Source organism: Pleurodeles waltl, chromosome 6, assembly GCF_031143425.1.
Source record: "Pleurodeles waltl isolate 20211129_DDA chromosome 6, aPleWal1.hap1.20221129, whole genome shotgun sequence".
Lineage (NCBI taxonomy): Eukaryota > Metazoa > Chordata > Amphibia > Caudata > Salamandridae > Pleurodeles > Pleurodeles waltl.
In genome coordinates this window covers 461,787,477-461,931,655 of record NC_090445.1, presented here as the reverse complement: position 1 = coordinate 461,931,655, position 144,179 = coordinate 461,787,477, and the positions used below count along the sequence as shown (strand labels likewise).

Genomic DNA, 144,179 nt, shown 5'->3' with positions numbered 1-144,179 from the left:
GTGGAGGTGAAGTGGCAGTTGATGCAGTTGATGGGTCCCACTGTGGAGTGAGGAGCTGCGAGGCAGCAGTTGTTTAATCCGGTGTTCAGGGTGATGTGGCCCACGCTGGATTATCCATTGGTGTGTGGAAGGCCAGGATTTCTGGCTCTGGGAAAAGTCCAGGTGTGGATGGGCATGCTGTTGGCATGCCTTCAGCACAGCCGTGCTGCGGTCTTCATTAAATATGTCAGCAGTGGGGAAGGGTGCTGGGGTGGGGGGAAGAGAGCTGGAAGCAAAAATGGAGAGGAAAATAGCACAGTGGACATAAGGATGTCCTGGCCCCTGGATGCCTTTGTAATGCCCCCTGGAGGCCTGGGTATTGCAGAGGAAGTCTGGGCACAGGTGCCTGGCTAATTCAGCAGCACGTGGGAGCTAGTGGTGACCTGCTCACTCAGACCGCGCTGTGGGTTTAATTAAATATGTCAGCAGATGAGGTGCTAGGGAGACGGGAAGCACAGGAAGAGAGCAGGAAGCAAACATGAGAGTCAAAATGGCACATTGGGCAAAAAGATGCCCTGGCCCTTGGAGGCCTTTGTTATGGCCCTTGGAGGCCTGGGTATTGCAGAGGGAGCCTGGGCACAGGGAGCCTGGCTAGTGCAGAAGCAAGAGAAATCCAATGGTGACTTTTACTATTTACATGCTCTAGAAAAAAGGTTCTGAAACATTTTGCAGCCAACGATGCACATCATGCACCAGAGAGGCCGTCGGTGTATGTATGGCTCTGTCTGTTAGTGGCACTATTCGTGTCTAGTTGCTGTGCTCCTTGGCTTCCCACAAATGTGAGCATACGATGCTGTAGCTGTGTAGGTAAAGGGTTGCTGTGCACAATGACTGGGATACGCCATCGATGGTAGTGCACACTTATGTTTAAGTGGGCAATTGAAATGTGAAAATGTGTGGTGAGCATTAGTAGAAGTGAATGCTAGGCTAGGACAAAATGTTTAATTACATGTGATTAATTCTGCAAAACAGCATAGAGAGGTGTGCATGCGTGTGTTGTCTGTGCGTGGCTATGTGCGTGTCTATGTGTATGGTGTGCGTGTGTTTTTTGCGTTCAGGTATGTGTTTTTGTGTTGTGTGTGGGAGTATGTAGTCAAGTACTTTGCGATTTATGTTTACAGAATGATGAGTCACTTTTTCTACTTTTTGGAGCGTTCGATTTGTAGTATTTTTTACATATCCAAATGGAACAACATTTCTTTCGCATCTTTTTTTCCTCTCCTCTCTCCCATGCTTCCCTTCTCTTCATTCATTTATTTATTTTATATTTCTTTCTTCGTTTTTGCAAATACAGTGGTGTTCCTTTCTCATCCTTTTTAATTCATCTTCCCCACTTTCTCTTGTCTCTCTTTTCTTCCCTTCTCTACATTACTTTTTCTTCCTTTGTTTTTGTTTCTTTTTCTTTTATATGTCTTCTCCTGTGTTCTGTTTCTCCTCCAATTTTTTTTAAATTTTTGTGTTTAGTGTCATTACTCCATTCACCCCTTTTAAGGCATTTCTTCTGTTTCAGACTTTCTTGTTTCCTCCTTCCCTTCACCCCTCTATTTTCTCTTCTCTTTCTCTCTTACATTCTTCCCTGTTTGTATGTCTTTTCCTCATTGCTGTCTCCACGTCCCTTTATGTCTTCCCTTATCAGTATACCGTCTCTTTCCTCTTTCATTTCTTTCATGTCCTCTTTCTTGAGATACTATTTTGTTCATTTTAACTTCTAGTGCCCTGCACACAGAAGGCGTGTGACTGGCAAAAACGTGCTCATCAGGACAAACAAAATTGCAACGTTGTATATTCTATAGTTAACTGTTTGTTTTATATTGCCAAGCATGCTTTTCTTATCTTTGCACTGATGCTTTCTTTTGTTTTGCTCATGGGCGCTGTTAGGCCCAGAGGCGCATAGGCATTGGTTGCCCTGGATTTTTTTGCCTCTTTCGAGTAGGTTACGTGAGTTTTCCTCTTCAAAAGCCTGGGAGCTTGAAGCACTTTCCCTGTGCCAATGTAGAGGGAAGGTGCCCATGCCATCCATACGAGTTAGAAACTGGCACAGTAACCCATGTATGGGTTTGAGTACCTAGGCCATGGATGAGGGTTGGTCTCTCCAACGCGTGGTTCCATGTCTATAACGGTGAGGTGGTTCCTTTGTGAATGTGCACATGGCTGAAGTGACCACAGCACACATATTTGCACATGTGTATTCATGATAGGAAAGGAGCCTGAGGGCTCAGGCGGACTGATCACACAAGCACCATGGTGGTGGTTGTAGCTGAAGTGTCACCTGCCTGGTCAGGTTGGTGGTGCTCTAGGGCATAAGTGCCTGGGAAGGGCCGAACACCCACACATGTTTCCACTGCCCATGAGAGCTGCTTTACCCAAACAGTGATATGGGATGCCAAGACTCATTAAGTTTGTTTCCAATAAGGGATTGCAGGGGAGCAGCCTCATACTGTTTGGTATTGTTGGTCTTAGGATGACAAACCTGAGCTGCTGGTAATGGTAGTGTTGGGCCTGGCCCTTTTGGCAGGTTCATCCCCTGACTTTTTGCCTCCTTCCTCCTATTTTGTCTGACCTTTTGTTGTTGGCTCTAGGAATCTGAGCACTTTATCACTGCTGAGTTGGTATGATTGGCTGATACCCAATTGGCATATTTAATTTACCTGTAAGCCCCTTGTACAGTGGTATCTCTATACCCAGGGCCTGTAAACTTAATGCTAATAGGAGGCCTGCAGAGCTGCTTGCGCCACCCACTGCAGTAGCCTTTCAAACCTGTCTCAGGCCTGCTAGCGCAGGGGCCTGCGTGCGCAGTTTTCTGCCACAGGGACTTGGCATTTAAATTTACTTGCCAGGCCCAGAACTCCCCTTTTACTACATAGAAGTCACCCCTAAGGTAGGCTCTAGCTAGCCCTATGGACAGGGTGCTATGTGTGTAGAAGGCAGGACATGTGCCTGGTTGCGTGGCCTGTCCTGGTAGTGACAAACAGCCTATTTGGTTTCTCACTGCTGTGAGTGCTGCCTTCTCACAGGATTGTATTAGAAATGCCCTGCCTTATGTGTAAGGGGTATTTTCTGATTTATGAGGGGTAGTGTAGGCATGTTTGATATGGTTGTAATGGCAGTAAGAAATGCTGCTTACTGGTGTAAGGGGATTTTTTATTACAGATACAGAAATGCCACTTCTAGAACATGAGCATTTCTCTGTGCTTATTACTCTGGTGTTTTGCAGCTTGACTCCAATCCATGTCTGAGCAGAGTGACAGTTGGGCTTTGTGCATACTTTTCAGACAGCCTGTACTCAGGGAGGGTGGAGGTGCCACAGAGGTGCATCTGCATTTTGAATAGTCTTCCTGGGCTGAGAGAAGGGGAGGCGGGGCACACAGGACCCTCCCCAGTAGTAGATCTGTGAAGGCTGTGCCCTGGCCTCACACAAAAGGGTCGTTTACCCCCAACTGATGTTTGAAGCCTATGCTGGAGGAGAGAGGGGGTACTCTCAGAGCCAGTTGTAACTGGTTGGAATCTCCTGTCCCCTTCTTTGTGAAACCCTTGCAAAACTGAGTATACGTGCAGGGTATTTTTCCCCACAATTTGGAGACATTTTGCTGCTGTGTGACCTGCATTTTCACTTGGAGGAACTGCCAACTGTCTGCATTCACCTTGTGCTGGCCTGTTGCTGGGCCCTTCTGGCCCTGGGGCGTGCACAGCCACAGTCTTTCAAGTGGGTGGTTTGCCCACTGCTTGGTCCTGGGGTGTGCAAAGCCACAGTCTCTCAAGTGGGTGGTTTGCCCACTGCTTGGTCCTGAGGAGGGCAAAGCCACAGTCTCCCTGGTGGGTGGTTTGCCCACTGCTTGGTCCTGGGGAGTGCAATGCCACAGTCTCTCTAGTGGATGTTTTCTTCCATTGGTTCTGGAGGGGGCCTTGTGCCCAGTGTGCTTCATTCTGGCAAGGAGCGGCTGAGTGGATAGCTTCTTCCACTGGTTCTGGCAGGGGCCTTGTGCCCAGTGTGCTTCATCTTGGCTAGGAGGGGGTGGCCATGTGCCCAGTGTGCTTCATCCTGGCACAGAGGGGCTGAGTGGATGGATGGCTTCTTCCACTGGTTCTGGAGGGGACCTTGTGCCCAGTGTGCTTCATCCTGGCAAGGAGGGGCTGAGTGGATGGCTTCTTCCACTGGTTCTGGAGGGGGCATTGTGCCCAGTGTGCTTCATCCTGGCTAGGAGGGGGTGGCCATGTGCCCAGTGTGTTTCATCCTGGCACAGAGGGGCTGAGTGGATGGATGGCTTCTTCCACTGGTTCTGGAGGGGGCCTTGTCTCCAGTGTGCTTCATCCTGGATGGTGCAAGGTCATAGTCTCTCACCTGTGTCTCACACCGACAGGTACTGCAGGGGCCAGGACGCACTGCAGCCCATGTAGTCACTACTACATACTACTCGCCGGCGGTGACGGCTGCTCAGTGGATGCCAGCTGTGCTGCAGGTGGCGGTGCTGGCATTGGTGGTGGTAGCCTCCAGGTCTTCACCTGCAGCTTCGGACAGCTGAAGTGCCATGGCTGGTGTTGTGTGCCCCTTCCTGCCCCTGGCAGATGGTGGTGACTCCTTGCCTCTGCCAGATGGTGCCTTTTTCTTGCTGGTTGATGGTGCTTCCTTCCCCTTGCTGGCTGGTGTCCCCTTCTTGCCCTTGCTAGGTGGCAGACCCTTCTTGGCCTTGGCAGGTGGTGCTGGCACACTGGCTGGGCTGACTGGTGCCTCCTGGGAGCCTCTCACACCTGCAGTAGCTGCAGAAACAACAGTGGCCGTGTGCTGGGTGGATGAGGTGCTGGGCTGGGTTCTGACCACCCTGGCCTGAAGTGAAGGATGGGGGAGGGGTAGGGAATAGGTCAAGGGTGGTGAGGAAAAGCTTCTTAGGGACACTGGGGCAGGAAGAGGGTGAAGGTTTGGGAGTGGAGAAAGAGGGAGTAGTTGTAGGAGATATCAGTCTGCTGTGTTTGGATTCAGGTGCATGGGCTGGATGCTGTTGTGACGTGGATGGCTATTGGGTGTCTGTGGGCTTGCGTTTGTGTACTTTGGGAGGAGGGGTCACAGACACAGTGGGAGAGGACACAGGGGACGTGTGCATGGATATGGGGGTGGTGACTGCCAGCGAGGGGCGTGTAGTGATAGGCGTGCTGGTGATGGAGATAGTGGATGAGGATGCAGTGCATGTAGGAGTGAGTGTAGACGCTACTGGGAGAGAGGTGGACGAGAAGGAGGAGGGGCACACAGTGGAGGCAGTGGATATTGGTGTGTTTGCATGTGGATGGTGTCTGTGTGAGTGCTTGTGAGATGAAGTGTGATGCTTATGCTTGCCTGAACCTCTTCTGTGTGTTGATTTGGGTGATTGCTGATATGAAGGTGTGCTTGAGATAGGCTGGGGTTGACTGGATTGGGACTGGGTAGAGGAAGTTGGAGGGGGAGGCTAGAGACAGGGACAATGGCTGTTATCAGTGCGTTGGTCAGAGCCTGGAATGCTCTCTGTTGGGCCACCACGTCAGAGTGAATGCCCTCCAGGTATGCATTTGTTTGTTGTAAATGCCCTGCTACAGCCTGGATGGCATTCCGTATGGTTGGCTGCCCAACAGAGAGGGATCTCAGGAGGTCAATAGCCTCCTCACTGAGGGCAGCAGGGCTGAATGGGGCAGGGCCTGAGGTGCCTGGGGCGAAGGAGATGCCCACCCTCCTGGGTGAACGGGCATGAGAAACACGCTGAGGGGCTGCTGGGAGGGGAGTGCTGATAGGGGGGGTGGCGGCTGTACCTGTTGTTGGGGTGGGCACAGGGGTATCCACCACCACCAGGGAGCTTCCAGAGCAGGAGGAGTCACTGTCGGTACTGTCCCCTCCTGTCTCTGTCGTGGTGCTCCCCTCACCCTCCGTCCCACTGGTGGCCTCACTGTCGGTGGATTCAGCCTCCAGGCCCATGTGGGATGCAGCTCCCTCCGTCACCGGTGCCTCTGTTCCTCTGCCAGATGATGCTGATGCACACAAGCACAGGGTGACAAAACAAAAAGGGGGCGAAGAGACAGAGGATACACATGGTCAATGCCAGCAACAACACTACCGTTGACGTACACAACTCGCAGGGAACAGCCCTATGCACTAGGCCATGCACTACAAGTTACAATGCTAATCACCAGCCCATGGGGTACAATGCCTAACGCCATTAGCTGTACACCTGAAACCCACAGGGCCCTGCCCAGTAGTAGATGGCAACTAACATTACTGGGGTTGGAGTGCATCTGAGCTTGCCCATCATGAAACCTACCCTGTCATGTTCGCCCTGGCCTAGGGGCACCCACAGCCCACATCCCCCACCCGGGTAACAGCTTAACGCGTGCAAAGTTATGAATCTGAATCTGTACTCACCCCCTAGTGGCTGCTGTGATGGCTTCAAGCGCCCATCCAACTCCGGATAGGCTACCACCAGGATACGGAACATCAGGGGGGTCATGGTACGACGGGCACCCCTTTCTCGTTGGGAGGCAGTCTTCCTTGCCCAGCGGCGCAGGTCCTCCCACCGTTTACGGCAGTGGGTGCTCCGCCTGTCAAAGACCCCCAGGGTCCGCACCTCCTTGGCGATGGCATGCCAAATGGCCTTTTCTGATGGGCACTGATCTGCAGAAAAAAACCCAGCAGAAAAGGTATTACTCATACCGTCCGAATTGTTATACTCATGCCCCAACATATCCCTCATCCCCTTACTCACATACATTGCCCACCATACATGCAGCACTCTGCCCAGGAGCCCTCAGACGCCCCCTACACAAGGCTTACAGACACAGCAATACATGATTTCATGGCCCACGCGTCATGCTCACAGTGTACTCACCTGTTGGTCTGGAGGACCATAGAGTAAAGTGTACTGGGGTAGGACCCCATCCACCAGTCTCTCCAACTCCTTTGAAGTGAAGGCAGGGGCCCTTTCCCCAGACAATCCAGCCATTGTCGCTTCCAGTCACTTGCAGTGTAAGTCCTCTCCTGTTAAAGGTCAGGTAGCAAGTGAGTGAACAGATAGGAAATGGCCATCACGGAAGCATCGGTGTGTACCGTCACCGCCGGCGTACATCGCCATTGGCTCCTGGAACACACATGGCCCAGCGATAAACAATGCGGTGTACCGCAACACTGCACAACGCCAGTGAAATTACCTCATTTCCACTTGTCCCTCCTCACAGGTCAGGCAGACGCCATTTCAGGGGGCACAGGCCTTGGCACCTAACTGCGTCACAGCAGAGATTAGCACATCAGCTGATTTACGACTTCACATACTGTTTCTGTAAGGAAAAAATTGCATATTAATGTTCGAATATGTGTGTATATGACCTTCTGCTCACCGTTTTTCACCCTAGAGTGCAACAACTGAGAATGAATAGGAGATGGAGACATCCCCCTGTGTACAGACCCCTAGTGGACCTGACGACAAAGGAGGACAGGAACATTATCCTGACCTACAGACTTGATAGGGCCATAATCCAAGAACTATGTGCCCAATTGGAGCCAGACCTGATCGCCTCTATCTGCCACCCCACAGGTATCCCCCCTATACAGCAGGTCCTGACAGTGCTGCATTTCCTGGCAAGTGGATCCTTCCAAGCGACAGTGGCCATGGTATCAGGGATGTCACAGCCTATGTTCTCAAACGTGCTGACCGGCGGTTGTCTGCCCTGCTGAAACACATGCGCAGCCTCATCGTATTCTCCCAGGTGGACAATTTGGCCACAGTGAAGGCTGACTTCTATGCACTGGGACATATCGCCAACTTCATTGGTGCCATTGATGGTACACATATTGCATTTGTCCCCACCCCTCGGAGAACTGAACAAGGGTTCAGAAATAGAAAAAGCTTTCACTCTCTGAATGTGCAGATGGTGTGTTTGGTGGACCAGTACATCTCCCATGTGAATGCGAAGTATCCTGGCTCTGTGCATGATACCTTTATCCTGAGGAATAGCAGCATCCCAACTCCAGAGGCACTTGGTGTGGCTAATAGGTGAGCCTATGGTCCCCACCCAGTTGATGTAGGGATATGGGTGTGGGTTTGGCCCTAAGGGTGAGTGTGTGGCTAACAGGTATCCCTCGATATTTGCAGGTGACTCTGGTTACACCAACCTCTCATGGCTACTGACCCCATTGAGGAATGCCAGGACAAAGGCAGAGGAACATTACAATGAGGCACATGGGTGAACAAGGAGGATGATTGAGCAAACCTTTGGCCTCCTGAAGGCCAGATTCCGGTGTATTAATCTGACAGGTGGATCCCTGTACTACTCACCCAATAAAGTGTGCCAGATCATCGTTGCATGTGCATAACCTGGCCTTGAGACGCTAGGTGCCTTTTCTGCAGAAGGATGAGCCTGGGGATTGTTGTGTGGCAGTGGCGGAGCCTGTGGAAAGTGACGAAGAGGAGGCAGAGGAAGAAGATGTGGACAACAGAACTACACTAATTCAACAGTACTTCCAGTGACACACAGGTAAGACACAGGTAACTTCACCTTCCATTGCAGATTTGTTTTTGACATTGAACATGGCAGCCTGAATTACCTATTTCTATGGCCACTTACTGTACCCTTTGGCATCTCTATTTTCAGATCTCTGTGCCCCTCTCTGGCTCCTGGTGTGTTTACTGCTGGCCACTACAGGTCATACCTATGTAAATGTCACAGTGCATTTGAATTGCAATGTTTATAGTTTGTGAAACTAATACATTTGTCAAACAATTGACAGACTCCATATTTGATTTTGTTCCAAGGGTGCTAATAAGTGGAGTGGGTATTGAAATGGGCTAGGTTGCTGATGGAGGAAAGTCCAGGGTAGAGTCCAGTCTATTTGTATCACAGGTGCATTGTCCAAGGGGGCATAAGAAGGGGAGCAATGACAGTTCAAGGTGGACAGGGTGACAGAGTGGGACAGAAGGGTGACAATCAGGAGGGTCTCATTTCCTGGCGGGGGTATTGGCAATGTTCTCTGGCTTCTGCCTGGATCGCAGGGACCGTTTGTGAGGGTGGTTTTCCTTCTGGAGGGGGTGGGGTACTGGTGGCCTCTTGGTCCTGTGGCGGGGCCTCCTGTCCACTAGCGTCGGAGGAGGTGGAGGGCTGTTCTTCAGTGTGGCTAGTGTGAGGGGCCCGTTGGTGTGCCACTGCCTCCCTCATGGTGTTGGCCATGTCTGCCAGCACCCCTGCAATGGTGACCGAGGTGGTGTGGATGTCCCTCAGGTCCTCCCTGTTCCCCAGGTACTGTCCCCCCTGCAGCCGCTGGGTCTCCTGCAACTTGGCCAGTATCTGACCCATGGTCTCCTGGGAATGGTGGTATGATCCAGGATGTTGGTGAGTGCCTCGTGGAGAGTCGGTTCCCTGGGCCTGTCCTCCCCCTGTCGCACAGCAGTCCTCCCAGTTTCCCTGTTGTCCTGTGCCTCTGTCCCCTGAACTGTGTGCCCACTGCCACTGACCCCATGTCCCTGATCGTCCTGTGTTTGTGGGGTTGCCTGGGGTCCCTGTAGTGGTGGACACACTGCTGATTGACGTGTCCTGGGGACAGAGGGATGGGCCCTCTGGACGGGTGCTATGGTGGTGTTTCCTGAGGGGGGAGTCTCTGTGGTGGGTTGGGACTGTGCCTGGGTCACCGACTGTCTAGAGGTCCCTGATGGGCCAAGTTGGTCATCGTGATCAAGGCGTGCAGAGCTGCTGTCATCACTGTGGGCCTCTTCTGGGGGGGACTGGAAGTGGCTGGCATCTCCTCTCCGGTCACGTTGAGTGGGGGTCCAGTGAGAATGTAAATGCAGTTTTATTGTGTCTGCATGTGCCATCTTGTGCATGGATATGTTTCCCTCTATGGTTGTTATTAACAAGGCAGCTTTGGCTTGTGTGAGTTGTGATTGGTTTGGCTAAGTGATTGTCACTAGTGTGCATGCTGTGGTGATGGGTGTCCATGTAGGTCTGTGCTGGGGGTCCATGCATTGTTATTACATGCAGGGCTTGGTATTGGGATTGGTGGGTGGTGATGGTGGGGTATATGTGAGGTGGTGGAGTGATGGGGGAGAGGTTAGGGGTAGGAGTTTGTGATGGCATGCAAGTAGGGGGGAGGATAAAGTAGTAATGATTTGACTCACCAGAGTCCAGTTCTCCTGCTACTCCTGCCAGGCCCTCAGGATGCATGATCGCCAAGACTTGTTCCTCCCATGTTGTTAGTTGTGGGAGAGGAGGTGGGGGTCCACCGCCAGTCCTCTGAACAGCTATCTGGTGTCTTGCAACCACAGAACGCACCTTCCCTCATAGGTCATTCCACCTGTTCCTGATGTCATGCCTTGTTCTGGGGTGCTGTCCACGGCATTGACCCTGTCCATGACTCTCCGCCATAGCTCCATCTTCCTTGCAATGGACAACTGCTTCACCTGTGATCTGAATAGCAGTGGCTCTACCCGGATAATTTCCTCCACCATGACCCTTAGCTCCTCCTCTGAGAACCTGGGGTGTCTTTGTGGTGCCATGGGTGTAGTGTCAGTGGTGTGTGTGAGGGTGTGTGGGGTGATGTGTTGGGGTGTGTGCTGTGAGGTGCATGTATGGTGTATGGGTGATGGTGTTTTGTGGCTCAGATTCAGTGGGTGCTCCTGTCTCTCTCTCACTTAACAAAATATTTGGGTCGTGAAGGGTTGTGGGTATTGTGGGTGTGTGTTTTATAGTGTTGTGGGTGTGGTGTATGTATGTGTATCAGGTGTGTGTATCTTGAATTGTCCAATGTGGTGTTGTTTTGTTAGTGTGTGTGTATTTTGAGCGTGGCGGTGTGTACCGCCAATGGATTACCGCAGTTGAATGACCTCCGCAGTGATTCGTGGGTCATGATGCTGTGGGCGTATTTCTGTTGGCGTAAAGGTGTGGGTTTTGGTACTGCCAGTTTATCACTGACCTTTGGGCTGGCGGAGTTGTGTGTGTGTGTCTGTATAGTGGCGGATTTCTATGTGTGGGTCATGATACGGGTATCGGTATACCGCAGCGGTCGCGGTATGTTGGCAGCAGTCAGAATGGCAGTAAGCAGCACTTACTGCCAATGTTGTAATGAGGGCCTAAGTCTGGAGACCAGACGCAGCAAGTGTGAAGTAGCAGCATGCTGCTCATGTTACTGGTGTGTGGCCCTGCATCCCACGATGGCTTGTGAAGTGAACAGATCACTTTTGTGAGACTCTGCTGGGGGCTAGTTGAGGTTGAGTAGGAAGCATTTCTTTCCTGTGACTGTCGGATGCATGTTCATTGTGTGCTGTACCCATTCATAGGTGACTCATGGGTGAGTCTCTCCCTTGGACATGCTTTGGTGATGGGTGTCCATGCAGGTCTGTGATGGGTGTCCATGTATTAGTGTAACATGTAGGGCTTGGTATTGGGATGTGTGGGTTGTGATAGTGGAGTATATGTGAGGTGGTGGAGTGATGGGTGTGAGGGTAGGGGTTGGGGTTTGTGATGGCATGCAGGTAGGGTGGGGGATATATTAGTATAGAGTTGGCTTACCAGAGTCCAGTCCTCCTGCTACTCCTGCGAGGCCCTCAGGTTGCATGATCGCCAAGACTTGCTCCTCCCATGTTGTTAGTTGTGGGGGAAGAAGTGGGGGTCCACCGCCAGTCCTCTGTACGGCTACCTGGTGTCTGAATGTACCTTCTCCCGTAGGTCGTTCCACCTCTTCCTGATGTCATCCCGTGTTCTTGGATGCTGTCCCACTGCGTTGACCCTGTCAACGATTCTCCGCCATAGCTCCATCTTCCTAGCAATGGATGTCTGCTGCACCTGTGATCCGAATAGCTGTGGCTCTACCCGGATGATTTCCTCCACCATGACCCTGAGCTCCTCCTCAGAAAACCTAGGGTGTCTTTGAGGTGCCATGATGTGGTGTGATTGATGTGTGCGGTGATGGTTGATGAGATGTGTAGGGTGATGTGTTGGGGTTTGTGGTGTTTGTGCGTGGATGGTGTATGAGTGATGGTGTTGTGTGCCTCTGGATGCTGGTGTTGTCTTTGCTTTTCTGTCTCTCTGCTTCTTCCAAACATTTTGTTGGACGGGTTGTGGGTAATTTGGGTGTGTGTTTTATATTGGATTAGGTGTGTGGGTGTGTTTTGTGTATGTGTATCAGGTGTGTGTAGTTTGAATTGTCCAATGTGGTTGTGTTTTGTAAATGTGTGTGTATTTTGAGCGCGGCGGTGTGTACCGCCAATGGTTTACCGTGGTTGAATGACCGCTGCGTTGATTCGCGGGTCGTGATAGTGTGGGCATATTCCTTTTGGCGTGACGATGTGGATTTTGGTACCGCCAATTTATCACTGACCTTTGGTGTGGTGGACTTGTGTGGGTGTTTGTATTGTGAAGGATTTCTAAGTGTGGGTCATAATACCCGTAGCGGATTTCCGCCACGGACACTGTATGTTGGCAGCCATCAGCACGGCGGTCAGTGGAGTTTACTGCCAGGGTTGTAATGAGGGACATAATGTTTAAATACATTTTATTGTAAGGAGAGTGCATGGGAGGGGCATGAGGCCAAGTGGAAAGAGAGAGGAATGTGATTGAAAGGGTACTAGGTGAGGAAAAACACAATATTTTGTAATGTTACCAATAATTTTAATGACTTTAAAAACTGAATGGCAGAGAGTGTGTGCATTTTTTTCAGAATGTATGTACAAATTCCTGGTGACATTTGGCACACATCTCACCATACCCGACGGAAAACATCTTTACCCAACTATTTATCAGAAGATTAATTGGGGGGGTGGAGCACCCCTCCTCCTCAAGCTACGCCCCTGCCTCTGGTATCTTTGCATAAAGCAGTCAGGCTTAACTTAGAGGAAATATGTAAAGTATTTATGCAGGCCACAAACAGTAATAAAGTGAAAACACGACACAAGAAAAATCCCACAACAACATAGAGAAATAAAGTAAATGTAATAAATAATTTGACACCAAAATGACAAAAATACAATGAGCAGCACCAGATTCATTAATTTGTAAAGTTTAAGGTAAAAACAAGTGCCTAAAAGATTAAAGTGCTAACTAAAGACATCTAGTCACACAAAACCATGTCAAAGTGGAAAATATGGCTCACCGTGATGAAGCACTGATTAGATACTAATAGTAGATTGGCCCTGGTTGGCACTTACCTTCAGACTTAAAAGAAATATCAGGAAAGTCATCTCTGAGAAAGTAAAGGTTCAGCAGGGCAAGGCTGCAGGTTGTGTCCCAAGAGAAGATAATGTAATTGGGGAGCCCTTAGAGGAAGTCGCTGTGAATATTTCCACATTCAAGCTGGAGGCTGTAGCCAATGAGGGCTCTATGAGGCCAAATAATCTTCCTGCAAAGGACTGGTGGACAGGGTTTGCTCTTGCAGAGAAGATCATAGTGGGAGCTGACACAAAGTCAGGCCTCCCGGCTATGCACCTTGTGTGGGGTAGATGAGCAGGTTGACCCAGTCTCCAATAAGTTCTCAAGTCAGTTTTTAGACAAAAATGTTCTAAGTACAAAGTTTGGGATTTTGGCTATTTAGACACCTTTAGCACTACACATGAGGGCCCAGAACTGTGCAGAGGGGCACCACTTGGAGAGTTGGGACTCACCGAGGCTGTGTCCTGGTGCAGGTGCAAGATAGCTGAAGCCTTGTTTGACCCTGAGGATCTGATCAAGAGGCCAGCCAGCAAGCCCTTGGAGTCACTCTGGTAGTCCTGGGTTCAAGAAGTGGAACAGAGGTCAAGCAGCAGGACAGACCTCTAAAGGTTCAAGGCAGGATTCAGACAGTAACACTGTTTTTCCAGGGACAGCAAAGCAGCCTTCTGAAGTACACTGAAGGTCATAGCAGTAGGCAGTCCTCTGAGAGTCCTTCCACAGGTACAGAAAGTGAAGTGAAGAGTAGGTTTGAAAGTACTATTTTTTATACCTGGCGCCTTATTTGAAACATGAGAAGTTTCTAGAGTATGCCCTTTGAAGTGCTTGATGTTTCCTGCCTCCCCTCCCCGGATCCAGGCTGACTGCATGAACAATGATGTGTTGTCAAGTCCTTTGTCTGAAGGGTAGGGCACAGCCTATTTATTTGCAAGTAGGTCTGCGCCCAGCTCTACCCCCATTCTTCGAGTGATGGCTCATCCAGGCACAATTAATCCCTTAATTGTATGGTTGTCTTGGAGGAATAAATAAAGTCCAACTGCCAACTGCACCCAGTCACATGACCCAGGAATAGGCTGCAGACACCAAAGGGGACAGAAAAATGGCAACTTCCTAAAAGTGGTATTTTAAAAATTGTAACTTTAAATTCGACTTTACCATTGAAGAGGAATTTAATTTAAATTTATCAGACACCGAACATGAATCCTTACCTGCACCCAATCAAAAGTTAGCTCCTATTTAATCTAATAAGACAACCCAATATTATCCTAAGGGAGAAGTAGGCCTCACAGTTCTGAAAAACAAATATGTTAGTTTTTCACTACCAGGGCAAACTTAAATGTATATAGCCACACATTTATTTACAGTGCACCCTTCCTTGGCAAGGGGGCTATTTTGACAAGTTTAATTCACAGTTTAAAACTGGATTGAGGTTGCAGTGGCAAACCTGGGACCTGATTTAATTTAAGGGGCTACCTAAGTGCAGCCACACTAGTAGCCTTTAATTTATAGTTCTGGATATGTTGTACATCAATTTACTAAGGACATATAAGTAAATTAAATATTACAATCAAGTGTAAGCCAATTTTAACCTGGTTAGGGAGTGAGCACAATCACTTTACCACTGCTTAGCAATGGTTAGCAGTGGTAAAGTGCAGAGAGACAAAGGGGGTGATTCTAACTCTGACGGGCGGCGGAGGCCGCCCGCTAGAGTTCCCCCCTCCAGAACACCGCTCCGCGGTCATAAGACTGCTGCGGTGATTCTGGGTTTCCCACTGGGCTGGCGGGCGACCGCCAAAAGGCCGCCCGCCAGCCCAGTCGGAAACACCCTTCCCAAGTATCCCCTGTCCAAGCAACGACCCTCACTCTAGTCAGGGTAAAGGAGAATCACACTCAGTCAATTCCCGCTCACCTCCTTGGTAGCACCCAGCCGCATCAGTAAAGGACTCAAAAAGACCGTCAAGTCACCAGTGGTCTGTCTGCCATATTTAGATGTTGCAGCTCTGCAAGCAGTTGACTGGCGACAGATTACTGACAGAGGGAGAAAGCAGTGAGACCTAATGGACTTCGTACAATGACAGGAGCTATGGAATAGAGGTAAGTGACACAAAAACTGTCCCTTAGCCGAATGTGTCTCCCTACACCACACACTACATAACATACCACATACATACAATAACCCATTGCCAATCCAACACAACACACAACCCGTGCATGCCAAAAACACACATTGACATACATCCATGCAGCAACATTCACACACCATTGAAGCTGCACTCACACAGAACACAACCACAACTACAAACCCATCTACACAAACAAATTCATACACAAGCACAACTGTACATATCATGACGACTTCCGTCACACAACAACAACACTCACCTGAATGTGTCACACTGCAAAACAACATACACAACAACATCGATCCACATGCAAGTCACACATATCTCGACTGTTAGAAATGGGGTCTTTGGTTGGCAGTCAAGTTTCCCCTGTCCAAGCAAGGACCCTCACTCTAGTCAGGGTAAAGGAGAATCACACTCCGTCAATACCACGCTCACCTCCTTGGTAGCTTGGCACGAGCAGGCAGGCTTAAATCAGAGACAATGTGTTAAGTATTTGTACAAACAGATGCAGTAATACAGTGAACCACTACAAAATGACACAACACAGGTTTCGAAAAATATTAAGGCCCTCATTATGACATTGGCGGTAAGTGCTGCTTACCACCATGCTGACTGCCGCCAACATGTCACGACCGTGGTGGTAGACCGCTATGCATATTATGACACACACATAGAAATCTGCCACTATACAGGCACACAAACAAGTCTGCCATCCCAAAGGTCAGAGATAAAAAGGTGGTACCAAAACCCACACCATTACGGCAACAGAAATACGCCCACAGCATTATGACCCATGAATCACCGTGACGGACATTCAACCGCGGTAAACCATTGGCGTTGCAGACCGCCGCACTCAAAATACACACACACATACAAAACAACACCACATTGGACAATTCAAACTACACACACCTGACACAGATGCACACACCACACAACTATAAAACACACAGACACACACCACCCACACCATTTTATGGAGAAAAAAAATGAAAACTGACAGAGAGACATGCCAGGAGCACCCACTGAATCAGAGCCACAGAACACCATCACCCATACACCATCCACATACCTCACAGCACACACCACAACACATCACCCCACACACCCTCACACACACCACTCACACTACACCCATGGCACCACAAGGACACCCCAGGTTCTCAGAGGAGGAGCTAAGGGTCATGGTGGAGGAAATCATCCGGGTAGAGCCACAGCTATTCGGATCACAGGTGCAGGAGACGTCCATTGCTAGGAAGATGGAGCTATGGCTGAGAGTCGTGGACAGGGTCAACTCCGTGGGACAGCACCCCAGAACAAGGAATGACATCAAGAAGAGGTGGAATGACCTACGAGGGAAGGTGCGTTCTGTGGTTGCAAGAAACCAGATAACTGTACAGAGGACTGGCGGTGGACCCCAACCACCTCCCCCACAACTAACAACATGGGAGGAGCAAGTCTTGGTGATCATGCATCCTGAGAGCCTGGCAGGAGTAGCAGGAGGACTGGACTCTGGTAAGTTAAATCTTTACTACTTTATCCCCTCTACCTGCATGCCATCACAAACTCCTGCCCCTACCTTCAACCTCATCACTCCACCACCTCACATATACCCCACCATCACAACCCACCCATCCCAATACCAAGCCCTGCATGCTACACAGATGCATGGACCCCCATCACAGACCTGTATGGACCCCCATCACCACAGCATGCACACTAGTGACAATCACTTAGCCAACCAAATCACAAATCACACAGGCCAAAGCTGCCTTGCTAATAACAACCATAGAGGGAAACATACCCATGCACAAGATGACACACACAGAAACAATAACACTGCATTTTCATCCCCACAGGATCCCCACACAATGTCACCAGAGAAGAGGTGCCAGCCACATCCAGTCCCCCCCAGAAGAGGCCCACAGTGATGACAGCAGCTCTGCACGCCTGGATCAGGATTACCAACCTGGCCCATCAGGGATCTCTAGACAGTCAATGACCCAGACACATTCGCAAACCACCACAGCCTCCCCACTCAGGAAACACTGGCAGAGCACCCACCCAGCGGGCCCATCCCTCTGTACTCAGAACACGTCAATCAGCAGTGTGTCCACCACTACAGGTACCCCAGGCAACCCCACAAACACAGGACATTCAGGGACCTGGGGTCAGTGGCAGGGGGCACACGGTTCAGGGGACGGAGGCACAGGATAACAGGAAAGTTGGGAGGGCTGCTGTGCGACAGGGGAAAGAGAAGCCTAGGGAACCGACTCTCCACAATGCACTTGCAGGGATCCTGGGAGCATACCACCATTCCCAGGAGACCATGGGCCAGATACTGGCCAAGGAAACCCAGCGGCTCCAGGAGAGACAGCACCTGGGGATCAGGGAGGACCTGAGAGACATCCACATCACCCTGGTCACCATTGCAGGGGTGCTGGCAGACATGGCCAACACCATGAGGAAAGCAATGACACACCAATGGGCCCCTGACACTACTCACACCAAAGAAGAGCCCTCCACCTCCACCGACGCTAGTGGACAGGAGGCAGTGCCACAGGAACAACTGGCCACCAGTACCCCTCCCCCTGCAGAAGGAGAACCACCACGCAAAAGGTCCCTGCAATCCAGACAGAAGCTAGACAACATTGCTAAGACCCCCACCAGGAAATAAGACTCCCCTGAATGTCACCCTTGTGTCCCACTGTGTCACCCTGTCCACCTTAAACTGCTGTTGCTCCACTTCCTATGCCCCCTTGGACAATGCATCTGTGATACCAATAGACTGGACTCTATCCTGGACATTTCTCCACCATCAACCCAGCCACTTGCAATACCCCCTACACTTATTATCACAGAAATAAACACCCTTGGAACTAATACAAGTATGGAGTCTGTCAATTGTTCGACAAATGTATTAGTTTAACAAGCTGTAAACATTGCAATTCAAATGTACAGTTATATTTACATAGGTATGACCGGTAGTGGGCAGCAGTAAACACACCAGGAGCCAGAGTGGGGTACAGATATCTGAAAATAGAGATACCAAAGGGTATAGTAAGTGGCCATAGAAATAGGGAAATCAGGCTGCCATGTACAATGTCCAACACAAAACTGCAATGGAATGTGAAGTTACAGTGTCTTACCTGTGTGTCACTGGAAGTACTGTTGAATTATAGTAGTTCTGTTGTCCACATCCTTTTCCTCTGCGTCCTCTTCGTAACTGTCCACAGGCTCCACCACTACCACAAGACCATCTCCAGGCTCATCCTCCTGCACAAAATGCACCTGCCGTCTCAAGGCCAGGTTGTGCAACATGCAACATGCAACAATGATCTGGCACACCTTCTTGGGTGAGTAGTACAGGGATCCACCTGTCAGATGGAGGCACCGGAATCTGGCCTTCAGGAGGCAAAAGGTTTGCGCAATGATCCTCCTTGTATACCTGTCGCGTGGGCTCTCATTATCCTAAATGAGACTACTGGATTTCTAGGCAGCAGGATCGATAACGGTGTGGGGGACTGAGTCTGACCCACATGTAAGGAACTCTGTCATCCTAAATCCGGTTGTTGCTCCGGCTAACTAGCAGTGCCTCATTTCTCCCACGGGAAGAAATGATTGGGCAGCCGAGCACATGACATCTTTGGAACTTCTCAGGGAAGTCGTGGTCACTCGGATCCAAACCAACTCTCTCATTCACAATATGGTCTCATATACAAATGACAAAGACAGTATAAGTTTTATAAAATGTTTTAATAAAACGACTGTATTTTAGATATTAAGGCGTGAGCCGCAATAACCAGAACAATACAACATAGTAGGATTGATATAGTAACCAGGAGAGTAAAACATAAGAATAACGCTATCATAATTCCTAACCGTTTCTACTCTCCCTCTGCTTGTTCTATTTAGAGCACAGCATGTTAAGCTTCTAGCTTGCCTTTCTGTATCACTAGGGAGATGGACACACTCATACCTGAGCAAAGGCCTGTGATCTGGTTCAGCATCTGCAACGAGGCAGTCAGCGTCTAGTTGTGGTTCCCTGGTCGGAATCTCCCTCTTGCATGTATTGGGACAAGGAAGTGATTTTATAACTAACATGTCATCGTGATCACAAAATGTTCCTACGCAGGAATGGCAAGTCTAGACTCCTACCACGTCTATCGGCAATCTACCAGACTGTATCCTTGACTAAAGCACAGAGTGAATATGTTATGAAGAACTCCAGTGCTGAAGTAGGCAAAACAGTGTGATATGAATAAAAAACAACACCGTAGAACTGGCTATTCTGTAAAATAACAGTACGAAGCCTAATAGAAAGCATTTAGAGTAAAGTGCACAGAGGCTCTAAGCTGTTAGCAAATGAATAAAATATATTTAGGGCAAAGTGCACAGAGGCCTAAGGCCTGAAGCTAATGCGCAAAATATACGTAAAACTGACCACACTACACCCTCCCCTTGTCGGTAGCAAGTGGTTCTAATAACATTAAAAAAAAAAACATGACCTAAATTTAAACCCAACATTTCGACAAGATGAGAAGACAACAAAGTCATAAATTTAGGAAACATGTGACGATAGAGCGAATTGCAATATAGTGTCAATTTAGTCAGGAGAGAGAAAAAAAAAATCCAATTGTCAGACAGAAGCAATAGAACGTAGAAGCTCCTCCACTTCGAGATATGTCAATATCGGAAGATCCACGCCACAAAGTACCATGGAGCAGGTGTGTTCCAAAGCCCCAAAACCATTTAGGGCGGCACCCCGTGTAGTGCCAAGGAAAGAGACAAAACCATCTTCCTCCAGGAAGGGAATCTCATAATCCGCTTCAGGAAGCAAACGCAACCGTAGTGCACAAGTCTGGGAATGAGCCCTAATCGGGAACATCAACAGATCAAGATCAACCACTGGAGAGCGCTGCAGTGAGAGACAGAAAGCCAGTGCATGTTCAAACGAGCACCAAAGACATCGAAACACGGGTTGCACACAATCCAAAACCGGCCTGAATGACAAAGACCAGTCACACTCCAAATGAGCCAGGAGTGTAGCTCCAAAACGCTGCATCATGCGTTCACGACACAGCTGCGCTGACGGGAGCAGCAGTATAGGATCTCGTCGCAGCGGGACAGCCATTGCGAAAAAATAGTAACAACAGCAAAACTCCAGCCAAAAAAGCCAAAGTAATCGGGAAACCCCCAAAAATGCTTCCGAAAATAGAGTGTATAGCCAAGGGTATCAAACCGAATATGGAAGAGAAGGTGTGAACGAAACCAACACCAACGGCTTTGAAAAAATGAGCAACACCAGCAGTGCTGGATGCATTAAATATACGTCCCACAAGTTCACCGAAGTGACTCGGAAAGTTAGTATTCAAAAGGGACTGTATCTCCGCCGACGACCTTGCCACTTGAAGTGCGTAGGTCTCGCTAGCAGATGTAAGGGCCACATGCTTTTGAAACAATAAAGCTTTCAGCCGACTCAACTTGTCGAAATCAACCTTGGAAGTAGCAATATGAGGCCAGATGTCCGCTACCTCCCTAAATTCAGTAGGGGGAAACAACACATTCCCGCAGCACGTAACGGCCTTGTTGACGACAACGACGTAAACTATTCCGGCACGCATGCCACAGCAGCGTTCGCTGTTAAGAACAATGTAACTGCCGTTAGAAAGCACCTGGAAAGTGTTTTTAATTACTGGGACTGGAACTCCCTTCAGATAACAAGCTAAGTTAGCAATCGAAGCGTTACACGCTCCGTGCAAGGACAGCTGTTTTCAAACCATGGAATGGCTAACAGAAGCTTCGCATTCGCTACCGCTAAGAAAAACCTCCCGCAAACCATTAACACATCTGTACTGAAAAGGAAGTTCCCACACCTCGTGTATGTAACTGTCACCCAATAGTTCATATCTACCCACCGGAATGTGCTTCAAACAAGAAGTAAATTGCAGAGTGGAGATAGGCAAATTAATAACCCCATGAATCAACCACTCAGCTGATGGAATCTCAGCCACCGTAAAAGGCAGTTTCTCCAATTTTTCAATATTTAACATAACATACGTCGCTTCCTTCTTAGCCATCAATTGTTGTTGACGAGTTAAATTAAAGGAGATAAAGATCTCTCTGGCACGAACGTGCTGCCATGGAACGCGACCCGCCTTCAAGGTCTGAAGAGTCCAACCCAGCTGCATGATAGATCGTGTCTGACTCTGCCCATGATATAAAGAAGACATGTCTGATTTTATAATGTCAATAGCAGAAGAGACAATGCTGTCAATCGTGTAAACACGGTCAGAAAGGGAATGCATGCCATTATCAACAACAGACAAAGTCTGCAGCAGATTTTCTTGATCAATCTGTCTTAACCGGGCTGCAGCCTCCTGCTGGGAAAGTTTCCAAAACTCATTATACACTTCGTATAAGAACCTTTTTCTCCGGGGCACCTTGGGACCTGATAAGAAATCTTGTAAATCAGTACCATTAGACATTAACTTGAGGTGTGACTTAACTGCACCCAGCGTGGAGTACTTCAACCATTGTTGACAAAGTTTCCCCACACTGTATGTAGTTATTATTTCAGCATGTTCTGGTGAAATGTAACGAGGGTCTGCCCTACTAGTCCTGAACCCCCCAGAAGAGGTAACAAAACGTTGATGACACTGATTAGTGTCTACAGGCCACAATAACCACCCGCCCGGATGTAACGATGAAGCGTTAAGCGTACCATTCTGGACCCAATGCGTAAATTCACTAAAAGTAGCATTCACATAGTGCTGCCAGTTATTTAATTTAGAAGGGACAGGTATACTAGGCAAAGTCAATTCTCCAATCGACGCCAAGCCCAAACAACTAGTCTGTTGTACTGTGTCATTGAGGAAAATCATTTGCACAGGGATAATGCATGCTCGAAATAATGTATCTCTGCCTTGCATCTGCCAATTTTTCGTACCCCAAACACTTTTCAAGTCAACAGTCTTCAACCAGTATTCATATCCTTCGACCGAAAGTTTAGATACAAACGAATTAGAATATAGTAATTTAGTATCGGTCAACAAAATTTGCTTTACGGTGTCACTTTAAAATAGTAAGACTTAGCATTTCGCTGATCATGCCCAGAAAAATATGCAAATTTATCATTATACGTTTTCGAACTCCCTTGTGGAGGAGTCGAGCAATGTTCCCATTGTACATAATTAAAGATGGACTTAGGGCTACTCGCTTTGTGAATAAAGTGGTGTCCATAATGGGTGTAGCAAAACATATCACCATGATTATCTCTAAATTGGTAAGCATTTTCATCGTCATAGACAGTATAATATTGCAAATCTTTTAGCATAGAATCTACTGTCTTCACATCCCAATCATCAGAAACAATGCCTGGAATAACAATATCATTCATTGATAACCTAAGGACATACGGTATTTGAATCAATTCAGTGGGACCATATATATCAAACATTACTTTATCCCACACAATCCCATCCGGAATCGGTATTGCAAAAATGTTCACATTGGATAAGTCTCTTCGAACCATATGAGACGAAAAATGTGGTCTCAACACAGTCTCCACGTGCTCAATGTCTGATCGATCAGGAAGAAAATGACCATGTATTACTAGAAAAAAAGTAACCACAAATCCCAACCATAAAAAAAGAGTCATTACAGCCATAAAAAGCCACAAATAGTTCCAAGGAATAACAAAATATGTACGTTTAAGCCAACCCAGTAGCTTACGTGGACCTCGGATTGAAGACAGCGAAGACGAAGAGCTGGATACAGCCGCATCCGCATCGTTGAAGCAGCCAGAGGCAGTTCTAGCAAAAGGTGCAACAGTGAACAAGGAAGCTGATGGAGGTTCTCTCCTAGGTACACTATAAATCACATGTTCAGAAACATCAGTAGAACGTACAGCAACTTGAGCAAAAGAATCGATATCAATCGTTGACTGTGGAACAATCGCAAGATCATCTTCCACCCTCCCCAAGCTCGGAGAGGAAACAGGGTCGGTGCAAATCACCTGCAGCAGGACTTCTTCCCCAGTAGTGAGAGGGATGCCGGAACTACTGGGTGTCCCTCTTGGTCTGCTGTGCAGAATCGGCCACATGTTGTAACTTGACATTATCAATGGAAACAAAATGATTTCCTTTGGCCCCTTGCAGCGGTGGCAAAATCACAGTTCTCGTGCCGCTCAGCCCCAACACCGGGACAGGTGCTCGATAAGAAGGACCAAATTCTTTCTTTACTGCGACCTTTTCACGCACTAGATCCCCAATCCTGGGTATCCAACCAGTAGGTGTTACTGGCTCATCCTTAATTCCAGAGGAGGCAGCACTCGCAGAAGAGTTATCTTCACGAAATTGTTGTAAATCCTGCAAAACAGCGACACGATCATTTATGTCAAAGGGCGTATCTGCCGCCTCCACACCAGGACCATCTAGATCAGGAACATACATTTGTGTTCCGAACAGGCACTCATATGAAGTACGACCCCCCAGTGACCTTCTAGGCAAGTTATTAAGTGCTCTCTGTACTCCATACAGGTGGGCTAGCCAACTACGACCCGTACCTATAACCCTGGCTGTTCAGGATTGCTTCAAATCACGATTTAAACGCTCCACAACAGAATTTCCCTCTGGATGAAATGGAGACGAGAATTGGAGTTGGACCCCCAACAAAGCTATGGTGTCCCTGAATGCCTTAGAGGCAAAAGCAGGGCCCTGGTCCGAATGAAAAGCCGCAACTGCAAATGTATCGACAAAGATACGCAAATCTTTAATAACAGTCCGAGCGTCAGCCGAGCGATGTGGCCAGACCCACACAAATCTGGAGCACGAATCTACAGCAACCAATCTGTATTTGTATGCACTATCCGGAGTCAGCGGACCACAATGGTCCAAGTACACACACTGTAATGGTCTGTTTGAAATCAGAAGAGGCGTCTGCTGCGGGCGTCTAGCCGACGATGCTTTAATTTGTTGACAGACGTCACAACAAAGGACATACTGCTTTGTCTCCTTATAGAGACCAGGCCACCAATAACGGGCCTGTAAAAGTGAAATCGTGGCAGCCACACCAGCATGCGCAGATGCCACCCCTTCATGTGCTGCAGAAATTAATCGAGGTCTCTCTATCTTATTCGGTAACTCATGTACACCAATGCCTGGAATATTAGCAACAGCATGTAGTGCACCACTCAAGCAGTAACTATATTTAGAAGGGAATCCTTTAGGAAATGGTGTGCCATCAGCCGTAGCTTTTATGGCAGCCGAAATCTCTATGTCTGGTTTTGAACTCGAACGAGTCACTGCGGCTACAGTGGCGATAGCCACTGCCGACTTTGCAGCCTCATCAGCCAAAGTATTCCCAGCAACGTGTATTCCAACGCGCTGGTGTCCAAGTGTATGTACAACATGGACTTTAGGAAGCGTTTCTTTCAGACCCGCAACCTTACCCCACAACAATTTATGTTTAATGGTGTTGCCTTTAGAATCTCTGAACCCATTCATTTTCCAATAGTGCATATATTCATTGAAGGATTGCACACAGTAGTAGGAGTCACAGACCAGCAAGGTCAATATCGCCGGCTCTGCATGCTCCAACGCCAACAAAAGAGCTTTGAGCTCAGCCAGCTGCGCCGTGCAATCTCCCAAGGTTTTAGTATAAGTATGTCGGGGGCAGAAGACTTCCCCCTCCATAGTCCCGCTCACCACCGCACATGCAGCAGAATACTGTTGTTTAGTCCCAACCGCCGGTTGCGCAGAGCCATCGGTATACATGACCACTTCATATTGGTCAATAGGCAATGTGCCAGCAGGAACTGGGTACTCTATTTCATATTGAAGAAATTATTGAGTCTGCAGCTTAGGGTCAAATATGTAATCCACATCAGTGGCCGTCAAAGACGTAGCCCATTGTATCCACCGCGGGTGTAAAGCTTTCGAATTAGGAACACTCGCTTTTGTAACAGCCTCTAAGGCCGGAATTGGGGAAACGACAATAATGCGTTGGCCCTGGGCTAGTGGTCTTTCTTTGATCACAGCCATCTGTACTGCAGTGAGAATTTTATCAGTCTGTGCAAAACGTTGTTCTGCAGCAGAATACAAGTGGGACTTGTATGCTATCGGGACTGTCTCCCCTTCATTAAAGGTGACATACGTAAATCCAACAGCCCCAGGAATCACCCTGATGACCAAATGAGTTTTATTGTCCCGTGTGTGTAAATGTTTAACCGCTAAGAGATCATTCTGCAACTCTCGCAGTATGTGTGTATGCTCAATCGTCCAAAATCTACTTGAAAAATTCGGGCGAATCAGTTCATATAAAGGTTTTATACGTGTAGCATAATCAGGAATGTAAGTTCTGCCAAAATTCAGAAACCCCAATAATGACTGGAGCTTCCGAACCGTATTAGGAGGCTGCAATAAAGCACATTTCTCTAAAAAATGTGGCGCCAGGCTCTTGCCCTCACTCGATAACTCATATCCCAGGAAAATAACACTGAGGAAGGCAATCTTCGATTTCTTAAAATTAAACTTATAGCCAATATCAGCAAAACCCACAACAATGCGCGATACGCGTCTGAGATGTTGGAGAATCTCATCGTCCGTCAAATAAATGTCATCAACATATGATAACGCCTCAGGGTCCAACTTGTGTAGAAGTTCAGTCACACGAGCCGAAAACAGTCCTGGGCTATTCTTATACCCCTGAGGTAAACGACAAAACTTTTTCTGAGAGCCAAACGCACTGAAACTGGTATAGTCCCGACTTTCGGGTGCTATATTCTGGCAGAAAAATCCATTCGAGATATCCAAGGTTGTTTTGTATTTTTTACGCACTATATTATTCATAAGCGCAGCGCTATGTGAATTCTGTATGGCATATGTGCATGTATGACTATTCAAATGTCTATAATCCACCACTATCCTATAGGAATGGTCCGGTTTAGCAACCGGAAATAAGGGATTATTCATCGGCAAGACACAAGGCTCAATCACACCTTGGTACTCCAATTGTGTAAGAATTTTCCTAACCGATGCCCTTGCTTCAAATTTAATAGGATATTGCGGCTGTGGCTGAGGTTCGCCTTTAATTGGAATGACATGATAAGGTGATTGTTTATCCCACCCCACATTATTCCTATATAGGGCGGGGGCTTGTGCTAGAGCCCATGATTTACAATAGGACTCCGCTAGTTCTCTCAGAACAAGCGGTGAAAAGGAAGGCACAATAACCTCCTCCCCAACCGGACAGTCGCGAACAAAGTCAGGTGGCCAATCTTGTTCAGCCAACAGGACATCATATGATTTCACCACATGGTCCCAAAAGATGGCGTGTACAATGCGGTCAATGTCCCCTTCTAATCGTAGAGTCACAAGATATACTTGATCAGGATCAGAGACTCGCATATCCGCCGTCTCGACTTGTATGAAGTCATCAGTTGCTTTCGCCTCCAGATGCTCTAGAAGACTCCGGCAAACTATTGTGACCTCTGCCGCGCTGTCTAACAGTGCTAACGCCCATGTCTTGTTCGTCAAGAGAACTCTCTTCTTGAGCGGCATGTCTAACTGAGACTGCTGCCACTTTCTTCTTTTTAAATTGCTGTTTTTGTTGCAGCGGTTTCTCTTCTTGTTTACTAGAAACCTCCGCTGAGCGTTGTGAATCCTGTCTCGGTTTCACGTACTCCGTCCTCCGCTCTGACCGCCCACCTCTCTCACTTCTTTTCTCCGAGGAGTCCTGAAAGGAACGAGATTGGCGCGTATCAGTATATTGATATCTATCAGGCGTCTTCAAAGTATCCCTATTCCTGAGATTATACTTATTTTGTGGGGTCTCCGGTTGCGGAGACTGCCCACCATCTTTCTTAGGTGTTTGCTGTTTCTTGTCCCAGCGCTTTTTCGCACCCTCAGGTTGCTGTTGCTTAGAATTATCCTTATTATTTTTACCCTGCAATTGTGGTTTCTGCGGCCGAGCACCTAGGCTATCACGACCAATACTAGAATATGTTTCAGCTATTATTCTCGGAAGTTCCCGCTCCTGATTAATCTGCGGAACGTCCCGAAGACGCATTCGCACTGCTAGTGCTACAGCCTCCCCCTTGAGATTACTCAAAATAATAGAAGAAACCGCATCAAAATTACCCATCAATTGCATGCCTAAATCCAAGGCAGGGGCAGCCCCATATTCATCCTGAATTTGTTTAAGCACCTCCGGCAAATTAGCCAAAGTCGGTGTACCGTGTGCTGTAGTATAGAGTGCGGCAAACACCGTGCCCCAAGTATTACAAAGATCCACCGTAGGAACCATCCCATACGGCAAACACATCGTCAAAATTCTATGCTTATCCTGAGGTCCTGTATGGGGAAATACTGCTTCCCGCGTATTAATTTTTTGCGCCAGCCAAAACGGAGTCTCCTCACGTTTAGCCGGTACTTTGCCCATCACTGAGTGTACAGTGGCCGGATTGATCCCCGGTACCACCGCATGTGGGTGTGCTGGAGCAGCACGCGCTGCATTAGTATTTAATGTCTGCATCACAAACTGACCTAATCGTCTGTATGTTGCAGTTAATTCCATATATAAACGACGCACTTCAGCCACTGCCACATTTGCCACTCCAGGATATGGTGTATATGTAGCCAATAAAGGCCAGGTCGGACCATCATTACTTAACGGACCTAACCTTACTGGTGTTACTGAGTGTGGGAGGGCGCCATCAAGCCAATTATGGTGTTCTTGATAAGATAAAGGTATTTCTAAGTATGCATAAGCCCTGTATTGTCCAGGGACATTCGCAACAGTATATTCGTGAAAAGTATTTGTACCCCCATCAGCTGCTGGAAATACGACCCAAGAATAAAAAAGTTCAGTTCTATAGGCTGCATGGGCGTCCACCACAAAAGTGACCGGACCCCCCTGGACCGTCAGTCCATGTGCTATCAGATGACCCGTGAGCGGAAATCGTATATTAAGCGGTATATTTACCACAACTGGATTCGCCATTAGAATAACAAAAAATAGCTCTAGGACAGAGAAGGCACACCAATATCGGGGTTTTTCCTTTCAAAGTTCAAGCTTGAACAACCAACCACTAAGTAATAGGATGTACCCAACCTGTGGAGGCGGAAACCCTCAGCCCCACGGACGTCTCCGTATACGGAACCGAGGAGTCAAAATATATACGAGACCGAGAGAGTCAGTCGGACCCAAACATTAGAGCCAGACCAAACGTTGGGCGTCATGTCGCGTGGGCTCTCATTATCCTAAATGAGACTACTGGATTTCTAGGCAGCAGGATCGATAACGGTGTGGGGGACTGAGTCTGACCCACATGTAAGGAACTCTGTCACCCTAAATCCGGTTGTTGCTCCGGCTAACTAGCAGTGCCTCATTTCTCCCACGGGGAAGAAATGATTGGGCAGCCGAGCGCATGACATCTTTGGAACTTCTCAGGGAAGTCGTGGTCACTCGGATCCAAACCAACTCTCTCATTCACAATATGGTCTCATATACAAATGACAAAGACAGTATAAGTTTTATAAAATGTTTTAATAAAACGACTGTATTTTAGATATTAAGGCGTGAGCCGCAATAACCAGAACAATACAACATAGTAGGATTGATATAGTAACCAGGAGAGTAAAACATAAGAATAATGCTATCATAATTCCTAACCGTTTCTACTCTCCCTCTGCTTGTTCTATTTAGAGCACAGCATGTTAAGCTTCTAGCTTGCCTTTCTGTATCACTAGGGAGACGGACACACTCATACCTGAGCAAAGGCCTGTGATCTGGTTCAGCATCTGCAACGAGGCAGTCAGCGTCTAGTTGTGGTTGGCTGGTCGGAATCTCCCTCTTGCATGTATTGGGACAAGGAAGTGATTTTATAACTAACATGTCATCGTGATCACAAAATGTTCCTACGCAGGAATGGCAAGTCTAGACTCCTACCACGTCTATCGGCAATGTACCAGACTGTATCCTTGACTAAAGCACAGAGTGAATATGTTATGAAGAACTCCAGTGCTGAAGTAGGCAAAACAGTGTGATATGAATAAAAAACAACACCGTAGAACTGGCTATTCTGTAAAATAACAGTACGAAGCCTAATAGAAAGCATTTAGAGTAAAGTGCACAGAGGCTCTAAGCTGTTAGCAAATGAATAAAATATATTTAGGGCAAAGTGCACAGAGGCCTAAGGCCTGAAGCTAATGCGCAAAATATACGTAAAACTGACCACACTACATACCCATGTGCCTCACTGTAATGTTCCTCTGCCCTTGTCCTGGGATTCCTCACTGGGGTCAGTAGCCTTGAGAGGTTTGGGTAACCACAGTCACCTGTAAATATCGAGGGATACCTGTTAGCCTGACACTAACCCTTAGGGCCAATCCCACACCCATATATCTACATCAACTGGGTGGGGACCATGGGCTCACCTATTAGCCACACCCTGTGCCTCTGGAGTTGAGACATCACATATTGGATGCTGCTATTCCTCAAGATAAAGACATCATGCACAGAATCAGGATACTTTGCATTGACATGGGAGACGTACTGGTCTGCCAAACACACCATCTGCACATTCAGAGAGTAAAAGCTCTTTCGATTTCTGAAAACCTGTTCATTTCTCCGGGGTGGGACAAAGTCAATATGTGTACCATCAATAGCACCAATGATGTTGAGGATATATCCCATTGCATAGAAGTCAGCCTTCACTGTGGCAAAATCCTCCACCTCGGGGAATACGATATAGCTGTGCATGTGTTACACCAGGGTAGACAACACTCTGGTCAGCACATTTGAGAACATAGGCTTTGACATCCCTGATGCCATGGCCACTGTCGCTTGGAAGGAACCACCTGCCAAGAAATGGAGCACTGACAGGACCTGCAGTACAGTGGGGATACCTGTGGGTTGGCGGATAGCAGAAATCAGGTCTGGCTCCAATTGGGCATACAGCTCTGCGATTGTGGCCCTATCAAGTCTGTGGGTTAGGATAATGTGCCTGTCCTCCATTGTCGCCAGGTCCACCAGGGGTCTGTACACAGGGGTATGTCTCCATTTCTTATTCATCCTCAGCGGTTGAACTCTAGGGTGAAAAACACTGAGCAGAAGGTCATATTCAAACATATACTCAGGTTAATATGCTATGTTTGTTTTACAGAAACAGTATGTGAACTTGCAACTCAGTTGATGTGTCTATGTCTGCTGTGACGCAGTTAGGTGCCATGGCCTGGGCCCCCCTGAAATGGCTGCCGCCTGACCTCTGAGGAGGGACAAGTAGAAAGGAGGTAATTCCGCTGGCGTTGTGTGCCGTTGCGTGCGGCGGTAGACGACGGCCGTGCAACACCGCATTGGTTCTCATTGGGGCCTACGGGTTCCAGGAGCAAATAGTGATGTACGCCGGTGGTGACGGTATGCACTGCGGCAGACGTAACTGCCATTTTCTATCTGTTAACTCACTTGCTACCTGACTTTCAACAAGAGAGGACCTACACTGCAAGTGCTGCTGTGACCTGTGTCTGGAAGCGACCGTGGCTCAAGTGTCTGGGGAAAGGACCTCTGCCTTCACTTCGGAGAAGTTGGAGAGATGGGTGGATGGGGTCCTACCCCAGTACCGTTTACTTTATGGTCCTCCAGACCAACAGGTGAGTACACTGTGAGCACAATGCATGGGGCATGAATGCATGGAGTGCTGTGTGTGTAAGCCTGGTGTGGGGGGGGGTGTCTGAGGGGTCCTGGGCAGTGTGCTGTATGTATGGTGGTCAATGTATGTGCATAAGGGAATGGGAGGGATATGTTGGGCCATGAGTATCACAGTCCGGACGGTGTGAATAATTCCTTTTCTGCTGCATTTTTTTCTGCAGGTCAGCGCCCCTCAGAAAAGGGGTATTTGGTGTGCCATCGCCAAGGAGATGCGGACCCTGGGGTTCTTTGACAGGTGGAGCACCCACTGCCGCAAATGGTGGGAGGACCTGCGCCACTGGGCTGGCCTCGCAACGAGGAAGGGGTGCCCGTTGTGTCATGACCCCACTGATGTTCTGCATCCTGGCGGTGGCCTATCCGGAGCTGGATGGGCGCTTGAAGGCATCACAGCAGCCACAAGGGGGTGAGTACCGATTCAGATTCATAACTTTGCGCGCGTTAAGCTGTTACCCGGGTGAGGGGTGTGGGCTGTGGGTCCCCTAGGCCAGGGCGAACATGACAGGGTAGGTTTCATCATGGGCAAGCTCAGATGCACTCCAACCCCAGTAATGTTAGTTGGCATCTACTACTGGGCAGGGTCCTGTGGGTTTCAGGTGTACAGCTAATGGCGTTAGGCATTGTAGCCCATGGGCTGGTGACTAGCATTGTAACTTGTAGTGCATGGCCTAGTGCATAGGGCTGTTCCCTGTGAGTTGTGTACACCAACGGTAGTGTTGTTGCTGGCATTGACCAAGTGTATCCTCTGTCTCTTCCCCCTCTTTTTGTTTTGTCACCCTGTGCTTGTGTGCATCAGCATCATCTGGCAAAGGAACAGAGGCACCAGTGACGGAGGGAGCTGCATCCCACATGGATCTGGAGGCCGAATCCACCGACAGTGAGGGCACCAGTGGGACGGAGGGCGAGGGGAGCACCACGATGGAGACAGGAGGGAACAGTACTGACAGTGACTCCTCCTGCCCTGGAAGCTCCCTGGCAGTGGTGGATACCCCTGTGCCCACCCCAACAACAGGTACAGCCCTTCCTATCAGCACTCCCCTCCCAGCAGCCCCTCAGCGTGTTTCCCGTGCCCGTTCACCCAGGAGGGTGGGCATCTCCTTCGCCCCAGGCACCTCAGGCCCTGCCCCAGTCAGCCCTGCTGCCCTCAGTGAGGAGGCTATTGACCTTCTGAGATCCCTCTCTGTTGGGCGGTAAGCCAAACTGAATGACATCCAGGGTCTAGCAGGGCATTTGCAACAAACAAATGCATACCTGGAGGGCATTCACTCTGGCGTGGCGGCCCAACAGAGAGCATTCCAGGCTCTGGCCAACTCACTGATGGCAGCCATTGTCCCTGTCTCTAGCCTCCCCCTCCAACTTCCTCTACCCAGTCCCAATCCCCTCATCCCCAGCCTCTCCTAAGCACACCTTCAAACCTGCATGCACTCAAATCAACACAAGAGTGGCACAGGCAAACATAAGCAGCACACTTCATCCCACAGGCACTCACACAAGCACCATCCAGATGCAGACACACCAACATCCACTGCCTCCACTGTGTCCCCTCCTCCTCCTCATCCACCTCCTTCCCATTCGCGTCTCCACTCACACATGCATGCACTACATCCTCATCCACTGACTCCATCACCAGCATACCTATCACAACACGCCCATCACTGGCAGTCACCACCCCCACATCCAGGCACACATCACCTGTGTCCTCTCCACTGTGTCTGTGCCCCCTCCTACCAAAGTACACAAATGCAAGCACTCAGACACCCAACAGCCATCCACCTCACAACAGCATCCAGCCCATGCACCTGCACCCAAACACAGCAGACAGACACCTCTTAAAACCACTCCCTTTTCCTCCACTCCCAAACCTTCACCCTCCCCACCCAGTGTCCCTAAGAAGCCTTTCCTCGCCACCATTGACCTATTCCCGGCCTTTCCCCCCATCCTTCACTTTGGGACAGGGTGGCCAGAACCCAGCCCATCACCTCAGCCACCCAGTCCATGGCCACTGTAGTTGCTGCAGCTACTGCAGGTGTGAGAGGCTCCAAGGAGGCACCCTTTAGAACAGCCAGTGTGCGTGCACCACCTGCCAAGGGCAAGAAGGGGCCAACACCTAGCAAGGGCAAGAAGGGGGCATCAGCCAGCAAGGGGAAGAAGGCACCACCAGCCAACCAGGACAGGAAGGGAACACCAGCTGGCAGAAGCAAGGAGGCACCACCATCTGGTACTAGAGAGACTGTGGCCTTGCACTCCCCAGGACCAAGCAGTGGGCAAACCACCCACTAGAGAGACTGTGCCCTTGCACTTCCCAGCACATCGCAGAGGGCAAACCACCTACTAGAGAGACTGTGGTCTTGTGCTCCCCAGGACTAAACAGTGGGCAAACCATCCACTAGAGAGACGGTGGCTTTGCACTTCCCAGGACATCGCAGAGGGCATGTAGCCCCCTCCAGGAGCTGTGGCGTTGTACCATCTTCTGGCTGAAGTGCCCCCTCATTCCCCGTCCCCCTGAGGTGCCTGTGTGTTTTTGACCTGATGCCCCTGCAGTGTTCTCTCAGTATTGAGGCAGGAGTCAAGTGTGGCCTTGGCCTGTGTGTTATGGCCCAGTATGCCACGGACATTTTGGAGTGGGCATTGTCCCTCCTTTTGTATATATTGTACACATTGGTTATTGTTTTAAAGACATATTTATCTTAAATTGTACTATTACACTCATTTTACTCCATTTCTTTTGTCCTTGCTTTATTCCTGAGGGTTACCGAGTGTATATGTAATGTTGTTGCATCTGTTTGTGTGTATGGTGTTGGGGGTGAGGGTGTGGGTGGGGATGTTGCATGTGTGTGTCACTCTCTTTTTCCTGCACCCCCCTTGTGTGCTAGGTGCAGTACTCACTGTGGTCGTCTTCGCTGGCGTTCGTGTTCCTGGTGTATGAGGAGGTACACCAGCATTGAAAAAATGTGCAGCTCGGGCTCTATGGCGTCGTGGTTCATCCTTGTGTGTCGAGAGGTGAGTCGTTTGCCTTCAGTGTATTGTTTCAGCCATGCTTTTGATGGCGTTGGTACCGCTCTGGAAAAGCTGGCCTATTGGCCTGTTGTAATACAGTGGGCGGTACATTGTCTTCCCCCTGGCTGTTGGAGGTTACCGCTGCGGTGCTTGTTGCTACCTCCGTGGTGGTCAGAGTGTTAAAGTGGCTGTCTGTGTTGGCGGTTTCCACCATGGTCATAATTCCTTTTTTTTTTTGGGCAGTATTACCGCCCCTTTATCACCGACCGCCAGGGTTGTAATGAGGGCCTAACTATTTTATCTAACTAAACCAGACCAAATACGATAAAAATCCAAAATATAGAGGTAAATATATGAATTTAGCACTTAAAAGCAAGAAAACAGTGATTTGAATTGAATACAATGCAAGTTGGTAAAATACGGCGTCGTTACAGAGTCGTTTCCTACAATGTGACGCCAATGGCGCCGTTCACATTTCGGTCGACCCCCAGGTACAGTATCTTTAGAACATGTAGAGAACAGGCCGGTGCACGGAGTCGGGGAGAGCGGCTTCGTTGGGTCCGATGTGGAACGGTTCAGGTGCCAAGGGGCAGAAGGACTGCTGCATCGCTCAGCAGCGTCAGTCTTCTCTACAGGGCGGTGGAGGTGAGGCGGCGTCACATGCGAAGTCGGGCCCTTGGTTCCAGCAGATGCGAAGTCCGGTGGAGTTACGATGCTTCGGGGTGACCTCACAGGGTTGCGATGATGTCACAGGGCCTCCGGCGCTGCAATGGCGTTGGATCATCACAGACGTTTGACTTTGGACACTCCGTGTCAATGAAGTCGGGCAGGATCAGCTGTTGCAGTGACATGAGGCCTCCAGGGTTTTCAGACTTCCGCAAGGTCCATGGCCTCGGGCAGATGGCGTCATAGTTCTGGGGTAGCGGTGCCATCTCACAGGATTATCTGATTCGCACTGAGCACGGTCCACGGCCTCAGGGCAAGCGGCGGCGCTGTTCCGGGCATGGGCATCCTTTACGAAATCGCATGGCGTCATCTGAGATCAGTAGACTCGTTTTTCCTCAGGAATTCACTTCCAGGGGTGCAGGAACTGGAATGGCACCCTCTGGCAAGCTAGAGTCCACAGCAAGTAGAATCTGGTCTGGTTGGTGAAGCCTTTGCTGTCCCTCAGGCCTCAATATAGGAGGTAGGCTCTATTCCAAGCCTTTGGAGTCACTTCTCAAGGAGGACTGCATCAAAGTCCAGTCTCTGTCCCCTTGTACAGGCAGAAGCAGCATCTGCAGGATAGCCCAACACAGCAAAGTCACAGGCCAGGGCAGCACTTCTCCTCAGCTCTTCTCCAGGCACAGGTCCCCTTTGAATCCTTGCAGTAATCTGATTTTCTTCTTATACCCCTTTCTGCCTTTTAAGTAGGCTGTAGACGGGTCTCATCGCCCTCGTCTACGACATCGTCGGAATGGCACCTTTCGCGAACCTCGTCAGATTCCCTTATGCGTCTCCATGGAGACGCGTGGAGGCCGGACGAACCACCGACACCGAATTTCCGGGTCGCCGAGGTCAAAGAGAGAGAGGAAGGAGCGGCGAGGGAGGAAGGAGCCACGAGAGAGGAGAGAGCCGCGAGAGAGGAAGGAGCCGCGAGAGAGGAAGGAGCCGCGAGAGAGGAAGGAGCCGCGAGCATTCCAGGCTCTGGCCAACTCACTGATGGCAGCCATTGTCCCTGTCTCTAGCCTCCCCCTCCAACTTCCTCTACCCAGTCCCAATCCCCTCAACCCCAGCCTCTCCTAAGCACACCTTCAAACCTGCATGCACTCAAATCAACACAAGAGTGGCACAGGCAAACATAAGCAGCACACTTCATCCCACAGGCACTCACACAAGCACCATCCAGATGCAGACACACCAACATCCACTGCCTCCACTGTGTCCCCTCCTCCTCCTCATCCACCTCCTTCCCATTCGCGTCTCCACTCACACATGCATGCACTACATCCTCATCCACTGCCTCCATCACCAGCATACCTATCACAACACGCCCATCACTGGCAGTCACCACCCCCACATCCAGGCACACATCACCTGTGTCCTCTCCACTGTGTCTGTGCCCCCTCCTACCAAAGTACACAAATGCAAGCACTCAGACACCCAACAGCCATCCACCTCACAACAGCATCCAGCCCATGCACCTGCACCCAAACACAGCAGACAGACACCTCTTAAAACCACTCCCTTTTCCTCCACTCCCAAACCTTCACCCTCCCCACCCAGTGTCCCTAAGAAGCCTTTCCTCGCCACCATTGACCTATTCCCGGCCTTTGCCCCCATCCTTCACTTTGGGCCAGGGTGGCCAGAACCCAGCCCATCACCTCAGCCACCCAGTCCATGGCCACTGTAGTTGCTGCAGCTACTGCAGGTGTGAGAGGCTCCAAGGAGGCACCCTTTAGAACAGCCAGTGTGCGTGCACCACCTGCCAAGGGCAAGAAGGGGCCAACACCTAGCAAGGGCAAGAAGGGGGCATCAGCCAGCAAGGGGAAGAAGGCACCACCAGCCAACCAGGACAGGAAGGGAACACCAGCTGGCAGAAGCAAGGAGGCACCACCATCTGATACTAGAGAGACTGTGGCCTTGCACTCCCCAGGACCAAGCAGTGGGCAAACCACCCACTAGAGAGACTGTGCCCTTGCACTTCCCAGCACATCGCAGAGGGCAAACCACCTACTAGAGAGACTGTGGTCTTGCGCTCCCCAGGACTAAACAGTGGGCAAACCATCCACTAGAGAGACGGTGGCTTTGCACTTCCCAGGACATCGCAGAGGGCATGTAGCCCCCTCCAGGAGCTGTGGCGTTGTACCATCTTCTGGCTGAAGTGCCCCCTCATTCCCCGCCCCCTGAGGTGCCTGTGTGTTTTTGACCTGATGCCCCTGCAGTGTTCTCTCAGTATTGAGGCAGGAGTCAAGTGTGGCCTTGGCCTGTGTGTTATGGCCCAGTATGCCACGGACATTTTGGAGTGGGCATTGTCCCTCCTTTTGTATATATTGTACACATTGGTTATTGTTTTAAAGACATATTTATCTTAAATTGTACTATTACACTCATTTTACTCCATTTCTTTTGTCATTGCTTTATTCCTGAGGGTTACCGAGTGTATATGTAATGTTGTTGCATCTGTTTGTGTGTATGGTGTTGGGGATGAGGGTGTGGGTGGGGATGTTGCATGTGTGTGTCACTCTCTTTTTCCTCCACCCCCCTTGTGTGCTAGGTGCAGTACTCACCGTGGTCGTCTTCGCTGGCGTTCGTGTTCCTGGTGTATGAGGAGGTACACCAGCATTGAAAAAATGTGCAGCTCGGGCTCTATGGCGTCGTGGTTCATCCTTGTGTGTCGAGAGGTGAGTCGTTTGCCTTCAGTGTATTGTTTCAGCCATGCTTTTGATGGCGTTGGTACCGCTCTGGAAAAGCTGGCCTATTGGCCTGTTGTAATACAGTGGGCGGTACATTGTCTTCCCCCTGGCTGTTGGAGGTTACCGCTGCGGTGCTTGTTGCTACCTCCGTGGTGGTCAGAGTGTTAAAGTGGCTGTCTGTGTTGGCGGTTTCCACCATGGTCAGAATTCCTTTTTTTTTTTTGGGCAGTATTACCGCCCCTTTATCACCGACCGCCAGGGTTGTAATGAGGGCCTAACTATTTTATCTAACTAAACCAAACCAAATACGATAAAAATCCAAAATATAGAGGTAAATATATGAATTTAGCACTTAAAAGCAAGAAAACAGTGATTTGAATTGAATACAATGCAAGTTGGTAAAATACGGCGTCGTTACAGAGTCGTTTCCTACAATGTGACGCCAATGGCGCCGTTCACATTTCGGCCGACCCCCAGGTACAGTATCTTTAGAACATGTAGGGAACAGGCCGGTGCACGGAGTCGGGGAGAGCGACTTCGTTGGGTCCGATGTGGAACGGTTCAGGTGCCAAGGGGCAGAAGGACTGCTGCATCGCTCAGCAGCGTCAGTCTTCTCTACAGGGCGGTGGAGGTGAGGCGCCGTCACATGCGAAGTCGGGCCCTTGGTTCCAGCAGATGCGAAGTCCGGTGGAGTTACGATGCTTCGGGGTGACCTCACAGGGTTGCGATGATGTCACAGGGCCTCAGGCGCTGCAATGGCGTTGGATCATCACAGACGTTTGACTTTGGACACTCCGTGTCAATGAAGTCGGGCAGGATCAGCTGTTGCAGTGACATGAGGCCTCCAGGGTTTTCAGACTTCCGCAAGGTCCATGGCCTCGGGCAGATGGCGTCATAGTTCTGGGGAAGCGGTGCCATCTCACAGGATCATCTGATTCGCACTCAGCACGGTCCACGGCCTCAGGGCAAGCGGCGGCGCTGTTCCGGGCATGGGCATCCTTTACGAAATCGCATGGCGTCATCTGAGATCAGTAGACTGGTTTTTCCTCAGGAATTCACTTCCAGGGGTGCAGGAACTGGAATGGCACCCTCTGGCAAGCTAGAGTCCACAGCAAGTAGAATCTGGTCTGGTTGGTGAAGCCTTTGCTGTCCCTCAGGCCTCAATACAGGAGGTAGGCTCTATTCCAAGCCTTTGGAGTCACTTCTCAAGGAGGACTGCATCAAAGTCCAGTCTCTGTCCCCTTGTACAGGCAGAAGCAGCATCTGCAGGATAGCCCAACACAGCAAAGTCACAGGCCAGGGCAGCACTTCTCCTCAGCTCTTCTCCAGGCACAGGTCCCCTTTGAATCCTTGCAGTAATCTGATTTTCTTCTTATACCCCTTTCTGCCTTTTAAGTAGGCTGTAGACGGGTCTCATCGCCCTCGTCTACGACATCGTCGGAATGGCACCTTTCGCGAACCTCGTCCGATTCCCTTATGCGTCTCCATGGAGACGCATGGAGGCCGGACGAACCACCGACACCGAATTTCCGGGTCGCCGAGGTCAAAGAGAGAGAGGAAGGAGCGGCGAGGGAGGAAGGAGCCACGAGAGAGGAGAGAGCCGCGAGAGAGGAAGGAGCCGCGAGAGAGGAAGGAGCCGTGAGAGAGGAGAGAGCCGCGAGAGAGGAGAGAGCCGCAAGAGGGAAGAAAGCCGCGAGAGGGGAGAGAGCAGCGAGAGAGGTGAGACCCGTGAAAGAAGGAGACAAGCCCCGCCACGACCCAGGAGGGTCATGGCTTAACAAGGTACGGTCCCTGTTGAAGGGACAGCTGTATACCAAGAGCAGCCACAAGGGGAACAAAAGGGAGGGGCTGGGTAGAAAAGAGGCACGGGGACGTAGCACAGAAACGGGACAGGCGGGGCTGAGCACCAGAAGCCGGGTGGCACCACTCAACCCTAAACCCCCTGTCACAGCCTCACAAGGGCATAGCTCTATACCTGCACCCCCTAACCCACTGGCCTCAGTATTTTTTCCATTCACCCTCCCTCCCTCTTACTAACCTAACTCAAGCCACACACAGACCGCCACTTACCGGTTGTCCTGTTCATGTCTTCTTCCTTTTCCGGGATCCCCTCTCTCTCTCTCTCTCGAGAGAGAGAGAGAGAGAGAGAGAGAGAGAGAGAGAGAGAAAGAGGAAAAGGTGTGACCAGGAACCCACCACAACCTAGAAGAGAAGGAACAAGACAGAACATTAAATCAAGAAGACCCTACAAAAAGCAACTCCAACACTAAGGACAATTTGTACGGACAGTTCAAAAATGCATATGGAACCAATTAAACACCCCCTTTTTCACCCATAAAACGGGTTCAAGTCCTTTGTACCGCCGAGTCTTCCACATAGGCCTACTTCAAAGTAAAGTCCCCAGTGTCTGTGAGATCATTTCTTGTCCGGACCAGGCCCCAGCCACACGCCAGGAGGTTGGAGACTACATTGTGAGAGGGCAGGCACAGCCCAGCTAGGTGTGAAGAACCATTCCTCCCTTCCCTTCCAGCACAGATGGTGTTGTGGACTTGGTTAGTTCTCTGGCATCATGAGGCTAATGATGTCAGAGATTAGGAGGGAGATGTCAGGAGGATTCTGAAATGGGTGGTTGGAGCAGAAGGAAGGAGAGAGGAAGCAGTTGGTGCACTCATGGTGGATGCTGTACAATAAAGACTTATCAAACAAGTCCTGGTTGTGTGGACCTACCTTAAAATCAAAGATAGCTATGACGTATACATTGTCCTTTCTTCCTTTTAAATAGGAATAACCTTTTCAGGAAGCAGGGTACAAACAAAAAAAAAATTTGGTTTTGTGCCACAGAGTAGATCACTTGCCGGTCTAGTCACAGTATCAATACAATACGTGAGATCTGACGTCCGTGTCAGTCTCGCGATGCATCTGAGTGAATGTATACTGTTGCCAGTACTTGGAGCACGTGCTGTGTGAGGAAGCTCGTGCCGCTGCTGGCAGTCTTGAAGCACATGAGGTCCTTGGAACGCGCTGCTATTGCCACGAGGGACAACTGCATCCACTGATTCAGCGAGCCTGGCGTGTGATAGACTGACGGCCAAACTCGGTGGAGTGCAGTGCAGCCGCGGAGAAGCTCTGTGCTGTGACTGCAGTTGCTCCGGTGGTGTGCAGCGATTTAGGGGCTGACACAGTGGCTGTTCTTGTGGCGTGCAGCGACCTAGAGGTGCCGACCTGTGACCTTGCAGAATGGCGTGAGAACGGTGAGGTGCGCAACTCCGGTAAATTCTGCTGGAGGTTGTGGAACTGCTGGTGCAAATCTTAGTGATTTGGAGGAAGAAAAGAGAAAAGGAAAGGTATTTTGCCAAGTGCGCGTTTCATTTCCCTTGTGCGCATTTCAAAGATTAGCAACGGCAGCACAAGCGTGTGGGTCTGGCATGCACTCCAAGGACAACGCACATTTCAAAGACTGCGAACGTGTGCATTTCCGAAGATCGGCAATAGCATCGCGTTCCAAGGATCTCACGTGCTTTAAGACTGCCAGCAGCGGCACTAGCTTGCTTACACGGTGCGTGCTCCAAGTACTGGCAACAGTATACACTCACTCAGATGCATTGCGAGACTGACACAGACGTCAGATCTAGCGTATTTTATTGATACTGTGACTAGACCGGCAACTGATCTACTCTGTGGCACAAAACCACATATTTTTTTTGTGTGTACCCTGCTTCCTGAAATGGTTATTCCTATTTAACAGGAAGAATGGACAATGTATACGTCATAGCTATCTTTGATTTTAAGAACTGTAGGTATTTCACTGTGTTAGTTTATTTATTTATTTCTCTTGAAACATATCTCTACAGCATGACTCAAATGGCTACTCTCAGTTTATCTCAACCACCACAATTTTTATCTGAACGTGGTGAACCCGTTCTACCTTGGAAAAAAATGATTAATCTTTTTTAATCTTATTTGATTGGCATTGGTGGAGAAAATGTGTCGCCGGCAAGGAAACAAGGAATCCTCTTACATAATTTAGGGATTGAAGGGAGGAATATCTATGACAGCCTTGACCCAATAACTCTTGGCACTGCATATGGTGGCCCTAGAGATGTATATGATATGTCAGTCATGATGTTAAAGAACCACTTTGATACTCAAATAAATATAATCATGGAAAGGCATAAATTCTTCATGAGAGCACAAGCTAGAGATGAAAGAGTGGGAAATTACATTGCATCTCTTAAATCATTAGCACAGGCTTGTGAATTTGCTGATTTGATTGACTCTCTTATTAGGGATCAACTTGTAAGATGTACCAATAATCCGGGAGTGCAAGAAAAATTATTGGCAAAAAATCCATCTCTGAATGAGGCCGTTACTATTGTGGAGAGTATAGAGCATGCTTCTTCCTGGGTTAAAGAAATGAAAGACACTACTTCAAATTGTCTTGTTTATTCTGCACCGGCAGCTGATTCCTCATTTAATCCAGCAGTAGCTAGAATTTCAACTCAAGAAGGCTTACAAGAAAGGAACGTTATACAAAAATTAGCGGCAAGTCATCTTAAAGGGGGCAATGAGATGCCCAAAGAGTCCAAACTTAAATGTTACAAATGTGGCAGCTCTGGACATTTAGCAAATAATCTGAGATGTTTTGCTAGGAATGTCAATTGCAGCAACTGTGGAAAGAAGGGATATTTAGCAAAGGTTTGCAAGAGTCAGGGGATAAATGTGGTAGATGAAGCATCTTCTAGTCAACAGTTGATTTTGAATGTGAAGTGCCCTGATGATCAAAATTCCCCTATAAGTAGTGACACTAAACTATTTATGCCAAAATGTGATGTTGAAATTGATGGTAAAATTGTTCCAGTCCTTACAGACTCAGGATCTCCTTTCATCTTAATAGGTGATAAAAACTGGGAAGCAATTTTTGTTAGTTACCACATTGAACTATCGCCACCTTATATTAACCAAATAGGTTACGGTGGACAGAAGATTGATTTATTTGGTTATTCATTGATGACAATCAAATTTAAAGGGCCAGAAACTGTAGGAAAAACTTATGTGGCCAAACGAGGAGACAACTTGTTGGGTTGGAGACATCAAAAGGATCTGGACATTATTCTCAACCCGAACTCTCCTGAACAAGTTCTTTCTATTTCCCATATAGGAAATGATACCTACATTGTGAATGAATTTCCTGAAGTGTTCAGTGATAAATTAGGGTTGTTGGCAGATTTTTAACACAAAATCATTTTGAAATCTTCTGCTAAACCAGTAGTGCATAAAATAAGGAAGGTACCTCATTTGATGTTGACTCCATTACAGGATGAGCTTAATAGGTTGTTGAGTTTGGGAGTTATAGAGGAAATTGAAGCTTCAGAATGGTTGGCTCCCATTGTTTTAGTTCCCAAGGATAATGGATCTAAAATAAGGATGTGTGTGGACTTGAGGGATCTCAACCAATGCATATGGGTAGATAGCCAACCTTTGCCAAATATTAATGAAACCTTAACTATGCTTTCACAGGCCAAAGTATTTAGTGTGCTAGATTTATCAGTGGCTTATCATCAAATTTTACTTCATGAGGACTCGAGACACTTAACTTCCTTTGTTACACCATTGGAAGCTTTTAGATTTATTAGAATGCCATTTGGCCTAGCATCATCTGCTGCGTGGTTCCAAAGAGTAATGAAAGAAGTGCTTAAGGGTTTGGGTTTTGTCTTGTTCTTCCAAGAAGATATGTTAATCTATGATGAAAATGAAGAGGAACATGGCATTGTTCTCAGAGCAGTTTTGAAGAGATTGAAGGAAAGAGTGTTAACCTTTAAGAAGGAAAAGTGCAAGTTTAAAGTTGGTACAGTTTCTTACTTTGGGACACACCATTTCAGGCGATGGTATTAAACCTAAAGTGACATTGGCTAAATCAATCATATCAATGCCTACTCCCTCTGACAAAGATCAAGTGCGAGCATTTCTTGGTCTGCATGAATATTATTCAAAGTTTATTAAAAACTTTGCGAGTGTGGTACAACCTTTAAGAATCATGTGAAAGAAGGGTATGGATTTTGTGTGGTCTTCGGAGTGTGAAGAGGCCTTTAACATTATAAAATCCAGAATTGGAGAGATGCCTACTCTGGGCCATTTTGATACTAAATGAAAAACCTTGTTGTCCACGGATGCTAGTTTGAAGGGTCTTGGTGCCGTTCTCTCACAATTGGTAGAATGGTGAAGAGAGAGTGGTAGCTTTTGCCTCTCGTTCACTTAGAGAAGCAGAAGTACACTATTCAGTAATAGAGCATGAAGCTTTGGCATGCAATTGGGCTATTAATCATTTTAAGTACTACCTGTGAGGGTTGACATTTGTACTTAGAAGTGATCATAGGCCATTGGTACAGATGTTTTTGTGTCGTAATAAAGAAAACACAACTCCGCGTATCAAACGTTGGGTAGAGGATTTGATAGAATATAATTTTCATCTTGAATATCTACCAGGGAAGGAAAGTATTACAGCAGATTTTCTTTCTAGATTGCCCTTGACGGATCACACTACGGACGATCAGATTCCAATTTTGTGGATTAAAGAACCAGCTATTGATAAGGAAGGATGGGAGTCAGAATGTGAAAAAGACACTGTTCGCAATTTGGTTTCTGTTTATGTTGTGAAAGGCTGGCCTGATTTAGGCAACTGTCCAGAAGGTACTAAGGCATTTTGGAATGTCAAAGATGAATTAAGTATTCTTGGAAATTATTTGTACAGGCGTGATAGATTTGTTCCTCCAGCTGGGTTGTATGAGAGATTGGTCAATTTAGCTCATGAATGACATTTGGATAGGAACTTGACTAAACCTAGTGTCAGAAAATGCTACTAGTGGCCTAGCCTAGATAGACAAATTGAGGCTGTCGTAAAAAATTGTGTGCATTGTGCAAGGAATGATAAATCCAAAAGTGTAAGAACTGCTCCTTTATCCCCTGTTCGAGTTCCTGGCGAACCTTGGTGCAAACTAGGTTTAGATATTGTGGGACAGTTTGAAAATCTACCTTACAATGAAAGATTTGTAATTGTGCTAGTTGATTATACGTCCAAGTTGGTCACTGCTAGTTGCGTGAGTGCCATCACCACTAAAGTTGTCATAGAGTTTTTAACTGATGTTTTTGCATGTGAAGGTATTCCAAAGGTGATAGTCACTGATAATAATGTGCAATTTACTTCACTAGAAATGAGGAATTTTCTTAACAGTTTAGCTATCTCTCATTTTCGCACTGCATTATATTCTCCTCAAGCTAAAATGAATCGGTTAGTGATAGCTAGTGTACAGACTGCTATAGACAATAAAATTCCTTTAAAAACTGTCCTCAGGGAGAAATGATGGGCCCACAGGAATGCTCCAAATACTGTTACAGGTATGTCCCCTTTTAAAATCCTGAGAGGTAGGTTGCCAGGTTCTAAACTTAATCCTTTGTGGTTGTTGTCTCATAGGGAATGTGAGGAATCATCAGTTGATTAGGATTCTATCCGACATAGAATAATTGTGAATCCAGCAAAATACAAGGAAGCATTTGATGACAAACATGGTGTTCATCAAAGGTTGTGACATGTAGGTGATATGGTGTATGTTAAAAAACCTTTTTGGTCAAGAAAGGGGGCATCTAAATTTATGGGACCGAAGAAGATTGTGCAAGTGAGAAGGAATGTTGTTGTTCTGGAAGGAGGTGATGTGTGGAGCATGTCACGTTTAGCCAAATGTGTGGATAACGGATCGATGAGTGGGAGAATGTACAAAGAGGAAAATATTTGTGGATCTGATCCTGGAGAGAAGACTAGAAGGAGTGTAAGGAAAAAAATAGTTCCCACGTATTTGGAGAATTTTAAATGTTAAGGAAGCTGTGATGGTAATATAGTGTGTGATTATACTTTGACCATTTACAGTTATCCTTAATTCTTAATTTTGCATTAGCTATGGTTTACCCCTTGTCAATGGGGTTCAATATTTTTTAGGTTTTGCATTGTGTTTTTCTTTCTTTCTTTTCTTGTATCCTTTCTTTCAATTTGTCTTATAATGTTATTGTAACATAGTTAAGTTTAAGTTATTTGTTATTCCTATAGGAGGGAGATGTGTTGTGGACTTGGTTAGTTCTCTGGCATCATGAGGCTAATGATGTCAGAGATTAGAAGGGAGATGTCGGGAGGATTCTGAAAGGGGCGGTTGGAGCAGAAGGAAGGAGAGAGGAAGTAGTTGGTGCACTCATGGTGGATGCTGTACAATAAAGACTTATCAAACAAATCCTGGTTGTGTGGACCTACCTTATCAGATGGCTCATCAGGATATGCGGGCTACACCCCAGCCCCCTTTGTGTCACTGTCTAGAAAGAGGTGCAAGCAGCCCAACTGTCAAACTGACTCAGATAGGGAATCCACAAGATACACAGTCACAGAATGATTTAAGCAAGAAAAGGTCTACTTTCTAAAAGTGGCATTTTCAAACACACAATTTAAAAACAAACGTTACCAAAAGATGTATTTCTAAATTGTGAGTTCAGAGACCCTAAACTCCACATTTCTATCTGCTCCCAAGGGGAATCTGTACCTTAATAATATTTAAAGGCAGCCCCCATATTACCCTATGATAGAGATAGGCCTTGCACAGTGAAAACCGAATTTGGCAGTATTCCACTGTCAGGACATATGAAGCACATTAGTATATGTCCTACCTTAAACATACACTGCACCCTGCCCATTGGGCTACCTAGGGCCTACCTTAGGGGTGTCTTACATGTAAGAAAAGGGAAGGTTGAGGCCTCGCAAGTGGGTACACTTGCCAAGTCGAATTGGCAGATTGAAACTGCACACACAGACACTGCAGTGGCAGGTCTGAGACATGTTTACAGGGCTACTCGTGGCTGGCACAAACAGTGCTGCAGCCCAACTAGTAGCATTTGATTTGCAGGCCCGGGGCACCTCTAGTGCACTGTACTAGAGCCTTTCTAGTAAATCAAACATGCCAATCATGGAAAGCCAGTTACACAATTATTTAACATAGAACCACTTGCCCTTTAGCACTGGTCAGCAGTTGTAAAATGCCCAGAGTATCAAAACAGCAAAAACAGAGTCAAGCATACAGCAACAACCTGGGAAACAGAGGCACAAAGTTAGGGGAGACCACACCAACGATGCCAAGACTAACCCCAACACAACCAAACCACCCACTCCAGCTCCCTCCACCTCAACCAGCCAATGCACACACACAGAAACACACATACACATACTGAGTCACATCCACAACACATGCCAACAAACATAGCAGTACAGGTCCCCTTGCACTGCACACACATGGACACCATTGACAAATGTGAATGTACCGTCATTGTGATGCCAGCATTCATTTGGTAATGAATACTTACACCACAATGAAAGTGGTGTATGTGTGTGATGTGCCTGTTGTGCCAGTGTGCTCCCAGGCACGTGTGACACAATTGTCTCCTTGACATTTGCATGATGACACAGTGATTACAAAACAATACCATGACTTGTGTATGCCGGCGGTGGTCCCAACCTCCTGGGTAGTGCCCACCCAACGTACACTAGCAATGGCGTCCTTACCTCTGAATCCAGTGATGGGGGGTCGTGGTTTTCCTGTGGGTCAGTGGCAGCAGCAACAGCAGGTGTTGTCCAGTTGTGTTCAGTGGAAAACAGGAGTGGAATGTGGGAAAAAGGTGAATTTGCACCCCTTTCTCCCCAAATCCACCAGCTCAGAAGTGGAAGTCAGACTGCCACTTTTTTCTTGGCAGTAAGGCACATCCAAATCTGCACTGAGGTAAGGGTGTCTGGGTTCCCACTGGCATCCACTTTTCCCTCTCCTGCCATTGACAAGGGTGCTGTTTCTTGGTGGAGGCAGCGGTTTGAATGTGGGCTTTCGGCTATGGGACTGCCGACATCTAAATATGGAGAGGGCAGGCCCATCACAGCGACAGATGGGTTTTCATTTGAAAAGTGAATGGTGGTACCGTTACCACCAAGATCTAAATCAGGCCCTAAATTCCTTTCTGACATTTTCTTTGACAATCATGGGCTGTGGTATTTCATTTATATCTAAGAGGTTAGAGGGTTGACGCAGCAGCAACAGCAGGTGTTGTCCAGTTGTGTCCAGTTGAAAACTGAAGTGGAATGTGGAGAAAAGGTGAATTTGTACCTCCTTTCCCCCCAAAGCCAACAACTCAGAAGTGGAGGTCAGAATGCCACTTTTTTCTTTGCAGTAAGACACATCCAACTCTGCACTGCGGTAAGGGTGTCTGGGTTCCCAGCAACATCCACTTTCCCTCTCCCTCCATTGACGAGGGTGCTGTTTTTTGGCATAGGCAAAGGTTCAAATGTGGGCTTTCAGCTATGGGACCACCAACATCTAAATATGGCTGAGGGGACTGTCACAGTGGTGGACGGGTTTTTAATTGAAACTTCAACGGCAGAACCGTTTCTGCCAAGACCTAAATCAGGCCCTAAGTTCCTTTCTGACATTTCCTTTGCCAATCTGGAGCTGTGGCACAGCATTCATATCCCAGAGGTTAGAGGGTTAATGCAGCTCAAAAGTATTGCCTCTCAAAAATGCCCTTTTTGGGTAGCAGGCTTTTCAGTAAAGAGTTGGTTAAATTGTCTAAGAATCCTCCAAGAGCCAGAACCATACACAACCTTTTTGTGACAGTCTTAGGACGGTAACAGCGAAAGTTATGACCAGTAGAATAGAAGGAGGTCCGATTTATAGGACAACAGAGCCCATTTTCAGCATAAAGGTTCTCAAACAACCAATGCTTCTTGTCAGTCTGGGGGCAAATGAGGGTCAAAGCAACCTTCCTGACTAGGAGCAATTCTCTGTTCTGGTGGGAGGCTGTCTTCTGCAGGTCCAGCATGCATGGAGGAAGTGGATCTTTGACAACTGGGTCCGTCAAGTGATCACCGAGGATTAAGTTATAAATGTTTCCACAGAATTTCAGGAGCCACACTTTGTGCTGACCCAATGGCCTACAGACAGAATGAAGAGGACAGCCGTGTAGAATGGTATCACCTTGTTGCTACAGAAGAGTGCCATAATCAAAGTTCTCACTTGGGAGAGATGTTGTGGCTGTTATTCAAGAATATTCCTTGTCAGAGGGGTCTTGAGCAATTTCTGAATGATTATAGATCTTCGATTTCTGAACTGACTCATTCCGAATACATACTCCATGATGAACATACATCAACAAGTTATTCCACTTATTACTCATGAGGGTTTTCTTAGGAAGACGATGGTCAGGATGCATACCATTATACCCCTGTGGCTCAAACCACGCAAAGATTCCTCATATTCTCAGTAGAGAACCACCATTGGTAGTTCTGGGTGCTTCCTTTTGTACTGAAGACTTCACTGAATCTGTTAGCCCCATTGGTAGGTGTCTTCCATTCTCAGGGAATAATAATCTATTCATACCCAGACGAGTTGCTCATCCAGGCTTCCTCTCAGCAAAAAGATCTGGAAGATACATTGCGAAAAGTAATCCCCTTCCTGAGTTCGGATTCCTAGCCGATCAGCCAAAGTCCCTTCTTATATCCTCCCAGCGATTGGAATGTATAAGATCGGTGTTCAACACTTTTCATGGAGCAGTTTTTCTTTCCCATGCCTAACAAACCCAGTTGAGACATCTAGTCCTGGGTTTGATGGGGAAGCAGAAAGCTTTGGCAAGTGACTGGTTGTGGATTCTGTGGAATTTGGTAAGCCTGTCCGTTGGTCTTTCTTTCCTTGATGACCTTTTACTGATGACATAGAAAAAAAGGGGAAGCATCCTACTCAAACCCTTCCTCCTCCTTTTTTTCTTTTCCATATGTGACATTGTGTGAAAATCCTTGGTCTCATCTCCATCTGGGACCAGTGGTTTGCCATATCCTGGAACATTAACATTCAGCTCAGGACGTTCCCACCTCCGGATTCCAGTAGAGACTCAAGTCTGAGAAGACCTAAGCTGGTGGTTGACTCACCCACCCCTGGAGAGGGGAACACCCTTTATGTGTCCAGACCAGAAGATTTTATCAACCAATGTCAGCATTGTGGTTTAGGGGGCAGTCTTGGGCAACTGGAGAGCCCAGGGTCTGTGGGAGATATCAGAAAGTGGCAACTCGTCAAACTGGAAGGATTTGAGGTTGTTTGTTTGGAATGCCCTAGGATTCTTTGCAGTGGCCCTAAAAGACCAATGTGTGGTGGTTGTCATAGACAACAGTGTGACAATGCCTTATTTAAATCATCAATTTGGCTCAGGTTTCACTTGACTCAACAGGTCATCTGGACACCTCATTTACTCCTGGGGAGAGAACAATCTCCAGAGTCTGAGACATATACATATTTAAGGGGTTCTAAGCTCTCAGGCAGATTATCTGAGTCAAGTTTTCCAATTCCTCTCATGATTTTGTCCTTGCTTCCCTGGTCTTTAAGAAGATCTACGAGTGGTGGTGGTGGGGGTCCGTGTAAAGTACCTCCCAGGTACTTTACTACTTCTCCAGATTTTGGGTTGGTAGCGATACATGTGGGGCAAGCCCTTGAATGACAGGGCTCCTGTGCCCCTTTCCCTGATTTCCTTAATTCAAAATGTCCGCAGAAGACAGATTAGTGAACCAGCGGAGATGATTGTGCTTGTTCATTTTTAGGTGAGGAGGCCTTAGTTTCCACTGCTTTCAGCAGTGGGAAAAATATGATTGCTTCAGCTTTCTCCATTTCCGCTGAGTTACCCCTTTCTTCATTTGCAGACGCTAACCACAATAGTAGTTTGAGTGGGAGGGACTTTTGAATAAGAGGCTCTCTTTATCAGTTTCTTTATCAGTCTACCATTCCTTTCAAGCTTCAAGACGTTTTTCTGCCAATATATCCTATAACCATTACTGGGCTTCTTTTGACAGATGGTGCAGGTATACATTTTTGTCTCTGGTTCCCACTCCCACTCTTGAGATTTTACAGTTTTTACAACAGGGGATTGATGAGGGTTTAGCAGTCTCTAGCCTTGGACTCTGATAGCTCTCAAATATGATTTTGTGCATAATGGAATATACTGTCTTCATTAGAGTAGATGGTTTCAAAAATATGAAAGGATTTGCACTTTCAACACCGAAAGCTCAATCCATTTTACTTTATTGGGATCTTCCTCTGGTACACTCTTATGAGCATTTTGAGGAGGTGTCTGAGAAGTTCCTCACTATTAAGATATTCTTTCTTTTGTCCTGGTGTCAATCACCATTGCAAGCAGATTGGGAGAGTGCTAGAAATGGGGTCTCTAGTTGGCAGAGGTATACACCCTTGTCTAAATAGGAACCACAATCCTAGTCAGGGAAAGTCACACACAATCTAAATAATCCTGTACCCACCTCTGGTAGTTTGGCACAGAGCAGTCAGGCTTAACTTAGAAGGCAATGTGTAAAGTATTTGTGCAAAAAATTATACAGTAACAGAGTGAAAACACCACACAAATACAGCACACAGGTTTAGATAAATACATTATATTTATCTGGTTAAATTAAGGTCAAAATGATAAAGATTCAATAAGCAGAAGTTGAGATATCACTTTTGCAAAATTAAAAAGAGTCTTAAATCTAACAAATTAACAGTTGTCTCTTGTTTGCACAAAGTACCTGTTTGCGTCAAAAATAACACACACGGAGACCGCAGAGGAGGAGATGTGTGGAAAAATATGGTGCCCATTGGAATTTCTGGTGCGGCACAGACTGGTGCGGTTCCTCATTGAAATGCGGGGATCTTTTGAAGCCCAGGGACAGTGCTTAGAAATCCTGGGCATGTGGGACGAAGTCACAGGTGGTGCATCGATCCGGTATGGTGATGTGTCGAATTTTCTATCGCACAGCAGGTGCTGCGTGGATTCTTCACTCGGGAAGTTGGGCTGCATCATTTCGGTTTGGCTGTGTGTCTATCTGGTAGGGCTGTGTGTAGAATTTCCGGGCACAAGGTAGGCCCTGTGTTGATTCTTCACTTGGAAGTGCTGTTGCGTCGCTCCGGTTCGGCTGTGTGACGATTTTTTCATCTCAAGGCGGGCTGTGAGTCGTTTCTGGCAGGCTGTGCATTGATTTTCGCTTCACAAAGAGTTCCTTGCAGAGATTAAGTCTTTTTGCCCCTGAGACTTAAGAAAACCAGAGGCAAGCTCAATCCAAGCCTTTGAAGAGCACTTCGCAGCAAAGTCAGAGGGCAGCAGCAGGGCAGCAGTCCTTTACAGCAAAGCAGTTCAGATGAGTCCTTTGGACAGCAAGGCAGTTCCACTTGACAGGTTGCAGGTACAGATCCAGAAATGTCTAATTTAGTGGGGTCAAGGACCCAGTTTATATACCCAGAAATGCCTTTGAAGTTGAGGAGACTTCAAAGAGTGGTTTTGAAGAGCGGAAGGTCCCCTTTCAGCACAAGTCTGTCTGCCAGGGTCCCAGTAGGGGTTTTGCAGTCCATTGTGTGAGGGCAGGTCACTAGCCTTTGACATGTAAGTGTCAGGCCCTCCACCCTTCCAGCTCGGGAAGACCCATGCAGTATGCAGATGAGTGAAGGTGTGTCTGAGTATCCTTTTTTTGTAGTTGTCTGGGTGAAATGCACAAGGCAGCTGTCAACCAGCTTTGCCCAGACGTGGATTGGAGAACAGGCTGTAAGACACAGATGGATTTTAAGTGCAGAGAAATGCTCACTTTCTAAAAGTGGCATTTCTAAAATAGTAATATAAAATCCAACTTCACTAATAAGTAGGATTTTGTATTACCATCCTGACCACACTAAATATGACCTGCTTACCCCTTTCAGCTCAGAAACTACCACTCAAACAGTATATAAATGTAGCCCTTATTCTATGAAAGGAGCAGGCCTCGCAGCAGTAGGAAATGAATTTAGGAGTTTTCCCACTACCAGCACAGATAAAACACACATGTCACAGTCCTGCCTTTTACCTACATAGCACCCTGCCCTATGGGTTACCTAGGGCCTACATTAGGGGTGACATATCTAAGAAAAGGGGGGTTTATGGCTTGGTGAGTACTTTTAAATGTCAAGTCAAAGTGGCAGTGAAACTGCACACACCGGCCTTGCAATGTCAGGTCTGAAACATGGGTAAAGGGGTACCTATGTGGGTGGCCCAACCAGTGCGCTAGGCCCACTAGTGGCATTTAATGTACAGGCCCTGGGCACATGTAGTGCACTTTATTAGGGGCTTACAGGTAAATTAAATATGCCAATAGGGTATGAGCCAATGTAACCATGTTTTTAGGTAACACATACACTTTAACACTGATTGGCAGTGGTAAACTGTCAAAAGTCCTAAAGTCAGCAAAAATGAGGTCAGAAAAAGAAGCGGAGGAAGACAAAATGTTTGGGGGTAACCCTGCGGAGAGGCCATTTCCAACATATCCCCCTTCCAGCCTAAAGCCATGGGCGGCTAATCAATACTTTGATGGGCTTCCCTGCTTAAGGCGATAGAACATTGACAATGGTCCACTACTGCAGGGGCACTTGTCAGTTCTATGCCTTTCTGCACTCAGTTGAGCTTCTCTGTCTATGGTCTCTGGGGCTACTGAACTGACGCACGGGGAACCCTTCTCCACAGCTAGGGACCCCATTTGTGAAGCTCCTAACCTTTATCTGCTCACAGATGCATCCCAGTAGACAGACAGTACCACCATGGCCAACAAAGTGATGTGGCCCATTCCACTCCTTGCGTCTGACTTCTGTCCCCAACCCAGGGAGAACCAACAGAGGCCACTGCCAGCTGTCAGTGTCACGAGCTAGGCCCTAGGCCATCCAAGCATGCCTTGAGTGGGGCCATTGGGTAAGCTTCTCCTCCAGTCTGGGGTCTGGCAGGGAGTTCCCTATGGGCTCCTGAGGTTTCTCTGACCTCTGAGGCATCTCAGAATTGGGAGCAGTAACCGAAGGATCTTGTACCCCTTCTCCACAGTGCCTCCCACCAGTTCAGGGGTTCGTATCCTGACACTAGTCAATCAAAACAGGGTATGTACCCTAAGGATGAACAGTGGACAGGGATGAGAGTCCTCCCTCACCTTGCCCCTACATATGGGCTCTTATACCCTCCTCTGGGGAGTGATATCGCCAGACAACTGAACTGTCAGGGCGCCCTTAGGGGTCACCCCTCTCAGGTTCCCTGCCTCTAGGGGTAACTGATTCCCCAGAATGCAGTGAATGGGCATCTGAGGACTAACTATGACCCTTCTCTGGGTCACCTCCCACCCTATTCCAGGGATACCAGGGCCATAGGGAGGAAGAAATCCTCCCCATGGGCTGGAGTCCCCCTACATACCTGGCTGGTGTACAGCTCTGGGGAAAGTAGTCCCTCCACCATCATGGTAAAACTAGCCCCAGTATCCCTCAGAGCTGTGACTGGGACCCCATTCACTCCCGTCTGCTGGAAGTGACGACCAATTGATGGAGATTATGACATGGTCTATGACCTGCCCCTTGGGACCACTTTCCCTACGGCCACATTGCCCCCCCTGTCAAGGTCCCACCTGTGGGTGGTTTCTTTGACCAGACAGAGTCGCCTTGCCTGTGTCCTAGCTGGAAGCACTCAAAGCAGCGGGGTTGGAAATGGGGTGCCCTGGGCCACCGCCCACCGGAACCACCACCCTGTTTCTCAGATGGGGCATGGGAACCCTTTCCTTCCCCCTTACTCTGGGAATTTTCTGGGTCATCTTTAACCTCCCCCTCACTTTGTTGGGGGGAACCGGAACCACCCCTCTTGGGGTCACTCCCAGGTATTTTCTTGGACACTCTGGTGCTAGCCCAGAGGTCCGCCTCCTCAGCCAGCTTCCTGGGATCAGTCAGCTTACTGTCTATCAGGTGCTGGTGCAACTCGATAAAGCAAATACTGAGCATATGCTCTCTCAGGATCCAATTTTATAACCCAACTTAATCATTTACTTTGCTGCCCTGCACCCATCCATTCAGTGCCGTGCTAGAAGAATGATAAAAGTCTACCCAAGTTTGGTTGGAGAGTTTGGTACTGTCAAAGAATTTCTAGAGATACTTTTCAGGGGTCAGTCCAAACTTGGCAATTAAAATGGCTTTCATGAGCGGGTATATGTTCTGGTCCTTCTTTTCTAATGTGAGAAGTGTGTCTCTCCTAATTATTGGTACATGTTTCCACAAGCCGGTCCCCCATTGCACTTCAGAAACCCCATGGGCCCTTAGTGCAACTACATAGGCATTCAAGCATTTGTCAATGTCATCTCCCACCACATACCGTTGCACTACATCTTTGGGTATACAAACCTTTTCGCCTCCAGCAGGTCCTGTATGTATGCTGCCACCATCACTGCTGGACTCAGACACCTAGACTTGAGGTCCAGCTCCTTTAGACTCAGTTAATGAGCCAGAAGTAGTTTCTTTTCAGCCAAGGATCTCTCGGCTGCAGCCATACCTGTCCTTTCCGCTACCTCTCTCTCTGCTCTCTTTTCCTCCATTTTAAATCTGGTCAATTGTAGTTGGAACTCTCTCTCCTCCCTCTTTTCTTCTGCAGTCAGGCCGTGGCTTGAGACACTGCTCCCTGGTTTAGCATTGGGTACAAATCCTGGGATGTCACCCCCCACCCCCACTGCTATTAGCAAATCCTCTGGGGAGCCATCCTCTGGCCCCTCCACCTCATTATCCTCTGGTGAACACGCTTCTCCTTAGGCCCTGAGTGCCTTTTGGTATTCCTCCTTAGAGGCACCCCCGGTAGGTACTCCCATCCCCTTGCAGTACACTTTTAGCTGGCTGAAAGTGTATGTCTCCAGCTTGGCTAGGTCAAACTCTTGGTGAATGAAGCCCCATTCTTCAAGAGGCATTACATCCTTGTGGGCTGAGTAGGCTGATGTTTCTATTTGAGACATTTGCAGATCCACCACGTGGTCTTCTGCTTCCACCTTTAATTGCTCAGTGTTGTGAGTTTTTTTTTAAATATCTAAGCTACTTAAAGGGATCAATGTCTTCTTAAGATCCTATATCTGCATTGCTTGATTGTTGCAACGGCCTGGTGTTCATTTTGTTGTTTATGCAATTCCTTTGTTTTCAGACATTGAAGAATGTACATCTAGATTGCTAAATGTAAATAAAATGTGTTCCTTATCATTATGGTCTGATGTTGTCTCTTTGGGGCTGATGAAAGAGTTATTGCTTTGGATTACCCCAATCAGTAAGGAATGGGATGATGATGGGAGAAGAGGAGGTATTTTTTAGATCACTTACCTGTAATCATCATTACTTTGCTTCTTCTATACTCCTTACTTTGCTTACAACCCTCCTGTACCACCCTATTCTTTCATCAGTCCTCATTCGTGACTAAAGGTGAAACAGAAAGAGATTGGAGAGGGGTAGGGGTTTATGGAAGTTCCTAGACATTTTCCATGGAAAGAAAAACCAGCTTTACAGTGGTGAGAATGTGAGAATGAATGGACATACTCACTCAATCAATAAATAATGGGATGAGTACAGAAGAATTGGAATAATGATGATTAGCAGTAATTAATCCAAGCAATACAGAGAAAATGAAGTATTTTCACAATGGTTGATAGCGTTGAGAAGAAGCAGGTGCATTCTCACATTTTCTGAAAAATTAAATATAACATCAAGATGCAAGTAGTCACTAGTATCTTTCCTATGATAAACTGAGGAAAAGGGAGGAGTAAGACACGTGCTGCGCTTATCAGGATACCTGAATTTACACTGCAAGTTGAAAACAAAAAATGTAGTTGAACATATTGAAAGTAGTAGTGGGTGAAAATGTTTTTTAATTATTGCTAGTAACTATAACACAGCCGCTAAGGTAATTATAACTCATGCCCCCACCATAGTATGGAAAGCCTTATCATCAATGATGTTATTTCAGATGTTGCAATGAATTGATGTTATCAGATCTATTTTACACACACACACACACGCACACACACACATACGTAAATGTAAAATATATCTCCTTCATTTTTATTTCCCACAAGCATAATACATGTCATATATTTTCAGAACCCTGCTTGCCAAATACACGTTATCAGCAACTTACCACCATTTACCTTTGATATTCTCTCATGATTACATCTTTTTACAGTCGAAATCTAAGGGTGAGGCCAGTGGTGGCTCATGGTAGGGAAAAGGGGAGGGGCAGCGCAGCGCATTGCATGAGGGGAACAAAAAAATATAATAATTTTGTTTAAAACCTTAGTTTTCTTGCCGTGCCATTCCGATCTTTTCCCCAGGCTGTCAGATATTGCAGATACAGGCTCACAGCCTGCCATGCAGTCAATCCTAATGCTGCTTTCATGCTGCTGGCACTATGAAAGCAGTATTAGGATTGGATGGAGTGCCCTGGCTGGGCGCTATGAGGCAGAGTGGAAGTCTCTGCCTGCTGTCTCCAACCCAGCAACACAGTGTCGGGCTGGAGAGAGCCTAGTGTGCATGTATGATTGGCCGGCCTAAGATGGCCAGCCAAACATACATGAGCTCTGAGGGGAATGCTGTGCACTCCCCCTTGGTCCCTGCCAGACCCCATGTCCCCCCCCTTTTACAACAAAACCCTAATAAACACAGTTGTTTAGGGTTTTGTTGTAAATGTTTTGCAGTTGCTGCTGCTGGAGGGGGGGCGACGTTCCTCTGACATAGTGGAGGAGCCACCCATGGGTGTGGCTCTGGTATTCTACCTGAATTTTGTTATATCATTCTATTACACTTAGACTTTAATTAAGATACAAGATGGAAAAATGCAACACAAGTCACTCTATATGTTCTATCACTATTTTTATTAGCACTCTGTAATTTACATGTTTTTTAAACAAAGAATACAATAAAGTTTATAGGTTTCCTATCCTTAGCCCGTCTTATTTCATGTGTCTTTACTTAAATAACGAAAGCTTTGTTGTGTTCTTTATCTTGAAACTGTGTCACTTTTGACTTATATTGACTGAGTTGCCCAGATTATTTTTTTAATTTATGTATGATATTTTTACAATCGATTCATTTGGTCTTTGAATTACATACTGTGCTTCTTAATTTGCATGCAATTTAACATACACATTTCAATTGATGATTTTGATGCTATTTAACTAGAACCTTCAGAAAATCCTCCTAGGAACAAACCACGTGTTTGCTGTTGGTTCTCTTCTTTATGTTCACATGAAAGCCGAGTGACTAAATTACCCGCCAAACGAAGACACACATAACTTCTTACTGTACTGAATGCGTTGGGCTACTTTACCCGCAACCTATTACTGTATTACAGGTACTGACTTAGGGCCTCATTCTGAGGCCGGCGGGCGGCGGTCGCCGCCCGCCTGGCGGGGACCGCCATATGGCCGCTCCGCGGTCGAAAGACCGCGGAGGCCATTCTGGCTTTCCCGCTGGGCTGGCGGGCGACCGCCAGAAGGCCGCCCGCCAGCCCAGCGGGAAACCCCTTCCCACGAGGAAGCCGGCTCCGAATGGAGCCGGCGGAGTGGGAAAGGTGCGACGGGTGCAGTTGCACCCGTCGTGAATTTCAGTGTCTGCTAAGCAGACACTGAAATTCTTTGTGGGGCCCTCTTATGGGGGCCCCTGCAGTGCCCATACCATTGGCATGGGCACTGCAGGGGCCCCCAGGGGCCCCACGACACCCCATACCGCCATCCTGTTCCTGGCGGGCGAACCGCCAGGAACAGGATGGCGGTATGGGGTGTCGGAATCCCCATGGCGGCGCAGCAAGCTGCGCCGCCATGGAGGATTCCTGAGGGCAGCGGAAAACCGACGGGAGACCGCCGGTTTTCCCTTTCTGTCCGCGGCCAAACCGCCGCGGTCAGAATGCCCTTGAGAGCACCGCCAGCCTGTTGGCGGTGCTCTCGCGGTCGTTGACCCTGGCGGTCAATGACCGCCAGGGTCAGAATGACCCCCTTAGTGTGCTCTCATTGAACAATAATGTACAGCTCTGGGCTCGGGTAAAGGGAAAAGCAAGAAAGATGGGATAAAAAGAAAGTAAATGCGGAGAGATGGTGTTTCAAGATACTGCATCAAGAGTCAAATATTGTTTGAAACTTGACAAAAGAACAAAAGATTTGTTCTCATTTTCAAAATGAGGAACTTATATACCAATTCCCTCTCCAGATTCATTAAAGAAATATAGGTAGGATTACACTAAACATGAAAACAAGTTCTGAATGACTGGTTGGGTAAAATCAGGAGCTATGAACAAATAAGTGTTGCAGAGATGTTGTGAAGAATCTCCACTGGTAAGACTGGTAAGTGACTTGGGCTGTACTGAAATGTATTATGGAAGGCGCACGTGATAGATACCTCCAAGGTACAATAATGATCAGTAAGAAGGCTTCAGGAGATCAGGGTGCATGATGTGTGTAGCATTATTAGTCCTGCATAAGAAAAAGGGAAATATTTACTTACGGTAGCAAAGGATGTGTGGAAGAAACTGTCACAATATATAATGGTCTAAAGGAGTTTACATAAACATTTCTCTACTGTGTGTAGATTTTCTAATATTAAGTCCAATAGCGTGACATTTTTGTAAACGATATTCAGTGCACAATTTGTCAATTTGTCAGACAATATTTAGGCAACAATATTCTGGTACAATGGTAATAATTCCTGGGAAATCAAGAGGATCAATATTCGAAAGTTAGAATGGGATGGGTTGTTTACATTGACTCTTGAAAAAAAGAACGAGGGAACTTCACTGGGATAAAAAGGATGAGTTCAATATCAGGAATCAGTGATCTGATTGACATACATATTCTATCAGGTTCTTACAATTTAGGTGATATTCCATTTCTACCACATGGATCCCTTGAGCCTACTTCCAACTATGTAATTATTTTGACCTTGGTCAATCAACTTGAGCAATAACAAGAGCATGAGCTGGGGGTCCTTTTAAGCCTTCGTTACCAGAGCCCTTCGAGAATCGGAGGTGATGGCTTCATAAGACCAATTTAAGCTCCCCTCCCAAGTTCCTGTGTAAAAGTGCACATATTCAAGCCGATGGATAATGCAGATAAGATACCCTGCATTTAAGGGTCGCAGTGACAACGGAGAGACCATTGGAGAACCCTCCAGACCAGGGAAGCATTTTCCCTACGAACCATCTAAGCGAAACTTGAATTGACTTGAACTCTTGAGTATGCACAGTTTGGAAAGATATATAAAATCATGTATTTTCGTGAACGTTAGCTTTGTAACTGCCACAGTCCTCCCTTTTCTTGTACAATGACTTCAGTGCAATTGTCTTGATTTTGTTGTTAAAAATTAAAAGGATTTTTGGGAATGCAACCCCATAACACATGGTGAAGAAGACACGGATGTCGGAAACCACAACACTGAGCTCATTGATGATAGTTTGGGATAGCCATATCATGTTGTCAATGCTATAAAAACTGACGTAGGAAGAGACTAGGAAAACCACTGTCTTCGCAGCTTGTGTCTCTGGGCTGTGTCCCTCCTTTTGATCTTCGCTTCTGACCGCTTTCATCTTCTTTCTGTGCCTTTGTAGGATTAGCAAGATATAGAAACTTGCCATAGCCATCAGAATGACAAATAAGAGGTCAAAAGCAAAACTGACATAGCCTTTTGCTTCAAATGGTATTCGTCCAGGATACATCACCAAGCAGAATCCCGGGTTAAAGCCATACTTGAAGTTAGTAGCATTGTATGGTTTCGTTGTCATGATAACTACATCTGCATTCACTGCCATGTTAGCCAGATACAGAACAACAATCACAGGGTTAACGTAGCTCTGGATGATGAGTTTCTCGGCCATGGAGACACTGGTTCTGCTGATGATACCACATTGGAAGCAGCTTAGCAGGCAGGTTAAGCCTATCGCCATTCCCCTGAAAATCCTGAAAACGTATGACACTACCTTGCAACTGGCATCCCCGAAGAGGTTCTTCCAGCCATATTCGTAGAAAACTGAAGGTAGCGTCCTGGTCAGGTACACAATTAGATTTGCTGCTGCCAAATGTAAAAGCACAGTCTCTGATTTTGCGAGCTGGTGCTCCTGTTGTATGATTAGCGCAAAGGACAGCAGGATGAGAGTGTTTCCAACCGCCCCAATAGTGGTCATAAAGAGGTAGATGGTCCCTTTAATGATGTTGTAGGATTCCATTTTGTATTGATCCAATACAGGAACAAATCCCAAAACCTAAAATATAAGAAGTCAACATAAAAATATGTTTACAAATTAATACATTACACTGGCCTGTGGTAATCTTAGGGTTGTGAAGGTCTGAAGGTCAAATATATTTTCCCCTTAGCAACCAGCATTTCACTATACATCACTCACTTGAATTCTGCTGCCATAAACTGGTCACTCTTCCCAAGCACAGATTTTCCCTTTATTAAATAGAGATCAAGAACAGTCCTCTAAAGAAGAGAATTATAATACATGGGATTCTGTAATCCAGTTGTAAACGGCAGCCACTTATTTCTTGAGAATCAGCAACTTGTGATGCACCAAGTTGTTGATTGCAAAGAAAAGACGTCAGAACTCGACTGCTGTAGGGTTACTACAGTGGAGTTCTGACATCACAATGCCTACTGCCAGGGCCAGCAGCTGAGGTGAAAGGCAGATCAGGTTACGGAGCATAATTAAACCTGATGCTTAAAGCATCATATGGTTGCTTTTCTTTCTTATGTTCTGTTTTAATAGCTTACTATGGCAAGCAGGTAGAATATGTTCATTGCACTCCCTAGATAGAGAAAAACTAGAATCTTTCTTCATACTTCTACACTTTCTGAAAAACTGACCTATTGAAGTTTCTAATATCTGTTTGCCACAAATATCTAACAGGTTTTGATGTGTTTAATTTTGCACTAGAAGTTTTGGGCCAGATGTAGCAAAAAAACTAATTGCGACTTGCAATTTGCGAGTCCCTGCGACTCGCAAATTGCAAGTCACAATTTGGTGTGCAGAAAGGTGTCTCAGACACCTTCTGCAACTCGCAATGGGGTCGCAAAGACCCACCTCATTAATATTAATGAGGTGGGTCGCAGTTTACGACCCCATTGCAAGTATGGGCACTCACGGGGATGGTGGCCTGCTGGAGACAGCAGACCACCATGTCCGTGACTGCTTTTTGATAAAGCATTTTTTTTTTTCTAAGTGCAGCCCGTTTTCCTTAAAGGAAAACGAGCTGCACTTTGAAAAAAAAAACGAAACCTTTAGTTTCGGATTTTTTCAGGGCAGGTAGTGGTCCATTGGACCACTGCCTGCTCTGAAAAAATATTATATTTTCCAGTCACAAAGGGGAAGGGGCTGGGTTTGCGACTGGGTTACCATCCACTTCAAGTGAATGGTAACTGCGATTCCATTTGCGACCGCTTTCGCGGTCGCAAATGGAATTGAATTGCATTGCGAGTCGCAAATAGGAAGGGAACACCCCTTCCTATTTGCGAGTCGGAAATGCATTTTGTGAGTCGGATCCGACTTGCAAAATGCATTTCTGCATACCGACTCGCAAACGCCTTCTTACATCTGGCCCTTTATCTTTATCCTTCATGTTTGCTTATATGTTCCCTCTTGCAAATAAAAGAGCTACATATCAAGGTCTCTTTTAAGTGGTTTGTGGGAAAGGTGATGTGTCACCATGGATTATATTTGATAATGTATCCTCTGGGGTGCATAATAACAATATTGAAAGTAACCTCAGTGTTCCATAATCTTATTAAGGAACTCAGCCTTTGGCCTTGTTCCTCTATATGGTTGAGGAACTCTTCAGTGATTTACAATATCCTTATAATATATGGTAGGGGGTACTTTATCCCTTATATAATTCTGATAAACAGTCATCCAAGAACAAGAGAAGTGTATTCATTCACGTACCAGCTAAGCAGTGTTGCAATATACAACGCACAACTGACATATTTAAAGAGTATATTGTTGTTATCAAAAATGTAACTGAAAATCAGCCAATTAAAACACTTTCAACAGAAAAAAAAAAACAGAACCTAATCATGTGCATTATTGTGATGCCAAAGTATCGCGGGTGTCTGGCCAAATCTCTTTCTGAGACGTTTGCAGTGATCCACAAAAAGTTTCTCAAAATGCCTCAATATTTACAAGTTAATTTGTTTACCAAACCCTCACTTGGTCTCAGATTGTCTAAGGCTAGTGCCTCATCCAAGTGCCTGAGCCAACACGGTTGAACTCTGGCGAGCAAGCAGCAGGATGCACCACTCACTCTATCAGCTTACCAAGGACTGGTTTAGTTGGTTCCATCAATTATGGTTGTGGAGTGCAGGCATTGCAGGTCTGAAACATGGAACTTCATGGAGGGTCTATTGGCATCTTCAGATTACATTGCACATGTAACATGATATTCCTTGCAGCAAAAGTATTTCAACTCTGAGACTAGAAAACCAATTGTAGGAAGAATACATGATCCATTTTAGAGTTTGGGGTGATCCCATTGGACCTACATTGAGTAGGGTTTCTTTGATTTTTAGGTAATACATATTTTAGATATTTGGTCATCAATTTGAAAGGTGGGTCTAGTATGTAGATTCTTATTTAGGCCTCCGTGTTATGACAGTGGACGTCATTTTGCCTCTAATGTGGATGGAGGTTGCAGATGGGGCTTTGGATTTGTGGGAAATGGTTAGAGATAACTTTGTGGGCGTGTATGTTTGAGAATGCCTTAAGTGTTGCAGAAAAGGAATAGAATACATTTCGTTACATCAAGTTCTCTCTGATTAATTTCATGAGACTTCTATGAACGTCTTATGAGAGCAATTGCCCTGTACGCCTTCTATCTCTAACTTTGTTTTATTCTTGTTCAGTTTGTTGGGCACAGTTGTTCAAAGTCCTATTTTTTAGATGACCCGTTTGCTTTGTCATAGCCTGGCAATGAAGGTACACAGAGTTAATTGACATTTGTGTATGATGTATGCACTAGTTCGGGAAAAGAAACGCAAATGTTTATGAAAATAGAGGCTTGCATCACTTGCAAAAGTTTGGACTTCAATGTAAAGTTCTTTAACACACACAGGTCAGAACATAACTTCACAGGTCAGGAAGGGCTGCAGAGAGGAAATGAAGAGACATGGCGATTAGGCAGTAGATTTGAATGAGAAAAGAAGTATGCGTCTCAATAAGTTAAATAGTTGTACCCAGATGACACTGCTCAGTAACTCTGCAGTAATTTTACATAGATGCTCATTAGACCATCGCCCGCCTACTCTATGATTTCAGTGCATCTGCCTGTGAATACAGAGCAGAACACTAAGAAAACAGCATTAATTTTTGGCCCCACTCAGCATTCAGTTTTGTTTTCTGAAAAAAAAATTCCAAAGGCTCCACAGAGCAGGAAACTCCAGTAAGGGCCGTACCTTTAATAAGGGCTTTGCTATCTCCAGCGTGACCAAGTGCTTCTGTGGTGTATTGACATTCGGGTCAAATGTTTTGTCTGTCAGGGTCAACTGAGGCTCTACTGGTGATGATCTAGAATTTCTGGACAGGGAAATCACAGGATTGGCAGACGGGACATCCACTAGTTTCTGGCTAATTGCCATGCATAGGTCAACCTCTATATCACTTCCTTACCAGGTTGGTGAACTCATTAACAAGATAGCTCAGTAAATTGTAGAGTATAGGTCTGATTTACAGCAGGGACGCCTTATCTTTTCATCCTCATAAAGAATTTAAATTAATTATATTGAGCCGAGATTGGATAAATGCTCATTCAATTTTTTTTAGATGGGATCTATTGGTTCCCCACTTTTACAATGTTATCGATGAAGCTCTTCACATGAAAAAGCAATCAACATAGATTTAAATGGAATACTATAATCTGTAATCAAAAGGGCGATGTCAATAGAGCTATTTGTGGAATTGGGACAGTGAACAGAGGGGTGTTACAATTCAAGTTGGGATGTTGTAAGGTGATGTGTTGCTGTTAGTAATGGATTTGGGGGAAGCACGCGCCATGTCGTGTACAATATCCTGGGAGAGGTGTGTTTTCTTGGAATACTGCAGAGTGTAAAGGGTTATGAAGGAGTCATGCAAACGAGTGTGTTAGGTAATTGTGGTACAATGTTGTATGAAGGGTGAAACTTTGAGTCAGGTGTCAAATTCTTAGATATCGAAATCTGAGAATAATATTTGTTTTGGTCTAGTGAAATAGATATTAGTAAGTAGGTCCATAACATGGAATCAGAGATCTCTGTAACAACACATAACAACATAAAGAATCCATTTAGCATGTGTCTCGGGAGAAACATCTTGAGAAAACTCGAAGGACTGCGATGGGAATTGAAGAAAATCTGGATGAGAGCGGAAGTATCAGAATCAAGGGTGGAATCATAGCTTGGGATGTCCTTGCAGTCAATGGTGGCCACAGCATAGGACACACAGTTATCTCTCCGTAGATGTGAAAGGTTCAGAGGATCGTTAAGTAAAAGCGTGCTTGGTTAAGAGATTGAGGTAGGTTTTCAATTATGATACAGAGTCCCCTAGGTATACACAAAAGAGTTACAGTTAATTAGCTAACTACTCCGTGGGTAACATGGTTGATGTGTTGCTTGTGTGATTATGTAGAGTATAGATAATTTTTTTGCAAGGTTTACTGAAGAACATTTGAGAAGTTGGAAAACCAAACAACACAGAGCTAGAGATAAAACTTTGTTAGTGGAAGAAAAGGGCTTTATCAATTTGAAATATTTTAGAAATAGGGTTTCCGGTTGGTGGAGGTATGCACCCTGTCCAAGCACTAATCACAATCCTAGTCAGGGTAAGCCACATACACACCAAACATTAACCTGTATTCACCCTCTGGTAGCTTGGCACAGAGCAGGCAGGCATGACTTAAGGGGCAATGTGTAAAGTGTGTGTGCAACACTTCAAACAGTAACACAGTGAAAACACCACAAAAGACTTCACACCAAGTTAGAAAAATAGATTATATTTTTATGAATAAAACACTAGTAAAACAAAGAACATGCACAAAGCATCAAACAGGGCTATCTGGTTGTGTTAGATAGGGTTAAATACATAAATTCAAGCCATCCCCGATGGAGCGTGGGTCAGCTCCTGTCCCAGACAAGTCCTGCTGAAGTTTTACGTTCTCAAGAATTGAGCAAAGAGTCCCATTTGCAGGGACAAAGTTTGCCGGGAGCAAGGAAAGTGTCACTGGCAGTGGACTGAGGGCACCAAGAGTCGGCCGGCATTGTGGATTTTTCAGCCAAGCAGAATGGTTCTGGAGTGAACAGGCCCATTTGCGTTCATCAAGAGTTCAAAATCTTGAATTCAGGATACCAAAAACCACTTCTAGGGCCCAGGACTTGGGAGGTGCCTTTTGAGGGCTAGGAGCTTGTTGAAAGCTGGCCCAGGAGCTGTGGGTGATGATTTGGAAGTCTTTTGTGCCCCTGAGACTTCAAAAGAACAGAAAGCAAATCAGCAAGCTCTTGGGGTCACTCTGTTTCTGAATTCAGGTGATGTGGATCCAGTCCTTCTCACCCAGGCAAAGAGGAAGCAGGCAGCAGGTCAGCACAGCAAGACAAGAAAACAGTTCTTCAAGAGCAGCAGTTCAGCAGGGTAACATTCATTGTAGCAACACAGCAGCCCTTCTTCTTAGCAGAGTATCTACAGGTCCGGAGGTGTACTGAGTTGGTAGGGTCAGCAGTCAAGTTCCTATACCCAGTGGGGCCTTTGAAGTTGGGGGGGGTGCTTCAAGAAGGGCTATGGAGTGCCCAGAGGTCCTTCCTTCCTGCTCTGGCTCCAGACATTCTACAAGGGGGTCTGCAATAATTTGTGTGGGGCCAGGACACAGCCTATTGAGGTGTAAGTGTGAGCATGTGGCCAGCTCCTCCCACCCCTTCTGCTCAGGATGGCCTATCAGGATGTTTATGGCCTATCAGTCACACGTAAGCTCCCTTTGTGTGTGGCTGTCTAGAGGGAAACCCCACCCCAGGCATATATTGGGGACAGACTGCAGGCACACAGGGCTAAAGGCAGGAAAATGCCAACATTCTGAAAGTGGCATTTTCAGATGGTTGTGTGATGGAACCACGCATGCCGAAACAAAACACATGCCTTAACAAAAGGGTCAGAACCACAACTGTATCTTTTCCACGTATGCCTTTGCCACGCATGCTTTTACAATGAATTTCATTGTAAAAGCATGCCTAGTAAAGGCATGTGAGGAAACGTATGCGAAACGGCATGTGAGGTTCTGTCATGCAACCCCACCCCACCCTAAGGCCAAAACTAGCCCCACCCCAAATACCTAACCTACCCTGACCCCCCACCCACCTTTGAGCCCTAAACAAAAAAAACTACTCCCATCCCGCCCCTAAAAATGAAACTACCCTGACCCCGCACCCACCCTGAGCCCTAAAAAAAACCTACCCAACCACCACCCCTAAAAACTAAACTACCCCAACACCCCACCCGCCCTAAGCCCTAAAATGTTCTCCCCTAATAATTAAAGTACTCCGACCCCCCCAACCTAAGCCTTAAAAAAAACTATCCCGGCCCCTCTGCCCCATAAAACTAAATTACCCTGACCCACCCTGAAGCCTAAAAAAACAACAAAAAAAATACCACCAACCCTTACCCCTACCCCAAAAAACTAAAGTACCCCGACACACCCATCCACCTAAGCCCTAAATTCACCCCACCGCTACAAACTATCCACCGACCCAGCCCTAACCCCACTTACTTCACTGCGTCCTCTCCCGATCCTTTCTCCTCTTCTCTCCTCCCTCCTCCCACCCTTACTTAAGCCTTCCCCACCCCTTTAAAAATAAATTACCCCGCCCCCAAACCTAAGCCCTAAAAAAATACCCTAACCTCCCAACCTCGCCCCTTGAAAAAAATAGCCCACACGACCCCTCACCCACCTCAACCCCTTAATTCAACCCCCACCCCAGCCCAGCCCCACTTACTTCACTGCGTCCTCTGCATCCTCTTCCGAACACCACATAGTGTTTTATGTGCATTAACCACGCCTATGCATAGTTCAGCACACGCATGGTTAAGGCACAGAAAAAGCCATGCTTTGTTCAGGCAAGAGTGGTTATGCTTGCATGAGAAATGTCTGCGTCCTTAAGGAGGTGTTGTTCAGGACGTTTCCCTTTTCAAAATGGTAACAATAAATCTGACTTTACAATTGAAGAGGATTTATCATTACAATTCAACAGGTACTAAACATGACAGGTTTACCCCCTTCCTAATCAGAAATTACAGCTTATTAAATATAATAAGGCATCCCTAATGTTATCCTATGGGATGATTAGGCCTTACAGTAGTGAAAAATGAATTTAGGAGTTTTTCACTACCAGGACATGATATGATATGATACACGTTTGCATGAGTGCACAAATGCCCATAGGTGTCAAGACGCTAAGAAAGTATTCCTGCCATACAACTTGTCCCATAGGTGTCAAGACACTAAGAAAGTATTCCTCCTATACAACTCGGCCATAGACTAGAGCTTGATTGCACAGACAGGACTAAAACCTCCCTACAAGTCTTTAAATCTTACCTGAAGTGAGTGTGCATCCTCAGACACAACAGATGATGACCTCACTGCAAAGACTTAGAATGCTCTGCCTTCCCATCTCTTTTTCCAATCTCTGGGAGAACAACCAAATTATCATTTGCTGAGCCAAGATTTCTCAGTTGTATGTACCATTGAAACATGGGTTTAATTCCATTAGGACTCACACTATATAGGGCTTTATGCACAATCCATAATGCTTTTAAGATAATCGCTTTTTTAACCGGAGTCCAGTGGATTTCAAGTAAGCGTGTTAGAGACTGACTGACCTTTAGGGATGTCGAAAGTCAATCGTGCAACTGAATTCTGCACTATTTGCAGCTTGGATTGAGTTGTCTTGTTGGTCTCAAGATATAGCGCATTGGAACAGTCAATCCTAGAGGAAACAAGAGCTAAAGCAACTTATTTATGAGCAGGGTGGGAGATAAACAGAAATACTTTCCTCAGCATTCTGATAATTCATAAGCAAGCTGTCATACTATGGTTGATTTGATGGTTCAGGATTGCACCTAGATTTTTTGCTGGGTCTGCTTGGGTAGGTAAAGTACCCAATGTTTTGGCCACCAGTTCCTATTCTAGAGATTAGGTTGGCTTCCGAAAAGCAACACCTCCATCTTAACACCTTTGAGCTTCAAATCATTTGTGCTCATCCACTTCGCCACAGACGTCATGCAATTATTAAAGTTCACCGCAATGGCATCCATATCTTTTGTGTCAAAGGAGGGAAACACATGAGCAACCTCGCGTGTTCTCCTCATGCTCCATAGTTTCTGAAAAGCTTGTCTGCAGCAAATTGCTTAGTCAGGAGTGCAGAACAACTATTGTATTAGGAGAATTATACTTTTTATAGGTATTTGTAATTTTTATTTGGAAGAATTCTGCCATGTAGTCCTTAAAAATATATGTCCTGCCTTTCAATTGCACACCACTCTGTCCTATGGCTACCTAGGACTTACCTTAGGGGTGATTTATATGTCATAAAAGGGGAGTTGAAGGCTTGGCTGGAGGTTTTAAATGCCAATTTGACATGATACTGTAACACTGCATTCAGACTGCAATGGCAGGCCTGGGACATATTTTACAGTGCTACTTAAGTGGGTGACACAAGCTGTGCTGCAGGCCTATCAGTAGCATTTAGTTTATAGACAAGGGGCACATGTAGTGCACACCACTAAGTACTTGTAAGTAAATTAAATATGCCAGTTAGGTATATACCAATCAAACTGTGTTCTAGGGAGAGAGCACATATACTTAAGCACTGGTCAGCAGTGGTAAAGTGCTCATAGTCCTAAGGCCAACAAAATGAAGTCAGCAAAAACGTGAGGCGAGCAGGCAAAACCTTGGGGGGAAACCACCCTAAGGCTGCCAGGTGTAACAAAAAACAATTACAAGGTTTTTGATTAATTAAAATAAATTCATTTAAAAAAAACAGGAACATATTTGGACTGCACTGCTCATTTGGAACTGGGTTTCAAGACAGCATGGCATTGAAATCAATACCATAAACATGAAAGAGAACAGTATGGATCATGATCCTCTTACCAAAACAAATCAACACTTTAGACACTGTGCTAACAAGCCATAGGCACACTAAAACATATGAAAACAGTGAGCAGAAAAGGTTCCCATCTAGGGAAAGGAAACCAAGATTCTAGCATGAGTAGTATATAGGAACCAGGTCAGTTCAATAATAAAATGTGCAGATGTTTCTTAGCAGGAGATAACATAATAACATTTATTGTGTCCCAAGTGTTCCTAAAGAACAGCTAACCCTGCTACAGTGAAAATAGAATTTGGGGTCTGTTCATTATTAGGACATGTTAAATGTAAATGTTTACATGTCCTACATTTAAATACCGTGCATACTGCCTTATAGGCAGTAAGGCATACACAGGGGTGACTTACTAATATTTAAAAGGAAGGTTGAAGCCTGTCACAAGGGTTTATTTTGACATGTTGAATGTACAGTTTTAAAAACTGACAAACCACAGTGGAAGGCCAGCAAGCATGTTTGCACTGTCACTGTAGTGAGTGGCATATTGGGCCCTGCGAATATTTTTTACCATGTAGTAAATAATTATTTGTAAGATAAATATGCCAATGGCATATTTTAGATGTCACAGCACATGCACTGGGGCCTGATTAGCACAGTCTCAGTGCACAGAGCCATAAATCCAGTAGCAGCCGTCCAAAACAATTGGTGTGATCATCCAAACAGAGGCATATCTCTACGTGGCACCCCTCCAGTTAAAAGCAAGTAGCTCAAATCCTGGATTACAGTTGGAACACATATAGATGGGCCTCCAGAGACATTTGGAAGGGAAAGGTAATTTTCTAAAAGTTCCTTTTCAAAAATAATTATTGCAAATGTTTTTAGCGCATAGAAACTAAAAGCACCATTTTGGACATCTGGTCGCACTCGACTGGGGAAAAGTCAAAATTTGAGGCTGACCACGATGGAGCCCTGCGCCGCTACAGTGAGCGAGAGGTCTTGGTCAAAATTTTACCTTTGGACTTAGTCTTTTTCTTGAAGATTCTCTTCACCAGCACGAAGTTGCAAGTCAGATCCAACCTCCCTGAAGCCCTCTTTGAATACAGGTCTCAGGAGACCTCGTGAAGGATTCTATTTTCGAACTTAGATAATTTTTGGAGATGGAAATCTTCATTCAGGGCCAACTTGAAATTTAAGCCAGCCTCCCTGGAGCCCTCCTTGGGTACCCTGCACAGAAAGCCTCTGTCAACTTTTTACATAGGTCTTAGAATCTTTTTGGAGCTTTTTCCCTCCAATATTGGAAGACTGTCAACATCAAGCCGATTTTGACTCAACATTGTCTGGTTGCCTTTCCACAAGCCCCTAGTGAAATTCTGGACATCTGGAGCTCCAGATCTTTGTAGAGGGATCAACCCGCAAGTCAAGCAGGGTCATGGACGACGTAACGAGGCTTGACTCACAAAGTCAGGCCGGTTGGTCCTTTTATGGAGCTTTTTTACAAAAGTTGCATCTCCAAACTTCTGGATCTTCTTCCAGAAGGTCTTTGATGGTCCTTTAGTAGTCCACAACTCACCCCAAGGCACCAGAAACTCAGAGTTGCTCCTTGAGGGTTAGGGCTCCAACTCCGAAAATATACCTGACTCATATAAAAAAATGACCACTGGTCAGCTGGTCAGTTTCTTCAGGGCTTGATGCAGAGGACTCTGGTCAGCTATTTTCTACCCGTAGCAAACAGGGAAACCCTTCCTGAAGCAGTTGAAGACAGGCATAGTCCTTTTAGTGGTGAAGCCCAAGTGTGGAATCTTGTGCAGTCCTTCAGAGTGCAGTGTCCAGGTGCAGTTCAAGGGGCTAGCGGGCAGTCCATCTTATTCTTTGTCTTGTTCCTTGTAGGGATCTGAGGTGGGGTGCTGCTCTCTCAGTTTTTTGTCGCTCCTGGGGCTGGAAAGCAGGGGGACCTCAGCCCAAACACCTGCAGGTCAACACTCTCTTGAGTTACCACTTCCTGGGAAGTGTGGCAAAAATCAATCCCAGGGAGCAACATTCTCCAAAAATCCAAGATGGCAATAATTAATTCTAAGAGGTTAGGTCTGGCTGAGTCCACTCACAGATGTGGCTAAGTTTCCCTTGGCACACCCCTTTCTAGCCCTCTCTTAATCTGATTAGGGGGCATGTGGCTGTCTGGTTTTGCAGGAAATGGGGGGGGGGGTTCCACTTGCTGGCCCAAATGTCCTTCCCTCTGTTGAAGTACAGTTTGGCCGCTCTCCCTCCATCCTGTTTCACAATCTGCTGAGGCAGTCCTCCTCCCCCAGGCACATCTTTTGTATTCAGCCCAGGCCACTTCACACCTCATCAAGGCAACCCGGCCAGGTTGCCAAAGGCTGGCCAATCAGAGAAGGGCACTACTGAGCTGATGCTGGTAGCTTTTAGAAATAGTTCTAAAACTATTTCTAGGTGCAAGTTATATTAAATTCAACAGTGGTAAGTTGTTCAATTTATTATACCTTTTAATATGGTACTAAACGTGCCATATTTAGCTCCGTTTTATGGAAAATAAGATTTTATTATTTTAAAATAAAGTCTTCCCATGTTAGCCTATGGAGCCCATTCACTTCAAAGGGGGGAATTAATTTAGCTATTTTTCCCTCACCAGGGCTTATAAAACATCTTTTATAAAGTCCCTGCATATTGTTACACTACGCCCAACCCTGGGAGCACCTAGGGCACACCTTAGGGGTGACTTATATGTAAAAATAAGGTAGCTTAAGACTTTGGAAGAATCTTTAATTCCATATACTAGGGACTTATAGGTAGGCTGATACAGCCAATTATAATTAGCCTAATTTGCAGAGTCCATTTTACACAGAGCACTGGCCATCAGACTGGTTAGCAGTACCCCGGGCACAGTCAAGAGTCACTAACCACCAATATCTGTCCAAAAGGTTTGGGGGTGACCAGGGCAAAAAGGAGGACTTTCCTACAGTTATACAGTGAAAAAACACCACAAAAGGATCCCACACCAGATTAGCAAAATAGATTAACTTTTCTTTAAAAAAACTAAAAACAGCAAGACCAAAATGACAAAAATCCAATCAATAGAACTGGAAATATACAGGTTTAAAGATTCCAGTGAAAACAGTTCCAAAAAGCACACTGGACCAGGACCAATTCAGAAATTCAGACCAACAGCATTGGAGTGGTAGGAACCCAGTTAGGCCCACTGAACAAAGTACCTTAGATCCTGTTGTGGAGCCTATCAAGGTCCTGCACATAGCATGCATCATACAGCCAAGGAGAAGGGTCAGTTCCTAGGAACTGTGGAAAAGTGATGTGAGGTCCTGCATTGTCTCTGAGGATCCCATCGATGAGGGCTTGCAATGTGAAGTCTGGTGTCAGGGATGCATTGCACAGTCGAGGTATAGCATTGGTTCTGTGGAGCTGTGAGCTTGCGATGCAGGAACTTGGGTTGTTGTTGAGGTTGCCATTAACAAGAGATTTTGTAATGCAAGGGCCTGCATTTGGAAAGCTTCGCACAGGCAGCAGTTCTGATGCAGATTGTGCGGTCAATGCACTGTACTTTGTATTTGTGAGAATCTTTGCAGCAGAGGCAAGGCATCGATTCTGCTCAGGAATGCATGACACAGCAGAAGAGATACGTCAGTTCTACTGATGAGCTGACACAGACAGATTCCAAGGGCTCAGGATTGGGGTGGCACCACTTGGCAGAGTAGGACTCATGGGTGGCAGGGTTTAAGAGCTGGTTTCAAGATTGTTGGAGCCTCTGTCCCTGAGGCTCTAGTCAGCAGGCCAGTCAGCTAGCCCTGGAGTCACTTTCTAGTCCTGGGTTGAACAGATGCAGATCCAGACCTTCTCACCCGGGCAAGAGGGCAGCAGGTCAACACAGCACAGCCGCGGTTCCTTGACACCAGCAGTCCAGCGGAGTGGCAGTCCCTTCAGCAGCACAACAGTCCTTCTTCCAGGCAGAGTATCCACAAGTCCCAAAGTGTACTGAAGAGGTCCAATATTTATCTCTCTGGAACTTTCACTGGAAGGTAGGAGAAGGTTTTAGAGGTTTTCCATTGATGTCCCCTGGCATACTGCCTTCCCTGTCCTGGCTCCAGACTAACTACAGAAGTTATGCAGCCCTTTATGTGGAGCCAGGACACAGCCAATTCAAGTGTAGGTAGGGTTGTAATGAGCTCCAACTTTCCTTCCTGCTAGTGATGGCCCATCCAGGTACACCTAAGCTCTCTATTGTGTGTGGCTGTCTAGGAAGAATGCACAAAGCCCACCTGTCAGTTGATGTGATGTGACCCAGAGACAGGCTACAGACCCTGAATGGCTAAGGCAGGAAAATGCCAACTTTGTAAAAGTCACGTTTTCAAAATAGTAATTTCAAACCCGACTTTATCATAAGAGAGGATTTTTCATTACAATTCCAAAGACACCAAACATGAACTAGTTACCTGTTCTCATTTACAAATTACAGCTTATTGAATGTCAAAAGATAATTCCACTGTCATCCTGAGTGAGAGGTAGGCCTTAGGAGTTTTTCACTATCAGGGCATGTAAACCTAAAATGACATGTCCTACTTTATAAATACGCAGCACCCTGCCCTCCGGGCTGTCCAGGCCCTATCTTAGGGTGACTTATGTGTACTGAAAAGGAAGGTTTGTTTTCTCAGGTCAAAATGGCAGTCTAAAAACTGCACACACAGGCTGTAATGGCAGGCCTGAGACATCTTTAAAGGGGCTACTTAAATGGTTGGCATAATCAGTGTTTCAGTACCACAGGCAGCTTTTAATTTACAGGCCCTAGGTAGGTACATGTAGTACCACTTTACCAAGGACTGATAAGTAAATTAAATATACCAATTCCAGATAAGCCAAAGTTCCATGTCTTAAGAGTGAGCGCATGCTCATTAGCAATGGTTAGCAGTGGTAAAGTGCACAGTGTCATAAAGCCAGCAAAAACGAGATCAGCAAAAATGGAGAAGGAAGATAAAAGGTTTGGGGGAAGACCACCCTGAGGCTGACAGGTCTAACTGGAGTGTAGCCTATTTTGACATATTTTAGAGGTCAGAGCACATGCAATGGGGACTGGTTAGTAGAGTCCCAGTGCACATAATCAAATCACTAGCAGCATTAGTCCAAAAAATTGGAGCAACCATGGAAAAAGAGGCTTTAGCCTATAGTAGCTCTTTTAAAACCTGCCACACCAGTCATGGAGCCCTTCCATTGTCGCTTATTGACTACAATCACTTTGGACACTAATTCCCGCCTAATTCACCAAAGACTCTTCGCTTTACCCTCTCTTTGTTAGTGTCATGAAGATACCCCTATTCACAAGTTCAGAATAATGATTGGTGTACTTTATTTTTGAATTGTTTATTCCTGGAAGCCCTCTTTAACGGAAACACCTAGCTAGATTACATTAAGTGCATGAGTAGTGCTACCGTTGTGGTTGTGGTCCATGTTAGTCTGCATAGAAGTGGTCCTTGTCCCCAAATTACATATTTGTAAAGAGGGCTATCCTAACCCATTTATTTTGTGGGACATGTGGAATTTTGCTGAAAAAAATAAATGTTATTTCTATATTGTACTCAACCAACAAACCTTCATGTTTGCTGCCAAGAAACAGCACTGACTGCAGTGGCAGCTGCCACTGAACAGGGGTGGCATGTCGGGACAGGGCGCGATGGGACATGGGGGGGGATTCAAAATAAATTTTTAAAAAACACTTACCTTCGAGGGGAGGCATGTTCATCTCCTTCTGTCTTCTTCCTCTTCCTGGCTGCACAGGCTCCCAGCCCATTATTACGTTGCTGTCACCATCATGACAGCAGCATTGTGATTGGTCTGAGTGGCCTGCTTTGCCGCTCTGACTGGGAATGGGAGCCTTGGCATGTTCTCCACTCTGCTGTGCAATGCAGCCGGGTGGAGAACATGTAAAGTGTGCATGTCTGGCTGGTCCAACAAGGCTGGCCAAGCAGACCTGCGCACCTATTGTGGTGCACATAGCCCTCCTCCAGCTCCCTCCCTCCAGCCCAATCCCACCCACCACTTACTACAAGAAAAAAAAAAATAATAATAACGTAGTGTACGTTATTATCATCTTATTTTTCCTTTTTGGAAAATCCATTGGGGTGATGCTCCTCCGCCTTAGCCCCTGACTGACTGTAAATAAGCCAGAGTAACAAAATAACACACCTCAAAAGTATTTAACACACTGCTGAACAGTAGTTCAGTGCCATTGAAAAATCAATCTGGTTGCCAGCTAAAAATCAGCCACTCTTACCCATGTTTGCTATACTTCTATTTCTACTGTAACTGTGCCTAAGATTTGGAAATAATCCATGGTAGTTTACTATTAATAAAACGTAGTGCTGATTCTGTTACCTTACATAACTGAATTTCTCAGATTCCACAGACAACCAAGCACTATCTCACTTCTAGAAACAAACTAATTTCTTGGATTTTACTTCTGAGGTGTCTATTGCCCTCTGACCTGACTCGTGGCGGCCTTATAAAATTAGCTCAACTCCCTCACCAGACAGCATCTCAAGTAACTTTGGTTTTGTGTTCAAGAACAAACATTATGTTCTGAGACAGATCAACACGCTGAAAGCCACCTGTTTTCTGTACTATAAGGACAAAGCCCCTCATTCTGACCCTGGCGGTCTTGGACTGCCAGGGCCGCGGGCAACGGAAGCACCGCCAACAGGCTGGCGGTGCTTCATTGCCCATTCTGAACGCGGCGGTAAAGCCGTGGTCAGAAAAGGGGATCCGGCGGTTTCCCGCCGGAATACCCCTGGCTGGGCTGAACCTCCATGGCGGCACTGGAGATTCCGACCCCCTTCCCGCCAGCCTGTTTCTGGCGGTTTTTCCCGCCAGGAACAGGATGGCGGGAACGGGTGTCGTGGGGCCCCTGGGGGCCCCTGCACTGTCCATGCCACTGGCATGGGCAGTGCAGGGGCCCCCTAACAGGGCCCCAGCATGATTTTCACAGTCTGCTTAGCAGACAGTGAAAATCGCGACAGGTGCAACTGCACCCGTCCCACCCCTGCAACACCGCCGGCTCCATTCGGAGCCGGCTCCTATGTTGCAGGGCCTTTCCCGCTGGGCCGGCGGGCGCTCCCTTGGCGGGCGCCCGCCGGCCCAGCGGGAAAGTCGAAATGGACAGGGGAAGTTTGGAGGGCGGCAACCGCCGCCCGCCAAACTTGGAATGACCCCCAAAGTGTTCCTTTGCTCTTCTCCATTAATTATGGGAGTCAAAGGCATGCTCATTTATCCAAGCCAGAATAAGTTCCTTTCGCCAAACTTCACCAGAACGTCTGTTGACAGGACGATTCTAAAGCTACCCAGGAGAGAACAAATCTCCAGAGACCATATCAATTCGCACTGGTTTCCTCCAAAGACCATATCAATTTGCACTTGTTTCCTGTGGCCAAAATGACCCTATATCAAATACCTTTAATCTGCCACTGACATCACTTTGGTCTACACTTTCTCGGTCGCACACCCATTGATACACTTCATGTCACTCTCTGTAGTCATTGGAGTCTTCATCCATCAGTCCATAGGATTCGCAGAACTTAAGTGATAGTTGGTCCTACCTCACCATGAAGGACTGGAGTAGCTTTCATTGCATCCATACAGTCAAAATGACTGGTTACCTTTTCACAAGTTGTTGATAACTTGGTTATTTAACACCGCATGTTTGTATGGCCTGCTCTTCTTTTGTTCTAATTTTTGATCAGCGAGGTAAATTCACCATTCAACTTCTCAACTGACATCACATCTGTTTATTGCATGAGAGGAGCCGCTTCTTTACAAATATCAGCACGAAGCCAAAAGCCCAACACTTGGAGCACAGTTACACTACCTGTTCTGTTTAAATCGGTGATAGAACATCCATTTAGGGAGCGACTATGAATGTTATTGTTGTCATCCACTTGAAGCACTGTAAATTGATCCTCGGCCCCTATTATCTCTGGAAATTATTTAGGTGACTCCTTTTCAGTGCATTCCAGAAATTGCAGTTCTGTTTTCATAAGGGTTAATGCACAGGAAAATACAACATATTTTCTCTTTGTCCTGCCCAATAGCGATCAGAAGTTACAAAAAGCCAAGAAACTAAATAAACAACACACCCAGAGATAGGCCTTCTTGAGACCATGGTGGAAAATTCCTCCATCCAATAGGCTTGCACCAGCCCTAATGCAGGTTAGAAGAGAGACTGCAGCATATTATTGCCCCACAACCTCCTTCCACCTGGGCTTGACAGAGAATGAGCTTCTTAATCCCTTTTTCCTAATTGAACACGATCTGAAATCTTGGATGCTAACCAGTCTGGTTCACAATATGTAAATACCAACGGATATATACACATAATGTAAATACTTATAACATAAGAATTGTATGAAGTAAACACAATTATCGAGTGTGCTCTCTGGCGTTCTGGTGGGAAACAGGCTCAAGGGGAAATAACAAAATCAGCTTCAAGCACTCCTTACAATTAGATTCTCAAAAACTGAATTAAAAACATTTGTGAAACGTAACAAATTATTTCATTTTGGGGCACCATTCACTAATTGTTTACTCTGGGCAGAACTAATAAAAATAATCGACTAATGAAACGAAAGACACACGCAGGTTTTGATGCCTTTTTTGAAATATCATAATAAGCCAGGGGCATAAAAATAACAGTAACTCATTTAGGACACTGCAGCCCTGTATCTGAGCTCTGGCAGAAGACAGGTGTTTCCCAATAACACAAAAGGAAATTGTAGATTAGGAAGCAAGTATGTCCAATAGTGCTCACAGATCAGGGATTATCTCAATAGTGATTGGATGCCAGCAATCATGGCACTTATATACTATTGTAATAGTGGCTGGAGCCTAGGAATACGTTTTTCCATCTGCAGGAAGCGCATGAGAAACTGCAGGCAATTTCACCATTTTTGCATTCACCAGACCCGGACTGGAAAAAGGGAAGAATGCAGGTGAAATGCCCTGCAAAACAAGAGTCCCTCATTCCTGGCACTGAGGAATGCAAGGGACAGGGGATGCTAATGTCATCCTGCACTGTCAGTGCCTGACTATTGTAATTAACTTAATGGAAATTACAATAACCAGCCCTTGGCACTGCTCTTCAAAGAAACTTTTCCAACAGAGTATCTTGAGAGTGGGCCTGGCGCCGGCCTGGCAGGGCCCCGCAGGCAGGCGTGTCACACAAACTGTCTTGCTTGGCAAGTGCAGTACTCGGAGTACGGTTAACATCTTCACCCTAATGGACTTAGCATTCAGGTAAATATATTGCAGAACTCCTCATTGTGGCTCAACTACTGTGTTTTTGTTTATTGTGCCACCCACAGTGCAGTGAATGAAGCCCAATTCCGCACCACCAGGGAAAAAAACATAAACCGGTGTAATTCCAGTGATTCGCTTTCCATGTCGGAATTTCACCTAGCCAAGAACTAGGTGAAGAACTAAACCAATCTCCATTAAGATGCAAAGTGACTAAAACCCTATCACAGTAGATGTTTAAGAGCAAGAAATAAGTAGAGGACTAATACAATGTCTTTGCTGGGACAGAATGTCAAAAAATAAGCATGGAGTTACATCAAAATGTCGATAGCGATCCGAGATCTGTAAGTTTACATTTACTTCACCATGGTAGCTGACATTTTTCTGTGATGATATTATGTGCGGGCTACTTGGGAAATAATGTATTATTCTAAACACGGTAGAAATTCATTAGACATGTATTGCAGAATCCCTTCAGTTCTCTTTGCCTCCTCATTATTCAATGACCATCATAGTTCAACCAGGAGTGAAAGGCTTTGGGACACACACACTGGTCACCTTCTTCTGAGGGGTGAGGCAGCTACAGTTCAACACATCGGGCCTAATTCGCAATGGTAAATTTACACTTGTATGCAAGTTTACCCTCGCTGTATTAATGCTATCACTGTTTTGGTATTCATGAGCCACAAAGTGTAATTTTACTACTGGCAAAATTACTAGAAGTAAAATTACACTCGTAGTTTGCGAATACCCACAAGTAGTAAAGTTAATACAGGAAGTGTAAACTTACACAGAAGTGTAGGTTTATCTTTGGCAATCAGGCCCATCATGTTTGCAAAGGCGCCTGCAGCATGACGTAACGTTATTCCATTCACAAAAAGTGGTCGCAAGTTGCGCAACAACTTTTTGCACATGAAATATTTTGCAAATTGGCCCGTGTACTAATAGGTCAGTTCACAGAATACTGAATAGCTGAGGGTCAGAGAACTACCTGCCTAATGAAGATTTATAAGGCAGATCGCGATTTGCAAGACAGATCGCAACTTGCAACCCCTGTGATTGGCTGCATTACAAATGGATGGTGGTAAGGGGTGGCAGACTACTATCCCTATATTTAAATTCCAAAATAGATGTTTTCAGCAGCCCACGTTCCTTAAAGAAAGCAGTTCGATTTTTTTGTTTAAGTTTGTTGTTTTCGAAACCCATAGGGGGTTGGCGGTGGTTGCCTTGAGCAGTCCCCACACCCCTCGCCTGAGCCAACAGAATTCCCATAGGAGAAATGGTCTAAAGAGACCTTTTTCTCTTTTGCGCATCAGGTACCAACCTAACTTGGGGCCGGCAACTCATCAATGGTTTGTGATCACGGTTGCGGTCATGAACCATTGAAACATTCCTTTGCAAATCGGCAAAAGGAGGGGACGCCGCTTCTATTTGCAAAATAGAAAGGATTGCAACAGTCCTTTTAAGAGTCGGAAATAATTTTCGAACTTGTAAAAAAAGGGCTTGCGTGCATAAAGAGAAGTTGTTTTGTGATTCACGATTTTTTTAATCAAAGGGTTGCACTCTCAAAAAGGCTTTGCCTCTCATTAACTGTGCACAACCTCTTCACTCCATCCAGACAAACTAACAAAGACAGGCAATTAGTACAAAGAAGAAAAAAACAAGTGTTATGTACACATGATGTCGCAGGCACCCCCCAAAACAGAATAGGCCAAGGCACTTCCTAACTTACCGGTGTGACAGAGCTGGATAGCTCAGATGGGTAAGAATGTAGCTGTAAATTGACTTCTCCGTCAGGACAAACAATTGTAATCACGGCAAGTGTAAGAGAACCGTTCACCTTTCCGAGAAAAATCAAATAAGTGCCTAGCATGTCGAGCAGTGACGTTGCCCTTTCTGCACGATTTCATGATGACTTTTGTGGGTGAAGTGTGTCTTGTAATCACAGACTGGTTACATTATCATTGTTCAGAATATTGCATCTGGAAAACAGAAATAACCGAGACCATTTAAGCCATAAAATGTCCCCAGGCAGACAGAGTGGCTGCATTTTTTATTCAGGGAATGGAATCATGTCTCCAACCATTTAAAGAAATTAAGTGCAGGTGATACATGAACTCTCCGGGACAAAACATCCCTCTGCAATGTCCTTATCTGTGGCACTGCCACTTTATAAAGACTCCCATTAGCAGCTTAATGAAACACGTGAGACCTCTGGGACGCCCACAAACAATAAGTAAATTGCTGAGCAGGACGGAAAAAATAAATAATGCTTTGGAGGATTGGGCAACGAGTGAAGTCAAGCCTGAGAATTTAAACTTTTCACAAACATAAATGATTTTAAAAATATGTGTTTATCTGTTCTAGGGTGAACCTTTATTCCACTTGGTGTAAGAGTGTCAGAAATAAGAAATGGAAGTTGTTAGAAATGTTTTTTTTGGTTGGCAGTCAGGTTACCCCCTGTCCAAGCAAAAACCCTCACTCTAGTCAGGGTAAGTCACACACAATCCAAGATTATCCTGTGCCCACCCTCTGGTAACTTGGCACGAGCAGTCAGGCTTAACTTAGAAGGCAATGTGTAAAGTATTTGTGAAATAAATCATACAATACCACCAGATAGCACCACAAAAATACACCACACAGTGTTTAGAAAAATATATAATATTTATCAGGATAATTGTAGGTCAAAACTAATAAAGTTGCAATGTGAATTTGTAGAGATATCACTGAAAAGTGATATAAAGTGTCTTAAGTCTTTAAAAAGCAAACAAAGTCTCTTTCAAGCACAAAGTACCTGGTTTGGAGTGGAAAATCTCCTCAAAGGGCCACAGAAGAAGAGATACGTGGAAAAATGGTGTGTGTGTCGATTTCTCCCCAGCACACACGGACTTGCGTCGTTATTTTTCCCACGGGGAAGTCGTCCGTCGTTTTCTGGTGCGCGGACATTCTCTTTCTGTAGATTGCGGGGATTACCAGATTACCAGGGTCTGTGCGTGGATTCTCCTGCTTGTTTTCCGGCTGCGCGTCGTTCAGCAGGGCTGCGCGTCGAAGTTTCGCTCTCACGGCAGGTGTCGCGTCGATTTCTCCTCTGGAGGTCGGGCGGCGTTGTCCTTGCGAGGCCGTGCGTCGAAGTTCCGGTCATCCCGAAGGCGTCGCATCGATCAGCGTCGGTGTGCAGCGTTTTTTCTCGCCGCAGAACAAGCTGTGCATCGAACATTTCAGCGCACGAAGCGTCCAAGTGAAAAAGAGAAGTATTTTTGGTGCTGAGACTTCAGGGAACAGGAGGCAAGCTCTATCCAAGCCCTTGGAGAGCACTTTCACAGCCAGACAAGAGTTCAGCAAGGCAGCAGGCCAACAGCAAGGCAGCAGTCCTTAGTAGAAAGCAGACAGGTGAGTCCTTTGAGCAGCAAGGCAGTTCTTCTTGGCAGGATGTAGTTTCTGGTTCAGGTTTCTTCTTCAGCAAGTGTCTGATGAGGTAGGGAAGAGGCCCTATTTTATACCCAAATGTGCCTTTGAAGTGGGGGTGACTTCAAAGAGTGGCTAAGAAGTGCACCAAGTCCCCTTTCGGTCCAATCCTGTCTGCCAGGGTCCCAGTAGGGGGTGTGACAGTCCTTTGTGTGAGAGCAGGCCCTCCACCCTCCCAGCCCAGGAAGACCCATTCAAAATGCAGATGTATGCAAGTGAGGCTGAGTACCCTGTGTTTGGGGTGTGTCGGAGTGAATGCACAAGGAGCTGTCAACCAAGCCCAGCCAGACGTGGATTGTAAGGCACAGAATGATTTAAGTGCAAAGAAAGGCTCACTTTCTAAAAGTGGCATTTCTAGAATAGTAATATTAAATCCAACTTCACCAGTCAGCAGGATTTGGTATTACTATTCTGGCCATACTAAATATGACCTTCCTACCCCTTTCATATCAGCATCTACCACTTCAATACTGTATGAGGGCAGCCCCAATGTTAGCCTAGGAAGGGAGCAGGCCGCACAGTAGTGCAAAACAAATTTAGGAGTTTTACACTACCAGGACATGTAAACTACACAGGAACATGTCCTACCTTTCCCCCACACAGCACCCTGCTCTAGGGGTACCTAGGGCACACATTTGAGGTGACTTATACATGGAGAAAGGGGAGGTTTAGGCTTGCCAAGTACTTTTAAATGCCAAGTCGAGGTGTCAGTGAAACTGCACACACAGGTCATGCAATGGCAGGCCTGAGACAAGGAGAAGGGGCTACTTAAGTGGGTGGCACAGCTAGTGCTGCAGGCCCACTAGTAGCATATAATCTACCAGCCCTAGGCACATATAGTGCACATTACTAGGGACTTATAAGTAAATTAAATAGTCTAATCAGGTATGATCCAAGATAACCATGTTTAAAGGGAGAGAGCATATGCAATTTAGCACTGGTTAGCAGTGGTAAAGTGCGCATAGTCTAAAAGCCAGCAAAAACAGTGTCCAAAAAGTGGAGGGAGGCAGGCAAAAAGTTAGGGGTGACCACCCTAAGGCTGTCAGGTCTAACAGAAGTCTTGTTACTATAGGGGCTGGAAGCAGGGGTGCCGGGGAGGGGCGGGTGCTGCAGCACCCCTATTTTCATGCCCCAGTTTCAGAGATGAACAAGCAATAAACCTCCCCTTACATTTTGTTTTTATCTTGTCACATTTACTGTGTGTTCTAAGGCTGTCTCATCTGACCAACTGCTGAACATTGTTTGAACATGGAGACTGGTGTTTACTTTTCCTTCTCTGACTGCAAAGTGGAAGGATTTTGTTGACTGAGCTTTGTGACAGTCTTGCTGGCTTGAAAAGATAGGCTGTAGGATGTCACTTTTTAAAAACAAAAAAGCAGCATTTGAATACCTATAAACAGTGCTTTAAATGGGCCGGTACTGTCCGGTGCTAAGTACAGGCACTTTTTCATTTTGAGAGTGTGAGTACATGCTCTTCTCAAGAAAAGCGTAAGACTTTTAATTGGAGAGTACCTGCACTTCTCAGAAACAAGTAGGTACTCTGAAACAGAGTACCTGCACTTTTATTTTTCCATTTCAAGCACTGCTTATAAATGAGTGGTACACATATTTCAAAATATCAGCATTTCAGAAACCACAAACAAAACATTTTTTTAAATAATTCAGAAGTGAGAGGTAAACAACGATTTTAATTGGCTCAAAACATATCAAGACACTTTACTTGGTGATGTTCATATGGCAACTAATCACTGAAATTATATTGCCATACATCAATATATGTGTGCTATATAGTTTCATCCGTAAACCTGTATGTCTGTGCAGGTGTATTGGCCATTGCAATGTATAAACTGCTGTCTGTAAATGACAGTGCGCTACCACACAATGCTTCAGTAATATATTTATGAAAATGTTTTCCAAAAGGCACCGCCAACAACATACTTGTTCTTTGTGTGAGGCTTTGATTTTTCACAACCCCTTTGAGGACAGTGATGTAACATTGATGGTGGAGCCCCCATTCTGATTATTGTTCTAGGACTAAAAGCGGTGTGACATATGCACTTTGCAATTTCTAAGCAGAAAAGAGAAATCTCTTGAGGCGAAATCATGCATCTCATGTAGATAAGAAACTAAGGCCCATATTTATACTTTTTGACGCTAAACTGCGCTAACGCAGTTTAGCGTCAAAAGATTTTGCGCCGTCTAACGCCATTCTGAAGCGCCATGCGGGCGCCGTATTTATGGAATGGCGTTAGCCGGCGCAAGCGGACCGGCGCTGCCTGGTGTGCGTGGAAAAAAAACACGTACACCAGACAGCGCCGGCGTAGGGGGAAAATGGCGTATGGGCGTCTTAAAATGGGGCAAGTCAGGTTACGTCGAAAAAATTGTCGTAACCCGACTTGCGCCATGTTTTTTCGACGCCCATCCCCCATCAACATGACTCCTATCATTGTAAAGATAGGAGTCATGCCCCCTTGCCCAATGGCCATGCCCAGGGGACTTCTGTCCCCTGGGCATGGTCATTGGGCATAGTGGCATGTAGGGGGGCACAAATCAGGCCCCCCTATGCCAAAAAAAAATATTAAAAAAAAAAAAAAAAAACTTACCTGAACTTACCTGAATGTCCCTGGGGTGGGTCCCTCCAGCCTTGGGTGTCCTCCTGGGGTGGGCAAGGGTGGCAGGGGGGGTCCCTGGGGGCAGGGGAGGGCACTCTGGGCTCATTTTGAGCCCACTTGTCCCTTAACGCCATGCCTGACCCAGGCGTTAAAAAGCGGCGCAAATGCGCCGTTTTTAGCCACGCCCACTCCCGGGCGTCTCTTTTGCCCGGGAGTATAAATACCATGTAAAGGCCTGGGAGTCATTTTTTAAGACGGGAACGCCTCCCTTGCATATCATTAACGCAAGGAAGGGGTTCACGCTAAAAAATGACGCACATTCCGGGAACTTTGGCGCTAGACGCCTCTAACGCCATAGTATAAATATGGCGTTAGTTGGCGTTAGTTTAGCGTCGAATTTGCGTCGAAAAAAACGACGCAAATTCGGCGCAAACGGAGTATAAATACGGGCCTAAGGCTTTTCTGAATAGCAAAGGTACCAGAGAGTGTTCAGGAAACCATCAGTCATGAAGTGTAACTGATGAACATAACCTTGTGAATAACACAAAGGAAAACATGAAACATGGATGAGGGAATGCGTAAGGTAATTAGTAGGCTCTGAAACAAAACAAAAAATCCACGACCTCCATGCATATCCCAAGCTGTCTGCCAGATACCTGTAATTGTGAAAATCATACACAGAACTAAGGATTGGTTTCTGGCAAGGGCTGCCTATTATGGTTTTATTTATTTTCACTACCCGAATTACTGGCAGTGAAATGCGCGATGGGTGCTGCTGCACCGAACGCACCATAACATTGCTGACCACTCAATTTTGAGCCGGCATCAATGTTGTGGTGAGTGTTCCGCTGGGCCAGCCGGCAAAAACACTGTTTTCGCCCAGTGGCCCAGCAGAACATTCCTAATATGGCGGACAAAATACCTCCATTACTGGCGGTCTTTTGGCTGCAGCGGCTTCGGCGGTCCTGTGAAAGGACTGCTAAAGTCGTAATAGGGCCCTATGTGCAAATCTATATCCATCTGATCAAGAGGCTCCAGATCTTCCAGAATGAAGCAGCCAGACTCATACTCAACCCCTCACTCTGCACCCACAAATTCACTACCCTCAAAACCTCCATGGCTCCCCAACCACAAGCATGTCACTTTCAAAATACTCACATACACATTCAAAGCACTGCAACATGTAGGCTTCACTTACAGGAACAACCACATCAGCTTTCACACCTTTACCAGACACCCTCGCCATGCCAGCCTTCTACTTGCCTCCGTACCTCAATGTTCATGCACATGATAACCAAGTTGTCAGATCACCAGGAAGTTTATGGATAGACCATGATTGGGATAATCTCAATTTAAGGAATACAGTGGCTAAAGACTACAATGCAAATTACAGGTCAGATTATGTAAGGCTATCACAGACAGTCTTGCAGGTAAATAAACAGCAACTGTATTTCTCGGAAGGACTCCAGAAGCTTGCTATGCACATTACACTGGGAGGCAGCTGGAAAATCATGTTGCTGCACACTGATTCAGTTGCAAGTATCTACTTTTTGAGCTACGACTTTCATGTGGTGGAAAGATCAAACCCTCAAGGTGAATGTTTTGGAGTGTGGGTAATTTAGAAACTCAGACATAGGTCAGAAAAGAATACACACTACATGGATTTTCCTGTGAATAATTTTATTTGCATGGTCAGTCTGGCATTGCATTATTGATCCAGCGTGATCCTGGTGGTTTGAAGCTCTTACCTTTTACTATGCAGACACAGCTCCACAATATACCCATGCCAAGAAGTTTTGGTGATCTGCTCTTTAAAAAATACCTTAAGATAGCATAACAAAGGAGGGGTGGTTTGAACTAAAGCCAAGATGGTGGCGGCTGCTGAGCTCCAGTCAGAGCGGGGAGCATTCCATCAGTTTGGGGTTGTTACAGCTCTCATCAGCAGATATATGTCGATGCATCCGCTCATGAGCACCCAATGAGTTGCTGGAATCTTTACAAACTGTTGGCTCCTCATTTCGATGTGTGGCCAGCTCTGGGGGATTTTCAGTCAGAATGTGCAGTTGCACCCGCCATTTTGAAAGGCAGTGAGTGTGTTAGCTCATAAATCAGCCTTACTGATATTTAAGGTATATAAGGTATACAAGGTATATAACGTATTTGTTTATGCAGCAGTCTCCTTCAACTACTGGCTCTTCTTCCAAGCATGTGGCCGACCCTGGGAACTCTTCGAATCAATATAAGACTTTGCACGTCTTGTGTTATAAGGCAGCAGCCACGTTTCTTTTATTTCCAACACTTTCCTCGCGCCATGATATCTTTTTTTTAACAGCAATATGCACGCCTTCTCTCAAGTAGTTTTGGCATACTCTTCATAACTACGGAAAATGCACTTGTCTAACCACCATATGCCCCTACGTTTTAGTTTTCTCTAAACAATGAAATAAGTACTGCTATTTTTATAGTTTTCCTTGCTCAAGACTTTTTCCTTGCTAAGCGCTCATAATTACTGTTTTTCAGTTTGCTACTAATTCTTGCACTGCACTTTATTTGAGTTCTTGCTTTAATTTATCATCTATGACTGTTCTTTCACTCTTCTGGCTCACCTATCTTACATGAGGAAAACAAGGAACCTTAAACTTAAACTGCCTGGAGATTCAACTACAATTTTGTTCTCAGATTCCAACTCTTCCTACAACGATATAGAGGACAATACCTTTCAGAAGTCTGACACTAATCCAGGAACAATTCCAAAATCATCTACCTCATGTAAAACGCCATTGGGATCAAATAAGAGGCAAAAAAAAAATCCCCCATTGCCAGTTAAGTGAACTCCAATTTACATGGAAGTGATTCTCGTGGAAATCTGTGCATTAAAACCCTTCATGGAAGATGCTACCAAGACGTTAACAACATTCGGATGATAAATGGTCCTCTTTGGAATCATGAGTTCTACTGGTAGAACAAAAAACAGACTTTTAGAAATTGGGTTTCTAGATGGCAATGATTTGCACCCTGTCCTAGTAGGTGCCTCAGTCCTAGTCAGTTTAGGTAAGATACACACTAAAAGTTTACCTGTGCTCACCCTCAGGTAGCTTGTCACAGAGTAGTCAGGTGAAACTAAAGAGTCAATGTGTAAAGTATTTGTGAACTGTTGGACCTTACCCTTTTTGCAGGTTCATCCCCAATCTTTTTGCCTTCTTCCTCCTATTTTTTCTGACCTGTTTTTGTTGGCTTTAGGACTCTGGGCACTTTACCACTGCTAACCAGTGATAAAGTGCGTGTGCTCTTTGTGTAAATTGTATTGGTGATTGGTTTATCCATGACTGGCATTGAATTTACTGGTAAGTCCCTAGTAGAGTGCACTGGAGGTGCCCAGGGGATGTAAATCAAATACTACTAGTGGACCTGCAGCACTGGTTGTGCCACCCACATGAGTAGCCCTTTAAACATGGCTCAGACCTGCCACTGAAGTGTCTGTGCGTACAGCCTTGTACTGCCAATTCGACCTGGCAAGTGTACCCACTTGCCAGGTTTAAACCTTCCTTTTTTATACATGTAAGGCACCCTTAAGGTAGGCCCTACATAGCCCTGAGGGCAGGGTGCAGTGTATGTTAAAGGTGGGGAATATATAAGGATGTGTTTTACATGTCCTACCAGTGAAATACTGCTAAATCTGGTTTTCACTGTTGCAAGGCCTATCTCGCTCATAGGTTAACATGGGGACTGCCTTTAAATAACTTCAAAGTGTAGATTCCCTTTGGGAGCAGATATAAATTTAGAGTTTGGTGTCTCTGAACTCACAATTTAAAGATACATCTTTTTGTAAAGTTGTTTTTTAGATTGTTCGTTTGAAAATGTAACTTTTAGAAAGTGGGCATTTTCATGCTTTAACCATTCTGTGACTCTGCCTGTTTGTTGATTACCTGTCTGGGTCAGTTTGACAGTTGACACTGCTTGTGAGTCCCATCTAGACAGTGAGACAAAGGGAGCTGGGCTGTAATCTGCTTATCCTGATGAGCCATGTGTGCTAGAGTGGAGGGAAGAGTGGTCACTTACACTTGAAAGGGCTGTCCCTGCCCTTTCACAATGCAGTCTCCAACCCCCTGGTGTGTGTTTGGGGCCTGGCCTGGGCAAGGCAGGATCCTGTAAACAAGAGAAACTTCCATTTAAAGTTTACCAACTTCAAAGGCAGAAAGGGGTATAAGTAGTGGACCCAAAACCCATTACTTTAGATTTCTTCAAGATCACTTCTGGATTCAAGAGGAACCTCTGCCAAGAAGAAGAGCTAAAGCACCCAGGAGAAGTGCTGCCCCTGCCCGTGACTGTGCTTTGTTGGGCTATCCTGCAGTTGCTGCTTCTGCCTGTGAAAGAGGACAAAGACTGGACTTTGTGGTATATTCCTGCTCGTGAAAAATCTCCAAGGGCCTGAAATGTTTTGATGTCTCAGGGCCATCAAAGACTTCCTCTGCCAGCACCTGGACTCTCTGCTGTTACTTCTGCCCTGCCAAGTGGTGCTCTATCCAGTCCCTGGGCCCTTGAAAGGTGAAGTAGGCAGAACAAGAGCTGAAAATCCATGCACAGAATGTTGTGCAGAGAAAGTTTTGATGCACCATCTGCAACGCGGCTGATAAACGATGCGCTGCTGGCTTTGCGGCTGAAATCAAGGCTCCACCTGCATCGCAGTTGAGAGATCAACCCATCATGGCTGGAGAAACGACACGCAACACCCGCTTGCGGCTGCTGATAACAACGCAAACCCCACACAGAGTGATTTTCCAACACCATTCAAATGGATTTTCCACTCATCATCCAGGGGCATCAAAGTCATCCCAACTCTGTGCGGATCCGAGGTGCCCCATCCAGAAATCGATGCATCGCCCTCTTGCGAGAGAGAAAAACGACACATCGCCGAGCCGACTAAAGAAGAAACAACACACCGCCTTCCTTGAGAGGAAGGAATCGTCACATCGCTGACTTTTCTGACACACGCTCACCTGTGCGGCTTTACTTTTGACGCTAACCAGGTACTTTGTACAAAATAATTATTTCCATTGTTTTCCATGGAGTAATTTCTTGAGTTGCAGCACCATACTCACTTTCAAAGGCCCAGGACTGGATTTAGCACCACTGGTCAGAGCATGGCTCGCAGCATAGGAGCCCAGGTGCTGTTAGCAAGATGCAGGTGACGTATTTGATGTCCCTGTTACTCCAGAAACAGGAGGAAAGCAAAGTCAGGCCCTTGGCAAAACTTTACCTTGCAGGATGGAGAGAGCTAAGTCCAGTCCTCTCACTCCCAGGCAAGAAAAGGCAAGCAGCAGGACAACACATAAAAGTAAACAGCAAAGTGGCAGTCCATCCGGACAGCACAGCAAACCTTCTTCCTGTCAGAATGTCCTCAGTCCAGATGTGTTCTCATTGTATGGTGTCAGAGGTCAATACTTATGCCCAAAAAGGCCTTTGATGTAGGGGTGATTTTAAAGGAACTCCCTGATGTGCACAAGGATCCCTTTCAACTCAGCCCTGGCCCCAGACTACCAGTAGGTGAGTAAATGTGTCTTTTGTGTGAGGACAGGACACAATTTATAAAGATGTAATTGTGAACTACCTCTCCCTCTCCCTGCCAAGGAAGAATATCAGCATGCTGATGAATGCAGATGTATCCCCTGTCAAATTCAGCTCTTCCTGCATTGTGGCTGTGTACAGAGAATGCACAAGTGTAGCTGTCACCTAAACCCAGGCATGTATTCAGAGACAGGCTAAGGCACAGAATGGTTTAAGGAAGAAAATGCCAACTTTCTAAAAATGCAATTTTCAGATCTGCAATTTAAAATCCAAAAGATGTGTTTTTAAATTGTGAGTCCAGAGACACCAAACTCCACATGTCTATTTTTGTCAATTAGAAATTACACTTTAAGGATGTTTTAAGGTAACCCCAATGTTAGCTTATAGGTGAGATAGTCCTTGCAATAGTGAAAAATGAATTTACGAGTTTTTCACTGGACATGTTAAATTTAAAGGTACATCTCCAACCCTTTAAATACACTGCACCCTGATCTTGGAGCTAACTAGGGCATACCTTATGGGTGCCCTACATGTAGAAAAAGAAAGGTTTGGGCCTGGCAAGTGGGTACACTTGCCAGTTCCAAATGCTAGTTTAAAACTGCACACACAGGCTCTGCAGTGGCAAGCCTGAGACATGTTTGGAAGATTGCTCAAGTGGGTGGCACAATCAGTGCTGCAGGCCCACTATTAGCATTTGATTTAGAGGCCCTGGGCACACATAGTGCACTTTACTGGGGACTTACCAATAAATCAATTATGCCAATCAAGAGAGACACAATAGATCACATTTTAGACACAGGGCACATGCACGTTAGCACTGGTCAGCTGCGAAAAACAGCACAGATTCCAAAAGCCAGCAAAAACAGAGTTTGGCACACAGTCACAACAAGGGATCAGAAAGCCAGAAGTCAGGGGAAAGCACGCCAAAGATGCCAGATCTACCACTGACAATCTTCAAAATACAGCCTCCTGTTCTCCCTACTTAAAACAATGAGGGCCATGATCTGCCTGTCTATTTTCGGTCTTTTCTGACCAAACCTCTGGTTATGCCTACAACACCTCCATTTAATATGGAAAGTGCTCACCTACTTGGTCCCAGAGTTTCTACTGAACCAAGAGGAGTTATTTTATTTTTTTCACAATATAAAGATCTCCTACAGGTAATGTCTGTTGTCAAATCTAAAAACAGATATTCTGTGCTGGTCACAGACTTTTCTTTTCAAAAGGCCTGGAAAAAGCTATGGCAGATTGTGGAAAGCAATTTCCGGACCTGCGTTCTCAGCTGAGAACCATGAACACTGGATTTGGTTTAATTCATCCTTGATTTTTTAAAGTGAGTTATAAAGAAAAAAGTCTACTTATGAAGGTATTGCCGTTCTCAGGAGATTTCTTCCACAACATGAAGGAGAAGACATGGAAACTTTGAGAATTACTTATATTAACTTGTTTATTACAATGCCTTCTTTCATAATCAATCAGCTATTACGTTATTCTTTTCTGCTGTTCCACTCTATTGTTTTTTCCTTGTATTACTCATTTTGACTCCCTTTTGGTGTCCCTTCCCCTTTTCGTTTCTACTTTTTCCAATATTTGATCCTTTGTTTATTGTCGTATATATAGTTTGATCCAAAATGTGCATGCTTTTCTTCAAGTTTTGCATACAAGTTACTACATGGAACATTAAGGGTCTAGGAAGCCCTGTTAAAAGACAGCAAGTTTCATCTAATTTGACTAAACTTAAAATAAATGTGACACTACTCCAGGAGTCACATCTTTCTGAGTTGGAGGCTGCCAAGTTGAAACAATGGTGGTTTGTAAATGCTTTTGTCTCGTCTGCAATGTTTAAGAAAAAACGGAGTACTGATTTTATGTCATAAAAATTTGCATATCTCCCAAGAGCCTGACTCTGAAGGTAAATGGCTTATTGTTAAACTACTTACTAACAGCAAACAAATTACAATTTTCAATGTTTATAGCCCATTCTTTGTTACTACATTCTGGATTACAGTCTCCAACAAATTGCTTCAGTGTGATGACGATTATATTATATCTGGTGAGTGTTCCGCTGGGCCAATCTGCAATCAGGTTAGTGACTCGATGTTAGACAGACAATCTAAAGTCAAATTTATTCCTAATAAAATACATATGCAATTTCATTAGGCCATTTAATGCAAATTCTTAGTTGGCATTTGGAGAATATGGGGCCGATTACAACTTCAGCAGATGGGATTTTTCAACAACATTGTTGCAGTCTCGTAATCGAGCCGGTGGTAATGCTGCTGCCTGCAGGGGGCACCAGCACCCTCATAATGCGCACTGTCAGCACAGCTCAGTTTGAAGATTTAGTTTCTGAATTTTTCATTCTCAACACCACACCTGACTCTTCTTTTGATGTGAAATGGGATTCCTTCAAACAGTAGCTCGGGTTTTATTATGAATTTTGTTTTACCCAAAAAAATCTCTTGGAAACTCAATTAAGCCATCTTCATGAGACAATAAAGAAATTGGAGCGCACTTATCATTCCAAACATGTCACTTTCTAACAAAGCCTAATAGATGCCAAATTAACTTTCAATCGACTAACTACAAATGCAGCTTTTACTTATTGAACAGTAATGCAAGATATTATGGTGGCCAAAATAAGATCAGCAAGTTGCATGTGAATTATTTAAAAGTCAAAAAAGATAAAACTAAATGGAATCCTTAATAAATAATGAAGGGACTGTTCTCTTTAAGGACAAAGATCTTTTAAATTCATTTCTCTGTACTCTGCAGAAACACAACCTTTCTCAATCAGATTTGATTAATTATTTTCAAACTATTGCATCCCACCAATCACAACATATTGATTTTGAATCATTGTATACAGACATCTCTTTATCAGAAGTCATTCATGCAGTCTCTACCATATGAAGGGGGAAAGCCCCCAGACCTGGTGGTTTTTCCATAGAATTTTACAGTCATTTTGCAAAGCTCCTGCATCCTAACATCTGCTTTTGTTTAATTCTTTTCTCAATAATGGCGCCTCTAAGGCACTTTTCAGGAAGCCATGATTTGTTTAATCCCACTTTTCATTGATGCTATTCTACTGGATCTCAGAGGACCAGAAAAATCTGTTTTTGTCAATGGTCAACTGACATCTGATAATGCTCGTGTCTTTTTCAATATCGTAAATAAGGCAGCCACATTGGATTATCCTCTGGCTGCTATTGCTTTGGATACAGAAAAAAGTTTTCAACACGTTTCCTTGTGAATTTATGTTAGTGCATTAAAATGGATTGGTTTTCAAACTAAATTGCTTGCTTTAATTTCTTTACTGTTTACAGATCCTTAAGCTGCACTTTTTGTTAACGGCATCCTCTTGGATTATTTTCCTTTGTTTAGAGAAGAACTTCAAAATTGTCCCTTATTACCCCTTTTATTCATTATTGCACTAGAACATTTTTTATCCAAAATACCACAAGTCCTAAACATGTCAGGATTTTTTATTGCAGAACAGCAAATCAAAATGTCAGTTTATGCTGATGACATCCTATTATACTGTTCCAGCCCTCCACATCCCTTACTCCTTTTTTCAAGAAAGTCTCTATTTTCTCCCAATTATCAGGATATCAGCTAAATACTAATTGTTGGACCTGGCCCTTTTACAGGGTCATTCCCCAGACTTTTTACTTTTTGCCTCCTTAGTTTTCTGACCTTTGTTGGCTGACGTTTTGACTCTGAGCACTTTTTCACTGCTAACCAGTGCTAAAGTGCATGTGCTCTCTCTTACAAATTTGGTATGATTGGATTCTACCTGATTGGCATATTTAATTTACTTATAAGTCCCTTGTAAAGTGGTATCCCTATACCCAGGGCCTGTAAATTAAATGCTACTAGTGGGCCTGCAGCGCTGCTTGCACCACCCACTGAAGTAGCCTGTCAAACCTATCCAAGGCCTGCTAGCGCAGAGCCTGTGTGCACAGTTTTCTGCCACAAGAACCTGGCATCTAAATTTACTTGCCAGGCCCAGAACTCTCCTTTTACTACATGTAAGTCACCCCTAAGATACGCCCAACTAGCCCTTTGGGCGGGGTGCCACGTAGGATTGCATTGGAGATGTCCTCCCTTATGTGTAAGGGGTATTGTCTGATTTATGAGGGGTAGCGTAGGCATGTTTGGTATGGTTGTGACAGTGGTAAGAAATGCTGCTTACTGGTGTAGGTGTATTTTTTATTACTATCACAGAAATGCCACTTCTAGAAAGTGCGCATTTATCTGTGCTTATGACTTTGGTATTTTGCAGCTTGTCTCGAATCAACGTCTGGGCAGACTGACAGTTGGGGCTTTGTGCATACTTCTCAGACAGCCTGAACACAGGGAGGGTGGAGGTGACACAGAGGTGCATCTACATACTGTAAAGCCTTCCTGTGCTGAGAGAAGGGAGAGGCGGGCACACCTGCATTTGTAAAGACTGTGTCCTGGCCTCACACAATAGGGTTGTTAACCCCTCACTGATGTTTGGAGCCTGTGCTGAAAGGAGAGAGGGGGCACTCCCAGAACCAGTTGTAACTGGCTGGAACCTGCTCTCCCTACCATTGTGAAACACTGTAAAAACTGACTATAAGTACAGGGGAATTTCCCCCACAATTTGAACATTCTTGGAACTTGAAACTGGACACAGAACGCTGATGAATGGACTCACCAGGAAACCACCTTGGACTGCTGCTGTAGTGCTGACCTGGGACCTGCCTGGTCACTAGGAGGAACTGCCACCATCTGCATCCCTTGTGCTGGTCTGTAGTTGGGCCCTCCAGCCCTGTGCTCCCTTTGACTCCTGATTGCTCCCAGGGGAAGGGTGCTGTGCCCCTGACCCCTGCACGGATCTCTCCAGCGTTTTCTTAGCGCTTTGGAAAAGCGCTCTTCTCTTGAAACTGCTGGAAAATATCACCGCGTAGCCCGGGCTTTAATTTTGCCCTGAACGCTCTAAAAAGTGCTTTACCTTTGCCCCAGGACAGAGCCGCATCCCAGGGCTCAAAACTTATTTCAGCGCTTTGGAAGCGCTTGATTTATTCCCCCAAAAATCACCGTCGCAGCCTGGGTTGCTGGGCTCTACCCAGCGCGAGATCCGTGCTACGGCAAGTGCCCCCGGGGCATGAAGATACTTCAACTAGAGCCGGCGTGCTCCTAGCGGTGCCCCCCGGCACGGTCCGCTCCCAGGAGCGCCACCAGGGCACCAGCCGCCTCCTCTCTCCCTGGAAGCGCCCCGGCGGGGCCAGCTCCCATACACTCGCGCACCGCTTCAGGTGCACGCGAGTGCCTCCTCGGGCCCCCGGAGGGGTCCGAGCCCCCCCAGGAACAGCCTGCAGGACGCGGGGAAGGCACGAGGAGCGCCCTTTCTCCGGTCCCTGCCCAAGGAGCAGGACGCTCCTGCAAGTTAGTCGTTTCCCTCCACATCGGCATCGGGAAGGGAGACCTCGCCGGAGGTCCCTTCCCGTTTTTCTTCATACGATTGTTGCTGGGCCACGTCTGGCCCCCACCCCACGGACAGGGTGTGAGGAGGCCGAGGCATGCCCCCACCACGAGGGAGGTACCCCCGTTTGCGCACAGGAGCGCTGGGGGCCCCTGTGCTCGTCTTTAGGCACTGGAAGTGCCTCTTCATCCAACAGGTACTTTTTCTAAGGGACCAGTAATAGTGATAATCCAAAGTTCTTTGGTTCATATATTACCTACCTGTGTTTGATGTCCTTTTTATATATATGTGCTAATGTTCCTGTTATGGGCATGTCTAGCTGATATGTATATATATGACTTGTGATATATTCTCTAAGGGTTCTTTTTTTCAGGAATTGTTCATAACAAGTGCATATATCTTTTACTCTAATTCCTGACTACTGCTTATGTTGCAGAATCCTGAGTACTTCCGTGTTCTAATGTGACAACTGCATATTCTTGCAGAGTATTAGTAACTTGTGTAACCTTCTGACAACTGCCAAGGTAGCAGGGTATTACTTACGTGTAATGTTTGTCTAATTATGTTTTGTGCAATACAGATTATTTTTACATAGCTCAGTGTTGTGTTTACTTTGTGGTGTACATTTTGCGTCACGTGTGTTGTGTGTTGTGCAAACGCTTTACACATTGCCTCCAGGTTAAGCCTGACTGCTCGTGCCAAGCTACCAAGGGGGTGAGCAGGGGTTATCTTGGACGTGTAACTCCCAAGCCCTGACTAGATTGGGTAGGTTCTGCCTGGCTGAGGTATATATCCTAGCCAACCAGAAACCCAATTTCTAACATTGATAAATCTGAAATATTACCATTAAATGTTTATGTAATAAACAGTTCTGACCTCATTAAGATTTTACTTGGCAGTCTGCAAAAATAAAATATCTTGGATTATGGTTCACACAATCAATTTTAACTTTGATCATATTATAAAGACTTTCAATGACACACTCATAATAAGTTACCCACTGTTTTTTTCTTGGTGGGGCAGGATGCATTCTACTAAAATGATGCTTACTCTCATGATATTCTACATCATTTCTATTATTCCACTTCATATATCTTATTACTATTTTAAAAAAAATAGACTCTCTTTAGTCTAAATTTCTTTGGAAACCAAAATCTCTTTGTATAAATCTACTAACTTTTAAATAGGATAAACTTGAAGGGGTCTTAAATTTCCAAATTTTAAGGAGTATCATTATGTATTTTCACTAAAACAGTCTACTGTAAGAATCCTCTCCTAATCAGGGGTGGGTGCTGGACTCCAGTCCGCTCGTGGAGTTCACAGAGTTTTTCCCGAGTTCTGAAAAACTCAGCATAGTGGAGTTTTTTCCTCGCTAGTGCTAGTCAATGGTGAGTTGGCGAGCGCTCACGAGGAAAATCTTACTCAAAACGACCTCCCGGCGAGATTTTTCAACGCGAGCGGTCGCAGTAAGGTTGCGGCTGCTTGTGTTGAGAAACCTTCCATTCATGTTGAGGTGGCTGCTGCTCGAGCAGAAAATCAACTTGAGTGTCAGAAAAGAAGTAGCGCCCTCTTGCGCTGAGCAGGGAGCCATTTGTGCTGATTTTCCAGTGTGGATAAACACCTGGTGCTAAAAATCAGTGCGAACAGCGCTACCTAACACACTCCACTGCATGCGAAGTTCCCGTAGCATGCAGAGTTTTCTAGGCACTTAGCGGAGCTCCGCGTAGTGCAACTCCATGAACTCCGCCGAGGACTAATCCTAACACTCCCTTATAGATTTTGTTAGAAAAGTATTTTATTTTCCTTTTTGATTTAAAAAAATATTGTTTTTTCAGCTAATATTTCACAAACAATTACTCCAGTCATTGCCTATTCCCATACATTTTTGTCTCCTCTACTTTCTTCTGCCTATCCTTCGGTCGCTACCCTTTAACAACAATCCATTTGGTATAACATACTCATTCAGATTGAAAATCATTCTATATATTGGAAAACTTGGGGAGAAAAAGGATTGTATTGGATATCACAAATTTTCCATAGCAATAAGAATGCGTCTTCTCTGGATCTCCACCCTTATTTTCCTTACTTTCTACATTTAGATCACAATATGAACTCTTTCACACCTCCTTAACTAATCCTAATTCAACATTACCCCAAACATCTTCTCCTTCTCCTAAATCTGTTACACTTTTCCACTATTAACTTCCAATCCCACAGCCTCTACCATTTAAAATCTACTAACCACTACTACTCACATGATCAAATCAAAGACTAAGTAGGCATGGGAAAAAGATTTTCTGAACTGTTGGCCAATTGCTCTATGAGATAAAATCTTACTTAAACTTCATAAATTTACAAGGGGAGCAAAAACCTTACATTCTCTGTGTTTTGTCTATTATCATTTATTATTTACTCCCATGAGTTTAAAATTCTTTTCTACAGATTCCAGTTCATCTTGCTGGCCCCATACGTCTTCAAATGCAGAGTTAAAACATATGTTGTTCAAATGTCCTTCTATGCTCCACTTCTGGAAACTGGCATGGCACCAAATTAACAAGATTTTTAAAGTAACTGTCCCCTTTTCAAATATCCTCTTTGGAAGTCTAGCTCCTCATTGGTCTCAATTAACACATTGTCATAAGTTAATGGATTTGCTGCTGGTGGCTGCCTTTCACTTAATAATGTCCACTTGGAAATAGGCTCACAATGTTGCTTTCCATTCTTGGTGGAATGCTGGTTTTTTTCATCACAGGTTGGATACCAATTATGTTCATCCCATATCCTTAGCTATAAAATGAGATCTTTTATGGCTCCCGCTAACAATTTTTTTATCCCAGTCTAGCTTACCTGTCAGCAAAGCCATTTCTTTCTGCTGAAGTGCGTCAACCACCTTAAATATATCTCTTGGTTTTTTTCGTGCACTTTGCTATAGTTTTATGAATGCATATACCCAATGTTTTTTTTCTCTCCTTAATATGTCTACAGTGTTTTTTGTTCCTTTTATCTAAATTACTCAGGTAATATTTTTCTTTGATCCAATCCCTCTCACTTATTGATCCCCTTAACAGTTCTTTTGACAGAAAATAACATATATTTTTTCTCTACATATCTTTTTCAATAATTCTAGTGTACGCTTTATGGTGTATATATATATATATATATCACGTTTTTCATTCATTGTCAAATTTTGTTTCTTATTTGCTTATGCCATTACTAAATGCTGTTCACTGTTGCTCAATCAACTCAAACTTAAAAAAAAGATAGCATTACATAACATCTCTCTATCCATGACTGTTCTTCTCCTGAAGCAATAGTCTCCATTGCAGTGTTTTCATTAGCCATGCCACCTTAGTTTCTGTGGTCTATTTAGGCAGAATCTTGGCTAACCAGGCACAATATACCCATCTCTTTAAACACAAACATGACAGTATTTAATATTTATTCCTCAGTCCTGGAGTAGGGCCCCTAATCCTACAAGGCAAATGTCAATGTTCCTCTCTATAATGCACCATATGTCTCTGGGCTGCTGTGCAGAGCTCATTGAAGTAAAAAGGCAAACTTGATATCTGGCTGACAGAAACAGTTTATCGCCAAAACAGTTGCTTTTGGTGTCAGCCAAGTGGACATTCATGTTGAAAGAAAAAACATTTATGGCTGCCCTCAGAAAATATGACCCAAAAATGTTTGCTTTTTTATTTTAGAGTTCATTTATAAACCAAACAATCAAAAACAATATTCAGTTGATTCAAACAAGTTAGCTTAATGAGCTCCTTATGGCCAAGAGACTATATACGAAGTAAAACATGTTTTAATTTCTGAAAGAAGGATACATCAAATGGATATGTCCCTTTTTCAGACTGTGAGTGTTATTAACAGTCCCTTATATATACCGCATTTAAGAACATTCTAAAAGTTGGCAAGATATACAGGAGCATCCTATTTCAGGAAAAAATAAAATTGATATAGATGTGTCAACAAGGTACATCAGGGCTGCGGTAAACATCTGCACAAGATTCAGCTGAGACAATGCTCCTTGTTGTCTCTCACCTTCCCCTACAATTACCTCATATGCAAGATCAGAGGACCAGTGGTAGAATCTGGGAAAATTAAGGTGGGATAAAAGAGGGTCAGAAACATGGAACTCCATGGGAAACTAGGAATTCCTGAAAGCATAAAAATTGCACAAAATAAGTTTTCAATAACTATCTCAAGCTTTGTCACTATACAGACTCTTGTATGATTAGCATGGTTTAAACTCAACTTCTGTAGCACTGAAAAGTAAGGCATATCATCCTGATGTTTCTCTACTCATCACATTGCATACACATACTGGAAGTCTAATACCATGTACACAGCGATCATGGAATTACACGTTTTTGCAATTGTCTTTTAAATTTGTCCTCCTCACTCACACAAGTTTTTAACAACACACACTAGTCCAGTTCTAAGAGTTCAAATAAATGTTGAAGGAATAGATCAAAGTTCATTGTTTCAGGAACACAGGACATCAGGATTCTTGCCCATAGAACAATCCTTACATAACAATAGGTCCTGCCGTATGTAATCCGATATCCAGGTAAGAAGGCCCAGGCTGTCTAAGGGACACCTCATCATCATCACCATCAAAGCTTTATTTGATTATTAAAAAAATAATCCTAAAAGCAACACAGACATTAAATACATCATTATTCAAAGAGAAAAAGAGATACAGGTCATTTTCACAATCTTAGATCTCAGATAACTCAACCAAGGAATAGCAGGACCATTGTCACAACTCAAGCAATCAGTATAATCTCTCTATTAAGGAAGGAAGCCTAATTTGCCCATATGGAAACCCAAAAAACCAGAAGGACTGTCCTAAGCTGATCAGTTACATATGGGATACCTCACTCCTCATGGAGAAAATAATGTAGGGTTGAAATAAGTAACACCAGGAGATGGCAGCAAAATTGATTCTCCTCCACTTGTAACCCCAGAACCATGCACCATATTTTAGGACTGGTAGGCACTTTTGTTGAAAAACCTCGAGGATGGGCAGAACTGGCTTGTTGTCCACTATCAAAGAAAATTTGAACAGTGCACCCACAGACAAGTCCAGTTCTAAGTGTTCAAATAAATGGGTACAGTGTAGGCACTGGTTGGCTAGGTAGGGCAACCATGTGGATCTCTGACTGAGCACAACTCCTAAGAAAGGAAAGTCAGTGACACCTTCAATGCATCTGCCTCTGATCAGAATTGAACCTATCTTCCCTGTTCTAGTCCTACACACCATATGCTTAGTTTTGGCTACATTAGTGTCAAAATCCAATCCATCCATCAAACTTACGAAACTAATTTAGGTCTTCAGACCGTTGGTGGTACTGGACATTAACAGTAGGCCTGGGCATAGCTCCACCAGCAGAATTTGTGGAATCAGGCACTTTGCGCTGTGTGGGGTAGAATGGAGTTCCCGAATTCTGCACTTCGGCACGGAGAGGAGCTAATTCTCGCTTGTGAGATTGGTTTTGGCACTTTCTCGCAAGTGCCACGATACTCCTGGGCTGCTTGCGAGTGTGCACAAGACTTTGCGTTCCCTCCCACTACTTCTGGCCATGCCGGCAGCCAAAACAGTGCCAAGTGGGAAGTAAGTTTGAAAACTTTTAAAAAGGAGTGTTGTTTATTTGCTTGGGCATGCACCAATATTTCTTTGTAGTTTAATTTGATTTTAAACATTTAAAGTGGTGTGTGGCCTGGAGTTTAAGTATGGGCCTAGCTATTTATTTTTCATTTCCTTTATTTTTCACCTTTTGTAAAGGAAACACGTTGTATGGCTCAGTAGTACCCATCCTTTTCTACATCTTTGTAACATTTGCAATATTATTTTACTATGTGGCCTAGATTCCCAAAGGGCCATCTAGCCAGTGGTCCCTGTACTAGGAGTCATCCGTGGATGAAATAATTATTTTGGTGGTATATATATATTTTAAACTTTATTTAAGGGTGGGGTGGCATTGGATTAAATAAAAATATTGGCTAATGTTTGCATTTCATGTTCTTTTTCACAAAACGTTTATATGTTCCGGGGTAATAGTTGATGGTCAATTTTCTTCAGTGTTACCACCACCATCATGCTTCATTATTGCCAATGTGTGTGTGTATATGTGTGTGTTTGTCATCGTCCACCATTTATCTTTGTTTTCCGTGCAGTGTGGCCAGACCAAGGGAACATTTTCTGTCCATAGGCTTGTGTTCTTTGTTTGCCATGACTCCTTGCTCCTTGTTGTTTGACCATGTGGCTGACTGGCAGATATTTTGTGCATGCAGCCAGTGTTTCTTTGCCATAGGCTTGAATGTGTCCTTTGTTTACCATGGCTCCTTGCTCCTTGTTGTTGTTTGACCATGTGGCTGATTGGCAGCCATTGTGTTCATGCAGCCACTGTATCTTTCCCATAGGCTTGCATGTGTCCTTTGTTTGCCATGCCTCCTTACTCCTTATTGTTGTTGTTTGACTATGTGGCTGGCGAACCTGACAAGCAGTGATGTTGAATTGGATTTGTCCCTTTTGCAAAGTAGTACCCAATCATTTCAAGAAACAAAGCAAAGTGAACAGCAGCCACAGCCAGCAATAGCAGATCTTCCCAAAGTTGGAGCAAAATAGGAGGTCAAGCTTTCTGTTGAGCAAGAACTTCCTCTTTTCCAAGATCTCCAGCAAGAAAAAGAAAGGTTACTACTCCTCCACCTACTTCAAGCACCACTTCTGATGACAATGATTGGGACATCATCCACTCATTTCAGCCAATCTTTTAAAGCCCAGAAACAGATGCGGAGTATTCAGATTGATAACACAGTGGGGGTGATTCTTACCTTGGCGGGCGGCGGAGGCCGCCCGTCAAAGTAACCCCGCCAGAACACCGCACCGCGGTCGTGAGACCGCTGCGGTGATTCTGAGATTTGCCATGGGCTGGCGGTCGACCGCCAAAAGGCCGCCCGCCAGCCCAGGGCAAATCAACCTTCCCACGAGGACGCCGGCTCAGAATTGAGCCGGCGTAGTGGGAAGGTGCGACGGGTGCAGTTGCACCCGTCGCGTATTTCAGTGTCTGCAAAGCAGACACTGAAATACTTTGTGGGGCCCTCTTACGGGGGCCCCTGCAGTGCCCATGCCACTGGCATGGGCACTGCAGGGGCCCCCAGGGGCCCCGCGGCACCCCCTACCGCCATCCTGTTCATGGCGGTAGGGGGTGTCTGAATCCCCATGGCGGCGGAGCGCGCTCCGCCGCCATGGAGGATTCACTAGGGCAGCGGTAAACCGGCGGGAGACCGCCGGTTTACCCTTTCTGACCGCGGCTGAACCGCCGCGGTCAGAATGCCCTTCAGAGCACCGCCAGCCTGTTGGCGGTGCTCCCGTGGTCGGTGACCCTGGCGGTCACCGACCGCCAGGGTCAGAATGACCCCCAGTATCATTTAAAGCCCTGGTACAGGTGGTGCCAGCACATTAGAACTCAATCTATTATATGATGCAGCGTCTGTTTGAGCAGTACAAAGAGATCACTATCTATGTTGTTCAAAGAGGGGGAGGTGCAATTGGGAAAGCTCTGACCATTGATTTGTACAAATGGGGCCAAGTCAAATGCCTCACACAGATACTACTCCTTTAGTTAGCAAGGAGGACAGTACAATGGGGCAAGCTATCACGTTATTGCATCTGCTACATGAACAATTAAAGAAGGTGTCTGAAAGGTTCGCATTCGGGGTGTGAATGAAAACCCAGAAGCACATGCCTTGATTGAGAGCCTAATCTATTGGTTGGCTCATAATGCAAGGCTGTAAAATGACATTATATCCTCCAAAGAATACATGTGTGCCACCCAACATGATCCATGCTACAATCAAATTATTTTCAATTTCATTCTTTTGTGGTGGATTGTTGAGGAAGCAGGAGAACTGAAAGAAGAACAGCTGGAACTTAGAATACCACTCCTCATTTCTGAAGTTCTGGGATGCCGCCTTCAGCTTCCAGTGAGCGCAATCTTGTCTCACATCTGCCAACCCCATGAACAAGAAAACCAGCTACAACAGCAACAGAAGAATCAGACCCTACCTCAGCATTGGCTTGGTTTTAAGTGGCAGGTCTTGAGTCCAGTACAGAGGTGAAGGCAAAAGCAGTCAAGCAGGTGGCAGCACCAATGACCATTCAGACGATGTTTCAGGAGTATCTGGAAAACCTAATTCGTGTTTTAAGTGCTATTTTACAGTTTATGATAGGGTGACCATATTTTCAGGAGCAGAAATGAGGACAGGTCAGACATCAAAGAAGGACTAAGGACTTTACTCTTACTTTTATACCTGTCCTGTTTTTTTAGTACCTTTGTAAAAGAGTTGTATGTCGATCAAAATCCATTGTTGTATTAGTATGGGAAGATGTGCAATGGCAAGAGATCAGCAGGCTGGCAATAACGTTTCTGGTTTGTACTGTAGACAGTGTGTCTGCTGAACCTGTGTTCAGTGCAGCTGGTGCAGCTCTTACAGTGAGAAGGACCAGTCTCTTGCCTCAAAACAAGGGGAGATTAACCATGCTCAAAATGAACCAGCATTTTATACCACCTGACTACACCGTTCCCAAAACACCACAGGAACAGGAAGAAGATGTTTAGTCAGAATCAATGTCCTTATATTATCTCGTCTAGACTATAGGAACTCTCTCTTCCTGGGTTCTCCTGGCTACGTAAAAAAGAGATTGCAGGTTGTGCAGAATGCTGCTGCCCGTTTGCTTATGAACACTCCCAGATACCTCTCTGCTGAACCAGCACTGGCCTCACTCCACTGGCTTCACATAGAACAATGTATTAATTTTAAGGCTATTTGCATGGCTCATAAAGCCCTCCATAATAAGGGCCCAATGTTTCTCAGGCAATTTATAGCACCTTATACCTCTCAGAGGGCACTTAGATCCTCTACCGCCTTGCTGGTTAATACCCCTTGGTTTGAGAAAGCAATACAGGGAGGCAGTTCTTTTGCTGTTAAAGCTGCCTACCTTTGGAATTCACTCCCTCTGGAACTCCATCAAGAGCAGCTGGAATCTTCTTTTTGAAGGAAACTGAAGACGTTTCTATTCTCAGCATAGGCATTTCCTAGTCTGGAGGTCTACTTTCAGTGCTGGGAAGTCTTTGGGTAGCCATGCGCTCTAAAAATGCATTAAACTAAACTAAAGTGTGTTTGCTGATCAACTTCTGGGTGAACCACAAGAGTTTGAGGACAAAATATACTTCCTGGACTGGGTATGTCACTATAGAACTTTTTAATTATTTCTCGCTGATTTTATTTTTTCATTCTTTCTTAGCAAACAAACAAAATGCTAGTGCAACACTATGCTTGTGTCGGGTATATGCTGCCCCAGCATTTTATAGTCACATAAAAGCCCAGATTGGAGTTGGACCTGTGTGACGTAAAGAAGCCCCCACATACCCTTCAAGACCTACTACCTCACATGCCATTGCCTATCTTATTTTTTATGTTACCTGCCCTAGAAGATCATTAATTAAAAGACTGCCAGTGCCAATGCCAAATTTCAATGTGTTGATACAATCAAAGAGGAGATATTTTATTCAACCACCATGCTTGGATTGGAAGACGTAACTAATAAGTAACTGTTGCACCAATGAGTGGTAATATATTGAGGGATAGTGACTTTGTGAGTGATGACTGATGTATGTGGTGGCTGACAGTGAGGGAGAGAGTTAAACAAAATTATAAACTTGTTTCCAATGATTTGCAATGTTGGTGGGCTGATGGGTGATCATTTTTTTCCTGAAAGTGATTGGCCTTCTAAACTTTGTGAAATTTACCTGCACGGTCCACTCATTTTTTCTGATTCCTCAGAACAGACCAACCACTTTGATTACTAAACACAAATCTACACAAAATACTCCATTTCTGTTTCCCTATTTGTACTTCAACAGCAGTGCACTTCACAGATCTACCTTGGCTCGGTTTGGGACTGGGACGGAGTTACTCAGAATCTGGTGGAGGAGGATTGAAGGACTCAGGGCTGGACTACTGAAACAGCTAGAAGGAAAAAGTTATTGACTTCAAAGAGAAACCATGATGATGGTGAAGACTGTGATGCATAGTGCTCTCTCAGCTCCGTGAACTGGAAAGAGGTGTGTTGATTTGGAAATGCTGTTGAGAATGTGTTTGCTGCATTGCTGGCTCAAGCTTGAAACTCCTCTCATGTTCTTGCTCTGCCTCTGAGTCTTCTTGGTGCACTCCTGACTCCTCATGAAGCTTACCTTGCTCCCTTTTGTCCTTGCCCATTATGCTATAGTACAGATACTGTTTTTTTCAACATGCAGGTCTTCTTCTGGTCCTCTCCTGCACAAGCAAAACTTGGGGAAAGCTCAAGACTCCAGCTTACCTGCCAGACAGGTTCAGACAGGCACCCAAGAGTGACAGACATTCCAAGAAGAATGGAGATGCATCACTCAATTTGGCAACATAGTATAATTTTCCTTTTAACAATCATAATTTTTAGAACTGGGTGGGTTAAATTTAACATTCCATAGTTTGTATATTTCAAAACATGAAGACACAGTACTTAGTATATACTATCTGGGGTTTATTTTGGGCAGAAAGACTGTTTTCAATGCAATTATCTGAGCTGTGTCATACTTATCCCTTTGTTTCGTTCCACAACAGATTGACAATGGTGTGCTGCTCAGTTCCCCAATGAATATTGCAGTAGTTTTTTTGGTGTAGTTTTTGTCTTTTTCACACCTTTCCCCAAATCAATTTTCCCCATCCATTCATCGAGTTCCTAACCCTCTTCCCCCAGACTGTGTGATTTATTGAGGTGTGGCCTAATTTGACACCATAATTGAATTGCACGCTTGCTGGGGCGGATGTGGCAAAAGCAACACTAACTCACTGCATGACCTTCTAACCTTCTTTTACATGAGCAATATTCCACACTGGCCCCATCAACATCATCATTCATGCCTTGTGTGTGTATTTTGTAAACATTTAACCCGGTTTAACCACTCAAGTTTGAGCCTACTTCTCTCCGACTCCAAGATTTAATTTCTTAAGTTTAGGTTTAATAGCTCCCCACCATTGCTCAAAGGGAATTGATATTGCTAGATTTTATTATTATGATATCAGGTCTTCTTTGCTGTGTGTCAAATACTGTCATTGTGGTAGTCTGGCCTCAGTCTTCTTAAAGTTATGATAACATGATGACCCACTAATTCTCTGTTTTCTTTCAATTGAGTCGACAGCGATGGACATCCCTTTAAATAATACTGTAGTTGGAGTTCACATAGGTGGGAGTGGCACCTTCTGTGAAGTTCTGTCTTCCCTGTTAGTGTGCTAGCCTGGTAATACTACTACTTACCTACCATCCCCTTAAGATGCCATCTTGGGAAAAACCCTGCAGTAAGAAGACTCCCTCACTTCATCTATTCAGGTAAGAGAAGATCTATAGACTGAAGTTAACTTGCTCAGTTAGTAATTAACTCCTACTAAAGAAGATGTTGTCTTACTTGTGTACATGTATATAGATTTTTGTAAGCAAAACAGGCAATAGCAATCATCTACTAATGGTCAATATAGTTGCAGAGGGCAATAGAGCAAGGGTACAAGTAAATGACATACAATGTTTTTTAGCAGATTTAAAAAACAGGCTAGACTAAAAGACAGCAGTGCAAACTAAAACACCAAAAGAAACATTTGAGGCATAATCAAGTAAAATAAATTAACCCCTTTATTTTAAACAAATACAAAAACTCACACTTTCCACCCATAACTGGCCCACCCCTCTCCCCAAACAAATAGCCCTTCCTCAAGCAGTCTAAGAAAAAGTCCAATAAGTAAAGTTCAAACCCCGTCCCACCTCCCTACACATCTACTCCATCCACAACAACTGTCCCTACCACCAAAAAAAAAAAAGATTCAAAAGAGGGGGGCATTCACAGGTTGGTCCAGAGATAGTTGAGGGATGCTTCTATATGTGCCACCTGGCGGTCCAGGTGCACAAAGTGTTGCAGGACGTGGCATTGAAGGATGTAGTCCTGGTGTGGAGGGGGGCAGAAGTTTTGGAACTGGGACGGGCTGATGCCAGATGCGATCATGGTGTCGCTGTGAGGCTGCAGGCGCTGGTTGGAGGAGATGGGGCCAGCGGCCATGACTGCTGCCTCGGCCTCATCCTCCTCCTCCTGGATGGCTACAAGCTGCCAATATTTGTTGTAGATGCCCTCCAGGCTCTGCTACCAGAGCTGAGGTGCTATCTTCTGGCAAGTTGGATGATGATGTCTACCAGGAGTAGATATAGCAGGAAAAAAAAAGGAAAATAACAAATTATAAACTGTGCTCTGTAGAGTGCCACAGTAACAGTAAATTGCTGATTCCTTGGGGCCATTGGAATTTGATGTTGATTATTACCACTAATCATAGGGCAATTACCCACACATGCCTCACTGTAGTTGACAAATGTCAAAAGGGTAACATTTGAACTGGCTTGAAGCCATGAAATATTAAATTATACATAAATATGGCACTTGCCAAAAGGGATTTTCTTTTTCTTTTTTAGGTTGCTGGGACAGAACTTTGGAAAGAAAAAAGGGCTGACGTTTTAGGAGGTGACAGGGTGGGAACTGCTGTGGAAGGGAAACGCCTTTTTAAGTTTTCATTGCATAGACAACTTTGTAAATGCTGCATTAACTGAAGCAGATTCACACATTGCACAAAAAATACTATTGCACACTGACCATGCTGCAGTTACATTATATTAGCAGTTGTGACTAATGGGGAGGTACATATGAGGATGAGTGGGGGGGTTACATATCTATCTTGCTTCAACTACAATGATTTAAAGGAGAAGACAAATAATTAAAATACCCCCACTTTGAACCAAAGCTTTGATAACCATGCAAAACAAGTAAATTAGATGAACAGCAGACAAGTCCCTCTCCACAGCAGCTCCTTTATTTTGTGATCCAAGTAATTATACATTCATCTTTTCATTTATCTAATCTATTCACCTTGCTTTGAAGCCCACCATTTGATAGAAGTTTACGCTCTCTCGTCCAGTCTTTCACTATTCCAATGCAGCCATCCATATTTATCTACTAATCCATCCATAGCCTCACCTATCCAGTATCCACCCTTTCAAACACCCTGCTTTCACCTATCCATCCATTTACCAACGTATTGTTTGTTACCATCCACCCATACCTCACCCAAGCATCGGCTTTTACCCATCTACCCTTCACCCACTGAGGCATCCTTTTACCCCTTTCATCGATCTATTTACCCACCCATGAATCTCCTATCACTCACCTATGCATCTCTTCCTTTCACCCACATATCCTTTCACTCATATACCATTTCAGGCATTCTTCCTTTCAGCCGCACATCCTTTGTTTGCTTTTCCATCAAGCCATCATTAGTAGCGTCCATTCATAATGAGCTTTTGTCTGCTGATTTACGGAGAGAAGAGGCCATTAAGAAATCAATGCCCAGTACAGCTGCTAAACCAAGGGCTTCACAAGCAATGCCCTTGCAGTGGTTATATTAGTACTTGTCAAGGAGCAAGAGCAAAATGACTTACCAGCACCCGTCCTTGGTACTGCGGGTTCTCACTTCTGACTGCTGCTGGAACCGGTTCACTGGTGCTGCCATTGGCCCAAGCACTGGTGGTCAGTGCCGCTGGAAAAAACATTACACAATTGAGTTCCAACAAAATAAATACAACCATAATAGATCATTATAGTTCTATCTTCTACTGTCATTCACTTTAGGAATTTACTCAGTTGTTAGTAAAGCAAGGTAGACAAATCAACCGCAGGCATTTCATAATGGAGGGGTGGAGATAAGTCACTGAATTGCAATAAAGAGTTGGTCAATCCAGGACAACCTATGGTGAGGTTGTGGTTCTCAAATGCAATGGGTATGAACATGGCAAAGAAAACCTTCACAAACATGCATAGAAAAGCTGTTGGTAGAGTACCTGTCCTAAAAATCTGTCCTCTTAGTATTAAGTACCAGTCTGCAAGATGTACACGAGGAGAAGGAGAAAGCTAAGCTTAGTAACAAAGCAGTTGAAAACTAGTACAGACAGGAGGAAGTCAAGTACAGAGGAGACATGTAAAATAGATAAATGCAGAGATAACAAGAATTTAATAAAGCTTACATAGAATGAAAATAAATATAAAAAAGGTAGATAGGCACAGTGCAACATTCAGGAGGTAAAAACCCTCAAGTAAACAACACTGGGTTGGGCTACCTCCAACAGATAGTCCATTATTAAGAAATAAATTGATTTTGTCAGCCAGGTAAATTACTCAGAAAACTCCATGTCCTAACACCTAAGCTGCAGCCCTTGGTCATGTGAGCAAACCACCATGGGGCTCGCCATTACTGGATGGTTAACTGGCCCAGAGCAAGTTAGGCATACCTCAATAGGGTTGTGATCACTGAAGGCACTAACCACCACACAGTAATTGACTCAATAAGTGAGCCCATAGTAGGTGAAACTAAGATGTAATCAATTTTCAAACCTTGTCTCTGCCCAGTAAAGGTAGGAGAATCAGACCCCTAGCAGCCCCTGAGCTCAAATCCATTTTGTGAGCCAAACTCAAATATGAAATTTGACATCTTCTCACTCCTGTGATACTATGGGCTGTATTTATACTCTGTTTGCGCCGAATTTGCGTCGTTTTTTTCGACGCAAATTCGACGCTAAACTAACGCCAACTAACGCCATATTTATACTATGGCGTTAGAGGCGTCTAGCGCCAAAGTTCCCGGAATGTGCGTCATTTTTTAGCGTGAACCCCTTCCTTGCGTTAATGATATGCAAGGGAGGCGTTCCCGTCTTAAAAAATGACTCCCAGGCCTTTACGTGGTATTTATACTCCCGGGCAAAAATGACGCCCGGGAGTGGGCGTGGCTAAAAACGGCGCATTTGCGCCGCTTTTTAACGCCTGGGTCAGGCATGGCGTTAAGGGACAAGTGGGCTCAAAATGAGCCCAGAGTGCCCTCCCCTGCCCCCAGGGACCCCCCCTGCCACCCTTGCCCACCCCAGGAGGACACCCAAGGCTGGAGGGACCCACCCCAGGGACATTCAGGTAAGTTCAGGTAAGTATTTGTTTTATTTTTTTTGTGGCATAGGGGGGCCTGATTTGTGCCCCCCTACATGCCACTATGCCCAATGACCATGCCCAGGGGACAGAAGTCCCCTGGGCATGGCCATTGGGCAAGGGGGCATGACTCCTATCTTTACAATGATAGGAGTCATGTTGATGGGGGATGGGCGTCGAAAAAACATGGCGCAAGTCGGGTTACGACGATTTTTTCGACGTAACCTGACTTGCCCCATTTTAAGACGCCCTAACGCCATTTTCCCCCTACGCCGGCGCTGCCTGGTCTACGTGGTTTTTTTCCACGCACACCAGGCAGCGCCGGTCTGCTTGCGCCGGCTAACGCCATTCCATAAATACGGCGCCCGCATGGCGCTTCAGAATGGCGTTAGACGGCGCAAAATTTTTTGACGCTAAACTGCGTTAGCGCAGTTTAGCGTCAAAAAGTATAAATATGGGCCTATATCCCTGAGAAACCTGAGTCCCAAACTTCTTGAAAGGACTGAAATCACAGTAGGATTGGACGCTAGCTTAACTTTAAAATCACCGACCCCCAATTAAAATCAATGGACATAAATGAGAAAACCCTCTGTTTAAGCAATGTACAATAGAAAATCTCTAAATTGCATGAGGAGTTGTTGGGCCACACTGTAGTATGAATAAATCATTCAACAGAAGTTCAAAAGACTAGGAAGCACCACCCACAAGATCGGGATTCCCGGATGGTTAAATAGGACATGGGCAAAAACAACAAACCCGGCTAGCCCTACCTCTTTTGGAAGTCGGGCCAGGCATGGTAAAACCCCGGAAGACATCCCAAGTTGGGTGATCCAGGCACAAAGTTTCCTGGTGCAAAATAAGATCAAAACCAGCTGTATAGCTAAGTCAATCCCCTGCAACCATTTTGGAAATTAATCCAGCCACATTCCAGCAAATTAATTTGGGCCAAAATACAGAACAATCCCCTGCAATAGAGCCGGGCAAAACTGCACTAAAGGGCATTATTCATCCCTCAACACTTCCTTTGGGCAGTCAACTTGAGCTTGAGTCATCCTAAAACCCAAAAGCCGCCAGGGTAACAATCCTCAATGGGTTCATGGTAGACAATGGACTCCTAAAGGGAGGGTTGATGTCAGCCCAAATCATTAAGATCAACTAACTAACTGTGTGTATCTGTTTGATAAGGGGATTCTAAAGTCAGACCTTTGAAAGGCAGATGGGGTACACGGCAGACTAGACCCAGCTTGTAGATGCCTGTAAAAAAAAAAAAAAACTAAGAGCAGACAATTGATGTTGTATTTGCAGGGAAAGGTTGCTGTTGAAAAACACTCAAGACTTTCCCAGCAAGATAAGGATACTTAAAGTTAATGGTAATACAGTTTCCACGTGCAGTCTTATCTGAAGGGCCAATACAGTCCCCTGTCGCACCAACATAATGTTCTGGTAGTTCCACAATGAAAGCTTGAATGGCCAGCTACCCAATGGTACACTTTGTTCTTAAACTGGGAATAAGATTCCGAGTTGGGATCCTTAAGATTGAGGACATTCAGCAAGACCACTACAAAAGGACAGCTTTCTGGAGAAAGATTAACACTTGGAAGAGCATTACTTGGGCGGGGCAAGGGAACCAGTTTGGTTTGGTTGAGAGAGGCAACCCCAATCCCCACCACGTGAAGCACACCCTTTGGGTTTGGAGATGGAGGGCCTAACTAATGGTCCTCCACGAACAGCTTGGGCATCTGACAAAATCTCCAAGTTCCTGGCTTCAATAGCAGCAGATGCATTGGGGACTGGCAAAGGCATAGCAAGGGGCACCACGAAATCTGGGCCCTGACAGCCAGAGCGATTACCACTTAAGTTGGAGATCCTTACCACTACAACTTAAATTTTAGCATGTGAGAGAACAGGGCTGATTGCAGAGGCCCCCTAACTTTTTGCCCCCATTTTCCACTTTTTGCTGGTGTTTTCCTGACTGTGATGGTGCGCCTGGGTACTGCTAACCAGTCCCAGGGCCTGTACTCTGTGTAAAATCAGTATGCAAATTAGGGTAATTATAATTGGCTAAGTCAACCTACCTATAAGTCCCTAGTATGTGGTAGGGCATTTAGGTTTAGGGACCACAGCATAGGTAGTTCACCCATGGGTGCGCTGCTGAGATGCCCAGTGTCATTTTAAAGGCAGGCCTGCGTTGTTGGCTGCTTTTAAATTAAAGTTATATGCAATTTCGACTTTGGAATTAAAAGTAGTTCCAAAGTCTTAAGCTACCTTATTTTTACATATAAGTCATCCCTAAGGTGTGCCCTATGTGCCCCTAGGGCTGGGTGCCATGTAACTATAAGCAGGGACCTTATAAAAATAGTTTTATAAGCCCTGGTGAGGTAAAAAATGCAAAATTTGTTTTTCCCTCATTGTAGTGAATGGCCTCCATAGGCTAGAATTGGGAGACTTTAGTTCAATTTTTAAAGTCCCCTTAAGTAACAGATACCAAGAGTTTGGTATCAAATTATTTGTTATAATAAATCACACAACTTCCAGTTGTGGGATTTAATATAACTGTTCAGGTAAAGAGTTTTAAACTTTACCTGAAAAGTTGCCAACTTCAGCCCTGCAGTGTTGTTGCTGCTGTGCTCTGATTGGCCAGCCTCTGGCAGCCTGGCCAGGCTGCCTTGATGAGGTGTGAAGTGGCCTGGCTTCACACAAAGAGATGTGCCTGTGGGAGGATATCTCCCCTCAACAGATTGTGAGGCAGGAAGGGGGAGGGCTGCCAAACTGGTCTTCAAAGGCAGAGAAGGACATTTGGAACAACCCAGTAACACCCCCACATCCTGCAAACCCAGACAATTAGGTGCCCCCTTGATTAGATTAGGAGAGGGCAGGAGAGGGGGTGTGTTTAGGATTTTTAGCCACACCAGTGGGTGGGCTCAGCCAGATGTAACCTCCAAAAATCACTTTCAGCCATGATGGATTTTTGAGGAATGTTGCCTTCTGGGATTGATTTTTGCCACACTTCCCAGGAAGTGGTCATTACAGGGGGAAGGACCCTGCACCTGATTGGAGAACCAGGACCCCCCTGTTTTTCACCCAGGAGCAAGGATAACATTGGCAGACCTGCACCCATACCTCTGATCCCCATCAGATTCCAAGGAAGAACCACAGAAGAAGAAGGACTGCCCTGCTGGACCCCTGGCCTGCACCTGGACCCTGTACTCTGAAGGACTGCACCAGCTGCACACTTGGGCTTCGCCACAAGAAGGACTTTGCCTGGCTTCAGCTGCTTCAAGGAGGGACTCCCTGTTTGCTACAGGTGAGAAATTGCTAACCAGAGTCCCCTGCACCAACTCCTGAAGAAATCAACCAGCTGACCCCTGTCCAGTGGCCAAAAAGGAGTTTGTGCCAGGTGCATTCTGGGAGTTGTACACCCCCAAGGATCATCTCAGAGCTTCTGGAACCTTGGGGTGAGCGGTGGACCCCAAAAGAACCTTAAAGGAACATCTGGGAGAAGATCCAGAAGTTTGGAGGAGTTTGGAGAACTTTTGAAAAAAAGCTCCATAGAGGGACCGACCTGCCACGGCAACTCTAGCCGGCTTGCCTCAACCACGACCTGGCCTGATTGGCAGGTTCGTCCCGGTGAAGAAAATCTCCAAAAAAGAGACTAAGGCCCTCATTACAACATTGGCAGTAAATCCCGCTTACCGCCGTGCAGAAGACCACCAACAAACACATTAAGACCCAAAGCTCGGAATCCGCCAAAATGTAGACACCCACACAAGTCCGCCACACCAACGGTCAGTGATAAACTGGCGTTACCAAAACTGACACGTCACACCAACAGGAATACACCCATACTATCACGACCCACGAATCCACGTGGCGGTCTTTTAACTGCGGTATTCCATTAGTGGTACACACCGCCGCGCTCAAAATACACACACATTTACAAAACACAACCACATTGGACAAATCGAAATACACACACCTGATACACATACACACACCACTCCCACACACCCAATACAATATAAAACACACACCCACATTACCCACAAACCCTTAGAATGAAAAATTTAGAAGAAGCAGAGAGACAGAAAAGCAAAGACCACACCAGCATACAGAGGCACACAACACCATCACTCATACACATCCACGCACAAAACACCACACACCCCTAAACATCACCCCACACATCACAACACACACCACCTCCCACATCACCCACACCACCCCATGGCACCATAAAGACACTCCATTTTTTATGAGGAGGAGCTCCGGGTCATGGTGGAGGAAATCATCCGGGTAGAGGCACAGCTATTCGGATCACAGGTGCAGCACACCCTCCTAGCTAGGAAGATTGAGCTATGGCGCAGAATCGTGGACAGGGTCAACGCACTGGGACAGCACCCAAGAACCCGGGATGACATCAGGAAGAGGTGGAATGACCTGGGGGAAGGTGCATTCCGTGGTCTCAAGACACCACAATGCGGTTCAGAGGACTGGTGGCGTACCCCCACGTCCTCCCCCACAACTAACAACATGGGAGGAGCAGGTCTTGGCTATACTGCATCCTGAGGGCCTCACAGGAGTAGCTGGAGGAATGGACTCTGGTAAGTCAAATCTTTAACTACCATATACCCCACTCTACCTGCATGCTATCACATACCCCCACCCTCACCCCATCACTCCAACCCCTCACATATGTCCCACTATCACAAACCACACATCCCAACACCAAGCCCTGCATGCAACAACAAAGCATGGACACCCATCACCAATGCCTGTCCACTACACACACCCACACAGATCCCCAAACCAAATATTACACAAGGTCCTACACAAGAATGTAAGCACTGGGGTACAGGGTCACCCACCCACTGCACACCATGGCACACACAGATGCAATAATCATGTCTGTACACCCCTGCAGGACCCGTACCCAACATCACCAGACAGGAGGTTCCAGACATGTCCACTCCTCCCACAGAAGAGGCCCACAGTGACAGCAGCTCCTATCCAACTGGATCTAGATGACCAGCCCGGCCCATCTGGGACCTCGGGACAGTTGGTTCCCCTGACACAGTCACAGGCCACCACAGAGCCTCCCCCCTCAGGAAACACCAGCACAGCACCCACCCAGCGGACCCATACCTCTGTCCCCAGGACACGTCAAGCAGCAGTGTGTCCACCACTACAGGGACCCCAGTCAAACCCACCACCCCAAGAACAGCAGTGACCTGGGGGCAGTGGCAGTGGGCACACGGTTCAGGGGAAACAGGCCCAGGAAAACCGGGGAACTGGGAGGTCTGCTGTGCGACAGGGGGAGGACAGGCCCAGGGAACTCACTCTCCACAAGGCCCTCTCCAACATCATGGGAGCGTACCATCATTCCCAGGAGACGATGGCAACGGTACTGGCCAAGTTTCAGGAGACCCAGCGGCTACAGGAGGAACAGTTTTTGGAGTTCAGGGAGGAACTCAAGTCCATCAACACCACCCTGGGCACCATTGTAGGGGTGCTGAAGGTCCTTGTGAACACCAGGAGGGACATTGTGGCACAACAAGGGGCCCCTGACGCTAGCCAGGATGATGAACTGCCCACCACCTCTGCGGCGCTAGTGGACAGGAGGCACTGCCACAGGACTACGACACCAGCACCCCATTCCCCGAAGATGGAGAACCACCCCACATGCGGTTCCTGAGATCCAGGGCAAAGACAGAGAACAATGCCAAGATCCCCGCCAAGAAATGAGACCACCCTGAATGTCATCCTTCTGTCCCACTTTGTCACCCTGTCCATCCTTAAACTGCCCTAGCTCCACTTCCTATGCCCCTTTGGACAATGCACCTGTGAGAGAAATAGACTGAACTCTGCCATGGACATTCCTCCACCATCAACCCTGCCCATTTTACAACCCCCTCCACTATTTTGCACTTAAATAAACACCCTTTAATCACACAAAAAAACTGGAGTCAGTCTGTGCTTTCACAATTGTGTATTTGCAATAACTGAGGAAAAACCCAATGTCCATTCTAATGTCTACATACCTATGACACACAGCTCTAGTCCATGAGGTAACATAGCAGAGGTCACACAGTGGGACCCACATCTATGAAATTGAAATGTAAAGTGACAAATCAGGGTCCATACACTGGGTGAAAGTGACAGACAGATGATAAGTCTAACAATTTTATCAGATGTAGGAGGCAGTGATGTCTTCTTACCTGTGTCTCACTGGAAGTATTGCTGGATCACGGTATTTCTGTTGTCTATGTCCTCTTCTTCTGCCTCCTCTTCTTCACTGTCCACAGGCTCCGCAGCTGCCACAAGACCTCCTTCTGGACCATCCTCCTGCAGAAAAGGCGCCTGTCGTCACAAAGCCAAGTTGTGCAGCATACAGCAGGCCACGATGATCTGGCACACCTTCTTTGGTGAGTAGTATAGGGAACCACCTGCCATATGGAGGCACCTGAACCTGGCCTTCAGGTGGCCAAAGGTTCTTTCAATAATCCACCTAGTTCACCCATGTGCCTCTGCCCTTGTCCTGGGATTTCTCACTGGGGTCAGAAGCCATGATAGGTTAGGGTACCCAGGGTCACCTACAAATGTCAAGGGACAAATGTTAGACACACAATAACCCTTAGTGACAACCCCAGACCCACACAACTATTCTCACGGTATAAGGTCCTTGTCCTCACCTAATAGCCACACAAGGTGCCTCTGGAGTTGCCCCATCACATAAGGGATGCTGCTATTCCGCAGAATGTAAGCGTCATGCACTGAGCCAGGAAACTTGGCATTAATATGGGAGATGCACACCATCTGCACATTCATAGAATGGTAGCTCTTCCGGTTTCTGTACACCTGTTCACTCCTGCGGGGGGTACCAAGGCCACATGTGTACCATCAATGGCACCTATGATGTTGGGATATGTCCTAGGGCATAGAAGTCACCTTTCACTGTAGGCAAATCCTCCACCTGAGGGAACACGATGTAGCTGCGCATGTGTTTCAGCAGGGCAGACAACACTCTGGACAACACGTTGGAGAACATAGGCTGGGACATCCCTGATGCAATGGCCACTGTTGTTTTAAGAGACCCACTTGCCAAGAAAAAGAGTACTGACAGGACCTGCACTAGAGGGGGGATACCTGTGGGATGGCGGATAGCTGACATCAGGTCTGGCTCCAACTGGGCACACAGTTCCTGGATTGTGGCACGATCTAGTCTTTAGGTGACTATTACATGTCACTTTTCCATTGTCGACAGGTCCACCAGCGGTCTGTACACCAGAGGATGCTGCCATCTCCTCACCTGCCCCAGCGGACGTGCCCTATGGATGAGAACAGAGAGCACAGAGCCAGCTAACACTGAGGTAGGAAAAAAAACAATAGTATTGCACACATTTGTCAATACGCTATGTGCCTGTCTCTGTGTATATGCAAGGCCTATATATTTGTGACCCATTAAAAAATAATGCCACGTGGCCATCTGAAATGGTGGCTGTCTGACCTGTAATGTGGGACAAGGGGATATGAGGTAACTGTGCTGGCGTTCTACACCGTCGCGGTAGGCGGTGGAAGACCGCGGCGCAATCCTGCATTGGTTAACATTGGGCCCTATGGGTCCCAGGAGCCAATGACGATGTACACTGGTGGTGACGGTATGCACCGCCGTGGACGTGACTGCCACTTTCTACCTGATCTTCGACAGGATAGGACCTACACTGCAAGTGCTGCTGTGACCTCAGTCTGGAAGCGACAATGGCTCATGTGTCTGGGGAAAGGGCCCCTGCCTTCACATCGGAGAAGTTAGATAAACTAGTGGATGGGGTCCTCCCCCATTACACGCTACTCTACGGTCCTCCAGACAAACAGGTGAGCACACCGTGAGCATGCTGCATGGGCAATGCCTGTTTGGAGTGGTGTGGATGGAAGATACGGTGGGGAGATGAGGCCTGCTTGATCGGACGGTGAGTATATGTGCGTCAGGGCAAGGGTGGGAACGTGGGACAATGACTGTGACAGTCTGGACGGTAAAAGTGATACATTTTCCCCTGTACTATTCCTCTAGGTCAGCGCCCACCAGAAGAAGGATATTTGGAGTGCCATCGCCAAGGACGTCCGGACCCTGGGGATCCACCACAGATGGAGCACCCACCTCTGTAAAAGATGGGAGGACCTTCACCCGTGGAGCAAGAAGAAGGCGGAGACCCAGCTGGGGATGGGCTCCCAACATGGGAGGGGTGCCTGTCGCACCATGACCCCCCTGATGTTCTGGATCCTGGCAGTGGCGAATCCGGAGTTGGATGGGCGCTTGAGGGCATCACAGCAGCCACAAAGGGGTGAGTACACTCACATTCAGCTGACTCTGCGCGCATTGGAGGTGTCTGGGTGGGGGAGGTGGGCAGTGGGTTCCCCTAGGCTAGGGCGAGCTTTGTAGGCAATGGACCCTTTGTGAGGCAGGCTAAGTGGCACCCTATCCCCACCAGCGGTAAGAGCCATCTACACCTAGTCAGGCTCCTGTGACTTCCATGTGTGTAGCAATCGGGCATAGGCCATGTACTCCATGTCCCTGTGATTAATTAGGGAACTCCAAGTGCATGGCGTAGTGCAGAGGGCTGCTGTATCTGTAGTGTCTGCCGACGGTAATGGTATTGTATGCACTGAACATGTCTTTCTTCTTTCTCCCCCCCTTTTTGTGGTCTCCCTGTTCTTGAGTGGATTAGCATCATCAGGCGGAGGAGCAGTGCCACCAGAGCAGGAGGGTGTTGCATCCCACATGGCCCTGGAGGGCCAGACAACGGAGTCTGAATTCACAAGTGGGATGGAGGGTGAGGGGAGCGCCATGGCGGGGACAGGAGCTGAGACCAGCGACGCCGACTCTTCATCTGATGGGAGCTCCCTTGCAGTGGCGGGCACCTCTGTGTCCACCGCATCTACAGGTACAGCCGCCACCCCCCCACCAGCACCGCCCTCCAAACAGCAGCCCCTCTGCATGTGCGCTGTGGCCGCTCATCCTGAAAGGTTGGCATCTCCTTCGCCCCAGGCACCTCAGGCCCTGCCCCAGTCAGCCCTGCTGCCCTCAGTGAGGAGGCTATTGACCTCCTGAGATCCCTCACTGTTGGACGGTCTACCATTCTGAATGCCATCCGGGGTGTAGAGAGGCAGTTGCAACAGACAAATGCATACCTGGAGGGCATTCATTCTGGCCAGGCAGCCCAACGAACGAGTTACTTACCTTCGGTAACGACTTTTCTGGTGGATACATTAGCTACCTGTGGATTCCTCACCTAATGAATACTCCCATGGCGCCAGCATTCGACGGAAATCTTCTTACTAGTCTCTGCACGTCGACGAGGACGTCACTCTTGCCCACGCGACGCCGTCTGACGTCATACAGGCAATAAGAGGTCCTCGCCGACGTGCCGATGACAGTACCAACATTTTTTACGTGCATGAGAATAATAATAATAACCCAATGTAATGAAAGAGCAAAGCAACATCTCTTAATATTGTAAATCACACAACATTGCAATAAAATAGCTGTAGATTTAATATACCCTTCTTTTTTTTTTTTTTTTTTTTTTTTAAACAAATAAATATATATATACATACGAATCATGTATATACACAATATATATAGATTTATATATAAATATACACATATATACAAATATAATATATGCAAAATGTATTGCAACTTTGAAGACCGAAAGGAGCACACTCAAGGATTGCTTGGAGAGACCAAAAAGGCAACGGGGAGGCGGGTGGGACCGTGAGGAATCCACAGGTAGCTAATGTATCCACCAGAAAAGTCGTTACCGAAGGTAAGTAACTCGTTCTTCTGATGGATACAACTACCTGTGGATTCCTCACCTAATGAATAGAGTCCCAAAGCAGTACCACGCCCGGCGGTGGGTGCCTAAATGGTCAAACCAAGAAATCCTGCAGCACTGACCGTGCAAAATGACCGTCCCTTCTGACCTCAGAGTCCAAACAGTAATGTTTCACAAAAGTGTGAAGGGACGACCAAGTTGCGGCCTTGCAGATGTCGACCACAGGAACACCCCTGGCCAAGGCCGAAGAGGCCGACTTAGCTCTGGTGGAATGAGCTCTAATGCCCTCAGGCGGATCCTTCTTTGCCAAAGAGTAACAGATTTTAATGCAAAGAACAACCCACCTGGAGAGTGTTCTCTTGTGGACTGCCTTTCCTCTCCTCTTGCCCACGTATCCGACAAACAGCTGATCCTCCAGCCTGATATCCTTCATTCTGTCGATATAGAAGCTCAACGCCCTTTTTGGGTCCAGGCGATGTAGTCTTTCTTCCTCCTTTGAAGGATGAGGCGGAGGATAAAACGTGGACAAAGTGATTGTCTGAGCCAAATGGAAGGGTGAAACAACCTTTGGAAGGAAAGCAGCCTTGGTCCTCAACACCACCTTATCCCCATAAAACGTTATATAAGGGGGTTTAACCGATAAGGCCTGCAACTCACTCACTCTCCTTGCAGATGTTATAGCTACCAGGAATACTGTTTTAATAACCAAATACCTTAAAGGGCAAGAATGCATAGGCTCAAAAGGGGACCCCATAAGGAAAGTCAGGACCAAGGACAAATCCCATTGAGGCATAACGAATGGTTTTGGAGGATATTGATTCAGAAGACCTTTCAAGAATCTGAGAACAATAGGGGATTTAAATAACGACGGTTGGTCTGGAAGACAAATGAAGGCTGACAAGGCCGACAAATAACCCTTAATGGTAGCCACTGCACAACCTTTCTGCGCTAGAGACAGTGCAAAAGACAAAACATGTGACAGATGAGCATGTAAGGGATCAATCTGTCTCTCTCCACACCAAATAACAAATTTAGACCACCTATTAGCGTAGATAGATTTAGTGGAGTGTCGCCTGGCCGCTAAGATAACATCCACTACATCAGGCGGGAGAGAGAAGGAACTCAGGTTGCCCCGTTCAATCTCCAAGCATGTAGGTGCAGACTCTGGAGGTTGGGGTGTAAAACCTGCCCCTGCGACTGCGAGAGGAGGTCTGCCCTGAGAGGGAGACGGAGCGGAGGGCACAGTGAGAGTTGGAGAAGGTCGGAGTACCATACCCTCCTTGGCCAATCCGGAGCTATTAAGATGACTTGGGCCCGGTCTTGGCGAATTTTCCTCAACACTCGAGGAATCAAGGGTATGGGGGGAAATGCGTAAAGCAACTGGTCGCACCAGGTTATCTGAAACGCGTCCCCCAACGCTCCCTGCATCGGATACTGGAGGCTGCAGAATAACGGGCAATGCGCGTTCTCCCGAGTGGCAAACAGATCTATCCGAGGAAACCCCCACATCTGGAAGATTAAACAGACTTGATCTGGATGGAGACGCCACTCGTGGTCTGCCGAGAATTGGCGACTAAGACTGTCCGCACGTACGTTCAAGACCCCGGCCAGATGATTTGCCACCAAGCAAATCTGATGGTCCTTTGCCCAGGACCATAGCCGAAGAGCTTCTCTGCAGAGAAGGTACGACCCTACTCCTCCCTGTTTGTTTATGTACCACATCGTGGTAGTATTGTCCGTCAGGACCTGTACCGACTGACCACGAAGGGATGGGAGGAAGGCCTTGAGAGCCAGACGTACAGCCCGTAACTCCAACAGATTGATATGAAACACCTGTTCCTCTGGAGACCAAAGCCCTTTGATCTCCAGATCCCCCAGATGAGCTCCCCATCCTAGGGTGGAAGCATCCGTTATTACCGTGGCCACTGGTGGCGACTGCGCGAACGGCTTTCCCTGTGAAAGATTGTTGCCCGCAATCCACCACTTCAATTCCACAGCAGCATCTCTGGAGATCTTGACAGTACCTTCTAAATCTCCCTTGTGTTGAGACCACTGCCTTCGGAGGCACCACTGAAGAGCCCTCATGTGCCAGCGAGCATGCGTGACCAACAGAATGCAGGAGGCGAACAGACCGAGCAGACGAAGGACCTTGAGGACTGGAACTACCGCTCCATTTCGAAACATTGGAACCAATTCCTGAATATCTTGAATCCGCTGAGGCGGAGGAAAGGCTCAACTCAATGTTGTATCCAGTACTGCCCCTATGAACAGGAGGCGCTGAGAGGGCTCCAGGTGAGATTTGGGCACTTTCACCGAAAAGCCCAGGTCGAACAACAACTGGGTTGTTGACTGCAGATGATGCAACACAAGCTCCGGGGACTTGGCTTTGATCAACCAGTCATCCAAGTAAGGGAATACTGCTATCCCCTTCCTTCTGAGCTCCGCCGCAACCACTGACATCACCTTTGTGAAGACTCGAGGTGCTGAAGTAAGACCAAACGGGAGGACCGCAAACTGATAGTGCTGCGACCCTACCACAAACCGGAGATACTTCCAGTGCGACTTGAGTATCGGGATATGAAAGTAAGCATCCTGCAAGTCGACAGACACCATCCAATCTTCCTTGTTCAACGCCAAAAGCACCTGTGCTAGGGTCAGCATCTTGAACTTTTCCTGTTTGAGGAACCAATTCAAGATCCTCAGATCCAGGATTGGTCTCAACTGACCATCCTTTTTGGGAATCAGGAAGTATCTTGAGTAACAACCTCGACCCTTTTCCTGCTCTGGGACCAACTCTACCGCGCCCTTTGAAAGGAGGACTTGAACCTCCTGTTCTAGCAACAGGAAGTGTTCTTCTGAACAATAAGATGGGCGGGGCGGGATGAGGGGCGGGAACTCCCGAAAGGGAAGGGCGTAGCCTTTTCCCACAATGCCGAGAACCCAAGTGTCCGTTGTGATAGACTTCCACTTGTGGAGAAAATGCTGTAATCTTCCCCCTACAGGAGAGGAGTGAGTGGGAAACGGTGGAAGCCTAAGGCTGCTTCCCCTGCTGCACCCCTCCAGAGGACGAGGAAGAGGCAGAGTGCTGTTGAGAGGCTCCTCTGGTATGGACCCCACCCCTCCCCCTCCCTCTAAATGACCTATAGGGGAGGGAAGAGGCGGGATGCTGGAACCTCCCCCGAAAGGAAGAGGAATAAGAGCCACGCCCAAATCCCCGAAACCTCCTGAAAAATCTAGAAGAGGCAGAGGAAGAAGGAGCTTGCAGTCCTAACGATTTGGCTGTGGCTCTGCTCTCCTTAAATCGTTCCAAGGCCGAATCTGCATTGGCTCCAAACAGTCTGTCCCCATCAAACGGGAGGTCCAGCAGGGTCGACTGCACATCCGCAGAGAACCCTGAGTTTCGGAGCCAGGCCTGTCTTCTTGCCACCACAGCCGTGCCCATCGCCCTGGCCACCGAGTCGGTCGTGTCCAGCCCAGACTGGATAATCTGGGTCGCGGCAGCCTGGGCGTCCCAGACCACATCCAAGAGACCCTGGGGAAGCTCCGTAAATGAAGACGAAATATCATCCATCAGAGCATGGATGTACCTCCCCAGAATGCACGTTGCGTTGGTGGCCTTCAACGCCAAACTGCATGACGAAAATATTTTCTTGGACTGCGCATCCAGTTTCTTGGAGTCTCTGTCTCCAGGCACCGTCGGGAAGGAACCAGGCGCTGACTTTGAGGAACAGGAGGCTTGCACCACCAAGCTCTCCGGCGTAGGGTGTCTAGAGAGAAAGCCAGGGTCAGATGGTGCAGCTCGATACCTCCTGGCCACAGCCCTATGAACGGCCGAGGAAGACACCGGCTTCTTCCACACCTCCAACACCGGATCCAGCAAAGCCTCATTAAATGGCAAGAGAGGCTCAGCTGCAGCAGAGGCCGGATGCAATACCTCCGTCAGCAAATTCTGCTTCGCCTCTGCCACCGGCAAATGCAGGTCCAAAAAGCTCGCTGCCTTCCTCACCACAGCATGAAAGGAAGCAGCCTCCTCCGTATATTCCCCTGGAGATGAAAGGTCCCACTCAGGGGAAGTGTCCAGCCCACTGGCTGTATCCAGACCATGCAGTCCGTCTCCAGAGTCCTCAATCTCTCCCTCCTCTAGGACTCGCTGGTACTCCTGCTCTTCTAAAAGACGGAGAGCACGCCTCCTCGAATGAAGTCTCTCCTCGATACGCGGAGTCGACATGGCCTCCGCCGACGTCGAAGAACGGCGCCGATCTCCAGAAGCATCTGACGCCGCGTCCGGCGCCACAGGCAGTTTCGGCGCCGAGGCAGGAGCCGGAGGACGAGGTCTTGGAGCCGATGGACCAACCGGAGTCACAGGGCAAAATCCTGACTTCGACGGAAGGGCAACCTCCGGGGCCGAAACATCCGAAGCCACCGGAGCGGCCACCGACGCCGGCACCGGCGCCGAGCCCACATTCCCAAAAGGGAGAAAGGGCATAAAGGGTGCTGGCCGAAGAGGCGCAGGATCACCCAACGAAAAGGCCAAGGGCCCCGAAGGACCAGCCGGAGCAGCTCCTGGAGCCATCTGCTGAAAGATGGTATACATCGCATTAAGAAACGCGGTACTATCGGCTCCAGGAGTGGGAAAAGCCGGATACTGGGGTGCCTGGATCGAGGGCGACCCCGACGCCGGCCTCGACGTCTGCGACGCCGGAGAAAACACAAGAGGCTGCACCACCTCAATCACCGACGCCTGACCAGGCGAAGTCGGTGACGCCGGAGAGGGCAACGGCGTCGAAGGATGCGGCGTGACCGTGGGGCTGACCTCCCAAGTCTTCCGACGCCGAGCCGAAGGTGACCTCGAACGAGACTCCTTGCTGGAATGACGTCGTGAGTCTCTACGGCGCCGGGAGTCTCGATGACGCCGGTGAGACCTTGGCGAAGAAGACTTCTTATGATGTTTCTCCTTCTTCTTTGACTTTGCCATGAATAACTTGGCCTCACGCTCTTTGAGGGCCTTCGGATTCATGTGTTGACATGAATCGCAAGTCGAGACGTCTTGGTCGGAGCTCAAACACCATAGACAGTCGGAGTGAGGATCTGTAACTGACATCTTGCCCCCACACTCTCGACAGGGCTTGAAACCCGACTTCCTCTGAGACATTATTACCGCAGAGAAGACTACGCAGCAGACAATACACTGTAACCACGAAGGTAACAGTAGCTCCCTCGAAGATAACCGTTTCGAATGCACGGAAAAAAGGGAACTGTCATCGGCACGTCGGCGAGGACCTCTTATTGCCTGTATGACGTCAGACGGCGTCGCGTGGGCAAGAGTGACGTCCTCGTCGACGTGCAGAGACTAGTAAGAAGATTTCCGTCGAATGCTGGCGCCATGGGAGTATTCATTAGGTGAGGAATCCACAGGTAGTTGTATCCATCAGAAAGCGAGCATTTCAGGCTCTGGCCTCAGCACTGATGGCAGCCATTGTCCCTGTGTCCAGCCTCCTCCCTCCAACTTCCTCCACCCAGACCCAATCCCCAGTACCTCAGCGCCTATCCCAAGCACACCATCAGACAAGCATGCACACACCTCAATACACAAGGGTGGCTCTGGCAAACATAAGCACCACACATCCCACAAGCACTCACACAAGCATCATACCCATGCACACATACCAACATCCACTGTCTCCACTGTCTCCCCCTCCTCCACATCTGCCTCCTCCCTCCCTGTCATGTCTCCACTCACACCAGCATGCACTACATCTTCAGCCACTACCTCCATCACCAGCACGCCCATCACCACACACCGCTCACATGCACTCACCACCTCCACTGCCATTCACACATTCCCAGTGTCCTCTCCCAGTGTCCGTGAGGCCTCCTCCCAAACTACACAAACGCAGTCACACACCCACCCAACAGCCATCCACCTCACGACAGCCTCCAGCCCATGCACCTTCACCCAAAGTCAGCAAACAAACACCTCTTACAACCACTACCTCTTCCTCCACTCCCAAATCCCCTCCATCTACCCGTCCCAGTGTGTCAAAAAAACTTCTCCTCTTAAACGTTGACCTCTTCCCTACACCTCCCCCCCATCCATCCCCTAGGGCCCGCCTTTCCAGGTCCCAACCCAGCACCTCAGCGACCACATCACCGGGCACAGTGGTGCCAGCAATACTCGTTTTTTGGAGTGCGCCATGCAACAGGGCTGCCAGTGTCACAAGGATCAAGGCCAAGGGCATTCCCCCACCTCCAAAACAGAAGAAGTTTCCCACATCCCGGAGGGAGAAGGCCAAAACAATTGCCACCAAGGGCTCAGTCAAAACAAGTGAGGGGAGTGGCAAGACAGCTGCGCCAGCATCCAAGGTGGGGAAGGGTCTGAAGCAGAAAGGCAAGTCAACGTCGCCGCCAACCTGCACGGCGGACAAGACCGGCAATGCCACATGAACCGCCGCCAAGGACACAGCTGCCAGCAGCCCAGATACAGAGCCCTTCAGCAGCACCGCAGTCAGTGAGCCCGCCACCAGCACCGCTGCTACTGACACCGCCGCCAGCACTGCCATTACTGACACTGCCGCCAGCACCGCGGTCAGTAAGCCAGCCACCAGCACCGCCTTTACAGACACCGCCGCCAGCACCGAGGTCAGTGAGCCAGCCATCAGCACGGCAGTCAGTGAGCCAGCCACCAGCACCGCAGTCAGTAAGGCCGCCACCAGCACCGGCGCCACAATGACAGCCGCAAGCACCGCTGCTAATGACACCGCCGCCAGCCCCACCAGCGGCCCGCGACAACCTGAGCCAGTGGTACCACCGCAGACATGGCTACTATCCCCAGTGGTCATCTGAAAGTGGCTGGTGGTCAGTTCCAGGGGCCTGGGCAGCTTCCATGTTGCCCCACCGTCAGTGAAGTATCACATCCACTACCTCAGTCCTTGGCAGGATGAAGCACTCTGGGCACAAAGCCCCTTCCAGAACCAGTGGAGAAAGGCATCCACTACCTCAGTCCTTGGCAGGATGAGGCACTCTGGGCACAAAGCCCCCTCCAGAACCAGTGGAGAAAGGCATTCACTACCTCAGTCCTTGGCAGGATGAAGCACTCTGGGCACAAAGCCCCCTCCAGAACCAGTGGAGACTGTTATCCACTTGAGAGACTGTGGCTTTGCACTCCCCAGGATAAAGCAGTGGGCAACCCACCCACTGGAGAGACTTGAGAGACTGTGGCTTTGCACTCCCCAGGATAAACCAGTGGGCAACCCACCCACTGGAGAGACTTGAGAGACTGTGACTTTGCTCTCCCCAGGATAAAGCAGTGGGCAACCCACCCACTTGAGAGACTTGAGAGACTGTGGCTTTGCACTCCCCAGGATAAGGCAGTGGGCAACCCACCCACTTGAGAGACTTGAGAGACTGTGGCTTGGCACTCACCAGGATAAAGCAGTGGGCAACCCACCCACTGTAGAGACTTGAGAGACTGTGGCTTTGCACTCCCCAGCATACATCAATGGGCGTGGAGCCCCCTCGTGGAGCTGGCATCGTGCACTCATCCGGCTGAGGTGCCCCCCTTCCCTTCCCCTGAGGTGCCTGTTTTATTTCTATCTGATGTCCCTGCAGTGTTTACTCCATTTCGATCGGGTATCTTGTGTTGGCCTAGCCCATGCATTTTGGGCCCAGTGGTCCACGGACTATATAGGTGCAGCACCTGGACTTGAATTCTTGGTGTACAAATTTGTTTATAGTGTCTATACATTTTTGACTAATGGATGTTTATTGATTACAATGGTTACAATCATTTCCTTTTATCCTTGCGTTCTTCAAGAGGGGGTTGGGGTATCTAAATGTAATGTTTCAGCATGTATTGGTGTGTGTGTTGTTGTAGGTGATGGTGGGGGTGGGGGTGTTGTGTGTTGCGTGTGTGTGTCACTCTCTTTTCCCTCCCCCCCTCCCCTGTGTAGTAGGTGCTTTACTCACCGTGGTTGTCGCCGCCGTTGGTCGTGCTCCTGGTAGAGGAGCAGGAAGACAATTGCAGGGAGTATTTGGAGTTCAGGCTCCATGGCGTCCTGGTTCCTTGTGGGGTGTGTAGAGGTGAGTGTTTTCCCTTCCAAGTCCTGTTTCCGCAGTGTTTTTGTTCGCGTTGAATCCGCCCCGGAAAAGGTGGCGGATTGGCCTGTCATAATAGTGTGGGCAGTACATTGTCTTCCGCCTGTCTGTTGGCGGTGACCGCCATGCTGTTTGTTTGTACCGCCGTGGCAGTTAGAGTGTTAACCTCTTAGCTGCTGGGCCTTCCCCCCACCCCCCCCCTTGCTGAGCCCTTTTTTGGCTATCTGGGGTAGTTCGTGCTTAGGCCTTCATAACTTTTTGTTCACATAAGCTATCCACCCCAAATTTGCGTCCTTTCTTTCCAACATCCTAGGGATTCTAATGGTACCCAGAGTTTGTGGTTCCCCCTGGAGAAGACCAAGAAATTAGTCAAAATACAGTTAAAATTTCGTTTGTTTAAAAAAAATGGGAAAAAAGGGCTGCAGAAGTAGGCTTGTGTTTTTTTCCCTGAAAATGGCATTATCAAAGGGTTTCTGGTGCTAAAATCACCATCTTCCCACCTTTCAGGAACGGGCAGACTTGAATCAGAAAACCACATTTTTCATCACAATTTTGGCATTTTACTGGGACATACCCCATTTTACAATTTTTGGTGCTTTCAGCCTCCTTCCAGTTAGTGGCAGGAATGGGTGTTAAACCAATACTGGATCCCGGAAAGCTAAACATTTCTGAAAAGTAGACACAATTTTGAATTTAGCAAGGGGTCATTTGTGTAGATCCTACAAGGTTTTCCTACAGAAAATAACAGCTGAAATCTTTTTATTAAAAGTGAGCTGAAAAAAACAGCAATTTTTCTCCACGTTTTACTCTGTAACTTTTTCCTGCAATGTCAGATTTTTTAAAGCAATATACCGTTACGTGTGGTGGTCTCTTCCGGTTGCGAGGATATATAGGGCTTGTAGGTTCATCAAGATCGCTAGGTACCCAGAGCCAATAAATGAGGTGCACTTTGCAATGGGTTTTCATTCTATACCGGGTATGCAGCAATTCATTTGCTGAAATATAAAGAGTGAAAAATAGGTATCAAGAAAACCTTTCTATTTCCAAAATGGGCATAAGATAAGGTGTTGAGAAGCAGTGGTTATTTGCACATCTCTGAATTCCGGGAAGCCCATACTAGCATGTAAATTACAGGCCATTTCTCAAATAGACGTCTTTTTTACACACTGTCTTACATTTGGAAGAAAAAAATGTAGAGAAAGACAAGGGGCATTAACACTTGTTTTGCTATTCTGTGTTCCCCTAAGTCTCCCGATAAAAATGGTACCTCACTTGCGTGGGTAGGCCAAATGTTCGCGACAGGAATCGCAACATGGACACATCACATTTTTACATTGAAATCTGACGTGTTTTTTGCAAAGTGCTTAGCTGTAGATTTTGGCCTCTAGCTCAGCCGGCACCTAGGGAAGCCTTCCAAACCTGTGCATTTTTTAAAACTAGACACCTAGGGGAATCCAGGATGGGGCGACTTGTGGGGCTCTCACCAGGTTCTGTTACCCAGAATCTTTTGCAAACCTCCAAATCTGGCCAAAAAACACTTTTTCCTCATATTTCGGTGACAGAAAGTTCTGGAATTGAGAGGAGCCACAAATTTCCTTCCACCCAGCGTTCCCCCAAGTCTCGCGATAAAATTGGTACCTCACTTGTGTAGGTAGGCCTAGAGCCCGCGACAGGAAATTCCCCAAAGCACAACGTGGACACATCCCATTTTTTGACAGAAAACAGAGGTGTTTTTTGCAAAGTGCCTACCTGTACATTTTAGCCTCTAGCTCAGCCGGCACCTAGGGAAACCTACCAAACCTGTGCATTTTTGAAAACTAGAGACCTAGGGGAATCCAAGATGGGGTGACTTGTGGGGCTCTGACCAGGTTCTGTTACCCAAACCTCAAAATTTGGCTAACAAAAATCAATTTTCCTCACATTTCGGTGACAGAAAGTTCTGGAATCTGAGAGGAGCCACAAATTTCCTTCCACCCAGCGTCCCCCTAAGTCTCCCGATAAAAATCGTACCTCACTTGTGTGGATAGGCCTGGTGCCCGCAACAGGAATAGATCACACAACGGTCAATGTTGGTCCTTACATGAGGTAGCTGTTGACCCTGGGGTGATCCATTCCTGACGCAGACACTAGGTATAGGCACTCAAGTGGGGTAGTGTTTTTATCAGGACAGGTGAGGAATCACTGGGTGGTAGATATGTTGTGGATCTCAGCATATTCCTGTAGGTTGTGTGACAGAAATGCGAGAAAAATTGAGTTTTTATTCAACATTTCAGCTTTGCAGGGTATTCTGGTTAAGAAAACTTTGGGGAATCCACAACAGTCACACCTATGTGGACTTCCCCGAATGTCTAGTTTCCAGAAATGTTTGGGTTTAGTATGTTTCTCTATATGGCCGCCAAACCCAGCACCAAAAACACAGGTGCCTGCCTTACAAAACCAGTTTGTTTTGTGATAGATAATTTTGATGTCTCCACAATACGATTTGGGCAGTGGAATTTGGGGCTGAGCTAAATTGGGGAGCTCCCAGAGAGCACTCTCTCTCTCTGCTTGCCGCCGCATTCACCTGCTCTCTGGGTTGGGCTAACCCACTATTACCCCCTTGCACAGACTATGCTTGCGAAGGGACAGCAGGACTGTCCTCATCACCTCCCTCATAATTTACTGGAAGAGGAGTTATCGAATAGGACTCCTCCGAATGAAAGGTCACTCCCAGAGTCTGCGCCATTGTCCTATCCCTCAGATGCTGTCTCAGTATCTGATTTCTCAGTCTCTGATTCTATGTCAGAGCTGTCCTCTATAACCCGAGTGATGGCAGCAGTAATCCATCAAGATGCCATCTCTGCTATTGGCTAAACTGTTGCTCTAAAACACTAGCCTAAGTAGACAGTCACAAAATCGAAGGTGTGTGTGAGATACGTGCAACAGTAGAGGCCATCTTACCTGCGCTTCTTCCCTCAATCAGTACGTTCTTTCAAGACACTCAAAAAACACCTTGTTGCATACCATTCGTCACAGTCTTTAGCACCTCCTGCGCCCAGTCCAACAATCATTATTGGTGCTCCCACTCCCTCCTCCTCAGATTCCCTCATTACCACCCAGCAAAACTGCCCTTCATCTCTGCATAGCCATCCCCCACCTCGCACATACATTTCATTTGTATTATAGCGCAGGTAATGGCTGACTTTACTAATGTACTCAGCTATTTACATAAAATACAGATTTGCTCTTTGCAGTATGCATATAAATCTTCTGCGCTTCTTTATGACACTAAAACTGCCACTAGACAAAAGTCTGATCCTTTTGTAGCAGAAACATAATCACAATACTTACTTGACTTTTTTATTGCTGCCTAAAAGCGACAGTGCTTTGAAGACGCAAGCTGCAACTGCAAGACAACTGGTGGCAAATATATATATATATATATATTTATATATATATATATATATCACTTTTATATGTGGGTCTTGTTTTCCTGGGGGCCGATCGCAGCCCCCAGGGAAACCACACATGTATTGACAAAAGTGATCTAAATAAATATATATATATACATATGTATAGCTATCGACATGGATATATCTATAGATAGATCTCTCTATATATATATATATATATATATATATATATATATATATATATGTATACATATATATAAATATATGTATATATATATATATATATATAGATCTATCTATATATATATATATATATATATGTATACATATATATAAATATATGTATATATATATATATATATATATATATATATATAGATCTATCTATAGATATATCCATGTAGATAGCTATACATAGATATATATATATAGAGCTATATTTTTTTTAGTAGTTGTATGGTTTCCTTGGGGGCCAAAATGTCCCCCAGGGAAACCCTCCAACTACAAAAAAAAAATATTGCCCCTACAGGGGGTCATCCTGCCAACGGGCGACCCTCTGTCCATTTCTTTTTTTAAATTATTATTTGTATTTTTGTAATAAAATTTAGCCCTGGGGGGGGGGCGCGATCGAAAGTGATCGCGCCCCCCATGGGACGCCCACCTTTTTAAAAAAAATATGACCCTGGTGGGGGGTGCCTGTTTTCCGAGGGGGCCGACCCCCCGAAGTGAAATCCCTGCTGTCTAGTGGTGTTTCCTGGCCCCCGATCGCAGCTGTGCTGCCATCAGGGGCCAGGAGACACTTTCAGGAAGGCCTCGTAAGAAAGGGGAGACTCTCCCCTTTCTTACGAGGCTTTCCCGAACGTGGGGAAGGCCGTTTGGGGCAGTTTTCCCAATCGGAGCAGGAAGCGGCCTTACGGCTGCTTCCTGCTCCGGTGAGGAAATCAACAAGGTGACGTCAGCGCGCCGTCACAAAGGAGCGGGTGGGGGTCAAGGGGAGACACAGAAAAGCTTCTGTGTCTCCCGGGTATAAAAAAAAAAAAAAAAAAATCCTTGGGTGCGACGCACCCGAGGATTTATTAACCCCCTCCCTGGTGTTGGCCACTGGTCGGGACCCGCACCAGGGAGGTAGTGTGGGCATCGGCCGGTGGGGTTAAAGTGGCTTTACCACCGACCGCCAGGGTTGTCATGAGGGCTTAAGTCCGAACGTAGAAAGTTGACCGGGACCTCCCAGCTAGCGTATCAGAGGAGGGCTCCAAGGACGTCGGATCAAGATCCAGGTGTGCACCGGTCGAAGGATTTTCACCTCGGAAAAACGACTAAGTCTGTAGGTAAAAGTCTCCACCAAGGGCTCCTGCGACGCGTATCCGGAGAAGAGTTCCAGGAGGTCAGATTGGACTGGCAGGTTCATCCCGCTGAAGAAAATCTTCAGAAAAACGACTGAGTCTGAAGGTAAACTTTTGACCGAGGCCTCCCGCGGGCTGTAGCCGAGCCGGGCTCCATCGCGGTCAGCCTTAAACTTTGACTTTGCTCGGTCGAGGTGCGACCAGATTGGCGCTTTTTGTTTCTAGGTGCTAGAAAATAATAATTCTTTAAAAATTCATATCTCCGGTTCCCCTTATCCGATTTTATTCGTTTTTGTGTCATTTTAAAGATAAAACTATAGTCTATTTTTATTAATTGGTTTTGGATTTTTAAACTTTTTCCTGTTTAATTACTGTTTTATGATATTTGAATTCTTTACACTCTGTCTCCTAAGTTAAGCCTTGTCGCTTGTTGCCAAGCTACCAAGGGTTGAGCTGGGTTTAATTTACTGAGACCTAACTGGACCTTAGTGGAGGTTAGTGGCCTATTGCTAAGTGTAGGTACTTACCTGCCCTTTCCAATAACCCATTTTCCAACATAGGAAGAATGACCATCAAGGGCGTCAAGCAGGATTTAAGGGTGTCATTAAGTTGCAAAAAAAGGATGCCCAAGTTGGTGCACATGGGGGCACTTGTGTGACATCACCCAAAACCAGAGAATAATTTATAACGCAGCTCATGGCCCTATCTGCTTGTATTAACGTTTTTTTAAAATTTCTCCTGTGCTTGGCAAAACGGATTCAACCATAGGGCAACACTTGTGCTGCAAAGCCCTGGGCAAGTTCAGTAGACATGGTTACTTCAGCCTTTGTGGAAGTCATAGGCTCCACTTGATTGAAGATGGGAGCAACCACCAAATGATGGTCCAGAGGGCACCCCAAATCCAAAGAGAGGGATCTCTCAGTCAGATCTATTTCCTTAGTATCAGCCCCCACAGCTCCGGCCAAAAAATTGTCAATAGTCACACAGCTAGAAGCCAATGAGATTTTCTTTTCCCCATCTCCAAGGCTCAGAGTTAAAATTCTTTATGGCAACAGAAGACCAAATAGTTTAAAAGGAAGTAAAAAAAAGTCCTATCTACTACTAGATGGGAGTGCTCGGGAAGTGCGGAGCTAAGAGATCTGAAGTGAAGACTCCAACGAAGAGGGTCGCGGTAGGCATACGGTATATTATCTTCAATATGCAGGTTTAAGTAAACAAAGTACAAGGGGCACAGAGGAAGGAGAAACGCGACTCTCACTCCGTAAGCGTCATGTGGAATATACCGACATCATAAGCTCCGTCAGGGGATTCCACATGACACACACAAATTCTAAGCCACATCGCAACATCCCCCCTCTTTCAATAAAAAACAATTTTCATTTAACAAATACAAACAATGGAAGTAACAACATTAACCTGAACAAACAAAACTGATGCGTTTGTAAAACTATATACAAAGTTATTGTAAAACTAAATACAAGGTAACAATCTACTGTAAAACTATATACAAAGTTATTGTAAAACAAAATACAAGGTAACAATCTACTAAAAGAATGTTGGCAATAGAAGTAGTTTTCACGACATTACATAATCACCGAACTTAGCCAGTCTACGACATTACATAATCACTGAACTTAGCCGGTCTACGGGACTCCCTGCGGAATTCCCGCTTACCCTTATCCTCCCTTTTACAGTGAAAATCCTTCTTTGTACAATTAGAAGAGTTGTGAACATCGGTTTCATCGCTACTGGTTTGACAACCTTCTTGCTCACCCCTTATTCGAACACTGGGATCTAAAGCTAAATGTGTGACACCCCACCAGCATCCATCAGACAATCTAGCAGCATTTTTGCGTGCTTCCAGAACTTGTTGGGGCTCTTTAAACTTTGAAAAGCCTTTTCTGACTAGCAAAGGATCTTTAACTCTCACCCAATCACCAACCTGGAGAACCTTTATCTTCGGTGTAACTTTTAACATATTCCTTCCCATTTCATCAGAATTACCTTTTGCTGACTGCCAAACCTCCCTAAGATTACTACCTTCATGAAATAGTTCAATCATCCAGAAAGGACATAGTTCTGTGGTCACAATCATTCCCCTCATCAATTCAAAAGGAGTCTTGCCAGTGGCAACGTGTGGTGTTGTGCGATGAGACCAAATCAATTCTTTAATGGCTTGCCTCACAGACATGTTAGTTTTAATTGCTGCTTGGATACACTCAACAAGTACACGATTGAAGCGTTCGACAATACCATTACTTTGAGGATGATAAAGAGGCGTCCTTATGTGTTTGATACCACAACTGTTCAAAAAATGGCACATCTCTGTAGATACAAATTGTACTCTGTTGTCAGTCATTATATGTTCAGGTAATCCTTCCCGAATGAAAACATCTTTTAGACACTTAATAACACTTTGTGTAGTGGGAAGTCTTATAGGAAATACCTCAACCCATCTAGAGAGATGATCTACTATAACCATAAAATACCTCAAGTCTGGAGGTAGTACATGATAAGGACCAAGAAAATCTAAACCAATTTTCTGACAAGCTCTTGCTGGTGATGGAACAAAGGAATCACAACTTCCTTGAGTAACCAGAACTTTGTCACTTACACAACACCTGGGGCAATTCTTCACTAGCTCATCAATTTCCTTATCCATCCTTGGCCACCAGAAATCTGATCTTAGCTTCCTTTTTGTGATAGTAGAACCAAGATGTCCAATATGTGCTTTGAGAATCAGATCTCTCCTAAGACACTCTTGTGGAATAAGTTTGTCACCTCTAATGAGTTTGTCACCCTCAACAGATAATTCCTCAGAAATTTTCCAAAAAGGTTGTAAATTAGGCGAGAGACTCTTCTCTCTAGGCCACCCAGTCTTAACATAATGAATGACATCGCACAACAGTTTGTCATTATGTAACGACTTAATCCAAACATCCTCATCCAAAGTCTCAGCAATGCACGCTATAAAACACTCTTCTACCTCAGTTTCCCATTCATGTTGTTCCTCTTCATCTGATATAGGTAAACGGGATAGGCAATCAGCCCTAGTGTTTTTTCCCCCTGGAATGTACTCAATCGAAAAATTGAACTCTAACAATTTGGCAGATAACAGGGCTATGCGAGCAGTTGAGCGTTTAATTTTTTTTCCTGATAAAATTTCCACCAGGGGACGGTGATCAGTTTTTAATATAAAATGTCTACCCCAGAGGTATTGTTTGAATTTTTCCACACTCAATACACAAGCCAGGAGTTCTTTTTCAATTACGGAATACTTCCGCTCAACCACCCGCAATGTCCTTGAAGCAAACCCAATGGTGCTTTCCTTGCCCCCATAAGAAACCTGTGTTAACACTGCGCCCAACCCATATTCACATGCATCCACAATTACAATGGTCTTTTTACTATCTGAAAAAGGTTGTAAAACTGGCGAGTTGACAATCTGTTGTTTAATTTGCTCAAAAGCCTCATTACACTCTTTAGACCAAAAGAACAATTGCTTACTTTTAAGCATAGCCCTAAAAAATTCAGAAGTCTTAGCAAAATCCTTTCAAAACTTTGCATAAAATTCACATAATCCCAAAAAAGAAAGCAACTGTTCTTTGGTCTTAGGCGCAGGAGCATCGAGAATGCTCTTCACTAATTTAGGTCTGGGTTTGACACCGTGCTCAGATAAAACATGTCCTAGGTACTCTATTTCCCGAGTTTTAAAGAGACATTTGTCTCTTCTTAAAGTGACAGCTCTTTCTTCTAGAGTTTGCAAGACTCCCTCTAAAACTCTATCATATCATCCTGAAACATGACTACATTGGGATTGTTGGGGAACATGTCAGTCATTAATCTCTGAAAAGCAGCAGCCGCAGATGCTAAACCAAAAGGTAATCTGCAAAACTGGAAAGTCCCATCTGGCGTTACAAAGGCTGTGAGATAACGAGAATCAACATCAAGCTCTACTTGGTGGTACGTCGATCTAAGATCTAATTTCGTAAACCAACTAGCAGAACCGGCTTTTGCAATTAAATCATCAATCCTAGGCAACGGAAAACTATCAACCCAAATCGTTTCATTCACACTTCTTAAGTCCACACACATCCTCAGGTCTCCAGAACGTTTCTTCGCTAGAACAATAGGAGATAACCAAAGAGTGGCCTCTACCTTCTCTATTATGCCCTGTTCACACATATCCCTCAACAACCTAGACAATTCTGCTCTTACACTAAATGGAACATTCCTCAGTTTATGCTTCACAGGGACAACTCCCTGTTTTAGTTTGATAGTGTATGTGACATTAGATATTTTACCCAACTTGTCCTGAAACAATCCCTTGGACCTCCGTTGCCAAGGACAAACCACCTCAGAAGATGTTTTGATACAGTTGGTGTTGCTCCTATCAATAGACACAGGTCTATTCCTTCCTGGTTTGATGATTAATTTAAAATCAGCTTGATGAATTAAGCCCAAAACATTAATACCTTTTCTTGCCACATATACCTTCCCATGAATGGTCTCGCCAGAAATGGACAAAGTAGTCCAAAAATACCCAATCAAGTCAATTTTACTCCCCTCAAACGCCAAGGTAGTAACGTCTGGAGGAAAAAGAGTTTTATCACTCCAAAACTCATTGAATTTGTCAAATGAGACAATAGTAATTAGTGCTCCTGTACCCACTAACAATTTGACAGTAACACCTCCCACAAGCACCTCAATGTCAGGATCCATAACCATTTTGCTAGCAGATGACAAATTGTCCTTGACAACTAATACAAGTTCATTATCATCCTGTTGCACATTTTCTTTATCAGCATCAAGAACACAGTGAACACTGCCCCTCTTCCCACCTCTACAAACATGTGAGAAGTGTCCCAGTTTATTGCAGTTCCTGCATTGTTGGTTGACCGCAGGACAATTCCTAAAAGAAGAAACGTGGTTCAAAGATCCACATCTGTAACACATAGGGGGTCATTCTGACCCTGGCGGTCCAAGACCGCCAGGGCCACGGATGACTGAAGCACCGCCAACAGGCTGGCGGTGCTTCATAGCCCATTCCGACCGCGGCTGTAAAGCCGCAAATGGAAAAGTGGGTCCGGCGGTTTCCCGCCGGATTTCCCGCCGGATTTCCCCCGGCTGGGCGAATCCTCCATGGCGGCGCTGCAAGCAGCGCCGCCATGGGGATTCTGACCCCCTTCCCGCCAGCCTGTTTCTGGCGGTCTTTACCGCCTGGAACAGGCTGGCGGGAACGGGTGTCCTGGGGCCCCTGGGGGCCCCTGCACTGCCCATGCCACTGGCATGGGCAGTGCAGGGGCCCCCTAACAGGGCCCAAGTATGCTTTTCACTGTCTGCCTAGCAGACAGTGAAAAGCGCGACGGGTGCAACTGCACCCGTCGCACACCTGCAACACCGCCGGCTCCATTCAGAGCCGGCTTCAGTGTTGCAGGCCGCTTTCCCGCTGGGCCGGCGGGCGCTATATTGGCTAGCGCCCGCCGGCCCAGCGGGAAAGTCAGAATGGCCCCAGCGGTCTTTCGACCGCAGAGCGGCCATATGGCGGTTCCCGCCAGGCGGGCGGCGACCACCGCCCGCCGCGGTTGGAATGAGGGCCATAGTCTTTTGGTTTACTCTGGAAGATAAGGCATTTTTCGAAAGTGGGGTAAAATCTGTTTTTTTCTCAGGGAGAAACTGTTTCTTGTGATCATTGATCTGCGAATTCACCACTGCACCTGAAATGGAAACATTAGATAAAGACAATTCTAATTGCTTAGCATCCTCTAAAGAACACTCAATGCTCTTCGCTATGTCTATGGCTTTGTCCAAAGACGTATCTTTGCATGTTAACAATTTTTCTTGGATTCTTTTAGAGTAGCATCTTGCCACAAGTTGATCTCGTATCAACTGTGAGGTAAAATTTTCGAATTCACATTTGGCAGCTAACACTTTTAAAGCAGTAATGAAAGAATCCACACTTTCATTAGGATTTTGTGCTCTGGTAAAGAATTTGTATCTATGTACTACAACATTCTTAGTTTTAGTGAAATGCTTGTCCAGCTGCGCAACAGCCATCTCGAACTCATCTAATTCCTCTTCTTCACGTAATTCATAAACTGGTAGATGGTCAAAAATATTGTGTCCTTCCACACCCAAATAATAGTACATTAAACTTTTTTTTCTCTCAGGCCTAAATTTATGGCCGTCTATAGCTCCTAAATAGGTTTTGAATGAGCGTAACCATAATCGCCATTCCAAAGGAGGATCACCTGGGTCCTGTAAAAAAGGTGATGGTGGCAACACGTTTTGCATTTCTTTTCAAAGAAAGTAAAACAAAAAAACAATAAACAAAGACAAAAGGAAAGGAAAAAGAGAAGAAAAAGAAAAGAAAAAGAAAAAGAAAAAAAAAAATTATGGTTGTGTATAAACAAAAGTCCCACGAAAGATGGCCTTTCAGCAATCCTTCCTAGTCCAACTTCTATTTTGATGAACGGAAAGTTTCAGAGTAGAGTCCTTCTTCTATGTTTCTCGTCGTTCGTGCGAGTGCGAAGCAACAGAAAATCAGAAGGCTTGGGAAAGCAAGCACTCGATACCAACAGCGCGTCGAATGTAAGGTAGAAGCACTACGGTATGTATGATCAAATGCGCTCCAGGCAAGGAAAAATAACGCGTGTGCACGCAATGAAACACACGCTCGCCCGATGCACACGCGCCAACTAGAACACTGGTAGCGCATTGTGCTCGCGCTGGAGATACCGTTGGAGTTAACGGTATCTCGAAGAACAAAAACACTCAGTGCCCCAAGGTCAAGCTCCGAATAAAAAAAATGACGTGAAGAAAATCGCCGAAGGTAACTGAGAAATCGGCAACTAGGAAATTAAATAATTAACCGAAGAAAAACATACGAAGGAGCAGTTACAGCAGGTCACGAACAGGATCAGCTACTGCCAGTCACGGACACCGCTTCATCCTCGTCGCCATACATGAAGTGAAGACTCCAACGAAGAGGGTCGCAGTAGGCATACGGTTTATTATCTTCAATATGCAGGTTTAAGTAAACAAAGTACAAGGGGCACAGAGGAAGGAGAAACGCGACTCTCACTCCGTAAGCGTCATGTGGAATGTCCCGACATCATAAGCTCCGTCAGGGGATTCCACATGACACACACGAATTCTAAGCCACATCACAACAAGATCATATCCACCCTGGACATGTTCGGTCGTTGACATGTGCAGATGAGCTCGCTCTTGGCCAGGTCTTGGCCTGGGTACATGCCTGGGTGTGTACCACACATGTCCCATGCATGTGGATACACTTGCACTATTCGACACTGCAGCAGGTGGGACCCCCTTCTCCTGGGCTCCTGGCAATGTGAGGGCTTATGGGAAATGGAGTCCCCAAACAAAGGCAGAGTCCTCACTCAATTATCCAAAGTTCATGTGCTGTTCCAACTTCTTCTGAAATATCAAGGTCTCATCATGACAGTGCATTGTAAAGGAACCCTTAATCAGAAGGTAAAATAAACATCATTAGTAAAAGGTATTGTGATATTTATGTAGTGAGACTAACTAAAGTGAGGAAGTAGTTACCTGCCTCAATACCAGGGGCCACCAATGAAATCTTTGATCCAGACGTAACATGGGTAATTACAGGGACCATCAGAAGAATGGTAAATAGAAACTAAGCTGTAATATTGCATACCCAAAACAGTTGCTCTCACCTATTCGTGAGGTAATGGATTGAAGGTAGATGAGCAGTTTAATTTTATAAATACTCCTGGGTCTCATAGAGTAAGCCTGATTCAAGAAAATCACATGGGTGGATGACTTCTTTCGAAGCAGTATGCAAAATTACTTGCAGCAGATTAATTTCTCTGAACTTACTTGTAGTATATCTTCAGTAGCACTCACAGTCTCTTAGTTATAGTACTGCCTCTCAAGGTGCAGGTAATAGCAAGTGTTATGCAGAACACTGCCCTCCCAAAAAAGAAACCAAGAAAGGGCGGGCTGTAATGTTGTCCACCGCTTGATGTACCTAATTACGGCAGCCACAGTCAGCCCTTTATATTTCGATAAATTAGTGCATAGGTCTAAGAATGTAAACTTCTTCCCAAAAAAATGCCCAGTCACATTGGGACCTAGGAGCAGCGTGACCGTCACTGTCTCCTCATGGGGAATTCTATGTGCAGTGGGTGAGTGCAAAGCCTAACAAGCAAAGTTTCACCTTTGCAAGATCTGTTGGTTTTGTCAGTGTTTTTTTTACATGTTTCACAGTGATGCGAGATGAAAAGCAGCCAATGAAGTATTTTTCATTTCTGCTTACTTTTCTGAAGTGCCTATTGTGACAACACCTTGCCCATTAGCACTCCACACACCTATTTTCAAAGCAGCATTGAGATCCTTTTTTAAAAACTTTTTTATTTACAATATTTTTCACTAACAGTGAATGTGTGCTGTAGGTGCAGCTTAAAATTCCACTTTACGCACTTCTGCTGTGAAGACGCCCAAATATGTCTGCTGAGAAGCAGATGGTTAAGCAGTAAAGCTGCAAACAATATATGTATGCAATACATTTAGGCCCATATATTTTGGCATGAAATTTCCAGTATGTGTAATGAAAAATAAAAAGTGAAATCTATGGGCCTGATTACGACTTTGGTGGTTGGACTGAGCCGACCGCCAAAGCCGTGTGGGAGGAAGCTGCCGTCATACCAGCGGCCTTCCCCCAGTCTTATTACAATGTTTCCACCAGGCTGACTGGCGTAAACATCGTATTACAATGTTTCTACAAGTCAGACTGGTGGAAACAGTGCCACAGCATTGGCCTTGGCTACCTTAAGGCAGCTTAGTCCAATGCCGTGGCACACCAGCACCCTCAGAATGCTCACTGTCTGCAGTGCAGACAGTGCGCATTTTGAGGGTGCTGGCGAAGGCCTGCACTGCCCATGCCAGCCATGTTCCACACAGTGGCGGTGGTCCCCTGATGGTCTGACGACCAGGGTCATACTGTGGTGGTCTTATTGCCAGGAGTGCAGCGATCCAACCACCACCGCCATTCTCTCTTGTCCCATAGAAATAGTCTGGGTAGAGCAACAACTTTACTGGATGACTGTAGTATGTATTTCTTTTAATCTGTTTCTTTAATTGCGTAGTGAGCTTATGTCACCATGTTCCATATGCGTCATTTGTGTTCTTGGGAACATCGAGTAGGCTATTATTTGCGAGCGGTGAAGACAGCTGCTGGCTAGCTGTTTGCTGGATGCTTCGTGGTCATGGGTTCGTTTACTTGATGAAATAAAAGACATCAACTTGTCTTTCATTTTTGGCTTGTTACTTCATATCTCACCTCAGAATCATTACATTTTTGGTACCAGGAGTGGGGTATGTTTGAATTTGGACCCTGCAACGAAAGAACACTTCTTTATTTTAGTACACTGAAACCAGCGCTGGGAGCAGATCTGAAATAGCAGTCAGGCTATTTTTATCCTGAAATAGCGGTGAGGATATCTTTCTTTTTTGTCTTTTTTCCTGGTTTGGATTTCAATATTTAATTCTATGCGCAGGTATTTAGTGCCGAGGTTTTGTTACCCAGCAACGCGTTGTTGTTCATGCTCGACTAAGCGTGACAAAGACTTCACAGCTTGCTGGAAGCTTCACCGCAACGCTCCCTAGCAACTAGCGATGAGCATCGTTCACGCTTGAACGAAAGATCTTTGAACGAAAGATATTCATTTGACATTTCTACGACGCTTTGAAGGAATTCTGTGTCCTGTTAGCTAGCATACATTTTAAGAGGATCTAAGGAGTTTTTGCTTTTGTAATTTGTCAGACTCTGGAAATCTTTGTTTGAACATTATAGATAATTAATTTTTTTCTGTGTTCTGTGTTTATATTTTATCCATGGCTACAGTGCAAGGAGCAACACAACCACCACCATTTCTGCAGCATGCAGGCAAACCTGAAATTAAGTGGAAGGAATGGCTGCGGATTTTTGAGGTTTACCTAGCGGCCACTGATGCCACTGACTATACACCCGCAAGGAAAATGGCATTATTATTCAATCATTTAGAAGTTGCTGGGCAAAGGGTGTTTGACAATCTACCACTTATACCGAGGCCAGTCGGTGATGGGATTGTTTGGAATGTTTATCTGGAGGCAAAAACTTGCATGGGCAAACAATATACAGAAGAACCCAATGTTTTATTGTAAAGACTCAATTTTTTCAAGTCCAAGCAAGCCAGTGATGAATCAATAGAAGAATATATCTCTGCTATAAGAGTATTGGCATCCAGTTGTGAATTTGAAGATAATGTGGACATATACATCAGAGGCCAATTTCCTTTCAATTGCTATTCGAAGAAAGTGCAAGAACGCCTATTGACCTGCAGGAATCCTACCTCATCAGAGATGATAGACATTGCCTGGGCCATAGAGAGATCTACTTTAACAACACAAATACTATCCAGTCATAATGCACATGGTAGCAGCAACCAGGAAGGTTTTTCACCAGTCACACTAGTTGCTGATGATACCTCTATTTGTGCGATTATCAAACATTTTAAAGCGAAGAGGGTTTCTATTGTGTGCTACAGATGTGGTACAAAGAGTCATGTAGGAAGCTATCCCTCATGTTCTGCGCTG

General features: G+C 46.1%; 1 protein-coding gene across 1 annotated transcript; it reads right to left on the bottom strand.

Moving 5' to 3' along the window:
- Nucleotides 1–59,548: 59,548 nt before the first annotated feature.
- On the bottom strand, nt 59,549–134,129 carry LOC138301625 (olfactory receptor class A-like protein 1). Its single transcript, XM_069242138.1, has 3 exons — nt 134,084–134,129; nt 109,367–109,464; nt 59,549–60,541 (listed from the first exon to the last, which is right to left on the bottom strand). Exons 1-3 carry the CDS (start codon nt 134,127–134,129, stop codon nt 59,549–59,551), a joined length of 1,137 nt encoding a protein of 378 aa, XP_069098239.1.
- Between the last annotated feature and the right edge of the window lie 10,050 nt (nt 134,130–144,179).

Excerpts from the sequence above, each read along its gene's own strand:
- LOC138301625 (XM_069242138.1), bottom strand. The coding sequence starts at position 134,129 with ATGGTCATTCTTCCTATGTTGGAAAATGGGTTATTGGAAAGGGCAG. Across the intron at positions 109,465-134,083 it reads TGGGTTATTGGAAAGGGCAG|CGGCACTGACCACCAGTGCT; the intron begins GTAAGTACCTAC and ends TGTTTTTTCCAG. Across the intron at positions 60,542-109,366 it reads AGTACCAAGGACGGGTGCTG|GTTTTGGGATTTGTTCCTGT; the intron begins GTAAGTCATTTT and ends CTTATATTTTAG.